Source organism: Takifugu flavidus, chromosome 12 (genome assembly GCF_003711565.1).
Source record: "Takifugu flavidus isolate HTHZ2018 chromosome 12, ASM371156v2, whole genome shotgun sequence".
NCBI lineage: Eukaryota > Metazoa > Chordata > Actinopteri > Tetraodontiformes > Tetraodontidae > Takifugu > Takifugu flavidus.
In genome coordinates, this window is record NC_079531.1 from 451,781 (window position 1) to 555,424 (window position 103,644).

The 103,644-nt window shown below is 51.6% G+C and overlaps 12 protein-coding genes and 3 long non-coding RNA genes across 51 annotated transcripts; 9 read left to right on the forward strand and 6 right to left on the reverse strand.

Annotated features, from left to right (window-relative positions):
* Positions 1-6,190: 6,190 nt before the first annotated feature.
* Positions 6,191-7,890, forward strand: LOC130534962 (uncharacterized). Its single transcript, XM_057049694.1, has 7 exons — positions 6,191-6,397; positions 6,757-6,817; positions 6,888-7,001; positions 7,119-7,245; positions 7,306-7,369; positions 7,440-7,511; positions 7,587-7,890. Exons 1-7 carry the CDS (start codon positions 6,341-6,343, stop codon positions 7,719-7,721), a joined length of 630 nt encoding a protein of 209 aa, XP_056905674.1. The 5' UTR covers positions 6,191-6,340; the 3' UTR covers positions 7,722-7,890.
* Positions 7,891-8,000: 110 nt separating this feature from the next.
* On the forward strand, positions 8,001-15,299 carry LOC130534953 (ubiquitin-associated and SH3 domain-containing protein B-like). Of its 5 annotated transcripts, none has more exons than XR_008953002.1 (14): positions 8,001-8,311; positions 11,394-11,447; positions 11,545-11,731; positions 11,804-12,002; positions 12,161-12,330; positions 12,402-12,610; positions 12,694-12,826; positions 12,899-13,022; positions 13,282-13,401; positions 13,469-13,561; positions 13,718-13,862; positions 14,128-14,237; positions 14,314-15,031; positions 15,129-15,299. XR_008953002.1 is itself a non-coding variant. In XM_057049673.1 (14 exons), exons 1-14 carry the CDS (start codon positions 8,184-8,186, stop codon positions 14,449-14,451), a joined length of 1,917 nt encoding a protein of 638 aa, XP_056905653.1. In that variant the 5' UTR covers positions 8,001-8,183; the 3' UTR covers positions 14,452-14,552. The 5 variants fall into 5 exon arrangements, 4 of the variants coding, with proteins under 4 accessions (XP_056905653.1, XP_056905651.1, XP_056905652.1 ...); XM_057049673.1 differs by lacking the exon at positions 15,129-15,299 and adding an exon at positions 13,929-14,035 and having other exon boundaries at positions 14,314-14,552; XM_057049671.1 differs by having other exon boundaries at positions 14,314-15,299.
* usf1 (upstream transcription factor 1) lies at positions 15,214-18,885 on the reverse strand. Of its 6 annotated transcripts, none has more exons than XM_057049687.1 (9): positions 18,801-18,881; positions 18,116-18,177; positions 17,934-17,983; positions 17,739-17,851; positions 17,535-17,648; positions 16,206-16,447; positions 16,071-16,129; positions 15,704-15,999; positions 15,214-15,629 (listed from the first exon to the last, which is right to left on the reverse strand). In XM_057049687.1, exons 2-9 carry the CDS (start codon positions 18,121-18,123, stop codon positions 15,540-15,542), a joined length of 972 nt encoding a protein of 323 aa, XP_056905667.1. In that variant the 5' UTR covers positions 18,124-18,177; positions 18,801-18,881; the 3' UTR covers positions 15,214-15,539. The 6 variants fall into 6 exon arrangements, with proteins under 6 accessions (XP_056905667.1, XP_056905670.1, XP_056905669.1 ...); XM_057049690.1 differs by lacking the exon at positions 18,801-18,881 and having other exon boundaries at positions 15,704-15,832; positions 15,905-15,999; positions 16,206-16,432; positions 18,116-18,266; XM_057049689.1 differs by lacking the exon at positions 18,801-18,881 and having other exon boundaries at positions 15,704-15,832; positions 15,905-15,999; positions 18,116-18,266.
* LOC130534950 (alpha-2-macroglobulin-like) lies at positions 18,129-34,566 on the forward strand. Of its 2 annotated transcripts, none has more exons than XM_057049652.1 (36): positions 18,129-18,276; positions 27,016-27,128; positions 27,197-27,377; positions 27,457-27,613; positions 27,701-27,753; positions 28,069-28,089; positions 28,179-28,344; positions 28,410-28,494; positions 28,554-28,692; positions 28,768-28,885; positions 28,943-29,052; positions 29,122-29,301; positions 29,378-29,605; positions 29,720-29,783; positions 29,872-30,017; positions 30,094-30,243; positions 30,315-30,449; positions 30,540-30,799; positions 30,919-31,144; positions 31,232-31,358; positions 31,442-31,563; positions 31,635-31,686; positions 31,752-31,835; positions 31,942-32,118; positions 32,195-32,270; positions 32,355-32,511; positions 32,599-32,673; positions 32,750-32,918; positions 32,981-33,168; positions 33,234-33,446; positions 33,602-33,714; positions 33,798-33,888; positions 33,955-34,020; positions 34,106-34,211; positions 34,328-34,369; positions 34,517-34,566. In XM_057049652.1, exons 2-36 carry the CDS (start codon positions 27,043-27,045, stop codon positions 34,519-34,521), a joined length of 4,368 nt encoding a protein of 1,455 aa, XP_056905632.1. In that variant the 5' UTR covers positions 18,129-18,276; positions 27,016-27,042; the 3' UTR covers positions 34,522-34,566. The 2 variants fall into 2 exon arrangements, with proteins under 2 accessions (XP_056905632.1, XP_056905631.1); XM_057049651.1 differs by lacking the exon at positions 18,129-18,276 and adding an exon at positions 25,034-25,162.
* A 562-nt stretch (positions 34,567-35,128) lies between these two features.
* Positions 35,129-41,359, forward strand: LOC130534957 (tubulin-specific chaperone cofactor E-like protein). 3 transcript variants are annotated; one of them, XM_057049684.1, is made up of 10 exons: positions 35,129-35,242; positions 36,492-36,542; positions 36,744-36,903; positions 38,107-38,246; positions 38,327-38,508; positions 38,967-39,223; positions 39,497-39,623; positions 39,717-39,803; positions 39,871-39,982; positions 40,129-41,359. In XM_057049684.1, the coding sequence occupies exons 3-10, from the start codon at positions 36,765-36,767 to the stop codon at positions 40,333-40,335; spliced, it is 1,251 nt and encodes a 416-aa protein (XP_056905664.1). In that variant the 5' UTR covers positions 35,129-35,242; positions 36,492-36,542; positions 36,744-36,764; the 3' UTR covers positions 40,336-41,359. The 3 variants fall into 3 exon arrangements, with proteins under 3 accessions (XP_056905664.1, XP_056905663.1, XP_056905662.1); XM_057049683.1 differs by having other exon boundaries at positions 35,130-35,242; positions 36,685-36,903; positions 39,687-39,803; XM_057049682.1 differs by having other exon boundaries at positions 35,130-35,242; positions 39,687-39,803.
* An 899-nt stretch (positions 41,360-42,258) lies between these two features.
* On the reverse strand, positions 42,259-44,836 carry LOC130534967 (uncharacterized). Its single transcript, XR_008953006.1, has 2 exons — positions 43,632-44,836; positions 42,259-43,555 (listed from the first exon to the last, which is right to left on the reverse strand). It is a non-coding gene; the product is annotated as an uncharacterized LOC130534967 (long non-coding RNA).
* Positions 42,861-59,705, forward strand: LOC130534954 (ubiquitin carboxyl-terminal hydrolase 2-like). 6 transcript variants are annotated; one of them, XM_057049678.1, is made up of 14 exons: positions 42,861-43,206; positions 45,024-45,113; positions 49,030-49,824; positions 55,708-55,758; positions 56,288-56,411; positions 56,551-56,662; positions 56,761-56,871; positions 57,010-57,074; positions 57,147-57,250; positions 57,605-57,682; positions 57,883-57,961; positions 58,113-58,217; positions 58,296-58,416; positions 58,602-59,705. In XM_057049678.1, exons 3-14 carry the CDS (start codon positions 49,072-49,074, stop codon positions 58,684-58,686), a joined length of 1,788 nt encoding a protein of 595 aa, XP_056905658.1. In that variant the 5' UTR covers positions 42,861-43,206; positions 45,024-45,113; positions 49,030-49,071; the 3' UTR covers positions 58,687-59,705. The 6 variants fall into 6 exon arrangements, with proteins under 6 accessions (XP_056905658.1, XP_056905657.1, XP_056905655.1 ...); XM_057049675.1 differs by having other exon boundaries at positions 42,871-43,206; positions 57,602-57,682; XM_057049676.1 differs by lacking the exon at positions 42,861-43,206 and adding an exon at positions 44,831-44,918 and having other exon boundaries at positions 57,602-57,682.
* On the forward strand, positions 45,556-47,490 carry LOC130534964 (translation initiation factor IF-2-like; the record flags this gene model as incomplete). The annotated part of the gene is made up of 1 exon (XM_057049697.1): positions 45,556-47,490. A coding segment is annotated over one exon (672 nt), but the record flags the coding sequence as incomplete, so codon positions are not given.
* LOC130534965 (uncharacterized) lies at positions 49,831-50,934 on the forward strand. Its single transcript, XR_008953004.1, has 2 exons — positions 49,831-50,590; positions 50,765-50,934. It is a non-coding gene; the product is annotated as an uncharacterized LOC130534965 (long non-coding RNA).
* Positions 59,706-60,442: 737 nt separating the features above from the next.
* ech1 (enoyl CoA hydratase 1, peroxisomal) lies at positions 60,443-63,009 on the forward strand. The gene is made up of 10 exons (XM_057049693.1): positions 60,443-60,844; positions 61,164-61,332; positions 61,455-61,543; positions 61,618-61,742; positions 61,826-61,874; positions 62,084-62,148; positions 62,236-62,306; positions 62,379-62,450; positions 62,530-62,680; positions 62,864-63,009. Exons 1-10 carry the CDS (start codon positions 60,808-60,810, stop codon positions 62,966-62,968), a joined length of 933 nt encoding a protein of 310 aa, XP_056905673.1. The 5' UTR covers positions 60,443-60,807; the 3' UTR covers positions 62,969-63,009.
* On the reverse strand, positions 62,046-62,947 carry LOC130534966 (uncharacterized). Its single transcript, XR_008953005.1, has 2 exons — positions 62,825-62,947; positions 62,046-62,706 (listed from the first exon to the last, which is right to left on the reverse strand). It is a non-coding gene; the product is annotated as an uncharacterized LOC130534966 (long non-coding RNA).
* cep295 (centrosomal protein 295) lies at positions 62,952-73,027 on the reverse strand. Of its 6 annotated transcripts, none has more exons than XM_057049648.1 (29): positions 72,631-73,027; positions 72,049-72,249; positions 71,832-71,956; positions 71,667-71,760; positions 71,398-71,511; positions 71,187-71,327; positions 70,933-71,107; positions 70,657-70,815; positions 70,310-70,531; positions 70,165-70,247; positions 69,537-69,734; positions 68,472-68,548; positions 67,858-68,389; positions 67,641-67,791; positions 67,336-67,572; positions 67,077-67,265; positions 66,775-66,975; positions 66,598-66,677; positions 65,817-65,876; positions 65,750-65,786; positions 65,491-65,682; positions 65,269-65,405; positions 64,837-65,194; positions 64,622-64,747; positions 64,012-64,553; positions 63,812-63,944; positions 63,398-63,746; positions 63,227-63,326; positions 62,952-63,133 (listed from the first exon to the last, which is right to left on the reverse strand). In XM_057049648.1, exons 1-29 carry the CDS (start codon positions 72,727-72,729, stop codon positions 63,092-63,094), a joined length of 5,154 nt encoding a protein of 1,717 aa, XP_056905628.1. In that variant the 5' UTR covers positions 72,730-73,027; the 3' UTR covers positions 62,952-63,091. The 6 variants fall into 6 exon arrangements, with proteins under 6 accessions (XP_056905628.1, XP_056905630.1, XP_056905627.1 ...); XM_057049650.1 differs by having other exon boundaries at positions 63,812-63,839; positions 63,900-63,944; positions 65,750-65,876; XM_057049647.1 differs by having other exon boundaries at positions 65,750-65,876; positions 70,322-70,531.
* A 282-nt stretch (positions 73,028-73,309) lies between these two features.
* LOC130534951 (centrosomal protein of 164 kDa-like) lies at positions 73,310-82,286 on the forward strand. Of its 10 annotated transcripts, none has more exons than XM_057049653.1 (26): positions 73,310-73,512; positions 73,652-73,738; positions 73,919-74,030; positions 74,424-74,631; positions 74,733-74,906; positions 74,996-75,133; positions 75,232-75,336; positions 75,984-76,787; positions 77,175-77,222; positions 77,306-77,409; positions 77,618-77,974; positions 78,096-78,186; positions 78,253-78,467; positions 78,592-78,784; positions 78,952-79,065; positions 79,148-79,291; positions 79,401-79,436; positions 79,526-79,588; positions 79,703-79,959; positions 80,038-80,181; positions 80,289-80,457; positions 80,529-80,631; positions 80,710-81,042; positions 81,130-81,196; positions 81,301-81,420; positions 81,541-82,286. In XM_057049653.1, the coding sequence occupies exons 2-26, from the start codon at positions 73,657-73,659 to the stop codon at positions 81,635-81,637; spliced, it is 4,278 nt and encodes a 1,425-aa protein (XP_056905633.1). In that variant the 5' UTR covers positions 73,310-73,512; positions 73,652-73,656; the 3' UTR covers positions 81,638-82,286. The 10 variants fall into 10 exon arrangements, with proteins under 10 accessions (XP_056905633.1, XP_056905634.1, XP_056905637.1 ...); XM_057049654.1 differs by having other exon boundaries at positions 78,099-78,186; XM_057049657.1 differs by having other exon boundaries at positions 77,175-77,216.
* A 108-nt stretch (positions 82,287-82,394) lies between these two features.
* On the reverse strand, positions 82,395-89,845 carry sidt2 (SID1 transmembrane family, member 2). Of its 6 annotated transcripts, none has more exons than XM_057049667.1 (28): positions 88,958-89,845; positions 88,762-88,883; positions 88,095-88,259; positions 87,957-88,002; positions 87,690-87,791; positions 87,533-87,616; positions 87,208-87,373; positions 87,013-87,106; positions 86,638-86,696; positions 86,506-86,532; positions 86,089-86,127; positions 85,924-86,001; positions 85,771-85,833; positions 85,421-85,536; positions 85,167-85,240; positions 85,022-85,088; positions 84,871-84,944; positions 84,682-84,805; positions 84,452-84,569; positions 84,235-84,371; positions 84,045-84,153; positions 83,768-83,844; positions 83,642-83,688; positions 83,445-83,550; positions 83,261-83,371; positions 83,077-83,190; positions 82,932-83,008; positions 82,395-82,860 (listed from the first exon to the last, which is right to left on the reverse strand). In XM_057049667.1, exons 1-27 carry the CDS (start codon positions 89,195-89,197, stop codon positions 82,946-82,948), a joined length of 2,622 nt encoding a protein of 873 aa, XP_056905647.1. In that variant the 5' UTR covers positions 89,198-89,845; the 3' UTR covers positions 82,395-82,860; positions 82,932-82,945. The 6 variants fall into 6 exon arrangements, with proteins under 6 accessions (XP_056905647.1, XP_056905645.1, XP_056905644.1 ...); XM_057049665.1 differs by having other exon boundaries at positions 82,395-83,008; positions 88,958-89,216; positions 89,623-89,844; XM_057049664.1 differs by having other exon boundaries at positions 82,395-83,008; positions 88,958-89,844.
* Positions 89,846-91,167: 1,322 nt separating this feature from the next.
* On the reverse strand, positions 91,168-94,133 carry LOC130535028 (myosin heavy chain, clone 203-like). Its single transcript, XM_057049811.1, has 5 exons — positions 93,680-94,133; positions 93,236-93,580; positions 92,500-92,814; positions 92,056-92,348; positions 91,168-91,700 (listed from the first exon to the last, which is right to left on the reverse strand). The coding sequence occupies exons 2-5, from the start codon at positions 93,344-93,346 to the stop codon at positions 91,589-91,591; spliced, it is 831 nt and encodes a 276-aa protein (XP_056905791.1). The 5' UTR covers positions 93,347-93,580; positions 93,680-94,133; the 3' UTR covers positions 91,168-91,588.
* Positions 94,134-103,644: the final 9,511 nt, after the last annotated feature.

Sequence of the window (103,644 nt, forward strand, 5' to 3'; positions counted from 1 at the left end):
CGGTGGGACACTGCTCCTCTAAACGCTGAACTTTCGGTCCAAAATGCGGTTTTCTGTCCTCGACCCACCAGGGAGCTACGTGTCCATGGACATGGGGGCGCTGCCTCCGTTCTGGCTGGCCTACCTGAGTGACCCCAGCGACTCCGGACGCATCCACAGCAACATCAGGCAACGCTGGCTCAGCAGTTCGTCCTCCTGCCAAAGTTCTGACCCGGCTGAGGGGGGGGGGCTTAATTCTCTTTTCCTTTTTTCCTCCACCAGGGGTTGGGTCCCCGCCGTGGCCCGCAGCACCTGTCCACAAAGAAAAGAGAACAATTAAAAACACTGTTAAGAGTCTAAAAATGAAAGCAATAGCTCCGTGGTCGCCTCGGCGCACCAATACGTCTCAGCGCAGTCCCCGAGACGAGGGTGGGGGAAGAGAAGAGAGAGAGAGAGACGAGAGAGAGACAGGAGAGAGAGACTCATCGAGATCATGAGAGATAGAAGGCGGGAGATGACTAGAAGCTGGGGAAGAGCCGACGTAGAGGAGAGAGGAGAGAGAGAGAGAGAGAGAGAAGAGAATGAGATGAGGCGGAGGAGAGCGAGATCGAGAGAGAGGAGAGATCAGGAGAGAGACGAGAGAGATCGAAGCGACGAGCATAGAGAGATGAGAGAGGCGAGGAGAGCCGAGAAAGAGAGAGGGGGAGAGCCGGAGGAGAGAGGGAGAGAGAGGACGTGAGAGAGAGAGAGAGAGAAGAGAGGAGGAGAGGAGAGGAGGAGAGGAGGAGAGGAGAGAGGAGAGAGAGAGACCCGAAAACGGAACGGAGCCAAATCAAATCAATCTTTATTTATATAGCGTCTTATACAATCAAAATTGTTTCAAGGCACTTTCCAGAATCCCAGGGCCTGACCCCAGACAAGCTACAGGGCAGGAAAAAACCCCTTTAATAGGAAGAAACTTGAGCAGGACCAGGCTCATGTAGGGGGACCCTCCTGCTGATGGGGGGCGGGTTTAGAGAGAGAGGAGAAGGGGGAGAGACAGGTAGAGGATAGGATAGGTAGGAGAGGAGAGGGGTAGAGAGAGGGAGAGGAAAAGGAGGGGAAAGAGAGGAAAGGAGAGGAAAGGAAAGGAAAACCATGACCCAGTGGAGTGAGTTCAGAGGCCTGTCAGGGATCATGGTTCTGGACCCCGGCAGCCTGGCCTATAACAGCATAACTGAGATGTGACCCAACGATTAGACGACCCCTAAGGATGATAATCTGTCTGTCTATGATAGTAACTGGAACTACTGAATTAGTAACAATAAGCTTTTTCAAAGAGGTTTTAAGTCTAATTTTAAAAGTAGAATGGAGTCAGCTCCCCCCGTACGGGACAGGGAGCTGGTTCCATACAGGGGGCCTGGACAGGGAGCTGGTTCCATAGCGGGGGGGCTGGACAGGGAGCTGGTTCCATAGCGGGGGGGGCCTGGTAGCTAAATGCTCGGCCCCCCATTCTACCCCTAGAAACTCTGGGAACCACAAGTAGACCAGCATTCTGAGAGCGGAGCGGTCTATTGGGCTGGTAAGGTGTCACTAGCTCCTCCAGGTAGGATGGAGCTAGGCCTCTGAAGACCTTGTAGGTCAGAAGAAGGGTTTTAAAAATTATTCTAAATTTAACGGGCAGCAATGAAGCGACGCCAGTACAGGACTTATGTGATCTCTGTGGTTCAATACCTGTCAGAACTCTGGCTGCAGCATTTTGGATCAACTGGAGGCTTCTTAAAGAGTTGTTTGGACACCCTGATAATAAGGAGTTACAGTAGTCCAGCCTGGAAGTAACAAATGCATGGACTCACTATTCAGCATCGTGGTGGGTCAGTAGCTTCCTGATCTTTGAGATGTTCCTCAAGTGAAAAAAGGCACTTCTAGAGACTAATTTAATGTGTGAGTTGAAGGAGAGGTTTTGAACAAAAGTTACTCCTAGATTCCTCACAGAGAGACTAGATGTTAATGAGATCCCATCTAGAGTGATCATGTGATCTAATCTATCCCGAGAGGTTCAGGACCAAACACCATGACCTCAGTTTTTCCTGAAGACATCCAGGACTTTATGTCTTTAAGACAGGTCTGGAGCTTCACTAACTTCTGTCTCCTCGGGTTTCATGGATAAATAGAGCTGAGTGTCATCAGCATAACAATGAAAATTTATCCCATGCTGCTGAATAATGTTCCCTAAGGGAAGCATGTACAAGGTGAAGAGGATTGGTCCAAGTACAGAACCTTGAGGAACTCCATGGCTAACCCTACTGTATGAGGAGGGAACACCATGGACATGGGCAAACTGGTATCTATCAGATAAGTATGATCTAAACCAGTCTAGTGCTGTCCCTTTAATCCCAATCACATGTTCCAGTCTCTGTAACAGGATGCTGTGATCAACTGGATCAAAAGCAGCACTGAGGTCCAGCAGAACCAGCATAGGGACCAGTCCATGATCGGAAGCTATGAGAAGATCATTAGTGACTTTAAGAAGTGCTGTTCTGTGCTGTGATGAGCTCTAAAGCCTGACTGAAACATCAAAAACAGGCTGTTCCTCTGCAGGTGCTCCAGGAACTGAGTCAGCACCACCTTCTCTAGAACTTGATCACTGCCACCTTGTAGGACCGGGGTCCATAACCTGTCACTAAAGAACCATTGATCTGGTCCAGGATAGAACTGCCTATCAATGGTAAAAACATCCTTCAACAGGTGTGTTGGGATGGGATCTAAAGGACACGTGGTGGTCTTGGATTTCTGAATTAGCGATGACGCCTCAGAAAAATATATAGGGCTGAAGGAGCTTAAGGGCTCGTTGGAGACCCTGTATGTTCCCACAGTCGGCAATCTGTGTGGTGATGTCCAGTTGTGGATGGCCTGGTTAGCTTTCTCTCTGATAGCTAGAACTTTATCAGTGAAGAAGCTCATGAAGTCTTCACCACTAAGGGAAGAAGGGATACGTGGATCTAAAACACTGTGACTCTTGGTTAATTTGGCCACAGTGCTGAAAGAAAACCTGGGGTGCTCTATTTTCCTCAATCATAGAGAAAAATAAGCTGTTCCAGCCTTGCGAAGGGCCTTTTTGTATACTAATAGACAGTCTTTCCAGGCTACATGGTAGCTGTCTATCTTACAAGAATGCCACTTCCTTTCCAGTCTTCGCACTTTCTGCTTGAGGGTCCTGATATGTGAATTATACCAGGGGGCACCTCCTCTGATTTACTATTTTCTTTTTCAGGGGGGCAACAGAATCAAGCGTGATTCTCAGTGAGGTTGCTGCACCTTCAGCAATAGAGTCGACCTCAGCAGGGCTAAGATTATAATGACTGATCCCTGGGGAAACACACGGTGGTCCTGGGATCAGCACAGGGATCACTTCCTTAAACTTAGCTACAGCATTATCTGAGAGACATCTGCTACAGTAAGACTTTGTTCTGAGCATAGAAGAATCCTTAATCATAAATGTAAAAGTGATCAAAGAGTGGTCTGACAGGACTGGGTTCTGAGGGAACACTGACACATGTTCTACCTCAACACCATAAGTCAGAACTAGATCTAGGGTGTGGTTAAAGCTGTGAGTTGGTTGCTGCTGGAGGAAACCAACTGACTCAAGTAATGAAATGAAGCCATTTCTAAAGCTGTCATTTACAACGTCTACATGGATATTAAAGTCTCCAATGATAATGACTTTTTCTGTTCTAAGGACCAAGTCAGATAAGTCAGAGAACTCAGACAGGAACTCTGAATGTGGCCCAGCAGGGGGCCGATATACAACTACAAACAGAAGTGGCTTTTCTGTCCTCCAGCTCAGATGGGTGATGCCAAGAGTCAGGCTTTCAAATGAACTGGAGCCATGTTTTGGTCTGGGATTAATTAATAACTTGGAGTGATAGATTGCTGCCACTCCCCCTCCTCGACCAGTAACACGTGGAATATGATAATTAAGGTGGGTAGGAGGAGTAGATTCATTTAAGCTCACATACTCCTCTGAAGCCAGGTCTCAGTAAGACAGAAAAATCAATGTGATGATCCGCTATCAGGTCGTGCACTAAGGGATTTACACAAGAGATCTAATATTTAACAGTCCACACTTAATTGTGATATTAGTTTCTCCAACTTGTGCTTCGGTATTAATTTTAATAAGATTTGGGTGATTGACCGCTGCCCTGCTCTGTGCTTGGTGAACTTTTAACCGTGGAACAGAGACTACCTCTATAGTGTTAAATATGTTATTGTTGGTGGATGAGGGTTCTATGGAAGCAGCAGAGAGGTGTGTGTAAGACTACACCTCTGCATCCTGGTCTGGACCCTGGGTTGTCAGGTCACTTTGGGTCTAATAAAATTAGCCAGATTACTAGAAATGAGAGAAGCGCCATCTCGAGTGGGATGGACACCGTCTCTCCTAATCAGACCAGGTTTCCCCAAAAATGCTCCAATTGTCTACAAAGGCCACCTGGTTTTCGGGGCACCACCGTGACAGCGACGACATGCGGCTAAACATCTCCTCGCTGGCCAGATTGGGGAGGGGACCAGAGAATGCTATGGAGTCCGACATCGTTTTTGCATAGTTACACACCGACTCCAAGTTAATTTTAGTGACCTCCGACTGACGAAGCTGGGTGTCGTTGGCTCCGACGTGAATAATAACTTTACCAAATTTACGATTACGTCTCGCCAGCAGCCATAAATTTGCTTCTATGTCGCCCGCTCTGGCCCCCGGAATGCTCTTAACTATGGTCGCTGGAGTCGCCGATTACCAGGGTCGGTTTCTCAGCGGGTGTGTCGCCGAGCGGGGAAAAGCGGTTAGCCACGGGAAGCGGGTGGTGGGGCACCGTGGGCCTTTATTTTGGGCTACGCTTCCTACGAACCGTCAACCAGCCGCCCTGGCTAGCCGGCTGCTGCCGGGGGACCGCTAGCTGTAGCTACGCTAGGCGGCTCCGCAGCAGCTAGCTTACCCTGGCTACATGACGCAACTCCAGCTAACTCCAAACTGCGGAAATGCGTCTCAAGCTCACTAAGTCTCGCCTCCATAGCCGTAAATAAACTACACTTTCTGCACCTATTCCCTTCACTAAAGGAGGCAGAGGAGTAACTAAACATTTCACACTCTGAACAGACAAAGAACCCGGTGTGAAACAGACGGTGAGGCCATGCTAACGCTGATAATCGGCGAAGCCCTGTATTTGTTTAATATGGGTTGTTTCTTACTGTTGATATCAGGTGACTAGAATGTCTCAAGTGTTCAAAATTAAGTGAATACGGCACACCAAGTGTTCGATATTAAGTGATTACGGCACACCAAGTGTTCGATATTAAGTGATTACGGCACACCAAGTGTTCGATATTAAGTGATTACGGCACACCAAGTGTTCGATATTAAGTGAATACGGCACACCAAGTGTTCGATATTAAGTGAATACGGCACACCAAGTGTTCGAATATTAAGTGATTACGGCACACCAAGTGTTCGATATTAAGTGATTACGGCACACCAAGTGTTCGATATTAAGTGATTACGGCACACCAAGTGTTCGATATTAAGTGAATACAACACACCAAGTGTTCGATATTAAGTGAATACAACACCACCAAGTGTTCGATATTAAGTGAATACAACACACCAAGTGTTCGATATTAAGTGAATACAACACACCAAGTGTTCGATATTAAGTGAATACAACACACCAAGTGTTCGATATTAAGTGATTACGGCATCTCATGCACAATGCAACCAACGAACGATAGAAGAGACAGGAAGTGACGCAATACTCACGCAATCAGTCTACCAAGTGGTGATGGACAAACTCCATGGTGATCTACTCCATGAGGGCTTCCCGCTGGGACATCGCGACCCACTGACACCAGCCGGCAGCCAACTGCCCGGTGCCAACTAGCGCGCACGCCCTTACGGCAAAGCGCTCCGGACGGGAGGATGGCGGGAGGAAGGACCGACCTTCTGGGCGCTGCCAGACAGCGCGCTCATTCTGGGACCGGTTCAGTGGGTCAAACAGCCCAGACAAGCTGCAACCACGCTACACCTTTGTCAAAGGGGGAAATCAACTAAAGCCAGCTGGAGGCAGTGCCTTATATAAACCTTTTCTCCCCACCCACCAATTAAGGCACTACCTCCATATGGCACCTGTTCGGAGGGCAGGCCACGCCCTGCCACATATTGAAGTGTTTAAATTTTGATTCTCTCTATGTCGATATTACGTTTATGGTGGAGCTTTAATTTTGAAAGGTCTTTCCGGAAGTCCGCCTCAAAGGTTCGCTTTTATCGCGCTGATTTCACAACACTCGTGTTCATTTCAAAGGAACTCTGGAGCAAAGCGAGCAAGCTTCAGAAATGATCTGCATCTTATTAGTAGCCGGCCACGGCACCGTCCTGGAGACGCAGATTAAGGTAACGCGGAAATTTAATGTTCGAAAGCCCACACTGTTTATATTATTGTATACTGTTAGAGTTTATCTAAGTAGTATGTTTATTCATTGTTATTTAGTTTTTTTCCTTGAAGTTTCATATTTCCGATGCTCTCGAATGCAACACAGATGTCCGACGCTCTTGAACGCACCACTGCCGTCTGTGCATGCGGTACTTTAATTAGTTAATTATTCACACCCGATGCAACTGTAGAGAGTGGTGCAGGTGAGCCGGGCCGGGCCGCCGGGCCGGGCCGGGCCGGGCCGGGCCGGGCCGGGCCGGGCCGGGGGGGCTAGCGTCGCGTCGCGTCGCTACAGCACCAACCCTCTCCTCCTCCGCAGGTCTACGAAGGTTTGGTCTACATGGACTTCAGCAGGACGCTGATGGACGAGCGCGGCTACGGTGGGACACTGCTCCTCTGTAAACGCTGAACTTTCGGTCCAAACATGCGGTTCTGTCCTCGACCCACCAGGGAGCTACGTGTCCATGGACATGGGGGCGCTGCCTCCGTTCTGGCTGGCCTACCTGAGTGACCCCAGCGACTCCGGACGCATCCACAGCAACATCAGGCAACGCTGGCTCAGCGGTTCGTCCTCCTGCCAAAGTTCTGACCCGGCTGGGGGGGCTGGTCTCCGCCCACACCGGCGCCCTCCTTTGGCTCCTCCCATCGCACGCATGCGTGACCACACCTGTGTTTTCACAGGGGAACCTCTGGTCGTGGAGGCGATGAGGACGTTCGCTGAGCTCGCCGATCGAGCCAGGGTCGCCCTGGAGAACCGGGACTGGACCACCCTGGCGCAGCTGATGGACCAGAACTTTGAGCTGCGCAGGTAGAACCGCTGCTTTGACTTTGAGGAATCCTTCATCTCCCACGTGAATCTCTCCCTCAGGACCGTCTACACGGACGAGTGTCTCGGGCCGGGGAACCTGAAGATGGTCCGGCTGGCGAAGAAGGTCGGTGCTGCTAAATGTCTGCAGGCTACAGCAGATGAGTTGGGTCAGAACATTTTGTTGGGTCTCACAGTTCGGCTCGGCGGTGAAGCTGCCGGGCAGCGGAGGAGCCGTGGTGGGCCTGTGTCCGGACCCCACCCAGCTGGTAAGAGTGGCTCCGCGGGTCTCCGGACCTCCTGATGTTCTGTGTGGGAGTGACGCGGGCTGTTCGACCCACTAGGTGGCGCTGAGACAGGCCTTCCAGGAGGCCGGCTGCGTCTTCTGCCTCCTGACGCCTTTTAACCCCGCAGCCAACGCCGACCCGCCCACCCAGCGCCAGGCGGCCCAGCGGAGTGGACCCGGCACCGGTCCATGAGTCCGGGGTGATGATTGGAACAGAACCACCTGGTTTAATCCTGAGAGGAATCATTTATATCTATTATTTTGTCATTTATGTCTCACATGAGAAGCTCATCGGGACCAAATCTTTCCCAATAAGGAAGTGAATGAATGTTGCTCTCCAATTAAATAATTATTTATCTCGCTCATGTCGTCTGAATGGATTTTACACGCGCACACACACACACACACACTTATGGCTCTGTATAAACCAACGTTCAGGCTCAGGAACCGTCACCGCTTGAATAAACCAGAACCGAGCTCTGGAGGGGGTGAAAGCGTCCGTGCTCCATGTCGGTGCTGCATTCGTCGGTTCCTCCAGGGGGCGGAGGAGCGGCTGCGCCCGGCCTCAGTCTCCGCCCGCTCCGCTCCGCGGCTCGTGCACCAGCCGGAGCGTCTCCCCGGCGCAGGTTCTGGTGCCGGTCATAGTCAGCGGACCATGGCTGCCAAGGAGGACTTCTACAGTAAAATCCTCCCGCGGAGGCTCCGACAGAACCGACCGGGCTCCATCAAATGCGGCTCCAGCCTGGACGTGCTGCTGTCCATGGGCTTCCCCAGACCGAGGGCGTAAGTACGCGCACCTGCACGCACACGCACCGGCACACGCACCTGCACACGCACCGGGACACCGTGTGAGCTGTGCTGCTCGCATCCACGCCAGAACCTCCGGGACCGGGGTGCTTCCGAGGTGAATGATTAAAATGGTGCAAAAGGCTCAAACATTTAAATGTGAACGAGATTGAGAAGTAAAAGTTTTTAAAAGATCCAGAAGTTTCTCCTCCTCCAGAACCTCGATGGAGACGCGGGCGGTTTAGTCTCGGTTCTTTTCATTTTAGCCCTCGTTGAGAATGACGCCTTTTATGCTGCCCCCCCCCCCTCAATGGAGCAACTGTCTTTGACTGGGCCACATCTGGGAGTTCACATCCGTCCTGCCCCCCCCACTGTAAACACTAAACTGGAGCAGCCGCGGGAGGAAGCAGGAAGCCAGGCGTATTTTCAGCTCCAGGCACCGTCCCGGGGTAGTGGGCCGGGTCGGTGCTGGATGGTCCAGAGCTGCACTTGTGCTCCACAGACCAAACACAATGGCTGCTCCCTGATTCTAGGTCACTGGTTCAGTGGGTGGGGGGGGGGGGGGGGGGCACAGGGATTCTCTGGCTCCACACAATATGCAGCATTTCTGAGGCCGACCGGTCCTGGTTCAGGTCCCTGGGTCAGGTCCCTGGACCAGGTCCCTGGACCAGGTGGGGGATCTGGAGCAAACCATGCTGGCTGAAACATCTGGGTCTGACTCCGCCCAGCTCCGGTTCTTGGCCTAACCTGGACCCTGTTTCCCAGGGTGGTACAGACGGAAGCTTTCATCAGGTGGATCCCTCCTCTGGGATCTTTGTGTTCCTCCTGATCTTAGAAACGTGCACGTCCTCCATTACTGGCAGATTCTGCTCCAGCGTGAGCACGTGCACGTGCACTTTGAGCCTCCTGACTCAGCCCAGCCACAGATTCATATTTCCCTTTTCTCTCTGTGCTGATCGTGTGTTTTCTGACCCGTTTCTCAACGGCCGTCTGCGTAGGGTGTGTGTGTGTGTGGGTGTGTGTGTGTGGTGTGTGTGTGTGTAGTGTGTGTAGTGTGTGTGTGTGTAGCGTGTGTGTAGTGTGTGTGGCCGAGGTTAGCGTGTTTGCTGAGTCAACGCGTCACAGCTCTCGTGACCGAGTGAGTCCTCCTCTTCTGTACTGTTGGAGGATCTTTGAGAGCTTTCATGCCTTCAGCGGGCCGGTTCTGGACAGGTCATGTGATGCGTCTGTCCATTTCATCATGTTCCGAGCTCAGAACAAGGTGGTAGAAATGCCAGGACCCTGACCCAGGACCCTGACCCAGGACCCTGACCCTGACCCAGTCATCTGGGGACAGTTTCTGCTTTATTTTGAGCAGGACAGAGTTGAGAGGATCAGGAATTAAAGTAGATTTGATGTGACATTTAATCTCATTTCCAATTGAATGTGGAGTGTGTGTGTGTGTGTGTGTGTGTGTGTGTGTGTGTGTGTGTGTGTCTGTTGTGTGAGGACGGGACCATCTGTGCCTGCTGTGTATTTTGCCAGCACAGCTCCTGGAGCGGCTCCAGCTCCCAGCGAGGCGCTTGACAGGAAGTGCCGCCATCTTGAGCCGCCTCCTTCCTGCTGCTCCGGGAACCTGAAATGACTCCAACGTTCTGGAGGCCAGGAGCCTGGTGGACCTGCAGAGGTCACATCCCGCCCCCTGAGGTCCCCTCAGCAGCTGCCGGGGCCTCCTTGTGGGGCCTCCTGGTGGGGCCTCCTGCTGGGGCCTCCTGCTGGGGCCTCCTGCTGGGGCCTCCTGGTGGGGCCTCCTGCTGGGGCCTCCTGCTGGGGCCTCCTGCTGGGTCCTCCTGGTGGGGCCTCCTGGTGGGGCCTCCTCCTGGGGCCTCCTGCTGGGGCCTCCTGCCGGGGCCACAGTCAGCAGCTTTAATCCAACACGGATGGAGCTGGGATGAGAGGTCGCCCCTCAGGAACATGCTCTCCATCGGTGGGGGGGACCCAGACCCAGACCCACCACAGTTAGAACATCTAAACCAGTCCAGTAGAGCCTCTAATGTGGAGCCCTTTTCCTGGTATTGTGACGGTTTTATTTTAAGGAAGCAAAGCAGCAACTGGAGGGATTCTTCTGGGAACAGGAAATGGAAGAGGAAAGAGGAAGAAGAGGAACAGGAAGAGGAAGAGGAAAGAGGAACAGGAAGAGGAAGAGGAAGAGGTCTCTATCTGTGACTGGTGACTGCTCGGACGCTGATTTTGGGAATGCGACAAGCTGAAAGTCCCATTTTTTGACATTAGACAGGAATCAAGACAAGAATTTTCCAAGTTCTGGAAGAGTTTTCAAAATTTAGAGGGAAGAAGAGGGTGTGCTGAAGGTGTTTTGTTGTGACTCTTGTTCTTTAGCACAGCGACATGCTAACGCTAGTCTCTTACGTGGGCGTGTTGCTCCTCCGTCCCGTCCCAACAGTCGCCGGCGGCTTCACATCTCTGTGGGTGAAGCTGCACCAGTGGTTTTCTCAACGCTGACTCGTGCTAATTAGGTGCTAAAACTGAGCGTGGCAGCATGTTCTCAGGTTCTGGGGGGGGGGGGCACAGAGTCGCCAGGAGACCTTTTAGAGAGCTTTTATGTGTCTGAAGCACCAGATGAAATGGTTTTATCACGGTTTCCCCCAGTTTCACTGTGGCAGCAGCCAATCAAAGCAAGAACCTTTACAGATCAAAGGAACATCAAAGAACACGTTAACGTAGCTGTGTCAGCACTTTTCATTCCGTTCTGTATCTCAGCTCCAAATCAGCTGCTTTCTGCCCTTCGGAGGGAAAAACGAGGGCCGCGCTCCCAAATCTGGGATTATGCAGCAAAGTTGGAAGCTAAGCTACGTAAACGTAGCTTCAGCCACTACGACCAGCAAAAGGTGCTATATTATGGGCTGCAGACACACTTTGACCTTTGAACTCTCTGCTCACCCGGTGCACAGGTGAGGACACATGATCTTTAAAAACGTTTGACCTTGTTCTTCCGTCAGCAGAAACAACGACCAGCGTCCTGAATTAGCTGCGCTCACCTTTGTGAACATCATGAACCACATTTCTGAACTTTCTCTCTCAGACTGAAGGCGCTGGCGTCCACAGGAGGTCGCAGCGTGCAAGCGGCGTGCGACTGGTGAGTGTAAGCGTGGGCGGATAGACGACGGGGCCTCGCATCGCCCCCTGCTGGACGGGTGCAGCTCCTGCAGTACTGAACCATTTCTGTCCCCCAGGCTGTTTTCCCACGTGGAGGACCCCTTCCTGGACGACCCCCTGCCCAGGGAGTTTGTGCTGTACCTGCGACCCAGCGGGCCTCTGCAGAACCAGCTCGCTCATTTCTGGCAGCAGAGCCGCGTCACCTGTGGCAAGAACAAGGCCCACAACATTTTCCCCCACATCACCCTCTGCCAGTTCTTCATGGTGGGTCCCAGTGATCTGGCTGGATCCCTGGGGCTTCCTTGGAATACTACTAACTGGAACGTTTCATTACAGTGTTCCGACCACAATGTGGAGGGCCTGTGCGAGGCCCTGCAGGCCGCCGTCCAGCGGTGGCGAGGACGCTTCCCAAGCCCGCTGCCTCTCGAACTCTACACCTCCTCCAACTTCATCGGCCTGTTCGTTGAGGAGCAGGTGGCCGACGTCCTCAAGCAGTTTGCAGCCGACTTTGCAGCCGAGGCCACGAGGAAGGCAGGTACGAGAAGCGGGTCAGTCAGGGATCGGTCCGAGTCGCCGCCATCTGTTACGGTCCCTGTGACGGTTCAGGCGCCAACGCCATAGTTACGACTCGCGATGACTGAACATGTGGAATGAAACAACCAGCAATGCTAAATGAGTGCTGCTCACCTCCAGAAGTCCACGTGGAGCCTCAGAAGAAGAAGCTCCATGTCACCCTGGCCTACAACTTCCCCTCCAGTCGCCTCCCCTCCCTGGAGAAACTGGCCAAAGGCATCGAGGTCCAGCTTGGCTGCGATTGGCTGGTGGTCCTGTTCTCCCGGGACATCCGCTTTGCAAACCACGAGGTGAATTCGTAGCTACCAAGTCCTGATAAGTCCGATTCCAAAGGAAGTGTAACGCGTTGGCTCCTCCCCAGACGCTGAGGGTGATGTATCCCTACACGCCTCAGAACGAGGACGAGCTGGAGCTGGTTCCTGGCGACCACGTCTTCGTGTCCCCAGTGGACCAGGGCAGCACCATCGAGGGCTGGCTGTTCGGCTCCTCGCTGGCCTCCGGCCGGGCTGGGCTGCTGCCTGAGAACTACGTCAGCGTGGCGGACGAGTGCGACACCTGGGTGCTCCACGGGTGAGCGGCGTGGAGCGATGGCGCCCTGACGCAGCCTCACCTTGAACTAGCAAACACAGGCTGACTGTTGTCCTCCTCTGCAGCTCACACTCCTTCTTCAGCTGCGTTCCTGCTGACAGAACCAGCAGGAACAGAGGGATGTTTGACAGCCGACGCCCGGAAACCAGCGGCCCCGGAGACACGCCCACCCTCAGCCTGATCTGCCATCCCATGCAGGTGCTCTCAGGCTCAGCGCCGCGGTGGCTTTGCATTAGCCGGTTGCTCACGGATGCGTCTACCCTCTGGCAGGTCCTGCGCCTCAGCGCCAGCCACTCTCGCCAGCCCACGAGGACTCTGTTCATCTGCCGCCACGGCGAGAGGATGGACGTGGTGTTTGGGAAGCACTGGCCGTCCCTCTGCTCCGACAGCCAAGGTCAGACGGCCCCTTTTAACTGACCTGCTTCAGAGGTGCCTCAGAAGAGTGTGACCCCCTCTAAAAATATAAATCTGTGTGTAAATCACTGTTTGATCGATCATTTATCGATTAGGAGAATCAGCTTAGAAATATGAACAACAGCGCCCTCCCCTGGTTGGCCGTAGTAACGCATGTTTCATCATCATCATCATCATCATCGTCTCTGATCCCAGTCCCACCGTATTGATCGCGTCCTTGTTGCTATGATACTGTGCAGGCAGGTACGTCCGCTCTAATCTCAACATGCCGCCCAGTCTGCCGCTGTGGGGAGACCGGACAGATTACGACATGGACTCTCCCATCACGGTGTTCGGAACCACGCAGGCTCGGCTCGTGGGTGCGTCTCCGGGGACAGACAGTAACTCGCTGCATAGTCGCTGGTAGTAAAACGTGCGCTCTTCCAGGCGAGGCCCTGCTGGAGAGCAACACCGTTATAGATGCCGTCTACTGCTCTCCGTCGCTGAGGTGCATCCAGACCGCCCAGAACATCCTGACAGGTAGGTCGGGTCGCATTTGCACGAGTCTCCGCCGAGCCGTTGCACGAGGCTCCGCCGAGCCGTTGCACGAGGCTCCGCCGAGCCGTTGCACGAGGCTCCGCCGAGCCGTTGCACGAGGCTCCGCCGAGCTGTGATGAGCCCTGTTGGTGCACACAGGAATGCAGCAAGACACCAAGATCAAAATGCGAGTGGAGCCGGGCCTCTTTGAATGGACCAAGTGGGTTTCTGGGAGCTCCCTGCCCGGGTGGATCCCTCTCTCGGACTTGGCTGCTGCTCAGTTCAGTGTGGACGTGAGTTACAGGTGAGCTCCAGGTCCCTTTGGAAGCCTGAAACCTTCGGGAGGGGTCTAAATGTCTGGGGTCTGCAGACCGCTGGTTCCTGCCGGCCGGCTCGCCGTGTCCGAGCCGTACGAGAGCTACATGAGCCGGAGTTTCCAGGTGACCAAAGACATCCTGTCGGGCTGCGGGAGCGGCGGTGAGGGACGGACGTGAGGCGCCGCAGCATCTGGAGGAGGCTCTGCTTCATTGTTTGATCTTGGATCCTGTCCACGTTTCCGCCCTCTGCAGGAAGCAACGTGCTGATCGTGGCCCACGCGGCGTCCCTGGAGGCCTGCACGCGCCAGCTGCAGGGCCGCAGCCCGCTCAGTCCCCGGGACTTCGTCCAAGCCGTCCGAAAGGTCGCGTCCACCAGAGTTTCCATCTGGAAGGAAGCGGCCGGACTGCAGAGGTAACCTTTATTTTCTCTGGGTTCAGGTTCCGTACCTGGGATTCTGTTGCTGCCAGGAGCAGCGGGACACGGGGGTGTGGCAGCTGGTGGACCCGCCCATCCTGCCCCTGACGCACGGCCCCAACCACAGCTTCGCCTGGAGGGAGACGCTCCTGCAGGACTGACGTCAGTCTGGTCCGGACGGGTCAGACTGGACCGGACGGGTCAGTCTGGTCCGGACGGGTCAGACTGGTCCGGACGGGGTGCTCCAGACTGGTCCGGACGGGTCAGAGCGGCGTTCCCCAGCTCACCAGGAAACCCTTCCAGGCTTCCTCGGACTCTTCCAGACCAAAGCTCTTGCTCAGATTTCCATTCGTTTCTCAGAACTTTCACCTCGATGCAGATGGACGCGACTTCTCCACAACTTTTGAGAATTCCAACACTTTAGGACCAGTTGAGTCATTTCTAAGTGACTAAAGTTTCACCTCAGCCTGCCGTTAGCGCGGCGCTAGTGGCAGCAGCGTGCACCCCAGTGCTAGCACGTTAGCTTGTATTGCCAGGCTATGCTAGTGGTGGGCCGTCATGTGGCACCAGGTCCACCTTCATTAGTGCATTAGTGTTGCTCAACCACCCTTGATCATGGCTGCAGACACATCTGGGGCTCCGCTGGCGTCCCCCCGGCCACACATGTAGCACTTCCTGCCGGGCAGCGGGCCTGTTCCCATGGAAACAAGCCACTACTGAAACCGGAGCTTCTGGATTCAGGTGCAGCATGTTGTTGTTTGTTTGTTTGTTGAGTGGTCCCGAGGAGCCTTAACGCAATACGAACGTCATGCTTTTGTTTCTGTTCCCATCGTTCCAGATGTGAACTCCAAGATCAAAGACTTTTTCTACATCAAAGGCCTTTTTCTCTCGGCCTTTGATAGACACCTCCGGCCACACCCACGTGTTTTTGACTCTTTTATTTTTTACAAAGACAAACTGTATCGTTCCTACAATGTGATGATAAATGAACCTACTTTCATTCTGTAAAGTTCTGGGAGTTGTTCCAATGCAATCAGGAGAAAAACAGACATAAAAAGCAGAAGTTGGGATCTGGTGGACACGGCCACGCCCACGGCCACGCCCACCACGTGGAAAACACGTGCAGGGTTCGTTCCTCACAGGGGTCAGAGGTCACGTTGGGGGTTGAGAGTTTAGGGTGGAGGGAAGCAAATGAAGCTGATGAGAATATTGGTGGAAACGTCTCTGACCCGACGTCATGCAGGTTCTGTCACTGGGGCTCGGTGCTGGACGAGCCCACGATCCCGTGCTGACGCAGCAGGTTCCTCAGGATCTGGTTCTTGGACTTCCAGTCTTCTATCTGAGAAGGAGAGCGTGGTTAATGTGGACTCAGAGGCTTGGGCCCCCCCAGCCCCCCCGGCTCTGGAGCGCTACCTCCTGCCTGAGCAGCTGGTTGTCGATCCGGACCCGGTCCAGGGCGCCCACGTCCTCCCCCAGCTTCAGGTTGCTCTGGCGCAGCTCCTTGATGTACTCGCAGGCCTTGGACAGGATTCCTCCTTTGCTCTGAAAGAGAGAGAGGCCGGGATGGCAGGACGGCCTGTGCAGGCCCGGGCCCGCCCACCTGTCCGGGCTCACCTGTCCCGTCTTGGTGTAGTCGATGTTGCAGTCCGGGATGGTCTTGGACAGCTGCACGATCCAGTTGTTGATCTTGTCTCTGCGCCGGCGCTCCACTGTCGGATCAAAGAAACATGGGTTTACTCTGGCGACACCAGGAAGAGAGCGTCTCCGCGGCGCCGCTGACCCTCGTTGTGCTGCGCTCGCCTCTTCTCGTCCCGGGAACCTCGAGGAGCCTCCTGCTTCCTGGGAAACCAGGAGAGAGGAGGTCAAAGGTGAAGGGGTCGACTGCGCGTGGGTCAGGATGTGGGCGGGTACGTACGCGATGTACGGCTGCGTGCGGGGGGCGATCGACCTCTGGCTGGAGCCCGTTAAAACCTCCTGGGGCGACATCATCACATACACCTGCCCTGTGGGCGTGGTCTGGCCCAGCAGCGTGTCGGAGGCCTGCACGGTGGTCACCATGGTTCCCGAGGTGGCCTCGGCGATGGTGGCGGGGTAGTAGGCGTACTGGGCCTCGGCGCCGCCGTCTCCCTCCAGCCCGTCCGTCTGCGAGAACACAGCCTAGCATAAAGACACCGTTCACACCTGTTAGAAGGCCGACGGGGAGGGGCTCCGCACGCGTCACTGGCCCCGCCCACGCTCCGGTCACTGGCCCCGCCCACGCTCCGCACCGGTCACTGGCCCCGAGTGACCCCGCCGTGGCGGACAGGTGTTGCTTTAAAACCATGTTGGACGCCCCCCCACACACCCAGCCTGGGCCCCCCTCCTCAAACCGACGGTATGGGAGGCTGTGAAAGGGCGCCGGTACTCTACCTGAGTGACTAAAAGGGCGCCGGTACTCTACCTGAGTGACTAAAAGGGCGCCGGTACTCTACCTGTGTGACTAAAAGGGCGCCGGTACTCTACCTGAGTGACTAAAAGGGCGCCGGTACTCTACCCGAGTGACTAAAAGGGCGCCGGTACTCTACCCGAGTGACTAAAAGGGCGCCGGTACTCTACCCGAGTAACTAAAAGGGCGCCGGTACTCTACCCGAGTGACTAAAAGGGCGCCGGTACTCTACCGAGTGACTAAAAGGGCGCCGGTACTCTACCCGAGTAACTAAAAGGCCGCCGGTACTCTACCCGAGTGACTAAAAGGGCGCCGGTACTCTACCCGAGTAACTAAAAGGGCGCCGGTACTCTACCCGAGTGACTAAAAGGGCGCCGGTACTCTACCCGAGTGACTAAAAGGGCGCCGGTACTCTACCCGAGTGACTAAAAGGGCGCCGGTACTCTACCCGAGTGACTAAAAGGGCGCCGGTACTCTACCCGAGTAACTAAAAGGGCGCCGGTACTCTACCGAGTAACTAAAAGGGCGCCGGTACTCTACCCGAGTAACTAAAAGGGCGCCGGTACTCTACCTGTGTAACTAAAAGGGCGCCGGTACTCTACCTGAGTGACTAAAAGGGCGCCGGTACTCTACCCGAGTAACTAAAAGGGCGCCGGTACTCTACCTGTGTAACTAAAAGGGCGCCGGTACTCTACCTGAGTGACTAAAAGGGCGCCGGTACTCTACCTGAGTAACTAAAAGGGCGCCGGTACTCTACCTGAGTGACTAAAAGGGCGCCGGTACTCTACCTGAGTGACTAAAAGGGCGCCGGTACTCTACCTGAGTGACCGTCTGACCTGCTGCTGGGAACCCAGTGACCAGACTAACCGCAGCAGCTCCGTCCGTCTGACCCTCCAGCTGGCCGTCGGACACCTGGATCACCCTGTATGTAACCTGGAACACGAGACAAACCCGCCGTGCTGAAGCATAAATCCTCTCAGGGACACTCGCGCGCACACACGCACACCTGAAGAGGCTCCTCACCTGGCCGCCTGTTCCTTCCGTCTTGAAAACATACTTGATAGGCTGGTCACTGAAGGTGGCTGCAGACTGAATGGTTGCGATGGCTGCCGGATCCTCGGCTGTGGCTACGGACCCTGGAGGAGCACGAGGAACACGGGTACAGGTGCGGCTTCGGGGCACAGGTGGGGCGGGAGAACCGCCGGACATTGTCCTTACCTTCCTCGCAGACAGCGACGTTTCCATCAGGTTCAGGACTTTTTTGTTGGCTGCACACACACACACACACACACACACACACACACACACGCGTTAAGCAGCTGATTAAATCAGCCACCGACGGATCTCGCCGGGGAGTCGTGCTGTCACTCCCCGGTAATGGCGGAAGTTGTCCCGCTCACCTCTTCATGTCTGCCCGCAGTCTCGGTGGAGGCGACCGCCTTCGCGCTCTCCCAAAGCCAGGCTGGGGCGAAGTTCATAAGTTTAACGGAAACACCGAAGCAGGGTTTTTGCTCGACGGGACGGATTATGTGCGGCGACCCGACTCTACTCAACCACGAAGGTGAAACAAAATGTGAAACATAGTGTGTTTTTTTTACAGACAATTGTCGTTGTTGCTAGCAGCGACCTGCGCGAGCGCACGACAAAACGGAAGTTGACGAGTTTTGCCTTCAAAATAAAACTTGTAATCTTTTAAAATGGTAAAAACAAACATAAAAACAGCGCAGAAAATCTGACTTAAATCACACAGTTCACGCGTGTTAAAGATTAAAAGTATATATGGGCTCTACCGTGACGTTGTTGCCCGTTAATCTTTCAAAAAGTGCGTAACTGCGCGCTACTTTTCAGGCCCAGGCCGGAACTCGGATGTTTTAATGCGTTCAAGGCGACACGGTAAAAAGCCTTTCTTCACTAATACCGTTTGGTCCCAGAGGTTTTTACAGATGTTTAAAACAACACTTTCCTTTCCCTTTGTAGATACAGTGTCTGCGATGGTGCCTGGACGCAGTGTAAATGTGCAGGCAATGGTTTAAAATCGTACACAGCATTAGATTGTGAGGAATATAAGGACAAAGATCTACTCACACTGCAGTGGTCCCTCCCCCGATATTTGTCAACAGACCGCCAGACTGTTGGAAGTACGCATGCGCGACAGCGAATTAAATAAGAGTCAGGATATTGTTTTTTCTGTTTCCCCCCATACAAAATATGACTACATGTACAGAACACATTCCTGCACACGGATGAAACACTGCGGTCAAGCCAGCCAACAGTTCTGCAGAAGCAGTAAAGCCAACTCGAATTGCACTTGCTCTGTGTATACGAGGCATTACGGTAAGTGTTGAGCACAACAGCATAAAGATAAAAGCGACTTTCTCTTGAGTTTGTTTCGATCAGTACTCCTGAAGGTCTTCCTGGAGTGTTCATCATAACAATAATGTGTGACAAAGTGACTTTAGTAACAAGCAATTTTGGGAATGATGAAAACATTTGGGGAATTTTCCCAATTTCTAGGGGTTAGGTTAGGGTTAAGGTTAGAGTTGGGGGGTTTGGTCAGGGTTAGGATTAGTGATAGGGTTAGGGATTCTAGCTTCCCTAATCCCAGGATTCCTAGTTATAACTCAATAATTCCACTTCAGGCTGATAGCACTCGACCCCAGGACATCCCTCAATTTTAGAAAATTCTGGCGTAGCATTTTTAAAAAACCTTCAAAAATTGAGATTGTGCTTTATAATGTACCTGCTGTCAGATTAATATTTTGGGGAAATTCCTAGTGATCACAGGATGATTCCATAATGGTCACTACAGTGCACAGCTACTAAACAGTAAATGAAGATTCTGGTTCTGGTGGATCTGCACATCAGCCTCTCCAGTGCTCTCTGCTGCCACAGTCCATTGAGGACCATTCAGTGGTCAGTTGATGTAACTGCAATTATCTTTCCTCTGAATCCAAGATGGCCGATAATACTGAAAATGTACTGAAAATAACTGAAAATGTCATTTCTGTGAACGGATATGAGCAAATCCTGAGACACCTGCACTTTGAGGATAACCAGCCGCTGAACATGATGGGCTCTTCAAAATCAGACCATTGCTAAGTGCACTTAAACATTCAAGGCAGCAGACCCTGAAGAATTTCAGATCATTTATTTCAAAGCACTGCTGCCCATCAAAGACTACACACCAAAGGCCAAGGCCAAACCCTGGGGAGTGAAGGTGTTGCCAACAGACAGGTCCAGAAGGAAAAGATGATGATGATGCTCCAAAAACCTTCTCTGTGGCCCTTTACAACCAACACATGGGTGGGCTTGATCTTGTTGACCGACGTCTGGTGATGGACGCCCACAGGTGTGCCTCTACCTGATGTCTGATGAGACTCCTCCTCTTCACAGACCCAGTGGGACCCGTGAGGTGGAGAGCAGTCATCACAGTAGCCCGTTAGGGCCCGTTTCAGTAGCCCGTTAGGTCCCGTTTCAGTAGCCTGTTAGGGCCCGTTTCAGTAGCCCGTTAGGTCCCGTTTCAGTAGCCTGTTAGGGCCTGTTTCAGTAGCCCCTAGGGCCCGTTTCAGTAGCCCGTTAGGGCCGGTTTCAGTAGCCCGTTAGGTCCCGTCTCAGTAGCCCGTTAGGTCCCGTCTCAGTAGCCCCTTAGGGCCAGTTTCAGTAGCCCGTTAGGGCCGGTTTCAGTAGCCCCTTAGGGCCCGTTTCAGTAGCCTGTTAGGTCCCGTTTCAGTAGCCCGTTAGGGCCCGTTTCAGTAGCCCGTTAGGTCCCGTCTCAGTAGCCCGTTAGGTCCCGTCTCAGTAGCCCCTTAGGGCCAGTTTCAGTAGCCCGTTAGGGCCGGTTTCAGTAGCCCGTTAGGTCCCGTTTCAGTAGCCTGTTAGGGCCCGTTTCAGTAGCCCGTTAGGTCCCGTTTCAGTAGCCTGTTAGGGCCTGTTTCAGTAGCCCCTTAGGGCCCGTTTCAGTAGCCCGTTAGGGCCGGTTCAGTAGCCCGTTAGGTCCCGTCTCAGTAGCCCGTTAGGTCCCGTCTCAGTAGCCCCTTAGGTCCTGTTTCAGTAGCCCCTTAGGGCCAGTTTCAGTAGCCCGTTAGGCCGGTTTCAGTAGCCCCTTAGGGCCCGTTTCAGTAGCCTGTTAGGTCCCGTTTCAGTAGCCTGTTAGGGCCTGTTCAGTAGCCCGTTAGGTCCCGTCTCAGTAGCCCGTTAGGTCCCGTCTCAGTAGCCCCTTAGGGCCAGTTTCAGTAGCCCGTTAGGGCCGGTTTCAGTAGCCCGTTAGGGCCCGTTTCAGTAGCCCGTTAGGTCCCGTTTCAGTAGCCCGTTAGGGCCCGTTTCAGTAGCCGTTAGGGCCGGTTTCAGTAGCCCGTTAGGTCCCGTCTCAGTAGCCCGTTAGGTCCCGTCTCAGTAGCCCCTTAGGGCCAGTTTCAGTAGCCCCTTAGGGCCGGTTTCAGTAGCCCCTTAGGGCCCGTTTCAGTAGCCTGTTAGGTCCCGTTTCAGTAGCCCCTTAGGGCCAGTTTCAGTAGCCTGTTAGGGCCTGTTTCAGTAGCCCCTTAGGGCCCGTTTCAGTAGCCCGTTAGGGCCCGTTTCAGTAGCCCCTTAGGGCCCGTTTTAGTAGCCCCTTAGGGCCCGTTTCAGTAGCCCGTTAGGGCCGGTTTCAGTAGCCCCTTAGGGCCCGTTTCAGTAGCCCGTTAGGGCCACAGGACACCACTGGCCCCAGCTTCCCACCTCTGGGAGAATGCTAATATTTGGGCTTGGTGACCCTGTCTAGGGGACACTCGTGGTTCCTCCTGTTGGGGACCGTTTAGGGACACATTGAGCTGTGAGAACCATGAGTGTCATCGGTTCTCTTACTCGCGCCTCCTCGTTGCGCCTCTACAGTGTTGAAATATCCCCCAAGTTGTTGAAATGGTTTTCAAAGCATAAAAGGAAAAAGGCTTTCATCTTTACAATAGAACACAAGTTAATTCATGTTTACGTTAAGTTTTATGATGCGTGCATGTGCGCTGGACTGGACACGTGTCATGAGTCCTCCATGGTCTCCTCCATGGTCTCCTCCTTGGTCTCCTCCTTGGTCTCCTCCATGGTCTCCTCCATGGTCTCCTCCTTGGTCTCCTCCATGGTCTCCTCCATGGTCTCCTCCATGGTCTCCTCCATGGTCTCCTCCTTGGTCTCCTCCATGGTCTCCTCCATGGTCTCCTCCTTGGTCTCCTCCTTGGTCTCCTCCATGGTCTCCTCCTTGGTCTCCTCCATGGTCTCCTCCTTGGTCTCCTCCATGGTCTCCTCCATGGTCTCCTCCTTGGTCTCCTCCATGGTCTCCTCCATGGTCTCCTCCATGGTCTCCTCCATGGTCTCCTCCTTGGTCTCCTCCATGGTCTCCTCCATGGTCTCCTCCATGGTCTCCTCCTTGGTCTCCTCCATGGTCTCCTCCATGGTCTCCTCCATGGTCTGACAGCGTTAATGTCACAAAACTCTTCAAATTATTCACGGACATTTGCATTTTTTGGAGTTTGGTTTAAGACTCTCATATTTTTGCTGAGGTTTCTGGTCTGCTGTCTGTAGATATAGTAGCATTTATTTGGAGACGTACATCCTCTCATCGTTCTTATCTATTCTAATTAGTGACCAGAACTTTCAGATGGTCCCAGGAACTTTAGTTGTGCCCCAGTGGGAAAAAGTCCGAGATGAGTCAAAAACACACCGTTGTCCTTGTTTCAACAAACCCTTTTATAGACAACTTAAAAGGGCAAATGTATATTTGAATGCATAGATGCTCGTTTTGGAGAAGCTCTGGCTCATGTTGGCTGCCCGTCTGTGAGGAGGACCCCCCACAGAGACAGGACCACAGCAGGCCACAGCAGGTCTGGAGCTGGGTGCAGCAGGAAGCAGGAAGCGCTCGTGCAGTTCCTGATGCGTTCTGAGGGCACAACAGGAGGAGAGTGAGTGCGACACCACGCATGCAACAGGCTCGGGGTATACAGGCGCATCACACAGGACTTTAGGGAGTGGAACCAATGCCCCTTCGGTGCAGGGTGGAGCATCTGGAAACGGAATACTAACGCTTTCCTTGGCGTATGCTGTAGTCGATGGTGATGTGTTTGGATTCATTCCGGTTCCGGCGCGTCAGCGTGCAGTTGTAGCTCGTGGTTGTGTTGCTGTACAGCACAGGGTGATTTGGAAGAACAATCCGACACTTCCTGTCAGGCTCTGTGGATATCTTGGACCCTTCAGATGTGAAGAAGTCACAATCATAGGGGGGGGAGTCCGGACAGTCTGCATAATGGCACCTCAACCTGGAACACATCACAAGGCTGCGTTACTGCACACAAGCTAGTTTCATGGTTGAGCTCTAAGCTCCTCCCACTGGGCGGAGCAAGTAGCATCGTTGCCTCCAGATGTGGTTCTGTTAGAAAAGGGTGGGCAGCTACTGGGGCAGATACTGGGGCAGCTAGTGGGGCAGCTACTGGGGCAGATACTGGGGCAGATCGTGTTTTGTGAAATGATGGACGGGGTGATTGGACCTGAGACTGTTGTTGAGGACGCAGGCTGAGAAAATGCCAAAGTCTCCTTGCTTTTTGCCAGATGTTGAACCTGTAACCACATGGAACGGCAGCTCAGATAAACCACAGGATTGAAAAGAAAACAGCATCCCTGATAATCATTAATCTAGGGTTAGGGTTAATCTCCATCTCCAAGCTATAACGTCAGCTAACGGTCCTAAAGTCTGTCTGTTTCCATCATCTGCAGCATCTGGGACGCGTCCCTGAGCAAATGTCGCCCATCAGCCCCCCAGATGTGCGTCTTTCCTCAGGAAAGCTTCACAACATGAACCAGATACGTGTTCGCTCTCCTCTCCTCGCTCCTCCACTCACAGACGCACTAATCACTAACCACCGGATGCTTTCTAATCACTTACATGACTGCACCCATTACATGAATGGGAGGACTGGAGGGGGAACTGGGACTCACATGGATGTAATTCAATCTCACAAATCTTATTTCGGCTCCTCTGCTGATTCATGGGCTCGTTACAGCAGCAGCAGCTACAAGCGTCCACGTCTCCACCACCCACTGTTGCTCTTCCCCACAGTGAAGCTTTAAATGTTGGTTTTAATGAAACACACTATCTGGGATGGTCTTACCTATGAAGAGGACCAGAGGGAAAAAGACGTGCATTTTCCTAGAGTGAGACACAAAAACAGAGTTTAACAGCAAGAAAAAGAATCTTTAATAACAATCTATGTAATTTAGCTCTGGTTCCTGAACATTTAAAGGGCTCAGATGGAGACTAAAGAGGCTGACAGTCGTCACACTGCTGCTTTAAACATCCTCTCTGAAACAGTCCCAGATCAGATGTGTGACTTTTGTAGGTGTTGTGGCTTCATTTCCTGCTTCCCGTCATCAACCTTCCAATGAAAAGTCCGTCAGCTGTACCCCAGCTGGCCCACGCACGCCTTAAAATGATTAGATAGTGTTTGAAATTAGGCAAATCTCATTGTCTTACCTTTGATCGGGGCTCCAGCTTGTTCGGTGGATGGCAGGACTCATAAAATGAGCATAATGGGCTGGGCAGGGCATGTTGAGGGGAAGCTCTTAGATGGGAGGGTTGCTCTGGAGATGCCCTTAAAGAGCTGCTCTGTGGTGCAAAATAAAAGCAGATTAGTGGCAAAAGGCTCCGACCAGCACAATAATGAAATGGAACCCTCAAAAGAAATGTGCAGATAGAAACATTCGTACGTGTAGGGAACCACAGAGCACTCAGATGATTGATACCAGATGGTAGAACATTTGTTGATGTGTTCCATGTAGTCCCAGTTTTAAACCGCCCTCTTTCATTGTTGAACGCCTCTAATCTGAAATTAGGGCTTCAGTTTCTAACGTCCTCAGAATTTGGACCATTTTACCCCACTAGTCTGACCACCAGGTGGCAGTATGCTTTAAAAAGCACCCCCGCCCCCAAGGCGTGACTGACCGGGGGTCAAACATCTCGTGCACTCAGCGTGCACACTCATACCCGGCAGTAGCCAAGATGGAAGTATTGATTGTTTCTGCTACTGATCAACACGTTGGACACGTTCCACATGTCTAATGCCAGGTATTAGCAAGTAGATGCTCCAACAACCGAAGCCCAGCGAGTGTCTGGGGACCAGGTAGCAGCTTGGGCCGGTCCCAGACCTGGGGGAGGACTTTAGTGAGCGAGGCTCCGTTAGAGCTCGATAGCAGTCGTTTATTAGCGATTTAGAGGAACTAAAGGATCAGGGAAAAGATGATGTATTTCACATCTGCTCTGTGTGTGTGTGTGTGTGTGTGTGTGTGTGTGTGTGTGTGTGTGTGTGTGTGTGCCTGTACGTGGAGCTTTTGTCCTGCCTTTAACAGACGACTCAGCGTCACACGGACGTTTGCTGAGGCTTTGATGTCCTCTGGGCTTTGATATTGTGGGTCCCTGGATCACTAGAACCCAGGTAAGAGCATCATGTTCACCCTGCCAGTGGAGCAGGGTAGGTCCACACACGTTGTTGTGCACACACACGTGGTTTCTCAGACTCTGGTGTTGTGGTTCTCCTGACCATCCGTCCTCCGCACCACCGTGTGACCTCGTTACTTCCTGCATCAGGACTCATGGAGACTGTGACATCATTTCCTGGTTCCCGGTCCCAAAGGCAGCGCACGAGTCTTCAGCCACACCTTCCCCAGGGTAAAATGGGTCTGGAGGAACAGCAGAAGCTCTGGGCACGTGCAGCGCCCCCTGGTGACCGACCCACTTTGTGAGAGTGGACCTCTAAGAACAGAACCAGTGGGACGTTCACGTCTCCCCTGCTGTTAGTGGGACGCTTGCATTTGTATTTACCTGAAATATGGCTCTTAAATATGTGCACGTATTGATTAACCAGTTAGTGACGTTTGCATGGTTATTGTTTGGTAATCTGTATGTAATCTAATCTGGACAATTTGAATCCATTACAAAGGACTGGACCGTGTCCTGGGTCCAGTTCCCCTCCCTGAGCTAATGGGCTCTGAACTGTGGAGGAGTGGCGGAGCGACGGCTCGTGGTCAACGAACCAGGAAGTCTTTAAAAATATCAAAGCTTGATGCAGTCTGGAAAGATTCTGGTGGGATCTGGTGCTGGTGGGATCTGGTGCTGGTGGGATCAGCTGCTGGTGGGATCAGCTGCTGGTGGGATCTGATGCTGGTGGGATCAGATGCTGGTGGGATCTGGTGCTGGTGGGATCAGATGCTGGTGGATCTGGTGCTGGTGGGATCTGATGCTGGTGGGATCAGATGCTGGTGGGATCTGGTGCTGGTGGGATCTGGTGCTGGGGGATCTGGTGCTGGTGGGATCTGGTGCTGGTGGATCAGATGCTGGTGGGATCTGGTGCTGGTGGGATCTGGTGCTGGTGGGATCAGCTGACTCAGTAACTTAACCAAGACTTTAATAAACAGAGAGAGTTGGTGGTCATGGAGAGCTGCTAGTTAACAGCGTTCACCACTACACAGACCAGACGACCGGCAGCTTCACAGAGTGTTGCTGCAGGTGTGACGCAGGTGTGATGCAGGTGTGACGCAGGTGTGACGCAGGTGTGACCATACAGGGGTGAGCCCACAGCGCCCCCTAGAGAGAGAACAAAGACGGAGCACGACCGAAGGAGCCAAACAGAACCAGGACAGATTTAATACGCTGCACTGGACCTTCAGCTGGGTCCCACACACTCAGCTGGCCTTGGAAACTGGGCCGGAACATGGATAACATGGATAACATGGATAACACGGATAACACGGATAACATGGATAACATGGATAACATGGATATGGGACATTGGCAAATCTCCGTTTCCTGCCCACGTCAGACTCATTCTTATCATTTTTATCAGCGTTTTAGATTTCAGTGTGTCAGTAGTGCTGTTGCCCCCCACGTTCACCCTTAAACAGGCTTTAATCCTCGATTAATTAACGGTATCTGTGACCCTTTATCGGGTCACAAAGGTTGGTTTACATGGGAAAACTACTTTGTACTGTTTACATGATACGGTCACAATATCTCAGGATGGTTAAAGGGCAGCTGGTTGCAGCCAAGACCGCAGCAGCAACCAGCTGGTTTCGGAACGCCGTTGAGCCCAACCGGACAATTGTGACCTCTAGTTTTAGGAGTTGGTGTCACGTTTGACTGTGACTGTTGCCACTGGAACATCTCTTCCCTCTTGGCCGGTCTGATGTATATCTGTAAATGATTGGCGCTCTCATTGACCGGACACAGGCGTGCGTGACCGGTTGCATCAGATCAAGGGGGTGTTTCTCTAAACCAGGGACTATTTAACAGATCCTGAGGCGTTCCCAGCCACTCGTGATGGCGCCTCCTGGAAGCCAGACGTGGGCCTGGTCGCTGTGTCTTCTTCTGAGCTGGATGGCCTTTGATCATGTGGCAGCATCGCCGTAAGTTAACCCGCTTAAACTAACCTAACGACCCGTGTGGTTGGTTCCTGGCGTTCCTGTCTCTGCAGGCAGTACCTGGTGGCCATTCCTTCAATCCTGGAGGCTGAAGGGGTGTCGAGGATCTGCGCGAGCCTCCTGAAGCCCAATGAGACCCTGACCATGACTGTCTCTCTGAAATCCAAGGAGCTGAACATCACCCTGATGCAGATGGTGTCGGGGCAAGAGTTTCACATGTGCCGGGAATTCGAGGTCAGCGCTCATTTGCCAGAATTCCATTGAATTCCTTCCGGATATTAAAACAAACCGCTCTTCGCTCTTTGTGTCGCAGGTTCCTTCGATCGAGAAAGACGAGGTGAAGATGCTGGAGGTGGAGGTGCAGGGCGACACCTTTCACTCCAGAGAGTCCCAGAAAGTCCTGGTCAAACGCTTCAAACCGGCGTCCTTCATCCAGACGGACAAACCGATCTACATTCCTGGACAAACAGGTAAAGTTTATCCCTGAACATCAGCTATTGCTCAGCGGCTGTGGTAATACTAGAGATGTTCTTGTAATCCCTGTTCATCTCTGCCAGTGCACTTCAGAGTCATCTCACTGGACTCAATGTTGAGGCCCTCGGCTCTGCTGGTGAGTCTTCCGGCCACGTTCAAGATATTCCAAGAGTTTTATTGGGATTGCACAAATGTACAAGGGCCTTGTGCGTTACTACGAGGTAACAAGATGACATGAAACTCAAGGCCAACTAACCTGCCTGGCTCGTTCATGAAGGAATCAGCTGGTTTTGTGCTGAGTAAACACGTTTGGTTTGACCTTCCACTGGTCAAAGGTCGGTTAGCCAAAATGTCAGTTGATCCCAGGCTGTTGTCTGACTGGAACAGCTGTTTAAACATGTTGTTGTCAGTTTCACATGCTAATTCTCTTCTGTCCCTCCTGAACGTGCAGTACAACACCATCGCACTGGAGGTAAGCGCACATGTGAACGCCACCAACGCTTCTTTGACACTATATTTGCCACACTGACGTGTTTCTGGGTTTCTTTTATCCTCCAACAGGATCCCAACGGTGTCCGGATCGCACAGTGGCTCAACCAAACAGCTGAAGGTAAAATCCTGCAGCTCTCCCACAAACTGAACTCCGAAGCTGCTGAAGGGTCGTACCAGATCAGGGTGGAGGCGGATGGAGAACAGGCACGGCGCTGGTTCAAGGTGGAGAAATATGGTGGGTCTGACTTTCAATTCCGTCCTTCCACGGCGGGAACAATAACGCCCGTGTTCGGTCCACAGTTCTGCCCAAATTTGAGATCACGATAACGTCCGACGCTGAAGTGAACATACTGCAGGACGCATTTGAAGTTAAAGTCTGTGCAAAGTAAGGAGGAGTTTTGAACCTCCATGGCTGCCGATGGTTCAGCTGCTCCTCCTCCTCAGGTACACGTACGGACAGCCGGTGCCAGGAACCGCCATCGTTGAGGTGTGCAGGGGTCTGCGGCGATACTACGTGGGCATAAATGACCCGAATAATCCACTAGCAGGGATTTCAGAACCGTGCCACAAGCAGAGGAAGCAGGTGGGAAAAGGACCAGAAGCATCTGCGACTGGCGCTTGTGGAGCGCCTGAACCTCCTTTTTCCTGTCTCACTCAGACCAACCGGAACGGCTGCGCCACCTTCGCTGTCCTGATGTTCCACTACACCAAGCTGGACAATAAAGTCGTGAACGATCGGCTGAAGATCACCGCCGACGTGGCGGAGGAGGGAACAGGTGAAGCGATCCGGGAGGTTTTCCTCAGGAAAGTGTAACAGCTGCTTTTCCCCACAGAGGTGAGACTCGCGCAGCAGAAGGACGTCGGCATCTCTTACACGGCCGGAACGCTGTCCTTCCTGGACACACACACGGTCTATAGGAAAGAGTCGTCCGTGAGGGGGAAGGTGAGCAGGCGCAGGCCTCACGTCAGCCTGCTCCACGTCCAGGCCCGACCTGTGCCGTTGTGTTCCCAGATCAAAGCTGTGTTCTACAACAACACCCCCATCGCCAACACACCTGTGTACCTGTTTGAGGGGGAAGTTTGGTCGTCAAGGCGACTGAGGAATCTCACCACCGACCGCAACGGCGTAGCTGCCTTTTCCTTTTGCCCAGGGAGGCTGAAGGGGGACCCGAAGGGGGACCTGTGGCTGCAGGTACGAGCCCACCTGCAGCATCCGGCTGCTTTCCCTCCTCTCTTGTTTGTCATTTGGGGTTTTTCCTTCTCTCCAGGCCTCCGTGACGCCAAAGCTGCAGTACATCCCGTACAGAGCCGTGCACTATCGGACCGAACGACACCTTGTGTCTTTGCTCCAAGATCAATCTCTCAACAGCAAAATCATTAGCTCGCTGGACCTGAAGGCCGGAACAAGCCCGCTGCCCTGCGGCCAAGAGCAGGACGTCACCGTCGTGTACACTATTGCAGGAGAAGCAGAGGGGGAGATGGACCTGATTTACCTGGTGGGTGGTGCTGCAGGACACTCCCAGGTTCTGCTATAAGCTAGTCAGTCACTGTCCTGCCTTCATTAAGGGAGGTAAATGCCAGGTAAATCTCATATTCACCTATTTCTGCAGGTCTTATCCAGAGGAAACATCGTCCTTCAGGGGGCTAAGAAGCTGACAATAGAGGATCATACAGGTGGGGAATGGTGTCCTCAGCCGCTGGTTTCCCCTCCAGGTCTGCAGGGACCCAGCAGATGGTGCTCAACAGTCCTCTCTGCTTGCAGTGACTGAGGGAGCGTTTATCTTTAAGCTGCAAGTGTCTTCAGACATGTCCCCTGAGGTCCAGGTGGTGGCGTATGCCGTCCTGCCCAGTCAGGGTGTGATCGCTCACAGCGCCGAGTTCGCCACAGAGAAGTGCTTCAGTCACATCGTAGGGCTTCATCTCCGTCTCCCTGACAGCCCCAGTGGGGCAGCACTTCCATAAATGCCCCTGTTCCGTGCGTCAGGTGTCTCTGGAGTTCAGCGGTTCCACGGCCGCCCCCGGGGGGCAGATCGGCCTCCAGATTAGGGCGGAGCCAAACGCTGTCTGTGGCCTGAGCGCTGTGGACCGCAGCGTCTTCGTCAAGGAACCGGAGAGGATTCTGAATGCAGACAACGTGACTGACCGACCACGTACCAAATATTAAATATTATTATTCCATTAACGCGTTTAAACTTTTCCTGTCAGATATTCAGCCTGTTGCCGGCCAAGAGACACATGTCTTACATGGTCCAGGACCCCAACCCTTGTCTGCCGGTGAGAATGAGAAGGTCCATTTTGCCGATGCCTGAAGGGCAAGATGATCCTTATCAAGTTTTCCAGGTACTGTCAAAAACAAACAAACCTTTTGCTCTCATCATCCTGGGAGCATGCTAACGATGCTAATGCTAATCAACGCTGTTGGTCGTGTAGAGAAACGGGCTGAAGATGGTGACAAACCTGTTCATCCGCATGCCGTCATGCCTCAGCTTCAAAGGGAGGAACTACCACTTTGGTCACTACTACATGAAGGAGATGCACAGCCCGATGATGCCTGTCGCAGAACCTGGTCAAGACGGTGATGACAGTGACGGTGGCGTTGGCGGTGGCGCTTCCCCCCCTGCCGGCAGCTTAATAGTGACGGTCCGCACTTTCTTCCCTGAGACCTGGTTATGGGACATGTTTGAAACCGGGTGAGTGTTTCTAACGACGGAACTTTGGACCTGCAGAACACGGCCACTTCAGTCCAACACTGTCCTCCTTTAAGGTTCTGGTTCCCTCCAGGATTTAAGAGCTCGTCTCTCTATTTCAGAGCGTCTGGAACAGTAGACAAGGTCGAGAAGGTCCCTGACACCATCACCACCTGGGAGGCGGAGACCTTCTGCATGTCCTCCCAGGGTTTCGGCTTGGCCCCCCGTGCAGACCTCAAGGTCTTCCAGCCCTTCTTCCTGGAGCTGTCCCTGCCGTACTCCATCATCCGTGGGGAGCGCTTTGACCTGAAGGCCACGGTGTTCAACTACCTGACCAGGTGCATCATGGTGAGGCCTGTTCACTCGTGCCGAGAGGAGGAACCTCTCCTCGTTTTAAGCTTCCTGTTGTCATTGGGTTCGTCTGTGTGTCTGCAGCTGACGGTGACTCCGGCAGAATCGGCCCATTACCAGCTGGTGCCGCTCTCTGGTGACCAGTACACTTCCTGTCTGTGTGGCAACGAACGCAAGACTGTCAGGTGGGCCATGGCGGTGGCGACCCTAGGTGAGCGCCAGGCCCTAATGGGGCCTTTTTGGGGATTCCAGCAGGGGCAGAGGTTGACCAGTGTGCCGTTTACCGGTGGCTAGGGGTCCTGGAGGTGTCCGTGACCGCCGAGGCCGTAGCCTCACCTGTGTCCTGCAACAACGAGGTGGTGTCGGTGCCCGACAGCGGACGCATCGACAGAGTCCAGCGTACTCTCATCGTGAAGGTGGGCCAGCAAACGGGTGGGAGTCCAGATGAAGGGTGCTGTGTTCCTCACACGTGTGCTTTCCTGTTCAGGCTGAGGGACTGGAGATGGAGCAGACTCACACCTGGCTGCTCTGCCCCAAAGGTCCGGTGGTTTAAAATGAGGGCGCGTCCCGTTTGGCTGTCTGAAGCTTTTGTCTCTGTGCACAGGAGGGGAACTGGAGGAGGAAGCAACGATTGACCTTCCCAAGAACGTGATCAAGGGGTCTGCTCGTGGCTCTGTGTCGGTCGTGGGTGAGTCTGTGTTCCTCTGGGACCTTTGAAGCAGGTTTCTTGTCTTTGCTCATCAAAGCCCCGGAGAGAAGACGTGTTGGTTTCTAACCTCTCGTTGCTGGTTGAGGTGACGTCATGGGCCGAGCACTGAAGAACCTGGAAGGGCAGCTGAGGATGCCATACGGCTGTGGTGAGCAGAACATGGCTCGCCTGGCCCCCAACATCTACATCCTTCAGTATCTGGAGAAGACAAAGCAGCTGACTCCTGCCATCAGGGAGAAGGCCCTGGAGTTCCTCCGGTCAGGTGAGGGCTTTGGCTGGCCACCAGCGCAGCAGGAACCGTTCTCTCTGATCCTTCAGCCATCTCCATCCACCCTCAGGCTATCAGAGGCAGCTCAACTATAGGCACATCAATGGAGCCTACAGCTCATTCGGGGTGGGAGAGGGCAACATCTGGTGAGGATCTGACTGAGAGCAGGACAAACATCGCAGCCACGCGTCCTCATTTGGCCACGTCTGCTCATCTCGCCGTGTTCTTAGGCTGACCACCTTTGTGCTGAGGTCTTTTGCTAAAGCCAGAGAGTACATATACATCGACCAGTCGACCATGAGCACGACGGAGAATTGGCTGAAGAAGAAGCAACGAGAGAACGGCTGCTTTGAGCTGGTGGGAGCTCTGTTCAACAGGAGGATGAAGGTGAGCGGGGTCATCGGTCATCTTTAGGAGTGGCCTGAACGTCCGCCAAACTCGCCGCCACACGGGAACTCTGCTTCTCTTCCCCAGGGTGGGGTGTCAGATGAAGTCACCCTCACTGCCTACATCACCGCTAGCTTCTTGGAGATGAACGTGCCTGCAAATGTGAGTGGACCTCCGCAGGGAACCGCTGCTCACGCTGGCCAACAGGCTAATAGCTCCTCTGTTGGACCTCGTGCAGGATCCGATGGTGGACAAGAGCTTGTCTTGCCTCAAGGCGTCTATTGACAAAGATGGCTTCGCTAACATCTACACCACAACGCTGATGGCCTACGTTTTCACCCTGGCCGGGGACGTGGTCACTCGAACTCGCCTCCTGAACCACCTCAGCAGCAAAGCCAAAGCAAAGGGTGAGTCGGTCTCTTCGTGGACGCGGGCGGATCTCAAATCCAGCTCCTGTGTGTGTGTGTAGGAGATTTACTGTACTGGGAGCAGACGTCGGGAGAGGACTCGCCCTCTCTGTCAGTGGAGATCAGCTCGTACATGGTTCTGGCCCAACTCAGCGCTAATCCCACACTGGAGGAGCTGGGCTACGCCACCCGCATCATCCGATGGATCTCAACGCAGCAGAACTACTACGGAGGCTTCTACAGCACACAGGTACGTGTGGAGGGTTAGAACCTGCAGGACCAAGCCCACACAGGCCTCTTGATGGGTGTGTGCAGGACTCGGTGGTGGCCCTTCAGGCTCTGGCTCTCAGCGCCACTCTGATCTTCAGCACCGATGGGTCCACCCAGGTGACGGTCACCTCCCCCAGCACCTCCCATCTTTTTATGGTCACCAAGGACAACAAGTTGCTCTTACAAGAGAAGGAGCTGAAAAAGATCGAGGGAAAACACCGTCTGAAAGCGACTGGAACCGGATGTGCTGTAGTTCAGGTGAGTAGTTGAGAAGTACGTTGATGATCGACCCGTTTTTAACATGAAACCCTTCACACTCGAAAGCAGGAAATGAGCCAACACGTCGCTGTAGAAGGTTAAATCGGAGCGCCCTTTGGTCACTAACGGGCAGACTTTTATTCATCTTTCTCCAGTTTTCTATCAACTACAACGTCCCAACCCCCAACGAAGTCAGCACGTTCTCATTAGAGGCCTCGGAATCGGCCAACTGTGCCAGAACCTCAATGACTCTGGAGATAACGTCCAGGTACGAGAGCGAGGCCGGCGTTCTCAAATCTGGATCTTAACTGTAGTTGTGACTCAAGCCTCCATCGTTTCACGTCTCTTCAGATTTACTGGAAGGGCGGCCAGTTCAAACATGGTGATCCTGGACCTTAAGATACTCTCTGGGTTCACGCTGGACCACGGCGCTCTGGAAAGTGTGAGTGTCCGTCCTTTTCTTCTGAGCCCAACAACGTGAGCGTCATCCAATGTTGTTTCCTCGCAGCTTGGAGGTCCCAACAAGAACCGCGTTGAGCTCAACAATGACCACGTCCTCGTGTACATACCCGAGGTGGGACGAAGCCGCCGGGTCAGCAGATCTGGAGCGCTGGAGTCTTTGGTGGTGATGCTTTTGTGTTTTGTTGCTCTGCCAACAGATGAAGAAGGACAAAGTCGTCTCCCACAGAGTTTCGCTCATACAGGAGTTCCGGGTTACGGGCCAAAAACCAGCTGTGATCAAGATCTATGACTACTACGAGCCAAGTAAACTTAATCACCACAGAGAACGTCGGCCCCGTTCCCCTAATGTCCTGATACTAGCTCATCTTTTTGGTCTGTCTTCCGCCTTTCCTCCTCTCATTTTTTGGTTTTTCTTTCAGGCAACAAGGCAGAAACAGAATACACCTACCCCTGTTCTTCAGGTAACAGTTGTTCATTCCACATCAGAAATGGCAGCAAGCATAAATCCGCCTCATGTCCAGTGGAAACGAGAAATAACTAGATAATTGAATCAAGAAAAGTAATGTGGACGTGCACTTTTCAGTTGGATTGTTTTATTTCTTTTGCAGGTTGAATTGGACGTGGTCATCATGTTTAATAAAGTTTACTCTAAAGCTCAGCACATTTCCATTTCTCCTTATTTAAACACACACGAGAGAATGAAATAAAGTGAAAACTGCCAAAATCATTCTAAATATATATAAAGTCATATCGGCAGCATTATAATTAACACTAACCTAAACGCTAAACCTTACATCATTGCTGGTCTCTCTCTCACGCACGCGCGCGCGCACGCACTACGAACGATTTCAGCACGTTTGATTCTGCAGCAGGAACCAGGTCTGACCGCTAGAGGGCGCTAAAGTACCGATGAAAGTGATGAAAGCGAAAGGAGTCGCTGAAATACGCTTTTAAACGTTCCAGGAAGAGTCGATAGTTCGGCACGTAATGTTTTAATGTTTTAAAATGAAATAATAAAATAGTGACTCACTATGAGATGCAAAGTAATAATATAATATTATTTGTGGAAGCTTTTCGGTTTAGGTCGGGATTCCTGGTCGTCATCGATTTGCCGATTAAACGTTCTACTTTCCCCACATTTGAGGAAAAGAATGCCTTTAAAATTGTGTGCAAACAAGCTCTGAAAAGCCTTTGGTACTTTCAAAATGAAAAAAAATATTGTCGGTGTCACAAAAACATAGCGCTGTCAAATGACGTCACTTCCGGGATAAACGCTAGAGCAAAATGACAGCTGGTTTGTTTTTATCGAGAAAAATCCAGAATCGACACTAAAGGTTTGTGAACCGGCGGCCTGCTTCAGCAGCAACGGTGCTGTTATTACACCGTGTTGTTATTACCGCATGCTTATTACCGCCGCGCGTTTATAGGGAGGAAATTCCTGCGTTGAGCCGCTGCTGGTCCAACAGATCCGGACCGTCTGTCATCAAAGACTTTCCGCTCATTACTCACGCTTTCATCTATTTACTCACGCTTTCATCTATTTACTCACGCTTTCATCTATTTAATCCTGCTGAGATTGTGGCTCTTTTTTTTCATTTTAAAAGAGTTTAAGTTTAAAGCAGGTGCTCTGAATTCTTTGCTTATTTACTTGTCTGGTGACTGATTCCGTTAAATGAATCAGTCATAATAACAGGGAAATATGAACTTGTTGGACAAACGTTGTTGAGCAAACACGTTGATATTACGAGCAGAAAGGATGAATTTCCAGCAAAGATCCAAACTCACAAAATCCGTTTATTTATTTATTTATTGCACAGGTAGTGACGTGTAGGTGTGCATTTGACCGGCACTAATACTGCAGACTGAAGAAAAGCAACAAATATTATTATTATTGTTATTATTATTATTATTATTATTATTATTATTATTATTATTTGGTTTTGTGTTATTTTTCTCTGAATTTTCCCTCATTTTCGGGGTGTTTTCCGTGGACCACAGGCAGGAGACGTTCCCACCTTTAACTTCCTGCAACACAGGTAATAAATGACCATGATGACAAAAACAGCAACATGTTTTTACAGTCCCACAGAACCATCTACAGACAGAGACCGGGTCTGATCAGAGGCTAGGGTGCTTGGCCTTCCTCCTCCTCCTCCTCCTCCTCTTCCTCCTCCTCCTCCTCCTCCTCCTCCTCCTCTCCTCCTTCTCTTCCTCCTCCTCCTCCTCCTCCTCTTCCTCCTCCTCTCCTCCTCCTCTTCCTCCTCCTCCTCTTCCTCCTCCTCCTCCTCCTCCTCCTCCTCCATTAGTCCAGAACAGAAGAGCTCATGTGCTCCAGGTGCATCAGTGGTTCCTGCTCCAGGATTTGGGGGAAGCCCTGATCAGTGTGATCGTGTGTGTCGTCATGGCAGCCGTGAACTTTGAACTTTTGTTCTTCAGAGTCATGGAGTGGTTCCCTCAGCTCCGTCTGGCAGGTGCCCGTGTGCTCACCTGCCACCGGCTTTAGACGCCTTCACGCTTTAGTTTCAGCTCCTGTTGTTCCCTCACCTGTCAGCATCAGTAAACTCCTCCCCCTTCTCCCGCCAGGACGTCCGTCAGCACCAAAGCCGTGATTCCACCAAGTGAAGGTCTCCTCAGGTGAGTCCAGCAGCATTTGCAGAACCTCAGAACTGCTGCTTTAGGTTCCTCTTCTGTGTGGAGACACAGTGAAAGGCCTCAGTGAGCGTTCACTCTTCCAGAGAAGCGCTCAGATGTTTCCGGCTCTTCTCTTTCTCCACAGACGTTTTTAAACTTCAGTAAAGTTCGTAAATTGAGACGCTCACTATTGAACCCACGCAGGCGGCGCAGAAGGAAGCAGCCATGGAGGACATGGAGGGCCACACGTTCGTAGAGGTGATGAGCGAGAAGTACAGCCCGGACAACTTTCCGTACCGCCGGGGGCCCGGGATGGGCGTGGTCGTGGTGCCCGTGGCCGGTCCTCAAGGTTCTCCCATGAAAGGTGAGTCTCCTGAGGGGCCGGTGGGCCGAGGAACATCCTGCCAAAGCTTCGTTGCTCCTGACAGTCACAAACCTTTTTAGGCCTCGTTCTCCCTGACATTTGGACTCGTCCGATGGTTGTCCGCCATCGGCTGGTTGTCCGCCATCGGCTGGCGTCTGGAGGTGGGCGGGGCCTTCGCGCTACCTGGGTGGTGGCAGCGGGCGTGTTCACACTCCTTTTGTGTTTAGAGGCTCGGAGGCTTTACAAGCTGCACAGTTGTGGCCTCCTCTGTCCTTAGACCCACAAACCGGGTCAGGAAGAACTTTAAACCCTTGAACAATCCTGAAGGAGATCCACAGGTGAGGGATCCGTCTCCCTGGGAGGGACAGATGTGCAGCAGATGTCCAGAGAACATCAGCATGAACATCAGTGATGATACAGGCTGTGGAGAAAGGTCCAGGGGTCCAGGGGCACCTCCAGGTGCCCTCATATGGAGATCTGGCCCACCCATCCTTCAGGTCTTGATGGACCACGTCTAGAATCAGCAAAACCAAGCCCCTTACAGTATATGTGAGGGGAAGCATTTTCAGTTTAACGGTGGAGCCAGTGGAGGAGCCAACACTGGACTACCCTGGTCTCTGGTCTCTGGTCTCTGTCTCTGGTCTCAGGTCTCTGGTCTCTGGTCTCTGGTCTCCGGTCTCGGTCTCCGGTCTCTGGTCTCTGGTCTCCGGTCTCCGGTCTCCGGTCTCCGGTCTCCGGTCTCCGGTCTCCGGTCTCTGTCTCAGGTCTCTGGTCTCTGGTCTCTGGTCTCTGGTCTCTGGCCTCAGGTCTCTGGTCTCTGGTCTCTGGTCTCTCTGGTCTCTGGTCTCTCTGGTCTCTGGTCTCTCTGGTCTCTGGTCTCTGGCCTCAGGTCTCCGGTCTCCGGTCTCCGGTCTCCGGTCTCCGGTCTCCGGTCTCTGTCTCTGTCTCTGTCTCTGTCTCTGTCTCTGTCTCTGTCCTCTGGTCTCTGGTCTCTGGTCTCTGGTCTCTGGTCTCTGTCTCTGTCTCTGTCTCTGTCTCTGTCTCTGTCTCTGTCTCTGTCTCTGGTCTCTGGTCTCTGGTCTCTGGTCTCTGGTCCGATGTGGGGCCAAAGACCCGTCAGCGGGGCTTTAGCTGAGCTGCACTCTCGAGCCAGGAGGCGGTTTCCTCCAGTGCTTAATTCCTCCTCTTCTACGTCCTCCACAGATCGTCTGAACGTCCCCAGCATGCTGGTGCTGAGCGGCTGTGGGATCAGCAGGGCTGGGGAGCAGGCGGAGATCGCTGCCTTCTGTGCCCACGTCATGGAGCTGGATCTGTCTCATAACCAGCTGCAGGACTGGCACCAGGTACCTTCAATAAGAGCACGGCACCTTCTCGTCCGTTCTGTCTGATTGGACCTCTTGGAAATGAGAGCTATTGTGTGCAGATCAGTAAAATTGTGTCCAGCATCCCCAACCTGGAGTTTCTGAACCTAAGCTCGAACCCTCTGGGAGGAATGACCCTGGATCCACATTGTGCTCGAGCCTTTTCCAGAGTGCGGCGCTTCGTCCTCAACAACACGCAGGTGTCCTGGGAGACGGTGCTGCTGCTGACCCGGGAGATGCCCAAGTAAGGACGCACCTTCATGCTGCTCATAGAGGCTCTATGGAGGCTTTAGCTTTTATTTTGGGTGGCTTGTGGGATTTAAGGTTTTTCTGCCAGTCTGACTTTAGACTTTAGGTATTCCGAGAAGACCAGGAACTGAAGTGGACACTCATGTTTGAGGAAAAGCTCAGAAGTTCCTGATGGGGTCCTGTAACTTTACATTTCCTAATTAATCTATGGCCTGACCTGAACATGTCCATACAGCTGTTTACCCCAGAAAGAAATAAGTGAGTGGTTGATTTTATACAGGTCAGACTGAGTTTTCACCCACTGGGAGTCGACCAGGGGGGCCAGTGGGGCCAGGGGGGCCAGTGGGGCCAGGGGGGCCAGTGGGGCCAGGGGGGCCAGGGGGGCCAGTGGGTTCCTTAATCCCCGGACCTCCGTCCGTCACATTCACTCTTGCCTTTGGGTCCGCCCTGCAGACTGGAGGAGCTGTTCCTCTGCCTTAACGAGTACAGCAACGTGGGTGTCTCCAGCGTGGCCTGCCCCACCCTGCGCCTGCTCCACATCACCGACAACAGCCTGAAGGACTGGGCCGACATCCGCAAGTTCGGCTCCATGTTCCCCTCGCTGGACACGCTGGTCCTGGCCAACAACAACCTGAGCTCCATCCAGGACGGCAAAGACATCCTCAAGCGGCTCTTCCCCAACCTGCGCAACATCAACCTGAACAACTCAGGTGAGCAAAAGCTCTCCAACTTCCTGTTTCCAGGCTGCCGACAGGAAGTAGCACAAACTGCCAGGTCACTGCATCCTAAAAACTGGGTTGTGTGTAGCGCAGCGGGTTCTGAGGAGTTCTGAGGAGTCCTGAGGAGTTCTGAGGAGTTCTGAGGACAACAAGCTTGTTCTAATTTCTATCTGTGAGAAAATACGTGTCCACAAATGAATCAAGTGATTTAACGTCAGGGATCTCTTTAGACTCCCGCCCAGTCGAAGTCTCTCTCTGCCTCAGGTCTGAACCAATGGGGCGACATCGAGAAGCTGAACTTCTTCCCAAAGTTGGAGGAGGTGCGGCTGCAGGGGATTCCCTTACTGCAGACCTACACCGACGCCGAGCGCCGCAGCCTGATAATAGCACAGTGAGTCTGTTCGGCGCCGGCTGCTGCGCCGCCTGTGCTCAGCCGGCTTTGTGTCCCTTCCAGGCTTCCTTCCGTCTCCCTGTTAAACGGCAGCGTGGTGACTGATGTGGAGCGGGAGGACGCAGAGAGGTTCTTCATCCGTTACTACCTGGACTACCCCAAAGAGGAGCTGCCCTTCAGGTATGAGTGGCTGCAGCGGGCAGCGTAAAGCCGTGCTGCCCCCCCTGACGGCCGTTTGCCCCCGCAGGTACCACTGCCTCGTGACCAAGTACGGGCAGCTGGAGCCCCTGGCTGAGATTGACCTCAGGCCGCGCTGCCGCGCACGGGTGGAGGTTCACTGCGAGGAGAAGGTGGAACAGGTGCGAAATGTTGCATGTGTGGGTCTTTGTGCGCCCTCTCCCGCATTAGCATCACTGAATACTTGCATTGCTATTGGCGATCAAGCTAACGTGGCCGCAGAGGCTGGCGGCCTCGACTCACACTGACGACCTGCGATGTGTCTCAGGTAAACATCCGTTTGGATCAGACTGTTGCCGAGCTGAAGAAGCAGCTGACCGGCGTGGTCCGACTCTCCACCAACAGCATGCGGCTCTATTACATCGACAAGAGCAGTGCTTTCGGACCGGAGGAGATGAAGTACAGCACCAGGGTGCTGCACTCCTATGGCATCCAAGATGGCGACGAGCTGATGGTGGTGCCCAAGACCAAGTGAAAGGCTGCTGCCCAGCTGTGTGACTGAGCGACTGATTATTGGATCCTTTTTAATTGTTTCGCTGACTGATATTTACAGGGAACCGTGTAACGAGCTCCAACACTCGGAGGGTAAACTGAGCACCACTAGCACAGCAGCGGTGGGCCGCTGGAAGGCTCAACGTGCACCCGCCCAGAAACTTCATTTAGCTTCAATCAAAGGCACCATTAGAGCCAGTGGAGGCATCCGTCGCTCTGCAGGCTGAGACGCAGCAGCCGCTGCACACAGGGGGAGAGTAGCTTTACCAGCAGCTTTTCCTTTCAGGCATGTATCATAGCACCGGCACAGGGAGGCGCTCCTCCTCGCTAGCTGCGGCGCTCCGTGTTGCTGTACGTTAGACGGCGAGGACGCCACAGGAAAGCCTTTACGCCCGGCTCGTCTTGTCGTTTACTGCTGTGTTTTTCATGCTGTGCGTCGTTTCTTCCAACCCCCTGGTTGTGGTCACGAGCTGTGGCCACAACCAGGGGGTTGATGTCATAACTTTAAGGTCTCAGCATGCGCCTGCTTCTGATGGGTGTTTCAGGGTTCCATCCACGTGGAACCTGACTTCATGACTAAATGGCCCGGCATTAAATGCAGGGTCATCCAGCTGTGAAAAGGGTAAACGCCACGTTTCTTTTGACCTTTGGCATTTTATGGGCTTGCTGGATGAAGCCGTCGGCCTCGTTGGGGGATTGTAGAGGATTTTAGTGTCTTTATTAAGGGAGGAAAGTCATCTTTTCTATGAATTTAGGGAAATATCAGGATGTTTTATTTATTTCTTCCATTTTTCTGCTCACAGATGTTGTCAGACAGCACCTGCTGATGTGGCTTTATAGGTGGGTGTGTGGAACATTTGCCCCACACCTGTAGGACTGCAGGTGTGTTCGGTGCTGCCACCTGCTGGTCACAGTGAGGCCTGGAGGGACTGTCTTGCCTTTGACCGTGTTTCTGGGGTCGTAAAGAGGGTCCAGAGACGATTCTTTCTTATTTTTGTTTCTCGGAAGTCCTCTTTTTCAGTCCATTGTTTAGCCTTCGGTTCAGGTCAGTCACATGACCCCTCCTTAGCATTTGAGCATATGAATATTCCAACCAAAGATAGCTCACTGGGTTGTTCTTCTACACAGCAAGTATTGATCCTATTGTGAAGCTTTGGCCTGTCTAAGTGGAGAATGGACGTCTGACAACTGGTGCTATTGATTTTCTCCTCTGTAGGAAGCGATTCTTCATCCCACCACTGACTCGTGAAGCCACAGTATGAAATATTCACAAAGTGACAGTTTGGAAACCAGGATGTGGTTTTGCACTCTTGGCTGATGTGTTGTTTCCTTGTGAACAAACCTCCCTTCTCACTGTCCTAATTAACCACTTTTAACCACTATACTTGAATATAATGGACGTTGTGATGGAGGGATCGCCCCTTTCCTCCCGCTAGCGCTGCTTTAGCGTGGACGAGCATGAATCACAGCCATAGAAACCAGCAGCACCGCTGGCACCAAATAAACCCGTCCCTATTATTAGCACCACGTTTGCAGTGAAAATGTTATTATGGGGTGTTATTTATTAATTTATTGCATTTCCTTAGCATATTGTTCTTTTATTTGATGCATATTTATGGAAGAAAGCATTATGGTGTTTGTTATGTCATAAATGAATTGTGTTATTTTATTGACAGTATTGAAAACGGCCACTGTGATCATTCCTGTGAAAATAACCACCAACCAAATGGTGGGTTCCCCTGTCTGCTCACCCCTGAAGCAACGTTCTGGGAGACACTGTGGAGATTTAAGCTTCAGTTAAATCGGATGTTTAATCATGTCAAGCAGGCGTATTGGGGCATTTTTGGGGCACACACTTAGTAATTACTTAGTCCTAAAATCCATCAGTACATGATGATGGTTTAAATTTCTTGTTTTCAGGTATCACCTGTTAATAATGCAGAGTTTAAACACCTTCATTGCTTAAATATGCAACATGCGACGCTGGAGGATGTTGAATAGAACACGTGCAACTACTCTGAAAACTCCTAAAAATGGCAAAAGGTTCAATGTTATTACAGACTGTGGTTTAAGGCTTACACACAAGTAGTTTTTGAAATAAAATATGCCACACTTAACTCTTTATAATCAGTGGAAAGTAATAGAAAATGCATTTTAATAACCTGAAGTAAGACTGGTGTGTTTATTGGATAGATGGCAGTGATGATGTCATTGGACGGTGAATAAACGACTGTGGCTCCTTAGTGACGTGCTTGTTTCCTCCAGGAATCACTCTCAGCCATGATTTATGAGGAGACCCCTTAATTTCATATATACTCATTTAATCTGAGAATTATTAAAAGGTTTGTTTAAACTAGAAATAGTTTAAACATTCTATTTTAGTGCATTTGTCCTTTACCTACGTCCATTTAGACGCTAATTAAAGAATTATAACAAGTGAGAAACGTGTTGATTCTTCAGTTTTTCCCTTTTGTTTCTTAATGAAGGAACTCTCTGTGTTTACGTCCATTGCCATGGCGACGGTGTAGGGGGCGGGGTCCCGCCTCGGCTGGATGACGCTCGCGCGGAGGCACCGACCAATCAGAGAGCAGCTTCTTCGCCGGACTGACGTCACTCTTAAAGCGAGAAGAACCGTTAGATGATGGCCGGAGAGTCCGACTGCTCCGCGGCGGGAGCTGCGCTCCATTAACCGGGATTTCTTCACCCAAACAGCCCAAGAGCTGCAGGACTCTCCATCCGTGACGGCTCCTCGTCCGCCGCAGTTTATGTTGCGCTCTAAAAAACAGCTGAAACCAGCCGCAAAGATACTTTTGGGGGCGTCTCCGTGTCCGTTCGGATGAGCCACAACCGTGAGGTGAGTGCATTATTCGGCGACTGCAACCTCACTTAAACTTCTCAAATCTCGGTGGCATTCTTAGAACAAAAGGACAAGAGACTAATTTATTAAACTCTACCAGTCTTGCTATTGTTATTATTTAAACGCGCGAGCCTTGTGGGTTCTGGACCCCAAAAAGTTAATATTTTGTCGGGCAATCTGAGATGTCGCACCCTAAAATTCAAATGTGAAATACAGTCGGTAATAATAGAATATGATGTTTCTGTGAGACACTTGAGATGACACTGAGTCGGTGTGGCGCAGTAGTCCCGTCCGCACCAGCCTGAGGGAGCCACCTAGCCAGCTACCTAGCCACCTAGCCAGCTACCTAGCCACCTAGCCAGCTACCTAGCCACCTAGCCAGCCACCTAGCCAGCCACCTAGCCACCTACCTAGCCAGATACCTAGCCAGCTACCTAGCCACCTACCTAGCCACCTAGCCAGCTACCTAGCCAGCTACCTAGCCACCTAGCCAGCCACTCACCCAGCCAGCTACCTAGCCACCTAGCCAGCCACTCACCCAGCCAGCTACCTAGCCACCTAGCCAGCCAGCCAGCTACCTAGCCAGCCACTCACCTAGCCAGGTACCTAGCCAGCTACCTAGCCAGCCACTCACCTAGCCAGGTACCTAGCCAGCTACCTAGCCAGCCACTCACCCAGCCAGCCAGCCAGCTACCTAGCCAGCCACTCACCTAGCCAGCCACTCACCCAGCCACTCACCCAGCCAGGTACCTAGCCAGGTACCTAACCACCCACCTAACCAGCCAGCACTTCACTCGGTTATGCGACATGGTGGGCGCTAAGTTTCCCCAGCGTCCGCCTTCTCTCAGCCCCCTTCGTGGACCCTCTGCAGGCTCCTGCACCGCTGCCATTAGCCGGCAGCCCTCCGGGGGTCCGACCGGTCTGATCACGTGGGGAACGCGCACGCGCGCAGCGAACAGCCTCTCGGTGGCGTCCAGGCCATCGGCCCGGCGGGCGTGCCAGGGTGGCCCCTCCCCCGGTGGCGGTGCCCCGCACAGCGGCCTCCGCCCGGGGCTACCTCTGCCCTTCCCTGGGGCAAACGGCCGATGATCTGACTGGATGCGTTATGATTCAGGTCTTTCACAGGCTCAAGTCCTGGAGCTTGAAAAACCACAGAGGGATGAGAAATTCCAGTTTGCTCTGTGGAAGTGCGAAGCAGAGCAGAGGCGGGCACGGCCGTGCTGGATCCGGTGTCTCCGGCACCCGATCCGTGCGGCAGTGATAGTGGAGCGGATCGGTTACGCTCGAAGCTGCTCCTGGACCTGGCTGCTGCTCCCAGTAACGTGGTGTCGCCGGTGGCCCAGCAGCTGCTGGTGCGCAAGCCTGCTCGCTGCTCCTCTAAGAGCTCGCCGGAATTCCACGGAGTGTTAGGTGACCTGCAGAGGTCAGAGGTGACGCTATATTTACCGCTCTGTAACTGGAGCTGAGGCATTCTGGATCCCTCTGCTCCTGCTATCGCCTCACACTGGCTGCTGCACCCCCCCAGTGGCTCCCTGTGCCTCCCGTCCATTGGCCCGAGCACCCGGAACAGCCGGGAGAGCCCCTTCAGACCAACCTAAGCCCCCGCCACCTCCCTTTACTCTCCCAGTCCCCCTCTGTAGAAGCAGGACGACATCATTTTGGGAATTTTCTTTGCCTCGGGAATACTTTCTGCTGGGACATCCCATCAGGTGATATTTGTGGATCATGGTAGAAGATCTTTGGCGCAGCCTCTGCAGCAGATTGACCTGTAAAGCAGACGTTAAGGTTCGGTGACTACATGTGTGTCCCTGCAGGCGTCGTCGCTGAGTGCCTGCCCCGTGGGGGGGCAACAGTAGGATGAGCTGCCCCAGACTGGACTGACAGACCAGCCAGGGATCCAGCAGGTAGCCTATGGAAACATGTGGTACTGACGCAGCCGACGGGGCCACTGCTGCTTCTATAGCCGCTCACCAACACATGCTAACACATGCTAACACATGCTAACACATGCTAACAGATGCTAACAGATGCTGCTTCCTCTGTGGCTCCGGGTTCCCCCTGAATGCTTCGGGAGCGAGTCCTCCTCCTCTTCTCCCGTAGACAGAGGAGCTGAATGTTGCTCAGACCTGTGGCCAGTGGAGGCTGCAGCACATCGAGCTATTAGGACGGGGGGGGGGGGGGGGGGGGGGTAGTGGGTATTGGGGGGGGGGCATCAGTGTCATATTTTGAGGTATTTTTAGCTTCCAGGAACACTGAGTACAACTATTCATAGCTGGGGTGTCTGCTGATAAATCCCACAGTCTCCACATTAACTCCTGAAATCATTAACCTGCAATCAGGATTTAAGATCAGTCAGTGATTGTTGCTGTCTCAGAGGAGACCTGGGGGCCACAGGGCTGGAGATGGGCCCGCTGGGGGCCACAGGGGGGCCACAGGGCTGGAGATGGACCCGCTGGGGGCCACAGGGCTGGAGATGGACCCGCTGGGGGCCACAGGGCTAGAGATGGACCCACTGGGGGCCACAGGGCTGGAGATGGACCCGCTGGGGGCCAGTGGGCTGGAGATGGGCCCGCTGGGGGCCACAGGGCTAGAGATGGACCCACTGGGGGCCACAGGGCTGGAGATGGACCCGCTGGGGGCCAGTGGGCTGGAGATGGGCCCGCTGGGGGCCACAGGGGGGCCACAGGGCTGGAGATGGACCCGCTGGTGGCCAGTGGGCTGGAGATGGACCCGCTGGGGGCCACAGGGCTGGAGATGGACCCGCTGGGGGCCAGTGGGCTGGAGGTGGACCCGCTGGGGGCCACAGGGCTGGAGATGGACCCGCTGGGGGCCAGAGGGCTAGAGATGGACCCGCTGGGGGCCAGTGGGCTGGAGGTGGACCCGCTGGGGGCCAGAGGGCTAGAGATGGACCCGCTGGGGGCCAGTGGGCTGGAGGTGGACCCGCTGGGGGCTGCTTTGCCCCCCCTCCCCGTAACAACATGTAATGAGACCAACTTTGGGCGTGTTGAACCTGTTTAGGGCTCCTGTGATCCGCGGTGTGAAGCGGGGCCCTGTAGACGGTGACTAGCAGCCTGGTTAACCCGTAGTTCCCTGGTCTCGGCGGTGACTAGCAGCCTGGTTAACCCGTAGTTCCCTGGTCTCGGCGGTGACTAGCAGCCTGGTTAACCCTTAGTTCCCTGGTCTCAGCGGTGACTAGCAGCCTGGTTAACCCGTAGTTCCCTGGTCTCGGCGGTGACTAGCAGCCTGGTTAACCCTTAGTTCCCTGGTCTCAGCGGTGACTAGCAGCCTGGTTAACCCGTAGTTCCCTGGTCTCAGCGGTGACTAGCAGCCTGGTTAACCCTTAGTTCCCTGGTCTCGGCGGTGACTAGCAGCCTGGTTAACCCGTAGTTCCCTGGTCTCAGCGGTGACTAGCAGCCTGGTTAACCCGCAGTATCCTGGTCTCAGCGGTGACTAGCAGCCTGGTTAACCCTTAGTTCCCTGGTCTCGGTGGTGACTAGCAGCCTGGTTAACCCTTAGTTCCCTGGTCTCAGCGGTGACTAGCAGCCTGGTTAACCCTTAGTTCCCTGGTCTCGGCGGTGACTAGCAGCCTGGTTAACCCTTAGTTCCCTGGTCTCAGCGGTGACTAGCAGCCTGATTAACCCTTAGTTCCCTGGTCTCAGCGGTGACTAGCAGCCTGATTAACCCGTAGTTCCCTGGTCTCAGCGGTGACTAGCAGCCTGATTAACCCGTAGTTCCCTGGTCTCAGCGGTGACTAGCAGCCTGATTAACCCGTAGTTCCCTGGTCTCAGCGGTGACTAGCAGCCTGGTTAACCCGTAGTTCCCTGGTCTCAGCGGTGACTAGCAGCCTGGTTAACCCGTAGTTCCCTGGTCTCAGCGGTGACTAGCAGCCTGGTTAACCCTTAGTTCCCTGGTCTCAGCAGTGACTAGCAGCCTGGTTAACCCTTAGTTCCCTGGTCTCAGCGGTGACTAGCAGCCTGGTTAACCCGTAGTTCCGCTCTGAATCGGCCCTTCTGCTACTTTTAAATCAGGTTGTATTTTGTCAGGGCAAACAGACGGAGCTTGTTGCTGTGGTAACCATGACAACTGCTGGTTAACAGCACCTCAGGGGAGGCCTAAATGCAGCGTAGCCAGAGAGCACATGCTAGTGTGTGTGCTGTTGTTTCCATGGCGACACTGAAGCAAAGTGTATAGTTGCTTTTTTCTTATCAGTCCTGCTCTCTGTGGTGGTCCCCCCTCTGGAGGAGGGCAGGAGGCAGCGAGGGGAGCCGGGGGGCAACGCTGGGCCTGGTGGGGCTCTGGGGGCGGGGCTCTGGGGGCGGGGCTCTGGGGGCGGGGCTCTGGGGCGGCCCGCCCGCCTGCAGCTCCAGATCCATACTCTGAATTATTGATCGCTCTGTGGTCACAGCGAGGAAGATGCTGGGGGAGGAAGCCATAGAGACCCGGAAGAGGGGAAATTACCGAGGAGAAATGACAGTTAGGGGCAAAGCCGTGTCCCCGGAAGGGGGGGGGGGGGCAGGAAAAGAGGAAAGGTTGAGGGGCAGATCACAGACATCAGCTGTACTGTAAATGAAGCCGGCCCAGACGAGCATCAGCAGCTCTTTTATTTATTCAGAGGCTGCTGAGCCTCTGCACCACCTGGCAGCAGCCCAGGGAACTCATCCGCCACATTTCTTCTTCTATGCCTCTTTTCCCACTTGATGTTCCAATTTGTAGCTGCTGGAGCCGTGAGCAGCATTTAAAGCTCAACACGAGCTGATGGGCGCTACTGCAGGAGGCTTTCTGTGGGGTTCTGAGGGAGGCTTTAGCATCAGACAGCTTTATTGTGTCACGCACAACAAAACATGCTCCCTTAAAGCCAGTATTGTCTAACGTTGAAAGGCTTTTGGTGGATTTGTGAGGGTTGAAGCAGCAGTAGCGTAGCAGCAGTAGCGTAGCAGCACCGTAGCAGCAGCACCGTAGCAGCAGCAGCGTAGCAGCAGTAGCGTAGCAGCAGCACCGTAGCAGCAGCACCGTAGCAGCAGCACCGTAGCAGCAGCACCGTAGCAGCAGCAGCACCGTAGCAGCAGCAGCGTAGCAGCAGCAGCGTAGCAGCAGCAGCGTAGCAGCGGCACCGTAGCAGTGGCAGCGTAGCAGCACCGTAGCAGCAGCACCATAGCAGCAGCACCGTAGCAGCAGCACCGTAGCAGCAGCAGCGTAGCAGCAGCACCGTAGCAGCAGTACCGTAGCAGCAGTAGCGTAGCAGCAGCAGCACCGTAGCAGCAGCAGCACCGTAGCAGCAGCAGCGTAGCAGCAGCAGCGTAGCAGCAGTACCGTAGCAGCAGTAGCGTAGCAGCAGCAGCAGCGTAGCAGCAGCACCGTAGCAGCAGTACCGTGGCAGCAGTAGCGTAGCAGCAGCAGCGTAGCAGCAGCAGCAGTAGCGTAGCAGCAGTAGCGTAGCAGCAGCAGCACCGTAGCAGCAGCACTGTAGCAGCAGCAGCGTAGCAGCAGCAGCGTAGCAGCAGCAGCGTAGCAGCAGCAGCACCGTAGCAGCAGCACCGTAGCAGCAGCAGTAGCGTAGCAGCAGCACCGTAGCAGCAGTACAGCAGCAGCAGCAGCGTAGCAGCAGCAGCGTAGCAGCAGCAGCGTAGCAGCAGCAGCAGCAGCACCGTAGCAGCAGCACTGTAGCAGCAGTAGCGTAGCAGCAGCACCGTAGCAGCAGCAGTAGCGTAGCAGCAGTAGCGTAGCAGCAGCAGCAGTACCGATCGTGCTAGCATTGAGACGCTGCTATGCTAAGTATTGATTTGCTGATGGACTAATGCTTGTCTACTCTTGTGGTTGCAGTCCACGCAGCCTTTCAGAGGCGGCTGACAGAGCAGCGCTAGCATGTCGCGCCTCTCCTCCACGGCCAAGCGCTACGCAGGCTCCTCCTACTCCGGCCACTACGGCTCCTACAGCTCCTCCCTGACTCCGGGCCTGGGCTCCTACGGTGAGCGGGACCGGCTGTCCTCCTACATCTCTCCCGTGTCCTCTACCTCTTCCTCGGGCTACTGCTCCTCCAACTATCTGAGCAGCTCCACCGCCCGCAGCCGCAACTACAGCACCTTGTCGGACCCGGACCGCGACCGTGGCCGGACCGTCCCCCGCACCGACATCCTCGGGAGCAGCAGCAGCCGGCGGAGCGAGAGCCTCAGCAGGACGCCCGTTAAGAGCTGCAGGGAGTCGGGACTCAGCGGGGGGGCGTCCTACGCTTGCTACAGCTCGTACCCTTCATCCTCCGCCCCGTCCAGCTACCTCTCCTCCTCACCGGCGGCCTCGGGCATCTCGCTGTCCCGGCGAAGATCCGTCTCCCAGAGCGACCTGAGCAGAGACTTGGCGTCCCTGGGCCTCGGCGACGCCTCCTCCTCCTCCAGCCCCTCGTCTTCAGCCCTGCGGAGCTACCGCAGTCGCACCAGCGATGTCTCCACTTCCTACGGCTCCACTTCCCGCCCGGCCTATTCAGGCCTCTCGCGGAGCGCCACTCAGGAGGGCCTCTCGCGGAGCTCCACCCTGGAGACCTTTGGCGGCAGCAGCAGAAGCTACAGCGCCTCGGCGTGGGAGCCCGGCAGCACCGGGGGTCCGGCCTCCCCCAGCAGGGCGGTAAGAGCCTCCCCTGTGTGTCTGCATGTCAGCCTGTATTGTGTGTGTGCCCTCATCACTGTTGGGGGGTGGTGAGTCCTCTGGCTCTATCCACGGGACAAAAGAGGGGCCGGACGAGTTCTTATTGTTCCGGTCTCAGTTTAATGTTACTGTCCGGTCCAGACTGTGGCTGGAAGGTTCCGAGCAGCAGTCCCGACCCCTTTGGGCCCCTGCAGTCACTCCGACAGCCCGACATTTTCACCCTTTCTTGCCTATTTTGCACCAATAATTCGAGCCCCAACGTGATGTCATCATCCGAGAGTGGCGGCGCGTGCTCGGATGATGCGCGCCGCGTTTGCGTGCGTTGGACGTGGACGTGGACGTGGACGTGGACGTGGACGTGGCGAGCAGCTGGAACGGCATTTTCATTTACCGTCCAGCCGTTAAAGTTAGGTTGATAAACATCCAGGCCAAGGATCAAGCGGCGGATTTTCCCAGATTTGGGAAACATGAAGCATGAAGCATCAGGTAAGAGCCTCAAATATAGTAATTCCAATAATTATCACGCACATGTTCATTACCAAACGTCTGCAGTCATGATGGCAGTAAAATAATGAAGCAGTTTAGTCAGTTAATGATATCCAGAAATAGCCATTCTGCTTTTTTAGCCATTCCCAGAAAGTTGTCCAGCGCAGTTTCACAGGAAACTCACTTTTGATCCGTCCCTCCAGGAACCAACGCTCCTCTCAACCACAGCAGAAGGTGGAGGAGAGCCTCAGGAGAGCAGGTACCTGCCTTCACCTTTGACCCCTGAACCAAGAGATTAAACCACAGCCTGTTTTAGTCAGTAATAGATCATTAATAGAGCGAATGTATGGTTGGGACGGTGGTTACACAACACCAGCTCAGGATTCCTTTACCATGTTGTGTCACTGACTACACGTTTTTCTAATTTGAACAGATCCGTGGCCCTGGCGTCTGAGGGCCCCCACGCTGGTGAAGGAGACGCTCGGGATGATTGTTGCTGGTTGTACATTTCCACCAGTGGAAAAGTTGTTAGGGTTAGGGTGTTTGAACCACACGGGGGCGCTGTTGCCCAAGTTAACTTTACAGCATTAAAATGATCCACGAGTTTTTAATGTGCCTTTTATTTGGTGGACAGTCTTAAAATGTCACTTCTTTTTGGATTTAATGCTACATTCATTCTTCATTATTCTCGAGCCGCCACCCAGCAGGTCGTTACCACAACTGAATGATGTGTATGTTAGCGGGTCCAGGAGGTAGATGACGCGTAACCGTGGCAACCTGAGCCCCCCGCCGAGCAACGTAACGTGTTACACAACCTAAACTGAGCTCAAGATGAGGGTCGGCCTGTGACAGTGGGTATTCCTGGACCACGATGATGCAGGACCCACTGACCCACTTTAGATCAGCACTAGCTGGGATCAATGGAGCAGAGGAGGGATCAGAGGAGGGATCAGAGGAGGATGGAAGAGGTCACAAGTGTGTGTGTGTGTGTGTGTGTGTGTGTGTGTGTGTGTGTGTGTGTGCGTGTGTGTGTGCGTGTGTTGACCTGATTCACCGTGTCACTGCAGTCATCTGTCAGCTTTATTAAATTCAGATTCAGCCACGACCCGATCCAGATGAACCAGAAACGTGATCATCTTTGGGTCCTGGTGTTCTCAGCTTTTCACACACACTCCTGAACTCTCCGACACACACACTCCTGAACTCTCCCACACACACACTCCTGAATCTCCCACACACACACTCTTGAACTCTCCCACACACACACTCCAAAATCAGCCCGGTCAGCATTAACTGGGGGGGAAGAACGTCCCGTACGGTGCCGACAGTAAGTGTTCTGGAATGTTGGTACAGGCCTCCGTCAACTGTCAGGCTGATATGGCCCATTTAGATTAGTGAGAGCTGTTTCCATGGCGACTGTTGGCTGGCTCCTCCTAGATTTTGCTGCTTTGTCCCATTTATTATGACAGCAAATCCCTGTTAGCGTCAGACATCAGGAAACAGACCCTGACCCTGACCCTGACCCTGCCCCCGACCCTGACCCCGACCCCAACCCTGACCCCAACCCTGACCCCAACCCCGACCCTGACCCTGACCCCGACCCCGCTCCCCAGCTCACCCTGTTCAGCCCGGAATGTGTCCGTCGCACTATTTGTTGTGAACACACACGTGAGCTGCATCCTCACACCCCGGGGCCGGCCCTGGGTCCAGGTCACTGGGTCCGGACCTGGGACCAGCCCTGGGACCAGCCCTGGTCCGGCCCCGGGTCCAGGTCACTGGTAGTACCCCACAGACTTCACTCTGAAGGGTTAGGGTTAGGGTTAGGTGTGAGGAGTGGGACAACCACCAACTCTTCTACATTTATGTGTAAGGATCAAAGAGATCAGAGAGATCAAAGAGATCAGAGAGCAGCCCGTTGGTGCTTGTGAACCAGCCACATTTGGGTCCTTCTGGAGCCACCTACAGTCGTCCAGGTTCAGAACACCATTAAAGATTCGAGCATTTAATTTTGGAGGTGTTCGCTGCAGCATCTGGGTCCGGTTCCGGTTCCGGTTCTCCTCCTACACGCGTGGCGGCTGGCAGGCTTGTTGTCCTGATCACCAGTCTCCTTGGGTCGCAGCACCAGCAGGGCGACTTATGACGTAGGCCGCGGCCCTGGAGGCGGCCGCTGACGTCAGGCGTAGGCGGTGGAGGGGGCGGGGCCTCCCCTCAGCGGGGACTCGGTGCGTGCGCGTTATCACAGAGGCTGAAGGTGCACGAAGGATCGCGTCCCCGGTCCATACCAGTGGTTCCAGTCAGATTCTCGCGTCGCTTTGCGCGCTTTTCTGCCGCTTTAGCCGCGTTGGAGCTGCGGCCACGCGCAGGTTTGCGTGACCGGGACCAGGTTCCAGGAATGGCTGAATAACCGAGCGGCAGCAGAGAAGCCCCCGCCGCAGCGTCCCCCGCCCCCGCCGCTCGCCCAGCAGCATGCCCAGCCTGCGCCAGTCGTACACGGTCACCGTCCCCGAGGAGCCGCCGGCCGCCGCCTTCCCCTTCCTGAAGCCGGACGCGCGGAGGAAGGGCAGCGTGTCCGGCTCCGCGCTGGTCTCCACCTTCGTCGGGCTCATCATCCACCAGGCCAGGGTAAGAACCGCTGTCCAGCAGAAGGGTCCCGGACCCGGTTATTGCTCGGACCCGGTGTCGCAGGAGGAAACCCGGGCTCCTGCACGCGCTTATGTAACGCGCTTATGTATGTTAATCCGCCTCGCGCACCGCGGCTGCTCGTGAGTTCGCATTTGACCGGGAAAGGCACCGAAATGCGGGTGTTTTCTGCCCCATCGGGAGCTCTGGGTCCAGGACTTAAAGCTTTTATTGATCTGACCCCCCGGTCCTGGACCCCCCAGGTGACCCTTCACCGCTGGGTTTTTCCATCCTATAATTTCCCCAGCGATCACATGTGGAGGAATGCTTCGGTTTGCCCCGCCACCTTGCTGCTGCCCGCGCGTGCACGTGTTCTTTGGCTCCAGAGTCCAGCCAACAACCACGTTTGTGTTACGCAACACACTCACATCAGTTGTAGCTCCTCCCACCGCCCCCCCCCCCCTCTGCCAGGGAAGAGCCTTCACATTAGGGGGGTCTGCATGGGTCTGTTTCCTTTCATCTTCCAGAGATGCGGCTTTGATCCTTCAGCAGCAGCTGTATGACACCTGTATGCACTATACATATATATATACATATATATATACATATATATATAGGTCATATACTGCCTGGCAGAGGTCGGTGCTCCCACAGCTGTTTTTGTGGATGGAAGTTTGTACATCTAACCACCCATACCCCCCCCCCCCACACACACACACACACACACACCAGCATTCATTATATCGCCCGTGGACGTTTGATTCTTCGGTGCTTTGCTACAGCGTCCCTGGTGCTGGTGGGGGTGGGGGGTGATAGTGGTGGGTGTGTGTGTGTGTGTGTGTGTGTGTGGGGGGGGGGTGGTGGTGGGTGTGTGTGTGGGGGGGGGGGGGACGTCCTCACGGCTGAACAGCACATGAAAGTGCAACAACAGAGCTGTTATGTAACGAACCAGCACGGTTCTGTTGTGATCGCTCCGCTGGGGTGATCAGGGATTATGTCACATGTCCCGTGGTCCCGTGGGGGGGGGGGGGGGGGTCCTGGCAGCCACAGGCTGCACTTCTGTTTACTTGTTTGTGTGCGAGTGTGAGAATGTGATGTCCGTTCTCCATCAGATGAAGCCCAACGTGTGTGTTGTGTAAGCAGAGCGTCACCTCTGCTTCCTCTGAGCGGTGGCAGCCAACGAGGGGGGGGGGGGTCAGAACAGCAGGTTCTGTCGCTGCCCCTCACACCAGCAGCCAATGGGGGGGGGGCGGGTCAGAACAGCAGGTTCTGTCGCTGCCCCTCACACCAGCAGCCTTCCTGGGGCGGCCCTGTTAGGAGCAGGTCCCAGCAGCAGAAGCTGCTCTCTCTCCAGAGAGGGAGGGGGGTCCTGTGCCCCCCCCACCCACCCCCACCCCCCCACCCCCACTGAAGAGCTTTAGGTCTGACCTGCTGTTCCTGTTCCTGATAAACATCAGCTGCTGTCGGAGCGTCACGCTTCATGCTTCACATTCCTGAAGGATCAACACCCAACCACCTGCCAGTCTTCTGGGGGGGGGGGGGGCAGAGCAAACACGTTCTCTCCTCTTCTGGGACCGTTTTCCTTCCAGCTCATCTTATTCCCAGTTTTGGGAAGCGGCTCAGCCAGAGGAATGTTTTTAACTGTGACCGTTCTGGTCTCAGAAGAGTAAAGGTGCTAAAGTGGTTCTGTGCTTCTAGCATTGATGAATGGAGCATTTATTCAGTTACACACGCGCACACACGCACACACGCACACACACACACACACACACACGCACACACACGCGCGCACACACACACACACACACAGACACACACTGCAACATCTTGTTGCCGTGACATCACCACGTCCTTTTGCTAACTTTTCAATCTGGCCAAAAAAATAAATAAAGAAGTGAGAGCGGCGTTGCTATGGAGACAGGGCCGGCGAGTGCGGTGACGTCTGCCCGCCCGGCCCACAGATCCGCCAATGGCGAGCGGACAAACGGGCTTCAGCAGGAGCAAAGCTGCTATTTTTGTGGCGCCGTTACTCAGCAGAGTGCAACAAAGTCCTTGGTGCAGCGGCAGCAGCAGGTCACACGTTGTGTGTGTGACCTGTGACCTTTGCCCTCCAACGGGCCCAGCTGGCGCTCCTCTCTAGCAGTTCTACGTCCGCCCTCATTCCTCGGATCTCCTCCCGCTTCCCTGCTGTTAATAACTGGGGGTGTTGCTCCTCACCAGACCCAGATGTGGGTCTCTAACCTCAGCCGGTGCTGTGTCACAACACAGGAGCAGCATCTCTGATTGTTGGGCGGAGGTTGTGTAATTGTGCGTCTGATCCCGAGTCCTATTCCAGCCACGCACTTACGTAACCGCACAACTTGCGTAATCATCTTTAGCTCCGCGAGGTCGGCAGGTTTCAGCATCTTTGCAGTTTCAGAGCGTGACGGCGTTGTTAAGCCTCCTCACGGTGCCGCCATCCCACGTTATCAGGATGTGGGAGCGGTTGCTAGGAGACCAACTGGTGCGTCTGATGACGACTGGGCTCCTCTGAAGGCCAGAGGAGCCCAGTCGTCCCCAGACAGACACATCCACTGTGGAGAAAGATCACATGGTTGTCAGCAGATCGTCTGTATTCGAACTGCTCGTTAGCAGTTCAGGGAGGGTTGGCTCCTCCTCTTATACGGCGCCGATGGGCCGGTCTTCACACACACCTGTAAACAGCTTCCAAATGTCTGAGTGGATCAACTCATCACGATTTCTCCTCTTATTTTTCAGAATTCAAAGAGCGCCCAGGGCCTGGTGGGTCTGAAAAACCTGGGAAACACGGTGAGTCCAGCAGCCGTGAGAGCGTGTGTGTGTGTGTGTGTGTGTGTGTCAGTGAGTGTGTGTGTGAGAGCGTGAGAGCGTGTGTGTGTGTGTCAGTGAGTGTGTGTGTGAGAGTGTGTGTGTTTCTGCTCGTCTAATCACAGAATCCTAGAGCTCTGACCTTATGGACCGGGGACAAGTCGCTCGCTCTCAGACTGGTTTGATCCGCCCAGACCGCACATGCCTGACGTGGTCACATGATCACGTGGTCACGTGCACAACGTGGTCACATGCACAACGTCCAGAAAGAGACCCGTAAACACGGAATCAGAAAGCTGGATGTTTTGCAACCGGAGATTTTTCTGGGAACTGTTTGTTTGTCCGATGGGGTGAAACAACGTCGCCCTGTTTAGAGCAGCTCGCCTCTGCTCCAGGGACAGCGCTGTTTTCAGAACACTCAGTTGCCAGGCAACAAGTGGAGACAGGGTTCCCGGAGTTGTGTGTGTGGCACCGGTTCCTGCTGTGACCGGACGGTGTGTGTCTCCTGCAGTGCTTCATGAACAGCATCCTCCAGTGTCTCAGCAACACTCACAGCCTGCGAGATTACTGCCTGCACAGCCTGCACCGCCGAGACCTTAGCACCACCAGCCGCACCAACACCGCGCTCATGGAAGGTGAGGGGGCTCCGGGGGGGTCCAGGGGGGGTCCAAGGGCTCCAGGGGGCTCCGGGGGGATCCAGGGGGGCTCCAGGGGGGCTCCAGGGGGCTCCAGGGGCTCCAAACCACAGTTCACCTCCCGTTCTGTTGCTGCTAGAGTTCGCCAAGCTGATCCAGACCATGTGGGCGGCGTCCAGCAGCGAGGCCGTCAGCCCGTCCGAGTTCAAGACGCAGATCCAGCGCTACGCTCCCAGATTCGTGGGTTACAAGTAAGCTGCCGTCACGGAGATCGGGTCAGGAAACGTGTGGAGGTTCTGAGAGGTTCTGAGAGGTTCTGAGAGGTTCTGAGAGCCCGTCTGCTTCACAGCCAACAGGACGCTCAGGAGTTCCTGCGCTTCCTGCTGGACGGGCTGCACAACGAGGTCAACAGGGTCACCGTCAGGCCCAGGGGGAGCGTCGAGGACTTGGACCACCTCCCGTGAGTAGCGTGAGGGTTAGGGTTAGGTCAGGTTAGGTTAGGTTAGGGTTAACCTAACCTGACCTAACCTAACCTGACCCTCACAGAGGATCAACCCTGGCCGGCTCTTCCATCTAAGGCTCCCTCTGTTTGCTTTAGGGATGAAGAGAAAGGAAAGAAGATGTGGAGTAAATATTTAGAAAGAGAAGACAGTAAAATCGTGGGTAAGTGCCCCCCCCCCCCGTGTGTTATTATGGTCTGTTCCTGGGTGGATAATGGAAGCTGCTGTCCTCCAGACTTATTTGTTGGGCAGCTGAAGAGCTCGCTGACCTGCAGCCACTGCGGCTTCTGCTCCACCGTGTTCGACCCCTTTTGGGATCTGTCGCTCCCCATCGCCAAGGTGAGCGCGCACGTGAGTGAAGGTCAGCGCACGTCTGGCCCTCAGCAGGTCTCAGGGATGATGAGGAGCCACACTAACCACCAGCTCTTCATTTCCCTTCCTGTTTCTCCTGTGTGTGTGTGTGTGTCTGTGTGTGTGTGTGTGTGGCTGTGTGTGTGTGTGTGTGTGTGTGTGTGTGTGTGTGTGTGTGTGTGTTGTGTGTGTGTGTGTCTGTGTGTGTGTGTGTGTGTCTGTGTGTGTGTGTGTGTGTGTGTCTGTCTGTGTGTGTGTGTGTGTGTGTGTGTGTCTGTGTGTGTGTGTGTGTGTGTTGTGTGTGTGTGTGTGTGTGTGTCTGCCTCCATGTCTGCTCAGAAGGGCTACGGTGAGGTGAGTCTGATGGACTGCATGCGGCTCTTTACCAAAGAAGACATTCTGGACGGCGACGAGAAGCCGGTAGGCAGCACCGGGGGTGTTGGGGGGTGTTGGAGGGACGTCGGGGGGGGGTCGGGGGGGGGTCGGGGGGGGGTCGGGGGGACATCGGGGGGGTGTCGGGGGGGGTCGGGGGGGGGGTCGGGGGGGGGGTCGGGGGGGGGTCGGGGGGGTGTCGGGCCTCTTTTCTCCTGGCTGCTGCACTCACACTCGTGTTCTCGCAGACGTGTTACAGATGCAAAGCCCGGAGGAGATGCACGAAGAAGTTCATGATCCAGAAGTTCCCCAGGATCTTAGTGCTGCGTATCCTTCTCTGAGCCAGCAGGGCTGTGAAGCGTTGCACAGACGTGCACAGACGTGCACAGACGTGCGCAGATGTGCACAGACGTGCACAGACGTGCACAGACGTGCACAGATGTTCCTGGCAGATGTTCCTTGACTCAGTCCCGTCCAGACCTGAAGCGTTTCTCTGAAGCACGGCGAACCAGCAAACTGTCCACCTTTGTTAACTTCCCCATGAAGGACCTGGACCTGCGGGAGTTTTCTCCTGAGAACAGCAGTAAGGGGGGGGCAGATGGGCCCGGCCTGGAGGACCTGCTCCTGGATTTCCCTCATTTCTCTTTGTCTCTCGTTGCAGCAAATGCAGTCTACAACCTTTATGCAGTGTCCAACCACTCAGGCACCACGATGGGGGGCCACTACACAGCTTACTGTCGCAACCCCAGCTCGGGAGAATGGTACACCTTTAATGACTCCAGGTACCTTCATCATCATCTCCGTCACAGAATCTGAGTCCAGGCAGAAGCTCGTGACCTTGGGCCGGTCGTGAGAGCTCACCTGCTCCTGCTGGAGCTCCTGACAGAGCAGAGAGCCTCTCACATCTGTTGATATCAGCCGTAAAAACCTGCCCTCTCTCATCGGCCCCTCACCTCTCTCCCTCTAGAGTAACGCCAATGTCCTCCAGCCAAGTGCGCAGCAGCGACGCCTATGTCCTGTTCTACGAGCTCGCCACCTCCTCGCGCATGTGAGGATTCCTGGAGGACGGCGGCGCGATGACAGCGAGGCGGTGCCCAGGCCTCCCTCTGATTGTATTTGGTTCACACACGTACCCACAAAGACCCACGAGCCACCAGGCTGGAGGCTAGAGAGGCTGGATTTAGCCCTGATCCACAAGACCCCAGTGTGTGTGTGTGTGTGTGTGTGTGTGTGTGTGTGTGTGTGTGCGTGTGTGTGTGTGTGTGTGTGTGTGTGTGCACGGCAGACTAGCACAGGGCAATAATAACTCTCTATGCACTGCAAAAACACCCTCCTGATGCGCCTTCTGCTCCTCATCTCTCGTCCACCCGAGAGGTTTTTCTGCTTCGGACTGATGTTCCTGCGCTGTGTTCTGTCTCACCCCCCCCCCCCCTTTGAACTGTGTGTGATGAAATGTGCGCACGTTTCCCTATCGGGGCTGCTCTCAGACCACCGGCCCTGCTGGTCCGGTTCCCCTCCATCGCCCACCTGCACCTCGACACGCCCGCGTCTCCTCTGGGGTTCCTGGGAGGCCGGTGGCACTGTGAGCGTTCCGTGGTCGGGAGGACGACCCTCCGCTGTTGTTCCTGTTTCTGCTGCGTGTGGCTGCTACTGATGCGTTCAAAAGTGCTGTGAATGGACGAGTGAACAGTTCAGATCTGCTGACGTGAGGTGACGGTGGATCATGTGACGGTGGATCATGTGACGGTGGATCATGTGACGGTGGATCATGTGACGGCCCTCATGAGGACGTTCCCTCTCTGGTTTCATGCCATTGAACAATAAGAATGTTTTCATGAATAAAAACACACTATATCTGTATATTTTTATATCCTGATGCAATATAGAGAATGTACTTCAATGGTGCTGAAAACGACCCGTAACTGTTTTAGTTGGTTTGTTTCCCGTCTCAGGAGAGACAGAAAGCGATTATTTATGCTGACAGGTGAAAATGTGAAGAGTCACACTTTTTGACGGTGGCAGTCAAACACTCGAGTATCTGAATATATATGAATAAACGTTATCAAGAGGCTGCTTTTACCACTTTGTCTTCCTTTCATGATATTCTACAATGAAATGTGTGTGTTTCATGGTACAGTTTAGAGTGTAATTGATGCAGAAAATCAGTTTAGACATTTTACCCAGTTATAATAAAATCTATTTTAATATTTAAATATAAGAGGACGTCATACCTATTATTACTCACTTTTTGCACAACTTTAGTGACAAAGCTTTTTAAATGAATTCCTGCTGCAGTTATTAAAGAAAGTAAAGACATGTTACTTCACTAAACCTTTGTAAACCTTGTTTACATGCTTCATTTTATCTGACACAAAGAAACTGTTGCATCCGTCCATGAACATAACTGGCCTGAGGTCCTATTTCAGTGTTTCTTCCTCATTTTGTTCTTCTTTCATCTTTTTCTGCAAAGCTACGCGTGTCACTTTAGGGGTCACACGCAGAGTTTTGGAGGTTGTTTTGACCTGACTGAAAAGAAAAGAAAAATAGAAGGGCCAGGAATAAAGTTTAGTAATTATGAAGACCACATGAGGCATCGGGTCACCATATACATTTGGGAATTTGTAAGAGGAACAGGATTAATAATTGTCTATAAATGGGTTTTTATTGCTGTTTTTTTTAAATATCTAAAGGTTAAACTGAACGTTGTTGCAGTTCTCGCCCCTGACCGCAGGGTGGCGGTAGAGCACCGTCGTGTTTGCTGCCGCCTTAAAATATCAACGAAGAAGAAGTTGTGCACTTTGAAACCATTCGGCCACCGTAGATCGTATTACAAAGGTGAATTGTTTGTTTAAGAAGCTGAACTACTTTAACACGCTTCGATCATCCATAACTTGGACGCTGGTTGTGATCTAAGAAGCTAAACTTTAACACGCTTCGATCATCCATAACTTTGACGCTAGTTGTGATCTAAGAAGCTAAACTTTAACACGCTTCGATCATCCATAACTTGGACGCTGGTTGTGATCTAAGAAGCTAAACTTTAACACGCTTCGATCATCCATAACTTGGACGCTAGTTGTAATTTAACAAGTTTGGGCTCCCAGGCTCGGAGCAGTGACCGCCCGCCGCCTGGAGGCTTCTCCCCGCGCCCAGAGCCGCCGCAGCAGGGAGCCATGCTGGCCGCCATCGCCCGCTCCGCCTCCAACAACCGTAGGTTTGCTCGGTGCCCTCTGCCCGCTGTCGGGCGTCCGCGGGTCGGTCGGTCCTGTGCGACGCTCGCTTTAGGATCCATTTGGGACTTGGATTCTTTCATTGTTCTTGGTTTGGGTTTCCGTGAGCGGATATATGTGAAAGGTCACCGAGTCGCTTCCATTTCAGAGGCTTTAAGGACGTTTAGAGAATGTGTTGCGCAAGGGCACATCGGCAGTGCTCCGGCACCTGCTCCTACGACCAGAACATGTTGTTTTAAGATATTGTAACCTGAAATGCGGGACGCCTGTGTCACAACATAGTTTCCTATCCTCCGCAGGCCGGAGCTGGTGGTCCCCCGGCCAGGCTGTGGTGCGAGCCGCGGCCTCATCAGGTGGCCCCCGCCCCCCTTACACCACCCTGGCCGTCAGTCAGCCCCAACAGTTTGTCACGCATGTAGAACTGCATCGTCCAGAGAAGCTGAACGCCATGAGCAGAGCGTTCTGGAGGCAAGAACCTTTTTGAACCTGGACCTGGTGTTTGTTTTTAAGGACAAACATGTGATTTATTGTGGATCTGTTTCCCATTGAATGTGCCCACATTTGGGGGTTGTTGCCGGTGTTTCTCCCAGAGAGATGGTGGAGCTCTTCAGCGAGCTCGCTGGGAACCCCGACTGCAGAGTGGTGGTGTTTTCTGGAGCAGGAAAGATGTTCACAGCAGGTGGGGAAGGGTCGTCCAGGTCGCTGCTGGCCGGAGATGCTCTATTTTAAGCTCCGCCTCGTGTCCTTGTCCAGGTATCGATCTGATGGACATGGCCAGCGACGTCCTCCAACCCGTCGGCGAGGACACGGCAAGAATTTCCTGGAACCTCAGGAAGAAAATCGCAGAGTATCAGGAGACGTTCTCGGTGATAGAGCGGGTGAGACCTGAGGAGGAACGACTCCATCCCGCTACACATCCTCTAGAAACCTGGGATTTTCCCGTTTTTCCTTCCTCCTGCAGTGTCCAAAGCCTGTGGTCGTGGCCGTCCATGGCGCCTGTATCGGAGGAGGTATGACCTCACCGTTATCCTCTCATCTATCCCAGAGGTGGATTAAACGAGCTTAATGGGGAAAACGGAGATTTAAAGACAAGAATTTGTCATTTCTGCTACTAATTAGGTCCAGTGGGTTTGATCCCACTGGACCCGTTGCTATGGGAAACAAACCTGGCGACCAACGCGAACAGTCTAGTTGTAATGAACATTTTCGTGTGTGACAGGCGTCGACCTGATCACGGCGTGCGACATCCGCCTGTGCACCCAGGACGCCTGGTTCCAGGTAAAGGTGAGTCGATGCAGACGCGGTGGATTTATGGGCGGCGCCAGCAGGAACGCACGTTGACCATTCGTTCTCCGGTTTCCTCGCCCCCAGGAGGTCGACGTTGGCCTGGCAGCAGACGTCGGGACGCTCCAGAGGCTTCCTAAAGTCATCGGCAGCCGCAGGTAACCGGCAACAACCAGCAGATCCGTTTAGGAAAGGGACCGGTTCACGTTCGTGCTTCGTTCCCGCTGCAGCCTGGTGAACGAGCTGGCGCTGACGGCCAGGAAGATGTTCGCCGATGAAGCCGCGAGCAGCGGCTTGGTCAGGTGAGGACGCGCCGTCGCCACGACGACCACCGTCACGTTACACGTTACTGGCCCCTTTACGACCCGTTTCCCTTCACAGCCGAGTCTTCGCCGATAAGGAGGCCATGATGGCGGGGGCCATGGAGCTGGCCGGGGAGATCGCTGGGCGGAGCCCCGTGGCCGTGCAGGGCACCAAGGTCAACCTGCTCTACTCCAGGGACCACAGCGTCGCCGAGGGCCTCGACTACATGGTAACGCCCCCACACCCCCCCCAGACCTGGTCCAGACCCCGAGCTGAACCCCCCCCCCCCCCAGACCTGGTCCAGACCCCGAGCTGAACCACACACCCCTCAGACCTGGTCCGGACCCCGAGCTGAACCACACCCCCCCCAGACCTGGTCCAGACCCCGAGCTGAACCGCTGATCTGTTTCAGGCCTCCTGGAACATGAGCATGCTGCAGACCGAAGACGTGATGAAATCAGCCCAAGCCGCCCTGGAGAAGAAGAGTCCGAAGACGGTGGTGTTCTCCAAGCTGTGAGGAGCCGTGTCCAGAACCTTTATTAAAGAACTATTCACCAACCTTGCAACTTAATTCACAACTGCAAGACAGATTTAAATAAAATGTTTAACTAATTTAAATAATTTAAGCTAAAAGTGGCGTCTAGTGCGGCGTCTGCTTGGCCCGGAGCTTCTGGAGAGTTCTCTGGAAGGAGAAAAGCACCGATCAGGGCTGAGTCCAGACCAGCAGGGGGTTCTGGCTCCAGACCAGCAGGGGGTTCTGGCTCCAGACGCTCACCTGGTGGAACTCCTTGGCCTTCAGCCGGTTCTGGCTGGACGCCTGCTGCCTGCTCCGCACGGCCCGTTGCTGCTTCACCTCCTCCAGCTGCCCGTACAGCCTGCACACAATCAGCTGCGGATCAGAACCGGGAGCTTCCGGACCGTGGAGACTGGTTAGTGTTGGGAGAACCTGCGAGTTCTCTGAAGCATCTCTGCCACCGCCAGTTTCCTCTGTTCTCCGGGGATCTTCGGGAGCGCTTCGGGTTCTGTCCTACCAGGAGCTTTGGGTCGGAGGGCTGATCCGGGACAGGCGGCAGTTTGGGAACGCTCCTCCGGCTCCTCCGGTCTGGGATCGACCTTCGCTCCACCGCCGGCCGGAGGCTTCAGCTGCTCTCTGCTGTCTGACCCACTGCTCCGAGCTCCTTTGGTTCTGAGAGTTTGGGCCCTGCGGGACAACTTCTGGAGGAGCACTTTGCGCTTGTGCTGGTGAAGGGGCTGCAGGGCCCCACCGGGCCCCCAGTCCACCTCCAGGGGCGTCGCTGGAATGAGAAGGAAGCGGCTGCTGAACCCATTGTTGACTCAGCAGGTTCCTGAGCGTCGTTACCTGGAAGCGTCGGACCGCTGCCACGAGGCTCCGACCCGGATTCTGCCCCCGCCGACCCGGGTTCTGCCCCCGCCGACCCGGATTCTGCCTCCGCCGACCCGGATTCTGCCTCCGCCGACCCGGATTCTGCCTCCTAGGAGAGAAAAGGGACCAGTGGAATCGCACCATAAACACACGCCCGGCCGTCTTTGCTCCGGTACCATATGGAGGCGCTGGTCTCCCCAGGGCGCCGCGTCCTCCGGGTCCTGCAGCGACGTGTCCGTCAGGCTCACTAAAGTGATCTGGGACTGCTCCAGAATTCCCTTTTCATGGTCCAAATCCTGAGCCTGAAGGAGAGCAGGGGGCTGAGAGTCCCACAGGCAGGACCCGTCCCCAGGTGTCAGTGGTCCAACAGAACCCCTGACGGGGTCCCCTGGCGCCGTAGCCAGCAGACCTACATCTGCTCTGATGGAAGGAGACTCGAGGACGGAGGCACAGATGTGTTCTGGAGAACCCAGAAGCAGCGAGAAGGACTCCTGGGAGGCCGGGGGGGTCAGGACACTGGTACCTGGGTCTTTGGCTCTGAAGAACTCCCGAGACTGCTCGGGTTCTAGAGAATGATTGGTTAGGGAGAAGGGTGCTCCAGGATCCCAGGGGGGTGGCCGCCCCTCGGGAGGGTTCTGTTCAGCCCAAACACTCATGGAGGCGTCTGCAGGGTCGTTGTGGGTGACCTCCGCCACCAGCAGCTGGAATGACTCCCAACCTGGAACAGGACGATCCCACATTAGCAGCACATCATGATCTGGACCGTCACATGACAGACTCGGGTACCTGGGCTCCTTCCTTGATCCGGATCAGCGGGACTGGTTTGGGCCCGTGATGCTGTAGGAGGGGACTCCTGGTCTGATGGACCAGTGACCTCATCCAAAGCCCCCAGGTCAACACGCGACCTTTCAGCTGCAGACAGGAGAGAGTTGGAATGAGTGAGCAGGTCCAAACCAGGAACATTTACCGGACCTGGACGGATTAAAGCAAAGTTCCAGAACCTTCGAGCTGCTGGCCAGCGGACTCATCCAGCTCCTCCGCTAGCGGCTTCATCTGGCTCTCCTCTGGGCTTCCATCAAACCAGGTGGTCAAATGTTCTGATGACAGCTGACCCAGCGGCTGAAGGTCACCGGGGTCCTGCCACTGAGGTCCGAATCGTCCGAACATCCGGGTCAGGGTGGAATCCCAGCCACTTTGATCCAGGCTCACTGAAAATGGGAATCCTGGCAGGTGACCAATCAGAGAAGAGTGAGCCGACGGTTGCCCGACCAGATGCTCCAGGTCCCGCGGGTCTGCTGGGACCATGGGGGGTCTGAGGGCGTCCCGCTCCTGGACCGGCCCGGCTGCACCCTCCCGCTGCTGTGAACAGAAATGGAGGCGAACTCTTTAGGAAAGCGTCAACATGGACAAATCTGGGATGATTCCAGACGGACCAGAGAATTCCCCGGTGCTGCTACGTGGTCCGACGGCACCGACGCACAAGCTGCAGAACGTTGAGTCCTCTCGTTCTCCTCCAGGTCCAAACGGCCTGAAGCTCCAAGTGCCTGCACGTCTGAGCCACCAGATTCTGCTGAGGAAGGAAAGGAGAAGGTTGTGGACGGTTCTGGTTCTGGTCGCACGTGTGCGTCGGATACGGAATCCTCCTCTAAACCCACCTGAATCTCCAGGAGAGCGGAGCGAGAAGTTCAGCTCCCTCGTGTACTTGTCGATGATGCCCTGGATCCTGCTGCTGCTGAACAGCGTCTCCACAGCCGGACCTGGAGACTCCGGGACACGTTCCCCCGGGGGGGCGAAGACCGCCAGGAACTCTGCCCCCGCTCCCACGCGGATGAGGGGCGGCGATTTATCTGAGGAAAGACAGAGGTGAAGGTAACTGGTCCAGGAGAGCGCCACTGGTTCCAGACAGAACTGTACCGGAGGCTTGATCGGGGTCAGAGGTGACGTAGCTGCCGGTGGAGATGGTGGTGGTGGAGATGGTGGTGGTGGAGATGGTGGTGGTGGAGAGGCCGTGGGGACCAGGACAGGCAGCAGCCAGCACCGCCTGGCCGACAGAGGAGCAGCCGTCAGAGCTCTGACATCACAACTGTGGTCGATGATGTCAGAGACGCAGACGCACTGAGCTCAGTTCAAGTGTAGAAACATCATCAAATGCATTTGATTCAATACATTTCTGGACGTGTCATTTCACATCATTGCTCAGCAGAGGTGGAGAGAGAGAGACACACACACACACACGCAGAGGTGGGGAGAGACACACACACACGGACACACACACACACGCAGAGGTGGAGAGAGACACACACACACAGACACACACACACGCAGAGGTGGGGGGAGAGAGAGAGACACACACACACGGACACACACACGCAGAGGTGGGGAGAGAGACACACACACACGGACACACACACACGCAGAGGTGGGGAGAGACACACACACACGCAGAGGTGGGGAGAGACACACACACACGCAGAGGTGGGGAGAGAGACACACACACAGACACACACACACACACACGGGAAGGGACAGACACACACACACACACACACGGACACACACAGACACACACGGACACACAGCTTCTCAGGGATAATCATAGAGGACTGAGAACTGCCCAGGAACTCAGATTTGGCTATTTTTCATCATTGATTCATGAGTGAACCTCAGAGGGGAGCAGCCATCTGGGTTCCGAGCTGACGAACACTAGTTAACGAGCTACTAATCAGGACCTCGGGCTGCCGGTGAAGCGTTTGTGCATTTACCTCTGGAGCTCTGAAGGCCGTGAGGGCCGGCCCACAGTCGTCCGCTCCAGACTCCGAGGACGGCAGGATTATATTTGAATCTGGAGGAGGGAGAAAAACCATCCCACCAATTAAAAGTTGCCTTGATTTCCCAGCAAACGAAGACTCCATATGTTCACAGCCCCCCCCCCCACATACCAGAGAGGGAGCATTGTGGGGACGACTGGGACGACCTCAGAACCCTCTCTGTCCACATGAGGTGGCTGGAGCTCCCCGAGCTGCTCTCAGAGTTCCTGGACCTGTTGAAAAGGTTCTGGCCCCCAGGTGTGAGCGGGGGTGATCCTTCCTGAAGACCCTGGCCGGCACCATGTGAGGAAAGCCTCAGGCTTCTCTCCCATCCTGGAAATGAACAGGTTCACAAGCCATTCCTCTGATGGTAACAAGGTCCACAGGTGGACCCTTCTACTCAATGATGCTGGTGACGTGAGGGTGGCGCTGACCCGTGTCCAGGCTGGGACTGAAGGAGGTCTCCACCTCAGGAATAGCACTCAGCTCATGCTGTCGACTCGTCTCCCAAACCCCCGACCTGACACGGGTCACTGGAGGCCTGGTGGCCTCAGAGGGACACACGAGTCCTGGGTGAAGGGAAGATGGGGAAGGTCCAGTGGACACATTCTGAAAGACCGGTTCTGAAGGAGAAGAGAAACGACAGTGAGGATTCATAGTCTCCCCTTTAAAAGGCCGTGTGTGGTGTTCCACCTGGAAATGCCCCCTCCCAGCGGCCGGCTGCACTCGTATCGTCCTTCTGAGGCGTTTCTGATAAATCCCTTTTTCTTCCTGATGCGAATAGTTCCCAACGAACTTGACTGGCGGCGTGTCGCCTCCCAAACGATCCCGTTTCCTCCTCTCCAGGGTCCAGTTCCTCTGGTTCCCTCTGGTCCAGGGGCTCCAGCGTGGAGCCATGGGGCAGCCTTCCAGACTGGGCGGGGGCCGGTCCTGAAGCCAGATGTGCACCGTGTTTAACACTTGAAATCCCAAATCTAAAAGTTTCTGTCGTCACCCACCGTTGGCCGATGGGACGTCTTCTAGATGTGACAAAGTTCCTCCATTTCTCTGCTCGATTGCTTTTAACAAAGACTGAAGCAACCTGCGACGGATCTGACCCACGTTCCCGGACACCTGCTCCTCAGGTGAGGCCACTGGAATCGGCTCTGGCTGAGAAAGAACCAAACAGTCCAACGATCCCTCGGAAGGATCCAAACTGGGTCGTCCATCACCTACCTGGGCCTCGCTGGGCAGGTGTTGCCTCCTGTGCTCCACTTCCCTCGGCTGCCTGTGGTCCACCACGACCTGCTGCTCCTCTCTCCGCCCCCTGATGAGGTCTTTTGTGGGTCCAAGGGACAAAGGGTGCACAGGGTCTTGTGGCAAAGCTCCCACCCACCCAGGTCTCGCTCCGTCTCGAAGGCGCCCCTTTATCCTCTCCAGCAGGACTCCGGCCAGGCTGGGACAGACGTCTGATGCTTGGGGCCTGGCGTTGCTCAGAACTGACTCCACGTGTGCCCTGAGGTCCGGGGTGCAGGGCGCCGACACCGGCAGGTTCTCTCTGGGGGGCGTTTGGGCGTCCCGCAGGCTTGTTTGCATTGCAGAATTTGGAAGATGTGAAAGCGCAGCAGCAAGCTGTGATGACCACGTAGAGAGCGGAGGTGGTTGATGTGGCGGCGGCTCGTTAGCATCCATGCTATAACGCGCCTGCAGTGCTCTCTGGTAATCCTCCAGATGCTGGCGAGCCGCTTCCAGAGACGCCTGGTGCACTCTAAAGGAAACACAGAAGTAACCAAAGTTATGTTGCCTGCCAAGAGCTTCCATTGAAGTGGGCAAAGAGGAGAGAAGCCCACCTGCTCCGCTCCAGGAGCTGATGCTGGTGTTCTCTTATCTGCCTGCTGTGATCATCTTCACCTGGAGGGAGCGAAAGCTGGAGAACACAGGAATTATCGTTATTCCCCAATGAAACCAGTGCGATGAGCAACGTTGAGACAACTTCAAAGATGAAGCAGCTAAAACTGGTGGGAATGGGAATCGTATCCAGATGTGGAATATGTTGGAGGGTGAGCCTCTGCTGAGTGGGGCGGCAGATTATGAACCCTGATCCAGATTAGAGAATCAAGGAGAGATCAATCAATAAAGCAGCAGCTAAAGGGATGTTGAGGCGTTTCTTCAGCGGGCTTGTGGGGTAACGGTTAGCCGCAGTAGAGGGTATAGCAGTAGCACTGGGGTACATAACCTGCCCCATGCCCCACCCTCGGACTCTCCAGGGCATCTCTGCTCTACTGTAGTATGACCAGCCCCATCTTGTGATTAATGGGATTAATCAGACTAATCTTTCCCTATAACCTGTTTTTAACCCGGCACTGACATAAACAGCTAATGTGGCTACATTTTAAACTCCTTACGGATCACTGATCATTCTGAGGCACGAGAGGGTGGATGCCACAGGGCTGGTGGCGCCATGATGAGGGCAGGGACGGGCCAGACAGGGCACAAGTCACAATTTCTGTGGAATTGTCCGGTATGGTTTGTTGCGTAAACCACTAAATCTGCGAGAAGTTGCAACATAAAATAATGATAAGAACAATGCTAAAAATATCTATGACCAAAGACCCTTAAAACCTGGAAGACCAAAGGTCAGATTCTCAGATCTTTTGATCATCAAATGTGCTGTTTGAGCCCATTTCTGCGCCAGTCTCGACCCGTTTAGACGTGCGTGTGCGTGTTCAGCTGCAGTTCTCTGCTCCGCCCATAGGTGGTGCTGTTGCATAACAGCTTCTACTCATCCCAAACAAGGTAAGAGGCAAACATACCAAGAAAAGGGTGATGATTAACAATCTCTAAAGCTTAAATATCTGACAACCCCTCTACTAAAACAGGATGACACGAGATAAAACGATTAGAACTGAACATGCCTGAGTGGTTTCAGCCGAGCCGCCTCCATGATCAGAGATGATTGATTCTGGTTGGTGTTCTCCATGGGTGACGACCGTCTGTAGCTGGTTTTTCTCCTGCTGCGACTCAAGCAGCATCTGCTCCAGCTTCGCCTTCTGCTCTTCCAAATCCCTGAGCAACGCGAGCTGCTCCAGCTTCGCTTTTTCAAGTTCCTCATTCTGTACAAAGGATTTGGAAATGGTGAGCACTACAATGCTGGAACCCTAGAGCAAGAACAGGTCACATAGAGAACATCCCTATGCTTCAGAAAGTCTCCCTCCAAGAGGCCAAAAGCAGTCTGGACAATCTTAGCGCTGCCCTCTAAAGACAGAAAGCTCCCGATGCCTTTAGGAGCCACACCTGCTTCCAGTTAGGGCCGGACCACAATCAGACCCAATCAGACCCACCAGAGTCCATTACAGTAGCCCAGCCGTGCAACTACCACCACTCTTTTGATGATGATCAAACAGCATTTAACTCTGCTAATATTAGAGAGGTAAATGTGCTCTAAAACCTCTCTGGAACTATTAAACATATCTAAAGATTGTCTCTTTTGCATGTGCAGAGAATCTTTAACTCATCAACACTGTAGTGGAAATGGAAATTTACCCATTTTGCTCGTTGGTGCCTCTTGACACGCTCATCGGGAGGCTGCGTATCTGCGTCAGTGGACTCTTCTGACGCTTCCGATGCTGGAATAACAGAATAATTCCACTTCTGTGCTGCATGGAAGGAGCGTAAGGCACAAACTGACCAGTTCTTTTACCATGATGGCCAGTTTGGTGGAGGTCAACAGGAAGCACGTTGCTCCTCTCCTCACTAGTCAGGGAACCGGTGTCCATGGTTGTGTCTCTCTCTGGGACGACAGTTGGCAACTCTGCTGGCGTCTCAGGCTCAAGCCACTGGTTTTTCTGGCTCCTGATTCGATCCAGAAGTTTCTTCAGCGGATGCTGAGGAGGAGCTTTCACTTGCTCCACTGAGGAAGGGAACAAGAGAAGCTTCAACAGAAGTGCTCCGATATTGGTCAGATTGAGTTAATACCTATTTATTCAAATCAATGACTTTATTTTTTAGAAAACCTTGACTTTAAGGCTCTTTCACCTGCAGCCGATGGTTCCGGTTCCGTTCTTCCAGTTTCTTGCTCTACGTTCTCCGACGATGGTGGCGCAGCTTCGTCCTGCGTGACGTCCAGTTCCAGGTCCTGGATACCCGCTGACAATTCTAGCAGAGGTTCAGGTCCCACCAAGTCGACGTCAACCCCTGAAACAGAAGAGCTGCGCTTTAGAAAGCAAACACTAAAACTGCAAATGGAATTTAAAAAGTAACAAATGCGTTGAGACTCGAGCCAATATTCTTAGGAATGTGATGGGCTCATACCCCTCTCTCCAGGATACATGTCTTCAAAAGCAAACTCCATCTGCCTCTGGAAGTCCTCCTCCAGCTCAGCTCTCTTGTAGAGCGGCTGGGGAGGCATCTTCGCCACCTGCTGCCTTCTTCTCAGCAGGTCTCTCTGCTGCATGTGCTCCAGTTCAACCAGTAAGCGCCCGTGATCCTAAAACAACACACAAAGGAGAGACAGTGATTTTCCAGATACGAGCCTACAGAATTTGTTCTCCATTTCGAACATTGACCTGCTCCAGATGTTCCCTCCTCAGAGCCTGCTGTCCTCTTAGATGAGCCTTCTCAAGCTGCTCCTCTCTCCTCCTCATCTGAACTACGTCCATTTCTTGCAGCCTCTTCAACTGCACCTCAGCTTCCTCGTGGGCATTCGGCTGAAGACACACACACATCAGATAATTCTGCGAGGGCCAGTGAAACACCGAGTGACACTATGAAGCTTACCTGGTTTTGCTCGACCTCCCTTTCCACCATCCTGTCAGCCATGTGGTAATAAGTGGTGGCAAAAGCACTCGCATCCAATTTTCTGATTCTGTGTGGCGTCTTGAAATCAATGTTCTAGCAAATAAATGAGTTATATGATAACACAAAACAGAGAAATGTAGACTGAAAATAAGCTTTGTTCTTTAGTGTTTGATCAATAGATGACCACAAACTGCTCATTTGATGTGCAATTGATATCCCTTGACTCTAAATGGGGTTTGTAAAGTCACCTGAATGGGCTTTGGGGGAGGCAATGGGAGACTAGCCACTCTTGCTGATCTCTCCTTTTCTGCCTCCAGTGCCTTTTTCCTGGCATTGATGGATCTATAAGGAACAAAAATGAGCTGCTGTGCAATTTATTGTGATTACATGAAAGCTGAAGATGTCACGCTCACCGGTTTTGCCTCTCACAGTGTTGAAGCCTCTGTGATTTGAGCTCCTTCAGGGCTTCTCTAAAACGCTCCTCAGCCTTGGCATGATTTTCCTGCTCTCTCTGAGCTATGGCTGCCCAGTCTGGTTCCTTTACAAAAGGATATAATACAACAGATATTACTGCTATGGAACTGGCAACTAACATCTTTATACAAAAACAGGTAACCAGCATTGTCTTACATTTTCCTTTGCACTCCTCTGGCCCTGACCAAGAAGCTGGAGGCTCTCCTGGTATCGTTTCTGCAGAGTGTTGATCTTCTCCCTCTGCTCACGCTCCCATTCTTCCCTCAGCTCCTTTCCCAGCTGCTCCAGTTCCTGCTGCCGCCTCTGTTCAACCGCTCTCCGAATATTCAACGCAATGCCCCTCTGCTGCTCTCGCACCTGTGTGGAAAAGAAATGGCTGATTTTTGTGTCTTAATGTCTAATTATAATACATTTTAGGGATATGTATTTCCAGAGATATTCATCTTGATCAACCTACAACTGCTGGGATTATATTGCTATTAATAATTTAGAATGTTGCAGTTCTTGGAACCCTCAAACGAATAAAATATAGTAATTATCGCAAGAAAAACTTAGTTTTTGCAGAGACTTAAAATGGAATTTTGGGACAAAACTAATGTATATTTGAAAATGTGAAATAGACATCAATTAACAATAATTATCTTCAACGAATCTAATATGAATTGCTCAAATGAATTTGGCCTTAATTACCTTCGGTTTGATGCTTTGCAAGAAATGAAATTTTAAAACCAACACTACCTGTTGTATTCGCAGTTTTCGCCTCCTTTCATATTCTTCTCGTAAAATACGAGCCTCTTCGTTGGGGCTCAGTTTTAATCTTGCGACTTTCCTCTTCATTCTCCTCAAATATGCTTTTGTTCCACATTTCCCGAACACATATCTAAGAAACTCGGCGGTAGCTAGCCTTAGCTAGCACAACTAATTAGCTACGGGCACACTTCGCTTCATGATTCACGTATTCGCTACAATGATCACTAGATGTCTCGCTGTAAAAATGTGTAAAAAAAACACACAACTGAAACTAAAAATAGTAAAAAATTAAAGGAAGAAATCGGTTTCACTCATGTTTTAATAATCATCCGCAATCACGTTCACTAAATAGGCAGAACCAAACGGTAATTTTAAACGTCACATCCGGTGATTTGAACTGCCCGCCTTAATATGAAGACTTCTTTTTGGTTCCTGGATCAAAAGTTCCTACCCTCATTATTGAATGTAAAAATCTTTCTCAATCCCTATTAAACAAAACCAGCTTTTTTAGTTTAGAATATTAATTGGATTCAACACGCAAAACTGTTTCATTACTAATCAAGCCGCCTATAATAATCATAAGGCTGCCTCCACACGGACAGAAATCTTGGTCGCACCGCTGTGATTCGTTCTCCGGGGCGCCTGGGGGCGGTAGCGGGACGGATGTTTTCCAGCAGCACAACACAGCAACACAACGAAGAAGCTGGCTAGCGGGGAAGTTAGTGATAGTCCCTTAATGAGAAGCGATCACTATGGATCATTTCAGGATTTATATGGATCGTTTCAATATGGATCATTTCAGGATGCTTTAAGAATGCACATCATTCTAAATCCTCCCTCGTCTATGTGTCACGAAGCCCGATTTAAGAGGTAGGGCTGATCATTTGAACCGAGGATTAGACTTTTAATCTGTCATGTCTGTGGAAACAGTTGAATGCGTTTTTAATGAACCTGCTCGCTCTTCTGTTGTTCATATAACTCTGTGTTTTGCATTTTCCCGTCTCCCTAGCAACCATGAGTGGAGGAGGTACGTTCATAGGAGACCAACTAATTCTTGAAGAGGAATATGATGAAAATTACATACCGTCTGAACAAGGTACATTAAACTAATGCGAGTGATGCAGAATTAGGCAATGACACTATTGAACTAGGCTGTTTTGAAATGTCCACTTTACTTGGAAGCTAAATGGTGTATGTCCATGTATTGCATCTTTTATAGCATCTTGGTGTTTCGAGTGTTTGTCGGGTCGTGTCATCTCTTTATTCTTCACACCAGAGGTGCAAGATTATGCACGAGAAATCGGCATCGATCCCAACCGCGAGCCCGAGCTGCTGTGGCTGGCCAGGGAAGGCATCGTGGCCCCTCTGCCCTCACAGTGGAAACCCTGGTCAGGAAAAGAAATCACCTTGGTCCACCACCACATGGCCATGTTTAGTTTTCTGGACACTTTGACGTGAAGAACGTGTGTCCTGAATCTGCTGCCTCAACCAACAACCCTCTCACCAAAGTTAAGGCTCGAATATAAGACGAGCAATATACGCGGCAGAAACGCTCATTCAAGTATTAGTTTTGGGTGGAACTTGCAGGATGTGGGGAACTTACCTGCCTGTCTGCACTTTCTGAGAGCTAAAGTTGTTTTGGTTTAATCGATCACATCTGAATCTAAATTAGAAAATAATTTCACAGATTTGTGCCCTAAAGCAGTGATGTTTTGGCTGTCGCTGCATCTCGGTGAAGCTGAAATAACCCATTTTCTGTCCTCCTCATCTGTCATTTGCAGCCAGAATGTGAACGGGGATATCTACTATTTTAACTTCACTTCGGGGGAGTCCACCTGGGATCACCCGTGTGATGAGTACTACCGCACGCTGGTGGTCCAGGAGCGCGAGCGGACTGAGCTCGCAGCAACTGCAGCGAACACGGGAGCAAAGAAGGAAAAGAAGAAGAAAAAAGAGAAAAAGAAGAAGGAAACGTTGAAGAATCTTGGAGTAAGTGCATGTGTTCTGTATGCATGTTGCAATCTCAGTTCTTATGAATCTCCTTGCTAGTTTTTAAAGCTTACTTCTGTGGGTGTACACACTTCTCCCAGGTTCTGAATGCAGTTTTAGGCCCCCAGTCATCACCCTTAGGTACCATAGCTCCTCTCCGACGCCTGGACGCTCCTGCTTTGGGCCCCCTCCCTGGTCTCGCCACTGCGCTCCCACGGTCCACTGGGAGCTCTGGGGGACTGGAGCCTATAAAGCCTAAACAGACACCCCAGGGGGTATTTTCTCTCCACACATCTCATTATCAAACATTTTACTTTACTTTGTCCTCAAACCTGAAGGCTTTTAATGTCGTCTATGCACGCAGGCCCCTGGAAGTAGTGGGATGTCTGGCATTCGAGGCAACAAGCAACATGAGAGGATGGTTCTGCTGCCTGGCTTTGATGATGATGATGATGATGACGACCTTGATGTGGATACATTTGATAGGCGTCTATTCTATGAGGTTGTTGATGGATAATTTATCTTCCTAAATAATACTTGCTTTGTAATATAAGTTGAAGCCCTGATTCTTATACGCAACTATTAATGTGTGTCTCGTAGGACAGTTGTGCAAGTGATGGAGCTCCGCCTGAGGAGAAGACTGAGCCACATTTGCATAAACCAACGTTGCCTGGAGACCTTAGTCCAGAACCATTATCCAGAGAGGTACGCCCACCTTTCAGCTGTCCCAGTCACCATTAGCACCATTAGCCTTCCTCCCCACTGACAGTAGCGTCCTCATATATCAGACGTTCTAAGTCGGCTGCGATCCTTTTTCTGCCCCTGGTCAACGGTTTGACCTCCACATCTCACCTTTGCACCGTGGTCCTGCACATGTTTATGCAGCTCTTGTGCTGGGGGCATCTGTGGCTGCTACTGTGTCTTTCTCTTCGCTCTCCTCTTCCAACTGTCACTTTCTGCTGCTTTGCTAAGTGAAAACAGTGTGGCTCCATTAGGCCTTGAATTTCCACTGACAGCAATTAAAACGGTCACTTAAAGGGCAAAAGCTGTTTTACCACCAAACAAATTAATACGAGTAACTTAGCAAAATTATATAAGTGGAATTTTGGTCCTGAATTAGTGAAGAAATAAAATAAAATTTCAATACAACGTAGGACCAGATACAAAAAGCCATCCCCACATTTTGTTCGTTGTTGGAAAACGTCCCGTTTGGGCGAATTCAGGGCCCAAAAGTCCCGTTTGAACGTCCCTGTTGACCTGATGTGCTGTTGCCTCTCTTTCTCGCCCGTCCCTTGTGTCTCTGCATGCTTCCCCGTACGGGCCTGACCGACTGCACATCGCCGACCCTCCAGCAGAACTCGTTGAGAGGTCGACACCTCAAACGTTCATCTTTGGGGGGCAGCAACAGCCACGTGGGTGTGGGTAGGAACGCAAGTCCCGTCAGGCTGGAATCTGAACGCTCGTCTCCACAGGAGGTAGGAGAGGACTTAAATAAGGTGAAGAGTGGAGGAGGAGAGTTGGGAGGAGGGAACGTTCAGAGAGGTGGTGGAGAGGATGAAGTGATTGGTGAGAGAGAAGAAAAGGATGAAGAAGGAAGTGAAAGCGCTGTAGAAAGTGAGAAGGGTGATGAGAACGAGAGGGCAAAGGTCAACGAGGAGAGCTGTGGAGGTGATGAGGAGGAGGAGGAGATTCAAGAGGGTGAAGAGTTAGAAAAGCTGTCGGAAAGAAGCAAAAGTGATGGAAGCAGCAGGAAAAGGGAAGCAGAGGGTTTTGTAGCACAGCAGAATGATGAGAGGAGTGAAGAGATCGCTCATGGAAGGAGCAGGGATGAAGAGGAGGAAGAGGCCGACAGCCAGGAAGAGAAAGTGAAGCTAGAAGAAATGAAGGAGGGCAGTGAAAGTGAGGAGGACTTGGAGAGATGCTCCCTCAGCAACGGGGGGCTGAACGCCCGTGATGGGGAGGGAGCAGCTAGCTCTCTAGAGAGAGGAGGAACAACGGAAGCAGGCGCCTCCGACTTGGAGGAATCAGCTGCCGTGAAGCCTCAAACCCCACAGCTGTGTGACGGCAGTGAAGGCGGCTCAGCTGGAGGCCACCCAGCAGCCCCTCAAAGGGTCTCCCAGGAGAGAGCAGGTCTGGCTGGCTCCCCCACTGCTGAGGTAGGACTGCGTTCGCTCTCGTGTGCTCTCCCCCCGTCTGTAGCGCCACCGTCCCGGCTGCTCCTCCTGCTCCCTGCATGTCTCCTCTGCCTCGGGGCCGTCGCTCACACACTCGGCCCAACGATTGCAGTGACACTTGTTTCCTCTCTGACACTGATGAACTCTGATGAATTTGACAGCCTCGTTTCCGTGTTTCTTTGGTGTTTTGCAGCTCTGATTTGAGGCTGTTTGCTACTTTACTGAGCTTGGATCGATTTTCCTGAGCGTTTTATTCTCTTTCTTCTCTTTTTGTGAGGAACGACGGCACAGCTGGAGTTGTAAATGTGTATTTTAATTCAGAACTCTTTGTTTTCACTGAGTGTGTGTGTGTGTGTGTGTGTGTTCCAGAAATCTGATTCCAACAGTGTGAAGGACTCGTATTCCAAAGAGGTGAAGGTAAAATAATCCTGCTTGGGGACGGGTCACCCTGCCTCTGGGCCCTTTGAACACTAATAACGCCCTCATTTTTTAAAACCAAGCTCTCAGACGGAGAACGAGAAGCCTTAAACCTGTCAGACAGCGACAGCGGTGAACGACAGGGAGGAAACCAGAGGGGACGTGTCCGAGCCGAGGCTGCCGACAGGTTGGTCATCGTCTAAATACTCCAGCGTTGGAATAAGACGGGAACGTTATAGTTTGGGAATCGTGCATCCAGTCAGAGCTAGCTGCTGTTGGAAAGATTCCATGTTGGTGACCAACGATCCAATTTATTGGGAGCAGTTAAACACAAGCAGTGAATAAACCCGGATGATGGATTCGGAATAACAATTCCAGAATATTCCTTCCCTCAGGTCGTTTCCAGCTGCTGGTGCTTCAGTGTGGCTCCAACGGCCTGAAACGGCCAGAGGTCGGCGGGTCCCCACACCCAGAGCTGAAGATGCTGAACCTCCAACACACAATCAAAACATTCCGCTGGGAGATGAGGTTAAAGAGCAGAAGAAAGGGGAGGAGAAGAAGAGCTCAAGGAGAGAGGACGGCTGTCCGAGGGAGATCAAGGAGGAAAGTAGAATAAACGAAGAAGCGCAGAAGGAAAGAGGAAATTTGGTTAGAAAGGAGGAGAAGCAAATGCTCCTACAGCCAGAAGAACTGAAGAGCGAGGAAGAGGAGGGAGGGAGGAGGCCGAGAGAAGAGGATGAAGAAAGACCGAGGTAGCGACCAGATACAGACGAAACATCTACAGACTCTCGTTTTGTGCTCTTGGTCCCTCGTTGATGCTCATGGATGCGGAGCAGCTCAGTCTGATATCACCCAAACACACTTTTGTCTCAGCAGGACTTTAGGGAAGCGTCTCCTGATGAGTGAGGAGGGGGGCAGCAGGAGCGAGGAGCCTGATGGGATGGCCGAGAAGGAGCAGCTGAGACTCAGGTGGGTCTGAAAGCACACTTCAGAAGATTCAGACTGAAGGAACTTTCCATGTGATCATCACCTCAGGGAGGAGAGCGAAGACCTGCTGAAACAGCTGCGCATGCGTCTGGAGGCGGAGCGGATGGAGGAGTGTGATAGGCTGGAGGCCCAGAAGAACCAGGAGATGGAGCGGCTCCAGAACCTGGCAGAGCTGGAGCTTCAAGCAGCGAAGGAAAGGCTGGAGGAACTCAGAGAGTCGGCCCAGAAGCAGATGGAGAGGGAGGAACAAACGCTCAGGTCAGACATCAGCCACAGACCTTGGCTGAGTGTGTTTCTGATCCCAAACTGCTGGTTGAGGACATTTCCAGGGAAAAGTCCTTTTAGTTTCCCATCCGTGTTATAATCGGAATCCCTTCTTCAGGGAGGAGAATCTCAACCTGCTGAAGGAGCTACGTGACAGGTTGGAAGCAGAGCGAGAGGCCGAACGCAGGCGATTGGAGGCCCAGAAGGTTCTGGAAATGGACCGACTACAGGCAGAGCTGGACAGGGAGCTTCAAGCAGAGAGGAGGAAACTCCAGGAAGAGACAGAGGACAAACGAGCTGCCATGAAAAAGGTGACTGTGGACGATGTTGATGTCTGGAGCAGAAGAAGGGGACGTCTATAGTTGGTTGTTTTGCTAGGTTAAACCACGGAGGGTGAACGGGAACGTTGCCTGGAAGAGCACCAGGAAGAGGTTGGCACCACACAGACGGTATCATTAAAGGTGGTGTCTCTGAACAGGCTGATGCTCTCCAGGAGGCCCCAGATGACCTGCAGCATGAGGACACAGTGGAGATGCTGAGGTTGGACCACGTGAGAGAGATGGACAGCATCAGACAGAAGTTCAGGGATGAGGTCGGGGCTCTCAGACACCAACCGTTTCACTGTTAGCAGACACGAGCAACAAACCTTCCTTATTTCTCTCCTCGCTCTTCAGGAGTCTGCTGAAAGGCAGCAGTTGTTGTCTTCACTGCAGGAAGAGCGAGAGCGTCTGCAGGCCGCTCACGCTGCTCAGCTGGAGAACCTTCGCTTTCAGTTTGACAAGCAGATCCAAGAGATGAAGCTGGAGCACTCGCTGATGGTGAGGCTAAAGTAGTCCGCCGTTGATCCCAAACCGGTCGCACCTCTTAATTAGGACCCGGTTGGGTGCTCATGTGGCTAAGGAGATGTTTCTCTTGTATTCTCATCAGGAATCAACGTTGCAGATGGAGCTGAGAGCCAACGAGGTGAAGAAGCAGGAGGCCACGCTACAGACACACACACACTGTGCACACACACCGTTGACCACACTAAGTGTGTGTGTGTCACCTGTTAGGCTGCAGATCTGAGGAGGCAAAAGCTGGAGGAGCCCAAGGACGAAGCAGATGGAGAGACAGAGGTGCAGCGCTGCAGGAGAGAGGAGGCAACTGTTGGCATCAGGTAGAAGGATCCAAGGGCCCCCATAACGACTTCCCTCTTGTTCTCCCCTCGGTTCTGCGTTTGGTGCCTCCAGTCGTTGGACTCTCTCAGGCGGGAGAGAGATCTGCTGAAAGAGGAGCTGCAGCGGGTGGTGACGGAGAATCAGGAGGCCAGAGGACTCCTCCTGAAAGCTAAGGAGGGCAGGGACATGGCCAGGAAGGAGGAGCAGAGGCTTCGCAGGGAGAGAGACAAGGCCATCGAAGAGAGCCTGAGAGCCACCGTAGAGAAGGAGCTGCTGGAGAAGAGGCTGGAGCACTTGGAGAAACAATGGCAGCATCACAGCAGAGCCAGGTGTGGGTGGGAGAGGAACTGTGTTCGTTAGTTTGGATGATCGGTGAGTAGTATTGACAGCGTGAGCCTCTCCTCCAGCCTGCACCGACATCTGCATCAGGAGGCAGGAGATGCCGAAGGGACCAAGTCTTCTGGTGAAAACAGCAACTCATCATTGCACATGGAAGAACTGGGCAGCTTTCCGAGCTCCCACCTCCCCGGTGCTGCCGGCAGCATAGACGGGTGAGTGACCAGTGCCCCAGTCTGAGCCCAGCTAGCGTAGCGTTAGCACCTTTGTAGAGAGCTGGGTGAGCTCTACAGCACCTAACCTCACGCTCCTCTGCACGCAGAGCCAGACGCTACACGTCACAGGACGCCGTCATTCAACAAGCGAAACTTTTCCTGAAGACTGAGAACGAGCAGGTGCTGGAGAGACACAGAGCCCAGAGACAAAGCCAGACCTGCTCCCTCCTCCCCAACCAGGAGGAGGGTTTGACCGAGGAGAGGCAGATGGGGCAGGTAGGGGGATGTTGTTGCACACGTGGCCAGGGGTTTCAACTCACCACATGTCTGTCCTGTTGCTCCGTCAGCCCCCGTTTGAGGGTTTGTCTCAGCTTCCAGCTGCTAAGAAGGTGACCTTTGACCTCAGTGAATCTGACCTCAGCAGCACTGTGGATGCACAAGGCCAGACAGGTCCCACCTTTGGTCAACAGCTCTGCCCCCCACTGTCAGTTAAACAGGTGGATGATGGTTTGTCTTGTCCCCCCTCAGGTGGACAGCACCCCGTCCCCCCAGAGCTGACAAAGTCCTTGAAGAAAATCTCAGGAAAGATCAACACAGTCCTGAGTGTTTTGGGCTCCATGTCCCAGCACCAAAGCACCACACAGCCTTATTTGGGTTTCCCACAGGCTCCGTCCCAGCCTGACCCCACCCTCAACTCCTCCCCCAGTTTCCCCGTTCTGCCCCAGGTGCAGGTTCCGGACCACCACTCCTCCGCTTTACCTCCATCACTGAGACTCTCGGACTCCTGGAGCAGGATCCCACAGGCGTCTGTGGCGGTCGGCCCCCTCTTCAGTACCCCCATCAGCAACGTGCTGAAAGCCAGTGAGCACGCACACACACACACACACACACACACACACACACACACACTCATGAATGTCTAAACTGCTCTCAACTGTTGTTCCCCAGGAGCACCCATGGACCCGTTTGCTCACAGGAAACCACCATCACTTTATTCCCCTTACAGAACTTCCAGGTAACTTTAATTCCATATCTGTCATTGTTCTGGGTTAGGGTTAGGGTTATCGGGGTGACGACAGAGGCACCATGTTAAAGGTGCTATTTCTTGGCGTGTCCCAGTGCACATGGTCCTGACCTGCAGTCCGTGCACGGGCCGGTGGAGACGAGCAGCCACAGACTGGAACAGCTGATGAGCAGCAACAAGAGGTGGTTGGAAAGCCGCAGGAAAGACGGCAGCATGTATCCTTTCAGTCAGCTCCACACAAATGTTCTGGGATTCTCTGTAATGTCACGTGTTGAGAGAAGCGGGTTGAAGCCTTCTGCCCTGGTGAGGGGCTGTTGTCCTTAACTGCCCCCCAGACCCCTCTTCACTCACCTCCCAGCACCTCTGGCTGAGAACAGCAAAGTTCAGCTGGGCCTGGACGACGACGACCAGATCAGAGTCTATTATTACTGACTGCACGGGTCCAGATGCTCATGACTTTTGGACCATTAATCATTACTGAGACACGTGTGTGTGTACGTGTGTGTTAGGGTTTTCCATTCTGTCTTTAGGGCAAAGGTTTGTGGCCAACGTGTGGTTCTGTTGTGATTTGGCAGTTCAGCCGCGGCCATAATCCAACTTTACTGTGTAACACACTTGATAGGAATGTTTACAGATGTCGTTGTGAACCAGGCGAGGTCACGTATTTATTTAAGTGGTTTCATAGGAAGTGAGAGGACAATCGGAGGTTTACATCTGTATTTGTGCTTTCAATATTTTCTAAGGTGGAAGCCAGTACAGCCTCGTGTCTATATTGGCCACATTTAGTCCCCGTTAGTCTCCGTAGTAACCGGCTCTCCTGCCTGGATCACGGAGCTATTTATTCATTTTGATATCGTTTTTGCTCTCCCCTTCAGTGACAACTGATCTCATCTGTCCAGAGTTATTTTTGTACAATGTAAATGTATTAAAGTGGGAAAAAAACTTTAACTTCCTGTAAAAACCAAATAGGGACTTGCTGCATCTGTCAGGCACCTGTACCGGTGCATATATACATACTGGAGCGAATAAATGCTGTATTTTTCTATTGAATATTTTCATAAATACAGTTTGGCATACGTTACTAGAGTGTGTGTACCCATTTATTCATTTAGGAAAATAGTTACATCTTCAAACTCGATAGATTAGAGTTCAAGTTGAACAATGTACAAAATGTTTGAGTAACTGCGCATACGAGTGTCTAACATAATTATTTAATACAGTATTGTGCAAAAAAGACCTTGCATACACAGGGCAGTTAATACAGTAATAAATACAATCATATTCTGCAAAGGACTAATCAAGCTGTGGCCAATCAGTTTAACATTAGTACATTCGAGGCCACAGGCTGGACTGGAGATGCTTCCACGTTCTCACGTTAACCTGCATAAACATTCACACAACATAGAAACAGTCATTTCAAAAAGCTCAGTCCTGCGCGTCAGACCTGGCGCGTATAAAATCAGCACGGACCCTGACCTTAAGTGTTCCACCATCAGCAGTGAGTAAACATTGATCACAACCTAACATTGGATGATGGCAGCAAAAGGACAAAGCACTTCAATTATCTTTGATGTGGCTCTTGGTTGGCACGTTTGGGTCCATACTGTTGGAGATTGGAGGTTGGTGGGAGGCAGAGGCTTCCTGCTGTCCACCGCCTGGCAAAAACAGGCGAACTGTGCTTGGAAGGAACAGCAAGGAGGCCGAGAGGAGGTGCTTAGCTCACTACCCATGAAGAAGAATCTAGAAGACAAAGATCTTGTCTCTCTGGACGGTGTCGAGGTCATCATCCAGGGTCAGGAGGACCTAAGAGAGGTGGCGGAGAGGTTAGAGCAGCGCGGCGACCGTTCCTGTGGCGTTGGTGTTTATCGTACCAGGAAGGATCCAAACATGGCGATGGAGGAGAGGAAGTGCCAGATATCGTGGTCGTCAAAGAAGGAAAGCAAGATGCAGTCTCTGTTGTGTTCACGAGACTCCGCCGGGGTTTTCTGAGACCACACGGAGCAACGGCACGTTACCGACGCACAAATGCTTGAACGTGGCGTCCGTGATACTCACCTGCCAGGTGCTGAGACCCTGGAAGAAGAAGTAGAGCGCAAAGCCCCACACGACCGCCGTGAAGAGGATACACACCAGCGGCAGACACTGGATCCGCTCCCCGCTGCGCAGCTACAGACAACAGCCCTTTAGCTATTAATGCAAGTACCAGCGCGCACACACACACACGCACACACACACACACCTTCATAATGATGTAGAAGGCAAAGTAGAGCAGCAGGTTACAGATGGCGATGGCCAACAGGTAGGAGGCGAAGTCATTTGGACGCTCTATGAGGCCATAGGCAGCTCTGAGGAGGCAGGAGGAAGAGGAGGGTGAAGATGGTGCCGTTATTCAAGCTGTAGAGACTTTAAAGGAATAAAGTGACACCCTGTACTTACAGAGACCAGTTCACTATGTTTCCCATTACAAGCAGAACCATCCGGTCCTGGGGGGGGAAACGCAGGTTATGAGTTCAGAGTGGATTTGGCTGTTTTTATCAGCACGTTTGAACGGTGGCGACTCACGATGTACATCGGTCCGCTGCACTGTCGGATGCAGTCCGTGTAAATGACGTTCCCGATCCTGCGCAGCACCCCCGAGTCTGGCACACACACACACACACACACACACACACACACACACGTCTGTGTGACGACCAAATCCAGCTCAGGACAATGCACATACAAAACACCGCAATTTAACGACAAATTTGTACTGATGAGAAGGAGAAGTGGATGAACCCAAGGACCCAGGATCTCCTCCGGGGCAGATTGTAAGGGGTAAAAAGGGTTGTGATGTTACCCAGCTTCCAGCGGCCCATGTAGTAGAGCTGAGTACTGAGGAGGAGCGTGGCCAGAATGTGGATGACGGAGAAGACGATCCAGAAAACCATGTTGCCTTTCCCAAACACCTGCAAAGAGCAACAACACTGATGTGCAGGCTCTCCTCAGCTCTGCTCCCAATATGTGAAGAGGGTGGTGTGGAAACGCACCACTCCCAGCACGGAGAAGAAGATGACCACGGCCAGGCAGGCGTAGGCGGTGTACGCGCTGGCGTTGATGTCGGGGTGTCTCTTCTGATACAGCTTCAACATGCACAGCCCAGCAATCATGTACATGAAGGAGGTGTCTGCAACACAACAGGCAGGGGGGGTCTGCAGACTGGCTCAGCAACACCTTTAACCTGCTTCACAACCCCAGTGAGCTCACCAAACTGGAAGTTGGTGTAGTTGGGACAGACGTGGTAGCAGGCGCTCAGCAGGCCCTCCATCATCAGAGCCGTTCCCATGGCATAGAACAGACCAAAGTGCTTTGGGATGCCACATTCCTGGAGGGAAAAGTGCACGGATATCGGAGCCGTCTGGTTAATGGAGCTGATCTGTATCAAACGGGAGCTAGGAAAGGTACGATTTCCCCGGAGCCCCGTCCTGGTGCCTCACCAGAGCATTGAGGTCATTTCTGACAAGAGCGCGGTTGTGGACGATGTCTTTCATGAGGACGATAAAGAGGAAGAGAAGTCCCAGCATCACGTAACCAAGGTTACTGAGGATGTTGTTAAATGCGCTGTGGAAGGTGGAGTGGGTCAGATAAATGCTCCCAACTGTGCAGACACCTGCAGCGGCACCCACCTGAGCGCTCCCAGCGGGTGGGCACACAGGAAGTTGTAGAAGCAGATGTCTTGGTTTCCTGTCACATTCACCACCTGAACAACAATCACACGTTCAGGTGACGTCCCGACACACACAAAGAACCTCAGAATCAGGAGGGGGGTCAGCGTACCGTCTGATAGGTGATCACCAGCTGGATGACCGGCAGCGCGTAGAACACGGCAATAGTGGCGATATTCCTGTAGGGAAAGCATTCCGCACCAGTCAGAGTCTAATCGGACACACGAGTGCACCAGATGAGCACCAGAGGCTCCTACCAGAAGTAGATTTGGTATTTCTTGCTGAGAATCCTCTTGTCTTTGCGAGCCAGGTCGGACACACAGAGAAATTTCTGCAGGAAGGAAGGACGAGCAAGGGAGACATGATCTGGTCTGACTTAACTGGGGCGGGGCCACGTCTCCGTGGTGACAGGCCACGCCCACTTTGCTGAAACCGCACACATTTCTACACATCTCTGCCTCTCAGTGGGTTCAAGCTGCCGATTAGGTTCTGTTGGGAGGAGTAAACGGACCTTGGTGCGGACGATGTTTTTGTCAGAGTCGATGTCGTCCAACGTGTCGTAGTCATCCTCCTCCACAGAGCTGAGGGATTCCTGCCTGCTCCTCCCAATGCTGTCCAAGGATCGGTCTGAGGGGAGGACAGAGGCGAGCCGCCATTGAGAATCCACCGTGTCGTGGAAGCGTTACAGGCGCGGCCACATTCGCCGCTAAAAAATCACAACGTCTGAGTGATTGTTCATTTTCAGATCACGGATTTCTACATCTGATTTGGAATCTGTGATTCGGGGGAATCTGATATCAACTACGATTGACGTGGTGTGAAATTTCTGAAGTGCTCGGGCCAATTTGGCGCGTGTGTCACCAGTGCAGATGGTTGTGTGATGAAGGTGACCGAAGAGTGGGCGGCGTTTGAACGGCTCCTGTCCTGGTAAACACACACACAACAGCTGTGAGGCGGCGTGAAGCCGTGTGTGGACACGCCCAACAGTGTGTGTGTGTGTGTGTGTGTGTGTACCCATGTAGCCATAGTTGTTGTCCGTCGATGTGGCGCTGTCAGTGATGGCCTCTGAACTTAGTGTGCTGCCGTTGTCAGCTGGAAATAAATGAAAGGATCAAAAATTATTCTTATTATTATTTTGAAATAATATTTAAAATCTAATTGACAAAAATAAAAACCCACCGAAAGAGCCGTATTCACACGGGGAGCCCGGGATCTTGCCTGCGGACACATCAGTGTTAACAGCTGAGAGGGTTGTGGGTTGGTTTGTGCTGTTAACATGCATAAACTAAGCACAGTAACCAGCGGTCACTAGGTAACAGCAGCACAGAAACAGGCGTCTACAGGTGAACGTCTAAGCAAGCAAGTTAAACTTCAGGTGAGGAGCAAAGCAGCATTCTCGTGTTCTGATGTCTTCACCGAGCCACTGGTGGGTCATGGGATGGACCGGGCCAGTGAAAGGCACAGAACCAGCACTTGACCACAATATTCTCCCGTTAGTCTCATTTTTGTGGCGTTAGTGACAGTAAAACACGTGTAAAGTGAGCGAGCTGCTGACCAAGCAAACACTGACAGCAAAGGAGTGAACTTTGGTTATACCGTCTCCGTTCTTCCCGAGCAGCGAGGCTGAACCACAGGGAGGAGAGAGCGAGACGGACATTTTAGTGCATCCCTTCACATTCCCACTCTAAATATCTACGGCCGGTCTATCCTAACAGGGCACCTAGTTACCTGTTTCAGCAGGTGACATGTCCACAGGAATCTGGGAAAGGGTCCGTTTCCTGTTCATTCTGCAAAAGAAGAGGCTTTAAAAGTGCGTTCTGAGGCTCCTCCTCCGGACCAGCACGCTCAATGGAACGGAAGACGTTTGGAACTGAGATCCCGGGTTACTGGACCAGAAGAGCCAAGCCGTTTAATGAAGGTTCAATCTGTCACAAATGATGGCTGACAGGGCAAAAACTGACTAACTGGGAGGAAAAGGTGAGACAGCAAAGTGGCAATGAGGCGTTCCAGCCCCACGGGCCTCTCCTGACCCCTGACCCCTGACCCCCCCCCGACACCTGAAGCAGCTCAGCTGATGTCGTCACAGAAGAAGAAGTGTCTCACCGTCGTTTCTCCATGCAGGCCACCAGCAGCGTGAGCAGGTAGAAGGAGAGGAAGATGCCCAGACAGAAGAGCATCCCCATCACGTACACCCGAGCTGTGGAGGGACACGAGGAGACGTCAACATCTGCCACATCTGGCCCCGCCTGGCCACATCTGGCCCCACATGGCCCCGCCTGGCCACCACGCAGCACTCACAGTTGATAGCAGGAGAAACGACGACGTCCAGGACTTTGGTGCGGTTGCCAGCATCGATCAGCTCGTCGGGACGGAGCGGGTAGAAACGCAGCGGTCCTCCACAGGCCTCGTCTTCTGTTTTCACCACCACCACCACATAGAAACTGGAGCTGGGGAAGTCTTTTCTCTGCGGGGGGGGGAACAGAGCGCACGTGAGCACGTCGCTCCCAGAAGAGCGGCGTCCTGCTGGAAGACTTCATCAGTCAAACGTGAGACTTCCTGTATGTGGGCGGGAATGTCCTGACCGTCTAACACAAGCATCCCATAAACACCACCCAAACATTACCTGCACAGTGACGGCCCCTTTTTTGGTCATAGTCTGGTACATCCCAGTGAAGGCCACGTTGTTGTCAAGATCATAGACGGGACACTGGCACAAAAGGTCAGATTCAGGACAGAAGCCACAGAAATATGGACGGCCGTGAGGACACCTAAAGATGTACCTGGATGTCCTGGATGGACATGACGGAGCAGGGGAAGGTCATGTCCGAGTTGACCTTGACAATGACCGTGTCCACTCCATCTGGGAAAATGTACTTGAAGTACTGAGAGGAGAGAATAAAAGAGAGAACGTGTGGTACAGCGCACGTGGGAAAAAGAATAAAGGAGAAGTGGAAGTGTTGAGGAGCAGAACAAGACTGTTGAGGTCTTATAGATGATATAGAATAACAGATTAGAGGATTCCTTTACGGGGTGGGGGTTTGGTGTACCTGGGGTTGGGACGGTGACGCCGTAAAGCTGAATCTCCTGTCCGTCCTACATGTGGAGGTCACAGTACAGAGGTGATTCACTTATCTGCTCCACGGCAGCGACTCTGATTGTGCTGGTGCGTCACCGCGCTCACTCACTGCAGGGTGAAGCTGTCGACACGGCTCACCCTCAGCTGGTAGTTGGTGCCCTGGCTGGACAGGGTGGACACGTCCACAAAGAAGAACTGGGTCTCGGACGCGGCCCGGGTCAGAGGCTGGCACAGTGTTCGGCCCACGTGATTGTATGGATATTTCCTCTGATAGCTGGAGGGTGCACAGGTGAAAGGCAGTTACGAGGAGGGGGAAACCGCCTTGATGACGGGAAAGAAACCGCAACAAATTTAGTCACGAGCAGCGTTCATGAATGAGGAAGTGAAAGTCGAGGGCTCATTTGCGTAAACGTCAGTAAACTACCAGCAACACACCGCCGGTCCACAGACTTTAGCTTCATACACAGATCCTCTCGTCTTGTTAACTACTTTACTGCTTCTGGGGTCGCGGGGGGGGGGCAAGAGGGGCGGAGGCAGGTCCCCTGGATAGTTTAATGCCACACACGCCATATCAATCACTGCCAATCACTCACTCCTGATCACTCACTCCTGATCACTCACTCCTGATCACTCGCTCCTGATCAATCGCTCCTGATCAATCGCTCCTGATCAATCGCTCCTGATCAATCGCTCCTGATCACCCACTCCTGATCACCCACTCCTGATCAATCACTCCCAACAGGGGTTCCTGGTGGCGGAGGACAGAACGGACTTACAGGCCTCGCAGGATGAGGGGGACCTGGAAGGACAGCACCGCTTGCTTCTGCCGCACCACAAACAGGATCGGACTCTCAGAACCCGGGGTCAGGGCGTCCACAGACACACGCACGCCCTCCGTCTGGCAGCACAAAGAGAGGATCAATCGGAACCACAGTCTGGGGGGAGGCGTCACGTGTTACCTTAGAAACTCACCTTATTCCGGGAGACGGTGTGGTTGAAGGCGTAGATGGTTTGGTTTTCGCTCGACACCGTGTCGCTGTAGATGGTATCAAATTCGGCCTGTTTCTGGACCACATTGCTGGGGAGCCCGAGGCCCCCGGGGCCACAGAAGTGGCCCACCAGCACCAGCACCAGCACCCATCTACACCCACACCGGTACACAGCTCCACGGCTGTTTTTATGCCGAGATTTCCAGCAACTTCTCACCACCATGTTGTCTAAAAACGTTTTTCTTTAAGAAAAAATAAAAATAAAACCAAAAAGTAGCAATTAGAGTCCAGAGTTACCGAGCGGGTGTTTCCTTCACGCAACCCGAACCCATCCGGAACTGGTGCCAAGTGGCCCGTGAATCCGCAGCATGAGACAGAGGTGTGCAGGAAGGTGTGAAAGGTCCTCCGGCGGCCCAGATGTGGCGCCTCGGGGGGAAATGACGTTCAGAACCGCTGGGAACCACCAGCAGCTGCTGCTAACACGTTAGCTTGACTGGGGCTGCTAGCAAGGCTGAGTGGCGTTAGCGGCGCTGCTGACGTGTTTTATGGCATCAAAACGTCAAACATGCCCGATAAAAGAAGCGCGCCGCTCACACGGAAGCGCCTGGGCATCACCTGTAAATCACCTGTACATTATCTGCACATTACCTGGCCAGTATCTCTATTAACGGCGTTGTTTTTCGCAGGAAGGTGAATAAAGACAATCAGCGCAGCCGCTCACAGACTGTAAACAAACCGACTTCATTACGTCATGCGAGCCAAAAATGTAAAAATAGATTCCTTAATATTTACTGTTTTTCTTTTGTGATTCCACTCATCGGTGTAAATATTACGGTGGCCGCAATAGCAGAAACGTTTTTAAAACGATTCTTTAGTTGCCGTTTGTATCACAGCAGCTCGCAGGTGAATTACTGACCCCTGCTGGTCTGGAATATGAACTGCAGGGGCCTGTTTAACAATATAAAAACCCACGATCGCTTCTATTCTGCTGCAAACTAGCTATACAAAAACTAAATAATAAAGCAATTGTGAATGATGGGATTTCAAGACTAGACTGCATTGTGACTCTTTGTGACCAGCTATTAAATTTGTGTATTTTGTGCAGTTATATGGCTGTTCAGAAACTACACAACCACCTTTTCCTTCACACTGGACAGGTTTTGGTAGTTTTCTCCTGGAGTGTGGCACTTTTATTGAAGAATGTCTAAAATAGTCTATTTTTAGACTATTTTAGACTATAGACTAGTCTAAAATAATTCCATAGTTCCATGTGGGCTTAACTTTGAATTTACCTACCAAGGGGGTTATTTTTTGTTACTAATTACTAATTACTTTTGATTTCCTTGTTTGCCCCCAGCTGAACACCAAAAACTCTCCCTCCCTAGTGCAGAGGTGTCAAACTCAAATACCCAGTGGGCCAAAATTCAAAACTAGGGCAAAGTCACGGGCCAACATTGATATTTATTGAAAAAATCTTCCTCCAGCTACAACACAGAACCTTTTCATATGGACCCAAACTAGTTTTGCTCAACAACTGAACATGGAACAAGCAAAGCTTAACACAATACAACATATAATTTATTGCTGCACACATGCAAAATCGAAATTCATCGAATGCCTTTTCATCTCTTCTACTTTCTGGCACCTTTGAGTCATTTCCAGGTGCTTGTGCTTGTCTTGGTGTTTTATAGTGTTATCTGTTGTTGTTCTCCTTGTAATGAACATTGGCTCCACATACAAGACAGGCGGGTACATCTTTCACACATCTAAACAGATATTCTGTCTCCTACCTGTTCAGAAAGGTCTTATTTTCTGTCTTTCCCTTAATCATTTTTCAGAGGGGTAGTGCCAGAATTTGCATTAGCATATAAGGTTGCTATGACTACTTCCTCTTTCTTGGTGGCCAGCAAGCCACATACTGGTGCATTACCACCACCAACTGATGTGGATTGTGGATTTTCACACCAAAACACTAGCAGAGCATTCTGGTATTTGTAGTATTAGCACATGCGCTTTAAGCGATACCGGCGGGCCAGCTCTAATAGTCAATTGGTATGGCTGCACGGGCCAAATATAATTACATTCCGGGCCAAATTTGGCCCACGGGCCAGAGTTTGACACCAATGCAGGGGCGTCCAAACTACGGCCCGCGGGCCAACTGTCCATTTTTAATTGGCCCGCAAGACATTTTATAAATAGAATAGAATATGGCCCGTACTTCAACTTTTGCTTGAGTGTATTGAACTTCTTAGTCTTAGCTTCTTAGAGGCTATATACCTAATTTCTTGTAAGTGGCCCAGCCCCTCCTATATTTTTATGTATTTGGCCCTCGGGGAAAAAAGTTTGGACACCCCTGCTCTAGTGCATTCAATGTATGTTAGTCAAGTCACTTTATTCACAGTACCTCATATAACACACACACACACACACACACACACACACACACAATACTATGTGAAATATCAAATTCTTATCCATTATAACACAAGCACTTTCTTTTCACAATTAAAACACATTTTATTTCAAAAAGGATTGCAGCAATCATCACATAGAAGTGAGTTGTTGGGAAAAATCTCTGGATCTGCTGGGGGACTGATGTGGTCCCAGGACGGAGTTACAAGGCTCTCTTGTGTTTGTCCCACCAGCTCTTGGTGCTGTTGACTTTGAGGGCCTCCCTGTAACTATTGATGTCTCCTGAACTCTGGCCAAAATGCAGGTTACACACACTGCGACGCAAACACACACACACACACACACACAGCACTTTAGCACCGTTGCTTAGTTCAGAGTCAAATATTCATACAGACTTTAACTATTACATCACAGTGCCCCTTTTTGAATTGTTTCAATGTAAGTTCCCAAAGTTTAGAGCTGTTTTAGCTTTGCCATCTTTGTCTTTCTTTACAGATTACGCCTCCTACATATAGATTAGTACACAACAGAATGAGGTATTGGTGTCAGAAGAATAGATTTCTGTTTTCAAGCCCAGAAAGCGGGACACTTTAGCAATCATTGGCATTAAATAACGCCTCGGCGACCCACACGGCAGCAGTTGAGCGGGACCAACGTTAGAATAATTACCCTGAAGGCACGTTTGACGGATAACACTGGAGTGGATTCACAGGAAAATTATCCAAGTGCTCCGCCCTCTTCTCCAGTTGCTCTATCCGCTGCTCCAGTTGCTCTATCTTCTTCTTTAGTTGCTTCTTCTCTTTCCTGAGTCCATTTTTCTCTTCCTTTTCTTTTTTTATTTCCTGCTGGAGCCTCTGCATCTTCTCCACGGTCTCCTCATGCTCATTCTTTGCTTTCCCTCCTGACACGTTGCACAGCTCCCCCTCCAGAAAGCTTCTAACCTTTTGGAGATGGATTAAGGCCTGACGACACACAAAGGTGGAGAATCAAACAGCTGGTGAATGTGGAATTATCTGCAGCATCTGGATAATGCTCCATATGTTCCCAGCTTGTCAAAAAAAATGGCTGTAGTTGTTGCCAATTTAGTCAGCCTCATCTCAGTAATGGCTTTACCTGCTCATTATCCTCAAGGTGCAAGGAGGACCCCATTTTTTTGCGAGACGTCACCCTCTCCTGGGCATTCGCTGCTTTCATTTTGTCCATCTCCATCTCCAGGCTGGAGGCGAGGTGTTTGTATTCCTTCTCCAGTTGTCCCACCCTCTTCTCCAGTTGCTCCTGCGCTGGTCTTGCTGCTTGGCCCGTTTTCAGAGCTTTGTCACTTGTCTCCTTTATTGTTTCTTCCTCCCTCCTGGACATGTCCCACCTGTCCTTTGTTGTCTTCTCCAGGTCCTGCTTTAGCTGATTGTCTTGTCTACGTTGGTTCAAAGTCTGGGGACATAAATAAGGACAGATGTCACTCTTAATGTATACGTAGAAGGTCCAGCACAAATCTGTGAGTCCCTGTGATTGTGTATAAAATAGGTTTTGACCTTAAATTTGACACCAATGTTAGTTTGAACACCTGATCTTCATCTGAATGAGTGTTTTTAATGTATCTCAGCCCTATCTGTCTGTCGACTTCCAGTTCTTCCATAAGCATTTCCTTCCTACTCACCAGATCTGCTTTCTAATAGGCAGACAGAAACCTTCAGTGCACGTGTTCTACAGTGTTTAAGAGCACAGTTCTGATCAGAAAAGGCTTGTCTGCAGCATATCCTCTGGGTAAGTCAGTGATTTCCACAACTCAGTTTTTGTCACAGTCGCGTCACACCACCACTGGTCTGGCACAGGACACGTGCACTCCTCTCACCTTCTGGGAGTGTTCCAGCTTCATCTGTTCCATCTGCTCGTCAAACTGTAAACGAAGGCTCCCCAGTTGTTCACAATGGGAAGCCTGCAGAGCTTCTCTCTCTTCCTGCATTGAAGCCAACAAACTCTGCCTCAAAGCAGACTCCTGAAGTAAATATAAGAAGAGAGATCAGGACTCAGGATCCTGGATCCCCTTTTCCTGCATCCAGTTGCAAATGCCGACCTCATCCATGTATTTTTGTCTGATGTTGTTTATCTCTCTCAAGTTGTCCAACCTCAGCATCTCCACTTTCTTCTGATGATCCTGTTGCATTTCAACTCGAGCCTCCTGGAGAACATCAGCCAGCTAGAGAAACACAAGTGGTCAGTTCACCACCAAATAACACAAGTCTGACTTTTAAGTCATATTTAAAGAAAATGAAGATTTGAACGTGTGCCCAGTAACCTTTTTCTTGTAGTCTGCTATGTACTTCTTCCTCCAGTTCTGTATGTTCACCTTCACACAAACAGGTTTAGACACAGATTTAGACCAACCTTTGAATATAACATGCTCCAGCGCACTTTACCGCAAACCCGTTTAGAGTTCGAATTTTTTGTGGATGAGTTATAGCGAGGAAAAAGCAATGTGTTTTTAAAAAAAAAAAAAAAAAAGCCAAATGTACGTGGCTTTTTTCTGTCAAGAGCTGGAACGTTTTCTGCAATAAATAAAGAACAGGTCAAAATTGTCTGGTTACCCTCTGGCTTTCCTCCAGGTCCTCCTTCAGCTTCTTGTTCTCTTCTTGGATCTGAAAGTCTAACTCTGACTTGAATTGCTCCATTTCTTGCCCCAACTGGGCCTTCGTTCTCTTCATTTCAGCTGCCTGCTTGTCCTTGGCAGTCTTCATCAAAGTTTCATGCTCCATCCTGAACAAAGAACCCCGTATAAGATCAAATATTGAGAATCACACCAAGCAGCACAGAAATATGGCTTCTTTTGACACGATCTATGACGTATATGAATATTTTAACACAATATTAAGCTCTAAATAACATTCATATGGACCTGATGTTTATTTGCTTTTCCCCTTCGTCTTTTTCAGAAACTTGTTGTTTCTTTTCATTCTTCTTCTCTTCTTTGACACTCTCTTGTGATGGTGCTTTGGGTTTTGATTTTTCTTTTGTTTGTTGAGCCTCTAATCTGTGAAAATCTGCCTCCATGTTCTGTTTGCATTTACGGCTCCACAATAGAGGAGAATTAGATCTAAACACAAAACATTTACATTTTATATAAAGATTTAAATTGAAAAGTGCTATAAGGTTTGGCCGTGTCATAGACCAAACTATATCATAGTAAATGTAAACACAATATCATGCTCTAAATAACATTCATACGGACCTGATGTTTATTTGCTCTTCCTCTTCGTCTTTTTCAGAAACTTTCTTTTCATTCTTCATCTCTCGTTTAACATCCTCTTGTGATGGTGCTTTGGGTATTGATTTTTCTTCTGTTTGTTGGGCCGCTAATCTGTGAAAATCTGCTTCCATGTTCTGTTTGCATTTACGTCTCCATAACAGAGGAACATTAGATCTAAACACAAAACATTTCCATTTTATATGAAGATTTAAATTGAAAAGTGCTGTAAGGTTTGGCCGTGTCATAGACCAAACTATATCACAGTAAATGTAAATGACTAATTGACGTGTTAATGGTCAGGTTTTCATTGAAGGAGCTAATGAGATCCTGATAAACTTGCAATCTACACCCCATTTTTAAATGTAGCCGTGGTCAATGGTGATTGATGATTACCAAAATAACAGAATACCTTGGGACCTGTACGTGTTCAGACTTCTCAGAAGAACCCCCTCTGCTGCTGTCTATGGGCTCATATTGATGTTGTGCTGGCAGCTTTGGCTTTGAAAAGATAAAGAGAGGGTCACCAACAGAAGTGTACCAGTAGGATGTGAGCCGTACGATCATACGAGTAGAAGGGTCTTACCTTAGTGGACCTGTTGCTAAGCAATAAATCCTCTTTTTTTGTTTCATTTGTTTTAAATTCCTTCTTGCCCAACATGAGACACTCTTGTTTCTTGATCAACTTCGTGAAGAAGTTGTCATCATTAGATGATTCCCCAGAGTCCGTCTGGCTGCAAAGTAGAAGACAGGTTCAGCTCAAAGCCAGGTTAGACGAGATGGTAGACCACCGTGCATTTAATCGGATTGCAAAGACTTCTGGTTTACTGAGGTTTAATTGTTGTTACCTCATTTTATCATTAACTCCTATGAACATGTTGACATTTTAATCATCTGCTTCAAATATAGGATCAAATATTGACAATCACACCAAGCAGCACAGAAATATGGCTTCTTTTGACACGATCTATGACGTATATGAATATTTAAACACAATATTCATGCTCTAAATAACATTCATACGGACCTGATGTTTATTTGCTCTTCCTCTTCGTCTTTTTCAGAAACTTTCTTTTCATTCTTCATCTCTCGTTTAACATCCTCTTGTGATGGTGCTTTGGGTATTGATTTTTCTTCTGTTTGTTGGGCCGCTAATCTGTGAAAATCTGCTTCCATGTTCTGTTTGCATTTACGTCTCCATAACAGAGGAACATTAGATCTAAACACAAAACATTTACATTTTATATGAAGATTTAAATTGAAAAGTACTGTAAGGTTTGGCCGTGTCATAGACCAAACTATATCACAGTAAATGTAAATGACTAATTGACGTGTTAATGGTCAGATTTTCATTGAAGGAGCTAATGAGATCCTGATAAACTTGCAATCTACACCCCATTTTTAAATGTAGCCGTGGTCAATGGTGATTGATGATTACCAAAATAACAGAATACCTTGGGACCTGTACACGTTCAGACTTCTCAGAAGAATCCCCTCTGCTGCTGTCTAAGGGCTCATTTTGATGTTGTACTGTCAGCTTTGGCTTTGAAAAGATAAAGAGAGGGTCACTAACAGAAGTGTACCAGTAGGATGTGAGCCGTACGATCAAACGAGTAGAAGGGTCATACCTTAGTGGACCTGTTGCTAAGCAATAAATCCTCTTTTTTCGTTTCATTTGTTTTACATTCCTTCTTGCCCAACATGAGACGCTCTTGTTTCTTGATCAACTTCCAGAAGAAGTTGTTATCATTAGATGATTCCCCAGAGTCCGTCTGGCTGCAGAGTAGAAGACAGGTTCAGCTCAAAGCCAGGTTAGACGAGATGGTAGACCACCGTGCATTTAATCGGATTGCAAAGACTTCTGGTTTACTGAGGTTTAATCGTTGTTACCTCATTTTATCATTAACTCCTATGAACATGTTGACATTTTAATCATCTGCTTCAAATTTTGTCTCCATAATAGAGGAGAATTAGATGTAAACACAATACTTTACGTTTCTTCTATGAAGATTTAAATTCAAGAGTGATTTATATTTTTAAACATTGCCAAACCAGCGGAATACCTTTCGACCTGTTCAGACTCCTCAGAAGAACCCTCACTGCTGCTGCGCAAGAGCTTCAGTTGATATTGTGTTTCTGCTGTCATCTTTGGCTTTGAAAAAATAACGAGAAAGAGATTTAATAACATTCTAATTGGATCAGTAGGTGTAGGGGAGTCACAGTGTTCCCGATCTGAGATAAAACTGGAAAATAACAGATAAAAGAGACAACACACACACACACACACACATTCAAGCTTAAGTTGAAAAGACCTCCAACACTACATTTAAGGAGATGGAGGGTGTTACAAGCCTCAAGTAATCTTGGGAGACCAACTTCCACAAGCTGTATGTCTGCAGAACCGCTTTAAGTTGTTAACCCATATCTTGTTCCATTTGAATGTAATTTTGAAAGATACATTATGTTTTTGTTTGAATTAACCTTGACTTTTTAAAAACCCCTGGCAGTAAATGTTTGTATGTAGAGCAGTGGGATTGTAGAACAGCAGGATGGATCATACCCTACTGAAGATCCTGCTAAGTGATGAAGACTCCTTCTTATTTTCATTTGTTTTACATTCCATCTTGAGACGCTCACATTCCTTGATCACCTTCTTGGAGAACATGTAATTATAAGGGTGATTTATTGTGATCTCTTGTGTTTCTCTATCGCTGCAACTCATACAGTAGTAGGTGCAGGTAGACTAATATGAAACATGCCTAAGCTTATCATCAAAGCTGAGAGGCTTTGGTTAAAAGACACCCGCACCTACTATGTTATGTAACCTTTGATTGTTGCTTATATAGACAGCATCTATATCAGGGGTGTCCAAACTACGGCCTGCGGGCCAACTGTGGCCCTTCGTCCATTTTTAATTGGCCCGCAAGACATTTTATAAATAGAATAGAATATGGCCCGTACTTCAACTTTTGCTTGAGTGTATTGGACTTCTTAGTTTTAACACCAGGACCAGAGCTTGATGACCCGATTTACATACCCAGCTGATACTCACCAGAATAATTTACTAAATTTATACCCACGTCCAGTTCAGTCTGTTAATGTTGATAACCATTTCAAGTGAACGTTATTAGGTGTGCTCCTAAGCCTAATAACTTAGATAACAAGCTTGAAATCTACCAGTTTCATTTTCCCCTTTATTGTTTTTTCTCTGTCCTGTAAATCTTCTAAGAAGAAATCTGAGGCTGCTGTTCTGGGAATGAGCTACCAAAGCTTTTTCTGAATAACTCAATAAAGATCCATTTATGGAAAGCTGTTATGAAGGCAGTTTTGTCTTTAATTATATTCAACAATATAAAACATTTGACCACTTTTAATTGAACTTTAATACACTAACGTTGAGGCTAAATACCTAATTTCTTGTAAGTGGCCCAGCCCCTCCTATATTTTTTATGTATTTGGCCCTCGGTGAAAAAAGTTTGGACACCCCTGATCTATATTAACCTCTGTCTCTTCTTGTCCACTTTATCACTTTTGGGGTCACAGGGAGGGTCCACAATGGATGAAGGCAGGTCCACCCGTGGATATGATCATTTGTGGGTTTGGTACCTTGCTCAAAGGTACCTCAGAACTCTTTCCATGTTGTGCCTGCATTGGGGCTCAAACCAAGAACCCTCTACTTCTCAGCCCAGAGGTCTACATTTTTTGTCTAGTTTTATAAGTAGTCACGCAAAGATTGTTGGTTGCTGTACCTTACCTTCATATGTACCTATTGTCTACTTTATCTGTTGTATGCAGTATGCATCTGTATTATCTTTTTGATGCCGGTCTCCTTGCTCTTTCTCCTGATGACAATTGCGGCGGTAGCAGCCGTGGCTTCTGATATTTTTTTTGCCAGGGTTCTCCACGCCCAACAGCCCACTGTCTGGATGGCCTGGTGAACCTCCCTTCGCTTTGTCTATTTTCTTTTACTGGCCTTTTAGACCTTTTTATTTGTTAGACTTTTGTAACAACTAATCCAGGCTTTTTCCCGTGAAAAATAACAGTTTATTTTTGGGGTATTTTCTTAGTGTTACAGGCTACTGATGCCGGGGCCCTTGTTAGGTGGCCATAACAGTCAACTTCGATCTCATCCAGTGTCATGCCTTTGCACCTTGACACAGTCCCCGTCTCCATAGCCAGTAGCACTTTGTTCATTCTGGCAAGCTGCAGAGATCCTTGGGGCAACTGATAGTACCTTCTGTGGATGTGAATATCATGGCCTAAAACGTTAGCCAGTTGATCACATTAATTTTTCTCAAAATCAGGAACTCTGACATCATTGCATTATGTTTTTGAAGAATTGTTGAAGTCAGCACTTCAGGATTTTTGGCATCACAGTTTGATACATTTTTTTAAGGCACTCTCCTCGGTAGGCTGACAATGCTTGTTGTCTTCCAAACATGAATAAGTTAGCATTGGGTACATGACACATCTCGCATCACAGCTAGCATCTCAATATCGACTCCACAGTCTCTCCGTCACCCCCCCCACCACCCTCTTTCTTTCCAAGTGTATTGCCATAATCTATTGGCACTATGATGGGATGTTCCATCACTCCATGGGCAGTGTGGTCTATAACTTTGGCCAGGCCCCAATCTTGTGCATGGTGGTTGCCACTGTACTGATGTTTTTTAAGTTTTGTCCTGTAATATAGTAACACACCTGTCACGGGCAGAAGCTGGGCCCAGATGCACCACACAAACCACAGAGAAGAACTTTGCCAGTTATCGATTTTATTGATAAACAGTCTCTGTTCATCAAAAGAACACAATGCCCAATAAATCCAGGAAATTATCCCACAGGTCCATAATCCTCAGGCAAGAACTTGCTCCAGGATGAGAAGAACTCAGGCAAATGGGAACAGACAGAGACAAGCAAAGGCTTAGTCAGACAGAAGAATAAGCAGATTACCAGGACAGGAGCAACACAGGCGGTTCGAGAACAGGCGGGGTCAAAACCAGGAAAACAATCCCAAGAACAACGCTGGAGAATCACACATGAACACAGAAACAATCTGGCAAAGAGTGAGTGCCAGGTAGGAGGTTTAAATAGCCGAGATCCAAACAGGTGTGACAATTTGGGCTGATGAGCAAAGGGAAGACCCAGGCATGATGATGGGTGGCAGATGTCAGTTGTTTCAAAGTTATGAATTGCTGCTGTGCCCATTCCAAGGACGCAGTTGTTGTTGTTCAGTTAACAGCTGTCTCAGAAGAGTAGTGGGTGCTACATAGGAAGGAAGGTATTGTCAACTGTAATCAGCAAGACCCGGAAAAGAAAGCACTTCTTTCATCATTTGTGATGTAAATTGGTTTTCAACTGAGTGGGTAGGGGAGGTGTATTTCGAGATCACTCTGCCAAGAAAGGTGACTTGTGGGCGGCACATCGTTCATTACGACAATTGGCTAATGAGGGATCTGTGGAGGCACTGCAGCAATTGCAGGGGCAGCTACCTTTGGGGGCAACATTGGAATTACATCATACCATAAAGCTAGGAGACAATAACACGATGCAATAACAATCTAGCCTTATATTCTATAATTCTACAGAATTAGGTTCGATAACTTTAAACAGCAGAGGAGGTACACTTTTATCAGAGAGTTTATAGTGAAATTGGGGTCATGTATATGATGTAGTTCTGTACACATGAGGTAGGGGTTTGTGTGAGGTGCACACACTTACTCACCAAAACAGAAAAAGGTGACAGCAATGCATGTTGGAGCTTGTAGAATATAATAAAAATGAAAAAAATTGGAGACAGTGATTTTTGTCCCCAATTGTACAGCTGACCCAAATCAACTGGTGTGTATTTTGAAAAATGTCCCCAATATAGGCTTAAGTACAAACACACACACACACAGACTGGGAACCAGAATTCTAATACAGTAACAGTGACAAAGAAAAGAAAATACCCCCCCCCCCCAAATAGTACACACATGGGGCCCTGCAATGAACTGCCGACTTATCCAGGGTGGACGTGCCTCCACCCATATGTGCACCCTCACCACGACCCTGAAAGGGACAAAGCGGTTAAGAAGACGAAACAGTGAGAAACTGTGTGGTATTAGCTTCCAGTCAATAGTCCTGGATTAAAATAAGCCCAAGCTTTGTTAGGGAATGTACCAACTCTGTTTCTTATGTACAGGTATACAGCATGTGGAAAATCAGAATCAGCAAATAGAATCATCTCAATAAGCAACACAACTATGAACTGAATACGTGTCTTGAGTGAAAGTTTGAATTAAAGTGATGAGGAAATGACAAAAGTGTCTAACGTTGCATTGGTGTCACACAGAGAAAGGGCAACATGCAAAAAAAGTTAAAATACCTTTCAGGACGGATTTGTAAAGATCTAGTGTTCGATCCTTTTTCATTACAAAAGGCTCTGTGTTCTGATGAACACTCAGTTCTCAGCAGGTGGCTCAGATTAACGCTGCTTTGTAAGCCTTTGTCCCGGAGCCAGGGCCCAAAACCAGCCGGCTCACACTGCTCTCATGCAACACACTTTTATCTACTGGCTGCATAGAACCAGCTGTTTCCTGGCATCATGTGTGTGCAGATTAGGATTATATTTCAGTGGAGGCCTCCGTCCTCATCTGTTTCCTGTTGTGGCCAGAAGAGGGCAGGCAGGGGAGAACCGTTGCAACATAAACGAACCCGATTAACTCGCCAGGCTGTCATTGACCCATCAATCTGTGATGATTTACCAGCCTGAGCAGCCCTCAATTAAACATTAATTTGGGCAGTTTGTGGCTCAGAGAAAGGGAATTGGTCTTGAGGAGGGAGGGTTGCTGGTATTATACTATTATTGATGGCACAGTCACCAACGAAATAAACCAGCTTTAATCTGCTGGGGGCACGTTGATTAAGATGTATTTAATTTATCTGAATGTACAACGTGTAAGACCGATTCACTGGCAGCATGCACGGGTTTGGTCAGGACCACTTTTCTCCTGTGTTTGCCATGGTGTGGGCGGTGTAACAGAGTGAATGACCTGTACTTTTTGGAAAAAACATTGTAAACTGGCCTTGAAACTTAGATTGTTAATTCAACACCTAAATACACAAATTTCCTGATACTCTCATGCTTAGCGTCACTGCTACTAGAACTATTGCTGCTACTGTTACTCCTGCTATTGAGAATGGATTAATCCTTGACTGTGTGCCTCATTTTAATGTTTTTTTAATCTCAAAATCTGAAATGAAATATTTTAATCTGATTTTTTCCACAAAATTAGCAATCTCTAGATTGGTACAATTTATTGTCCATTGATTGAACTATGAAACAGGAATAACGCTCGGCTGTTTGGAGTCGAGTTTGGAAATTGCTTTGTGAAACCGCTTAGCTGAAGTTGTTATCTAATGATTTAGGTTATTTAAGTTCAGAGTGGGGTTTTTATGTTATGTCTCATAAACTAGGGTGCCTACAGTGACACCCTGGGCTTTTGCTGCAAATATCTGTATTAAAGCATAAGTGACCTCAGCAGGTGTGACATTGCAAAAGGCCGTTTCTGCAGCGAAGTATCACATGTGTGTGTGTGTGTGAGTGTGCTGGAGAGAATGAGAGACAGCTCCACACTGTTGATCACAGCTGAGATAACTTCCCCTGCTGGGTGCTCCATCATGGAGGCAGCTGGAACAATGATGTGACCCCTGAACCTCAGCCAGGGCCTGATCAAATGGTGGACTTCATGATTAAATATTTATCAGCTCCAGGCAATTACTCACATCTGCCTTGCTCTCTTCCTGTGGTAGAACACTTAAAGTCTCATCACATGTTAAATCAGATGACTTTTGATCAGTATTACAGCAATTCTTTCACTCTTTTCTACACATGTTATTTTATTTATTGATTGGTAATTGGATCATTAAATTGACCTCAATAATCATTACATTTAATGCACAGAATTATTATATTCAGCATAATGGAACCTTTAGCAACCCTTTTCAAAGTAAATCTTAAAAATTGCATTAAACTCCCTGAATGAGAGCGAACTGCCAGCGGAGAGTTCAGATTCTTGTCTTGATAACAGTTACAACATCTCTTATCTAGATAGGTCATTGAATGTGGATGCTGAATCGAGTGGCTGCAGTGTTAGCAGTCTCAAAGGTTGCTGTTCCAGATAAGCCCCATCTGGTCAACAGGTCTGATTTCAGAACCGTAGATATGAGAGCGAGCAGCTGCACATCCACACTACATGTCTGAGACATTGAGGAATAATCCTAAACAGCATCAGACCACTCGTGGCCCGACATGTTGCACACTGTGGATGGTAGAGATCCCCCTCATCTCCACTTTTGAGACCATCTGCCTGTATTTTCACCCACACAGTGACAGTAAATATCTCCTGTCCAGCCAAAGCCCGTCTGTGCTCCAAATGGGTCCAAAGCAGGGATCATCCCCATCCATCTGATCTGCAGTTATCTCTACACATTTTGTAAAACAAATAGATTTTTGGTAGGTTACATTTGAATTTAATCTAAGATTGAAATACACAGCACAGAAGAAGCTTTTACTATTCAGAGAAAAGTCTATTTATTTTATGTGGGACAGAAACGATGTGACCCAAGAGTCACTGATCCTCGTCTCTTCCCTCGAGTTGGTTCAGACCTTTGCAGACAGAGCAGCTTTTACTGCACGGATCAGTCTGCAGTTTAGAAGCCTCATTATTTCTGCTATAATGCAGTGCTGGTTAGGGTTAGGGTTAGGGTTAGGGTTAGTACTGTCAGAGTTAGGGTTAGTACTGTCAAAGGGTTAGGGTTAGGGTTAGTACTGTCAGAGTTAGGGTTAGTACTGTCAGAGTTAGGGTTAGTACTGTCAAAGGGTTAGGGTTAGGGTTAGTACTGTCAGAGTACTAACAACATCAAAGTACTGGTGATTGAGAGACAGTTTTCCAGCATATTTATTGTTAATGGTCAAATTACTTGAAATCAACATGGCAAAGTCCATCAGTGTTGGGACAACAAACAAACGCATGACACGC

What these genes read in the sequence shown, in the direction of transcription:
- LOC130534950 (XM_057049652.1), top strand. Translation starts at nt 27,043, where the DNA reads ATGGCGCCTCCTGGAAGCCAGACGTGGGCCTGGTCGCTGTGTCTTCTT. An exon ending in CATGGCGGTGGCGACCCTAG is followed by an intron (nt 31,359 to 31,441) that starts GTGAGCGCCAGG and finishes ACCGGTGGCTAG; the next exon opens with GGGTCCTGGAGGTGTCCGTG. An exon ending in CTATGACTACTACGAGCCAA is followed by an intron (nt 34,212 to 34,327) that starts GTAAACTTAATC and finishes TTTTTCTTTCAG; the next exon opens with GCAACAAGGCAGAAACAGAA.
- LOC130534957 (XM_057049683.1), top strand. Translation starts at nt 36,765, where the DNA reads ATGGAGGACATGGAGGGCCACACGTTCGTAGAGGTGATGAGCGAGAAG. An exon ending in AAAGAGGAGCTGCCCTTCAG is followed by an intron (nt 39,804 to 39,870) that starts GTATGAGTGGCT and finishes TTGCCCCCGCAG; the next exon opens with GTACCACTGCCTCGTGACCA. An exon ending in GCGAGGAGAAGGTGGAACAG is followed by an intron (nt 39,983 to 40,128) that starts GTGCGAAATGTT and finishes GATGTGTCTCAG; the next exon opens with GTAAACATCCGTTTGGATCA.
- LOC130534951 (XM_057049653.1), top strand. Translation starts at nt 73,657, where the DNA reads ATGAGTGGAGGAGGTACGTTCATAGGAGACCAACTAATTCTTGAAGAG. An exon ending in CTAAACAGACACCCCAGGGG is followed by an intron (nt 74,907 to 74,995) that starts GTATTTTCTCTC and finishes CTATGCACGCAG; the next exon opens with GCCCCTGGAAGTAGTGGGAT. An exon ending in AGCTGGAGCACTCGCTGATG is followed by an intron (nt 79,292 to 79,400) that starts GTGAGGCTAAAG and finishes TATTCTCATCAG; the next exon opens with GAATCAACGTTGCAGATGGA.
- LOC130535028 (XM_057049811.1), bottom strand. Translation starts at nt 93,346, where the DNA reads ATGCAGGAAGAGAGAGAAGCTCTGCAGGCTTCCCATTGTGAACAACTG. An exon ending in AGCTGGAACACTCCCAGAAG is followed by an intron (nt 92,815 to 93,235) that starts GTGAGAGGAGTG and finishes TTATGTCCCCAG; the next exon opens with ACTTTGAACCAACGTAGACA. An exon ending in ACCTTGAGGATAATGAGCAG is followed by an intron (nt 92,349 to 92,499) that starts GTAAAGCCATTA and finishes GTGTGTCGTCAG; the next exon opens with GCCTTAATCCATCTCCAAAA.
- sidt2 (XM_057049667.1), bottom strand. Translation starts at nt 89,197, where the DNA reads ATGGTGGTGAGAAGTTGCTGGAAATCTCGGCATAAAAACAGCCGTGGA. An exon ending in TGTCCATCCAGGACATCCAG is followed by an intron (nt 87,617 to 87,689) that starts GTACATCTTTAG and finishes CTTTTGTGCCAG; the next exon opens with TGTCCCGTCTATGATCTTGA. An exon ending in TCTTCTCCGTGCTGGGAGTG is followed by an intron (nt 84,154 to 84,234) that starts GTGCGTTTCCAC and finishes TGCTCTTTGCAG; the next exon opens with GTGTTTGGGAAAGGCAACAT.
- LOC130534954 (XM_057049677.1), top strand. Translation starts at nt 49,072, where the DNA reads ATGTCGCGCCTCTCCTCCACGGCCAAGCGCTACGCAGGCTCCTCCTAC. An exon ending in GAGGACTTGGACCACCTCCC is followed by an intron (nt 56,872 to 57,009) that starts GTGAGTAGCGTG and finishes TGTTTGCTTTAG; the next exon opens with GGATGAAGAGAAAGGAAAGA. An exon ending in TGGACGGCGACGAGAAGCCG is followed by an intron (nt 57,683 to 57,882) that starts GTAGGCAGCACC and finishes GTGTTCTCGCAG; the next exon opens with ACGTGTTACAGATGCAAAGC.
- LOC130534962 (XM_057049694.1), top strand. Translation starts at nt 6,341, where the DNA reads ATGATCTGCATCTTATTAGTAGCCGGCCACGGCACCGTCCTGGAGACG. An exon ending in TCCTGGAGACGCAGATTAAG is followed by an intron (nt 6,398 to 6,756) that starts GTAACGCGGAAA and finishes CCTCCTCCGCAG; the next exon opens with GTCTACGAAGGTTTGGTCTA. An exon ending in TGGTCCGGCTGGCGAAGAAG is followed by an intron (nt 7,370 to 7,439) that starts GTCGGTGCTGCT and finishes TGGGTCTCACAG; the next exon opens with TTCGGCTCGGCGGTGAAGCT.
- cep295 (XM_057049645.1), bottom strand. Translation starts at nt 72,729, where the DNA reads ATGAAGAGGAAAGTCGCAAGATTAAAACTGAGCCCCAACGAAGAGGCT. An exon ending in GGGAGGTCGAGCAAAACCAG is followed by an intron (nt 71,328 to 71,397) that starts GTAAGCTTCATA and finishes GTGTGTCTTCAG; the next exon opens with CCGAATGCCCACGAGGAAGC. An exon ending in ACCGGAACCATCGGCTGCAG is followed by an intron (nt 70,532 to 70,656) that starts GTGAAAGAGCCT and finishes TCCCTTCCTCAG; the next exon opens with TGGAGCAAGTGAAAGCTCCT.
- usf1 (XM_057049685.1), bottom strand. An exon ending in CGCACGCAGCCGTACATCGC is followed by an intron (nt 16,130 to 16,205) that starts GTACGTACCCGC and finishes CTGGTTTCCCAG; the next exon opens with GAAGCAGGAGGCTCCTCGAG. An exon ending in GCGAGCGCAGCACAACGAGG is followed by an intron (nt 16,000 to 16,070) that starts GTCAGCGGCGCC and finishes TTGATCCGACAG; the next exon opens with TGGAGCGCCGGCGCAGAGAC.
- LOC130534953 (XM_057049671.1), top strand. Translation starts at nt 8,184, where the DNA reads ATGGCTGCCAAGGAGGACTTCTACAGTAAAATCCTCCCGCGGAGGCTC. An exon ending in CGAGGCCACGAGGAAGGCAG is followed by an intron (nt 12,003 to 12,160) that starts GTACGAGAAGCG and finishes GCTCACCTCCAG; the next exon opens with AAGTCCACGTGGAGCCTCAG. An exon ending in CCTCTGCTCCGACAGCCAAG is followed by an intron (nt 13,023 to 13,281) that starts GTCAGACGGCCC and finishes GATACTGTGCAG; the next exon opens with GCAGGTACGTCCGCTCTAAT.
- ech1 (XM_057049693.1), top strand. Translation starts at nt 60,808, where the DNA reads ATGCTGGCCGCCATCGCCCGCTCCGCCTCCAACAACC. An exon ending in CGTTCTCGGTGATAGAGCGG is followed by an intron (nt 61,743 to 61,825) that starts GTGAGACCTGAG and finishes TTCCTCCTGCAG; the next exon opens with TGTCCAAAGCCTGTGGTCGT. An exon ending in GCGAGCAGCGGCTTGGTCAG is followed by an intron (nt 62,451 to 62,529) that starts GTGAGGACGCGC and finishes TTCCCTTCACAG; the next exon opens with CCGAGTCTTCGCCGATAAGG.